We start from the raw sequence: 129541 nt of genomic DNA, 5'->3' as shown, positions 1-129541 counted from the left end.
ATGATAGATTAGCAGTGTAGCAAGGGCCAGAGTTGGGAACATCAATTTTATCTGATAACAAACCTGTTTTAGTTTTCTATTGTGGCTGCAACAATTTAACACAAACCCATCAGCTGAAAACAGCTCACATCTACTCCCTCACAGTTTCATTGCTCAGAAATCCTGGTACAGGTCAGCAGGCTTCTCTGCACAGGTCTCACAGGCTGAAAGCAAGGTCTTGGCCGGGTCTGCATCCTCCTCTGAGGTCCTTGCACTCGGCCCCTCCACCTTCAAATCAGCAGGTGTGTTGAGTCCTTCCCACTATAAAGCTCCCTAGCTTCCTCCTCCGCTACTAGATGGAGAACAATGCCTGCTTTCAGGAGGCTCACCTGATCGGGTTAGGCCCCCAAGATAACCTCCACATTTTAAGATCAATTGATTTGCCAAATCCCTTCACAGCAGGACCCAGATTAGTGCTTGATTAAATAGTGAGGGGACAGGGATCTTAGGAGGAAACTTTAGAATTCTACCTACCCCACAGCGTCTTTTCTCCTAACTGCTGAGCAGTGTTTTCTTTTTTTAGATCCTACAATATTCCTCAGAAAGATGCCCTCCTGTCTCTGCGATCTTTGTTATCAGCTGTATATGCCTCCAGAACTCCAATCCAAAATAATCAAAATAGTTCTGAATCCTAACTCAGATTGAACAATTTACATTTCTGTGTCTTACTCTAAGTGATTGGATTTAAAGTCTCTTTTAATTCTCAATTTACGTGAATTTAGCTGAGTAACATTTTCTTGCACAGTCCACCCACCTGGCCCCTGGCCTAGGCTCTCCTACAGCAGTATGATCATATTTTTCTGATCTTCTACATTTAGAAGAGCATTTATATAATAGATACAGAAGTAGTTGATTCAATGTAACAGATACAGTAATAGCATGAATATGCCTACCATTTGGAGGAGCCAGTGTAGGGTAGGGATAGACTTGAGAAACAGCTAGATCCTACAGAGACATGAAACACATTTTCATATTTTTGTACTAATTTTATTACCTGTTCTCTTTGAGCTATGTTATTTGTACCTTGTAATAGTCTTGTGCAGAACTGTTTCCCATAGAAATGAGCTGATGATTCATCTAAATCAAGTTCTTCTCAGGCCAGACATTTTCCATTGGTGTTACATTCTGAGGAGGCCCTAACTCCATCTTCCAACACATTTGATCATCAATATCAGTGTGGTCAGGTGACTTATTTACATAAGGTAATTGAATCTTAACAACAATGCCAGTGTAATGCCTTATCACAGTATAGGCGCAATACAATATAGTTTTGTTAAGAACAAGTCAGTAAGAATTACAGAGGTATTTGCTAAGCCTTTCCAAGGGCTTTGACTCTTGCTCATTACCAGACTATTATTATGCACAGGTCTCATTACAATTAACCTCGATTCACTTATTTCTGGGTTCCAAGTCAGTTGGGGACAAAGCCAGTTACCCTATCTCAGTTTAAAACCTGTGCTGACACTAGTTTCTATTGTGTGTTGTTGTATAGTGTGGCCCACTTCTCTCCCAGCTCCCCCATGGTGAGGACGTGGTCTTAGAATAGTTCCTTTCCTCCTAACTGCACCACAGGTTATGTCTTCTTCCGATCTAGTGTTGGGGAGAGACAGGTACATCAGTGAAAATTACAAGTGCCCCAGAGTACTTGAATAAGTTCCAAGGTCTTTAAGATCCCCGCAAGTGCACCTCTTGGGCCTCAGCAGCTAGAATAGAGGGCCATTGCCCTGTGGTCACTTTAGCTTCCATCTGCATCAACACAGTCAAGAGGTCCTGTTGGGTTAGAACTGAGCCCCAGCGGTATCCAGCATTATTTATTGAGTCTTCCTGATCCATTTCACTGAAGTCTCCACATATTTCCAGCTGATTCCCATCCCTTGCCTTCCTCCTGGAAGAGAATTCCCTCTAACCTGTTCATTTTAATTAACAAATATTTGTCCAGTAAAAGTGAATTCTGCTTGTCCAATGATGCCTAGTTAGTACCTATCTCTCCCGAAGCCATGTTTTGTTTTGTGGCACTTCCATTATGCTTCTTGTTGCCATTGTGTACTAATGGTGTGCCTGCAGTTATGATACACATTTTGTTATCCCAAAATATCGGGTCCCTCATAAGAGGGTTAGATAAGTAGTAGTCCCACCTTATCTAATTTGGTCTAAATATGGCTTAAGTCCTCCTTGAACCTTCCTCCTGTGAGAGTGGGGCCATTTCCCAGGGCGTTCATTCCCACCATGTGAAGTCTATACTTTATTCCCATCAGAACCTCATTGTGTTCTCTTCTGTTCAATAGCTTTCCACCCACAAAAACAAAAGCGATAGGTACCCGTGCACAGCACATTTTGGCATGCTAGGAATACAGTTGATATATTTTGTCCCTTATAACCAGAGTTCTTTTAAGCATTTGATCATCAGTCAGATAATTGTACAACACATGATCTGCATATTGAAAGACAATTTCTCTCTTTCATGTGAATTTAGGTGTCTGTGTCTATGCCTACATGGATTGGGTGTTTCTCTTCAGCACAGGTGGCCCTCTTAGACTAACTTCCTAAGTTTTGAGTGGAAACTTTACTGGAGCTCCCAAGAAATAGCAGCAAATTATGGTCAGTGAAATATCTTACAAAGTCACTCAAATGTTAATTAATTGATTTTATTTGAGCTGACAGATACAGTTTTGAATTCTTCTTAATTGAGGTATTTTAAAATTCATGCAAGCAGAGCACAGTTAAAGCATAGAAATTGAACTGCCAATTAGCAGATATATGAAATGGAAACAATTTTCTGGACAATACAAATTTAATGACGGAATGGAATTGGCCCTTTGTGGACACACCAAATGTTGTGTTAATCGGTCCCACTGACTTAAGCTGAATAGGATGTCAGAGGGCTCTTAATCCCTGAGACCTCCAGGGACATAGACATTTTGTAAATTTTTAAGGCTCCTCTTGAATAGCACATTTTGTCATGATGGAAAGCAAAGAGAAAAAGTAATGACAGAAAATTAGATAATGACACCATAAAGACTCCTGTATGAATGTCTTCACAGCTAATAAAGACACAGGAAGCTGAAAAGAATATATTTCTTTCCAAATATCATCTTTGCATGAGTCAGGGGAGGCCTGCAGGAGGTGAAGTGTGGGCAAGAGCTTGAAGAGGAAGGGCAGGCAGGCTGAGGGCAGGGCCTGGGCAGCCTGTCTGGGCCTGAGATGGAATCCTGGGAGCGCAACAAAGGAAAAGCCCAGTGGGCTCAACTGGGACGTCCATGTGTGTTTCTCTTGCACCCAGCCAGTGACTTAGCATAGTGGGCACGTGGATTCTTCAGCTATCACATACGCAGGCTATCATTGTCCTTTACCCAAATGATTAGGATCCTTGAGCAAAGTTCACAATTAAAACAATCTGGAATTATACAGTTTTACAGGTAATTTTTAAAGTAAGACATTTATGAAAGAAACCAGTAGCCTAGAAAAAACTATTTCCAAATGCCAGGAATAAATAAGGAGGCAAATAGAATTTTTAGTAACTAACTTGTTTCCTCAGATGTGAACTACAGACAAACCACATATAATACTTGATGTCAGATACACTTTTTATAGCTTTGTGTGAAGGCCATGAGGAGACAGCTCTATAACGATGGCTGTCGACACCCACTAGTTGTTGATCAGCTCATTTGTGATGACAAGAGAAGTATAAAACTACTGTAGAAGGGAAAGCAATCCTTTTCTAAATATTGGGATGATTATGAATGTTGAATTTCACAGTTCAAGAAGTCGCATTTTTTTTTTTCCTGTGAGCAAAAGCCCGTGGCAGATACAATAAAGCAGGAGATCCTTGAAATGAAGATTTCTTTAAAAGTTCCCTCTAGCTATACATTCAAGAAAGAGCACATGCACAGAATGAGGAAAAAGTTTCACAGATACATTTCTCCGTTCTTCCATAGCATGGCCATGAGGAAGGACTGAAGGACACAAGCTCCCCGAATAAGGATGAAGGCAGCGCGCTTACCAGTATTGTCAGACCTCACTCCCGCCTCGCTGCTGCAACGTGAACTATATGAACTTGAGTCACTTATTCTAAGCCTCACTGTTTTCCTTTGTAAAATATTGGCAATATATGTGCAAAGAATGAGGTGAAGAATAAATACTATTAAACTGGTATATATTAAGAGTTAAATAAAATGAGCTGTTATAAATTGTATTAAAGAGACCACAAAATTAAAGGAAGCTGTCAAGTTATTGAGATAAGAGAACCAACAAAATCAAGGAATTGTAAACTCTTGCGCATCTATCTTGCTTTTCTTTGTGATTATTTTTGAGTTTAAATAAACACAGTTTTTACTTCCATTTCTATTAATGGTTCAATATGCCAATTTTTAAAGTTAAGCTTAAAAAGGAATTTACAGAAATGGAGGAATCCTCTAAAGTAAACTCACTCCTGGATTGAAGAAGAAAATACAGTTTTTAAAATTCAAACGGCAGTTCTGCCATTGCAAATATCCCAATGTGAGAGAGAGTGTGGCTCTTGTGAAAGGTAAGGGGGCCGTATTCAGGATGTTTACACTGACCTAAAGTAAAGTTCTTATTGATCAGTCTCTGAGAGTGAGAGCCCTGGGCTGTCAAAGATGCAGATCTGGGGCAGCACAGAGTTGTCCCATTTTCACACTTACTCAGAAATTACTTACCGTATCCAACAGTTGCTTCGACACTCAGCTTGATCTTAATGAGTAGCAGAGTTTAAGAAATAAACAAGCAAACATGGATTCTGAGCCCAACTGCCTGAGTGCAAATCTTGTGACCAATCTGTGCCTCTCTGTTCCTCAGTTCTTCCATCTGCAAAATGGGATGAATACTAAACCCTACCTCATATGACAGCTGAGAGAATTAAATGAGTTTACTCACTTAAGACCCTTAATATGTGCTTAAAGATATGTTTTGAGGGATTTTAAAAATCATCATTGCAGGGTAACTTCTGGATCCAATAATCCTTTGGAAACATGTAAGGAATTATAATATTCCTCCGCTAAAATAAGGAACGAAAAGACACACTGAGTTTTCCCTGTTAGAGAATGCCATCTATCTCCTGGACAAGTGAGAAATGGGTCCTGTTTGGCCAGACAATATTTCTGATAATCTGTGAGGGCAGTCAGTTAGCGGTGGGGAAGGAAGATCAGTCTGAGGGCAAGCAAACCACTCCCCTCTGCCTTCGGGATCCTTTGGGTTTTTTTTTTTTTTTTTTTGCAGTGAGGAAGATTGGCCATGAACTAACACCTGTTGCCAATTTTCCTCTTTTTGCTTGAGGAAGATTGTTGCCAAGCTAATGTCTGTGCCAAACTTCCTCTATTCTGTATGTGGGATGCCACCACAGCATAGCTTGATGAGTGGTATGTAGGTCTGTGCCCCAGATCTGAACCTGTGAACCCAGGTCCACCAAGTGGAGCACGTGACCTTAACCACTACACCACTGGGTTGACTCTAGGATCTTTTATTTGTAAAAAGACACACCTGGGCCTCTTGGCCCCTGAAGTTCCTTGTAGCCCTGTAGCCAGTTGATCACCAACATGGATGGTTAGCTGACTTCTCTCCTCTGACAGTCATGACAAAGCCAAGAACTGCCACATGAACATGATGAGGGGGACTGGACAGAGTCCTAGAGGGTCAGAGGCATTGTGGCCACACCATGGGGATAGGTAGTGGTCCCTAGTGATACCCTCAGGACCCTAGTTATAAAGACAGGCTTAGAGCCGCACAGGGAAGGCATTTAATCATGGATCCCTAGAGCCAGTGATCTCATTCACTCCCCTTTCCCATTTCCCACCTGCAGACCCCTGCTCAGGGTTGATGAACCACTTTCCCTTACAGTGGTACCATCTGTGTTCTTTTATCAAACGTGGCCTTGGGCTTAGAAGAAAGCTCACAGAGAAGGAGGACTGGGATTGATTCTCCTCTCTAAAGGGGCCTCATGGGGAGGGGAAGCCCAGATACACAGCTCTCATCACAGAGCTTTATGATAGACTTGCTTCTTCAGGGAAGGGATTTTCTATCATCGTTTGACCCCCAAATCTGTCCCCACAGACGCAAACAATGATTCAGGGGACAGAATCATGTGGCATTAAGTCTACTCGCATTCTCCCCATAGAGATTTAAGGAGTTTGCTTCTTTCCTATGGGCAGGTGAACCAATGTACGCATTTCCCATGTCAATTCATTTTCTTCTGTCAGTCTCCCATGGGCATTTTTGGGTTTGTCTGGAATGCGTTTTTGTTTGCTTGGCATATGGTGAAGCCAGGATGTCTCTAAACTATGCAAGACTCTGCCACAGAAAATAAACAAATTCATGATTGTATCATTAATTAATTTCTCCTCATCCTTATTTTATCAGTTTTAAAATTGCTCCACGCTCTGATTCCTCCTGATTGACTGCAGAGGAGAGGCTGTAATTTCTGGATCTCTCATAGGAGGTGCCCCATGGACCCTGTTAAGACTTCATCTCAGAGAAATAGGTGATCTCCCAATGGAGGCAATGCTATTGCCCAATAATCCCTGCACATTTCTCACTTACAAACATTTTTGACTTAGGAGTTTAGATATACCTCTCCCTAAATTGTCTTTAATTTCTCCTCCATTTCTAACATCTCCAGATTTCTGAGCCACATTTTTATGTCTTCATTCTGGAGTAAGGCATACAGTTAAAATGAACTTTCTCTCTCTCTCTCTCTCCCTCTCTCTCAAACAAAGTGAAGATGTTTGATGATTGTCAAGTCCTTCCAGGTCTAACTTCCTAGTGTCTATCTTAATCTAGCTCTCTAGAGAGTCTTAGTTCTTCACTTGTGGTGGAAGGGGCAATTCAGAATAGAAGGAATGCATTTAATTCATTGGAGAGTAGAAAAAGAATACATTTAAGAGGAGGCAAATTGGGGTTTCTTTTCTTAAAATAATGTTTGTCCAATCCAGCCTAACTCCATTTACCTCCTTATTCTCCAACACACTCTCTACTTCGTTCAAGTCCTACTCCCCAGTACTCCTGCCTTTGAAATTCTTAGTCCTTGTTTCAAGTCAATTTTCTCCTTGTCTTAACCATTTGACTTCTAACAGAATGCCAATCCTTCAAAGCCCTCATGGAGCCCTCTTCAACTCTCCCAACCCAAATTGGTCTTCTCTGGTAGAAAATCACAACATCCTTCAGTGCTGTGCTTCAATAATTTATCACTTTTAGTAATTTTTATTGTTCATCATCTCCTGTGTTTTACAAACAAAGCACGATTATTACCGAAAAACAATTTTTTTCATTTACATGCAGACAGAGCTATGGATAAAAATTTAGTGCATGTTCATTCAGATATGCATAATTACCATTTTTATTTCTTTTGTTGAAGACAATATGATGACATTTAACAGAGCCTACTGTGGATTGTAAGAGCTGTCATGATCTGTGGCCAGTTTTGCTTTTAATGTTTCAAATGGATAGAGTAAAAACATTTACTGTGGAAAGTCTTAGACTTCTTGTGAGTTTTATTAATACTTATATTAATATTTTATGTTTTAGTAAGAATAAAAATTACAAAGTATACTTGGCTCTATATTAATGATGGATCTTTATTAAATGAAGGTCAATTTAGAGAGAAAAGCATTTGCAGATCACAATTAAATATAATATTTACAGTTTCGCCTAAGTATCATTTGAGCATTTTGCCATCTCTGAGACAGAAATTTCTCCTTCACAGTATTGATTCCGTCCATATTTTGTTTTTTGGTCCACTTAGCACATAAAATTTCACTGGGATATTTGAAAAAGATAAAATAATATAAACAATGATGGGAAATTGCAAGTGTTGATGACTGTTTTCACCATAACTTCAGTCACGGTGCATGTTTTAACGGCAAAGCTGTTCTAGGATGTTCTCCATCAAAAGAGGGAGAAATCAAGAAAGAGGAAGTCATAAGACCAATGAACTAAGAATTTCAACACAGGATAAAGGCAGATGGAATTGCTAGGAAGCAGCTAGTCAAGAAGGAGAATAGAAATCTCCTGAGGGATGAATATATTGTCTGAGGTGTCTGAGGAGGATTAACATGTGTAGAAAGCCATAGCAGTGGGCACAAAGATCCAAGCAGAGGGAAAAATAGGTAATTGTAAACATCACCTTTCCTACTTGTAGCTGTAAGTACTTAATTGATGCCTACTTCCTGCTTAGAACGTCAGGTGAGGAATACATTGGCCTAACAGTTTTCTTTTCAAACTCCTTTCCACTGCTGCTGTGCTGGGGGTGAATGGTCTTCACGTGGGGATGCTTTTCTCTCTTGCAGCAGTAGACTTCTCCAGCAATTGCCTCTCCTTGATTGGGCTGATTAATGGGATCACAGCATTGTACTGCACTTTGTTCAGGGGTTGAAGAGAGGGTGCTGACCACTGCTTAATTCCTTAATTAATTTCCTTAATGGAATGTTTACTACAGACAGGTAATGTGACAGGCAGAGTAGAGGTTATAGGTGCTAAGGGACACAACTGATGAACAGAGACAAATCTGCATTCCCCTTGGTCACATCTAGTGATAAACAGGAGAGATGCACTTGTGTGACCTCTTCCTTCAAAGTCCCCACCCCTCTTTACCATCCTCTCTCTCCAATCACTTTTAGGGAAAAAATGGAATGCTTGTCATAAAAGGACATGAGCTCCACATGTACAAAACAAGCAATTCTGAAGAGTATAAAGAAAAAATCTAAACTTATTCCAGATCACAGTACATTGAAATAACCATTAGGATTATTAGCTCAATACCCCAGAGAGTTCTCCATGAATATAGACAGATCCAAGACTAATGTACAGATACATGAATAGTTTAACAAAAATGTAATCACATGATATTTTGGTACAAAGTTCACTTTTATTTTTTTGTGTAAAAAGAATACTTTTTGTATATAAAAATAAGTTAAGCTATTTGAAAGATGCAACCATTCACCCACACATTTGGTTAGCAGAATCTCACATATCTTTGCACCCTTAGAGAAATAAAAGAAAACAATAAACAGATAATGATAAATATTTTCTATAAAAATTGGTTCATATTCCTCATTCAATCTTTAAGTACATATTTTTTTTTAAGGTAGCAGAAGGAAAAGTATCTACTATGTAACTAAAACACTCATGTTACTTCAGAATCCTTTTTTTTTTTCTTTTTTTTTGCTGAGGAAGATTCACCCTGAGGTGACATCCTTTGCCAATCTTCCTCTTTTTTTTTGGTTGAGGAAGATTAGCCCTGAGTTAATGTGTGTGCCAATCCTCTGTTTTGGATGTGGGTCACTGCCACAGCATGGCTAACAAGTGGAGTAGATGCATGCCTGAAATCTGAACCTGTGAACATGGGCCACTGAAGCAGAGCTCACTGAATTTTAACCACTATACCATGGGGCCAGCCCCCAGAATCCTTTTGTAACTGTAAGATAAAGTTCTTAACACAATCTCCTTGATATAAGAATAATTTTCCATTATATTTAGAGATTGTAGCCATTAGGTTTTGAAAACATTATGTCTTATCTGGAGAAAGCATCCATTAGATCCCTAAAACTGAAGGATGGAATAATTAGCACACTTCAATTTCCTGTTTCTCAAGATTCAGAAGGCTTGCTTCAGAACTTAAACCATTTAGCAGGTACTGCTGGTTGTCTGCCCTCTGGTGCTTACCCACTTCCTCGCTGACCTAGTACTCATTCTCTTCAGGTACTAGGTAGTAAAGTTGTCAGAGAAAGTGGACCTCATCTGGTGCCAGAGAGGATTAAACGAGGATTAATCTAAGCCAAGCTCTCAGTTTCATCCTCATTATCATTGACCGGTTTAGAGATGGCCATTTGGCCCACTTTGGCTACTGGAATACAAGAAAAGATCTGACGAGAGGAAGTGCTTCTGGAAAAGATTTTCCTTCCTGATAAAAAGGGAAAGACTGACAAGAAGGATATATTTTTGCTTCTTATCAATTTTAAACATTTTTATGTTGGAGAATTCTCCCACCAAAGCATCTGAAAACAACTCCTCTAACGTATTGCCAGAAATAAACCCTCTATTGTGCTTTTGTTCTTAAGGTTTGTTTATGTTGTAAATTGATTTGGGTAAAAAGATAAAACTGGAGTGATGAGTCAAAGTCTCATCTTTGTCTTAGTGAAGACAAAGGGAATCTTTGAAATATGCAAGTTTTGAGGAGGTGATGTTTGAGTCTTGATAAGTTAGAAGATTTTGTAGATATCTTCACCTTTTTGACTTCTTGTCTTTCTTAACACCTACCTGTATTTACAGTGTTTAATGCTGTATATTTTATGCTTTGGGTATTACCTATTTTTAGAATGGAAGGTGATTATTTTTAGTTTTGTAGTTTTTCTATAATTTTAGACTTGATGTAAGATATTCATTACTTGTCAAAAAATACAGAGTAATTAGCATCATGATACATTTTATATAAAACTAAAATGCTTCCTCATAGCAAAGGAGACCATCAACAACATGAAAAGACAAACTACCAAATGGGAGAAAATATTTGCAAATCATATATCTGCTAAGGGGTTAATATGCAAAATATACAAAGAACTCATACAACTCAATAGAAAGAAAAACAAACAAACCAACAATCTGGTTTAAATATGGGCAGAGGATCTGAAAGGACATTTTTCAAAAGAAGACGTACAGATGGCCAATAGGGACATGCAAAGGTGCTCAACATCACTAATCATCAGGGAAACTCAAATCATAACCACAATGAGATATCACCTCAGTCTTTTAGGATGACTGTTATCAAAAACACAAGATATAACAAGTGTTAGTGAGAATGTGGAGAAAAGCGAACCCTTGTGCACTGTTAGTAGAAATGTAAACTGGTGAAGCAACTACTGAAAACACTATGGAGATTCCTGAAAAAGTTAAATACAGAACTACCATATGATCCAGCAATTCTACTTCTGGGTATTTATCTGAAGGAAATGACGACACTAAGTCAAAAAGGTATCTGCACCACCATGTTCATTGCAGCATTATTTACAATAGTCAAGACATAGAAATAAGCTAAGGGTCCATCAATGGATGAATGGATAAAGAAAATCTGGTAGATACACCCACACACCACATAATGGAACAGTATTCAGCCATTTAAAAGAAGAAAATCTTGCCATTTTTGACAACACAGATGGACCTTCAGGGCATTAGGCTAAGTGAAATAAGTCAAATACCGTATGATCTCACTTATATGTGGAATCTAAAAAAAACAGCTCATAGATGCGAAGAACTAATTGGTAGTTGCAAAGGTGAAGGGTGGGGGCTGAGCAAAATGGGTGTAGGGGATTAAAAAGTAGAAGCTGAGAGTTATACATAAATAAATCATGGGGATGTATGTACAGCATAGTGACTATAGTTAGTAATATTGTATTGCATATTTGAAAGTTGCTATGATTAGATCTTAAATGTTCTCATTATAAGGAAAAATTTTTGTGACTACGTGTGATGAGGGATGTTAACTATAATTATTGTGATTATTTTGCAATATATACAAATATTGAATCTTAAAAAAAAAAAAGAGCAGCCCTTACTTATTTCATCCTCATTAGCATCATGAAGACTGTTGTTCAATCTGGTTTCATAAATCCAGAGGAACTTTTGCCACCATAAAAGAGAAATGATGTCGGCTATATCCTGGTTGTCTCATGCTCCTTGGTGCTACCTCAAACCATCTTCAGATAAGTTGGCTCAAACATTACAAAAATATTGGTAGGAAATTTTTTAAGAACTTCAACACGATTAAATCTTGCCTTATTATACATTATTATAACCACAAAATAAATGTAATGTTTGAGCAATTCTCAAAACTTTTACCTCTAGAACTATTTAAACATTCACTTATGATTTCCCTTGAACCAAATCCTAAACTTTTTATATACTTTAGGATATTTTATATAGTTTCTTGTTGGAGTAAAGCTTTCCTTAACTTTTATCTCTTTACTCCTAAATTATTCCATTAAGGAATTTACAGTTTCTGTAAACTCTTATTTCTTTGACCTCACAAATGGGGAGATAGAGTCATATAACTCTGTGATATTTTCTGTGTTGAAATTTCAGGTCTAATATGGAAGTTCTCTCCCATGGTATTGATTTTACTGTACTGTTTCGAGCTACCACAAGGTGAGAAGTCACATAATCTAAATACATAACGCAGAGAAAAGCATTGGTGTCATTTTCTTACCTGTAATTTTATTCTCCATTAATATTCCTGGCTTTAAAAACTAAAGTCAATTCAATACTTCTTTAAAAAAAGGATATTATGAAAATTTAGCTGTCTCATTTCCTAATGTGGTCTCTCAAGTTTGGAAGATAGGCTTTTACATGGAACTTTGCCCTATTTTCATCTAGAATTTGGGCAAAACCATGTTTATATCAAAATTTTAATGTGGACATTTTTCTGAGTATTTGCTTCAGCAAATCACATATTTTAAAAGGAAATCCCTGATCAAACAACATTCTCTCTACCCTTCAAGTGGGCCTCTTCCTCTGCAGTGCTCGATACAAGGCACCCTTCACCTGAGCATTCCTCAGGCTGTAGATGAGGGGGTTCAGCATGGGGTTAAACAGACTGTGAAACAGGGACAGTATTTTCTCCTGCTCTTCTCGTTGATTGGAGTCTGGGACCATATAAACCACCATGGCGATGCCAAAGAGGAGTCCAACCACACAGAGGTGGGAGAGGCAGGTGGAGAAGGCCTTTATTCGGCCTTCCTTTGACTGGATCTTTAGGACAGCCCAGAGGATGCGCATGTAGGAGACTAGCATTAAGCAGAGAGGCCCGACTAAGATAAACACACAGGTAGCAAAGATAACCACTTGGTTGATCCAGGTGTCAGCACAGGCCAGCTTGAGGACAGACAGAATTTCACAGAAGAGGTGGTTCACTTCCTGGGGCCCACAGAAGGGCAACCTGAGAAGGAGAATCACCTGTACCAAAGACAGAATAAATCCACCTGACCAAGATGTGAAAGTCAGAACTATACACACTCTCCAGTTCATGATGACAGTGTAGTGGAGGGGGTGGCAGATCGCCACAAACCTATCATAGGACATCACTACCAAAAGCAGGCACTCTGTAGCAGCAAAACCCGAATACAAAAATGTCTGCATAATGCAAGGAACAAAGGAGATGGTTTTGTTGTGTTTCACTAAGTTTGCCAACATCTTGGGCACATTACTGGAAGCATAGGAGATATCAATGATGGCCAGGTGTGAGAGGAAGAAGTACATGGGGGTGTGTAGACTCGGGTCCAGACAGATGAGTCCCAAGATCACACCATTTGCCAACAGACTGAAGATGTAGAACAGGGAGAAGAGCCAGAAAAGGAGGACTTCCACGTCTGTACTGAGCTCGAATCCCACCAAGACGAACTCTGTGACCCATGACTGGTTGCTTCCCATTCCCTAATGACAGTTTGTCAAGCACTGAAATGTGATAAAAGGGTCAGAGCTGGAGAATCAACAAAAATTGGAGTCGTTTATCTCAAAATGAGTTCAGAGAAAGGTTATATCCTTGTCCCTACTTCCCCTGTTTCCCCAAATTGGTTACGTTCCTCTTTTTTACTTTTACTATGAAATAAATTTACTTACAGAAAGGGGTCAAGAATTATGCAACGAACTTCCATATACATTCACCCACATTCAACAAATTTTAATATTCCTTTATATTTTCCTTATCATTGTCTTTTTCTCTCTACATATGTGTTTTATTGGACCTAGTTTAGATTAAAATGTAGATGATACCCATTTACCCCTAAATTCCTCATTTTTCCAACAAGAACAAAGATATTCACTAACCTAACCACAATAGAACTATCAAAATCAAACAATTTAATACTGACATGATTCTTTAATCTACAATATTCTCTCTCTAATGCTGCCCATCCGGGACCAAATCCAAGGTTACATAATATAATTAATGTCATCTATCTTTAGTCTCCTTTCATCTGGAATAGTTACTCAGTCTTCATTTGTCTTTTATGACATAGATATTTTTGAAGAGTATGAGCAGTTCTCTAGTGGAATGTTCCTCACATTGGGATTGTACGAAATTCTTCATTTTTGATTCAGATTATTCACCTTCTGAGGGAAACACAAGTATCCTCCTCGGTGTATTCCATGAGCAGGGGCATGATGTTAATTTGTCCCATTATTGGTGATGCTCACTTGGATCACTTAGTGAAGATGGTGCCTCTCAAATATTTCCATTATAAAAACATTATTTTTTTCCTAATGTAATTTCTGGGGCATCCTTTAAAATTAATATACAAATATTCTGTCCCTCATAAATCTTTCAACCACTTTCAGCATCAGTTGGTTATCTGGAAATACTCAGTTACTGGTAGTCTTTATTGCAAAATGTAGTGTTATACATCCTTCATTGCTTTTATGTTTATTGGTTGTCAATTTCATTATGAAGATCTGCATAATCCTAAGATAAAATTGAAGATAAGGAGTTTATACCAAATATCATTTACTAGAACTGAATGCCCTTTCACCAAAGAATAAGTCTTGTGGGTGGGAAATATGTCTTGTACGTGTTTATATCTCATAATAACTAGTACAGTTCTAGAAGAAATAGGCACTCGGGGAATGTTTGTTAAATGGATGACTGTCATTTTTAGTTCAAAAAATATGTGTACTAAACATCTTCAATTTTCCAGTTTCTATTGACCAAGACATGGTTTCTACTTTATTAGAGGAGTTCACAGTCAGAATTCTATGACTGGAAAATGAAAGAGATAAAATCATAGATTCTTTCATTTCCATAAATATGATTGCATTTGGGAGGATTCTATGTAAATGTTCATTAAGTTTGAGACATGGATTTTTGCTATAGTTAATGGATAATCCTACATTGTGTAGAGTGGGAGATAGTAACATCAGTTTTGCAAAATTCTACTTAGACGCAGTTGGACACGATAAGCTATGACCGAAACACATTTAATCTCCAAGCATAAAGGATAATAATATTGTTGAAGGCAACAGTCTGTCACTACCCAGCAGGAACATTTGTTTATTAACATTTTAGTTTACTTATTTTTGTATCTGAATTAAGAAAACTCATTTTTATGTTTATTACCATTATTAGCATTTTGCTGTTAAAAAATAAACAACATAAAATATAAAATTGAAGGTAGATTAAAACTCTTAAGCAGATACAGTATTCAAATATAGAAGAATATATCATGATAGTGATGACTAAAACTGCACCTTCCCAATAGAGTGAATAAAACAATAGCGTCTCAGGTTTGCATGGTCAATGTGAGCAATTCTCTTCCTAGGCTGTCCTGTAACCCAGAATGTTTCCTGATCTATGGGGCTTTATTCCATTTTTCCAACTCTTGTCAGGAGTGTTGTCACACATCCTATGCTATTTTGTAATAGGAAACACATTTATATAAAATACTGTGATTTCAAGTCAGATAATAATCACAATAAGGTTATGAGCTGGGATGGTTCCAAGAAGAAATAATTACATGGGAAACTTACATGTTATACAGTATCAGCAAAGAAAATATTTACTGTAACTCTTAATAGAATTTTCTTCTCCATTGAGAGAGATCTCCCTGGACATCAATATCTTCATTTAGGCTAGGTAATATATAATGTCCTCCCATCAACTAGGCTATTTCAGACCCTTTTTCAGAGACAATGTCTGGATGTAAAGCCTCTCATTCTCTGAGTCCCTACTCCCTGAGACAATTGTGGTAGCTCTACCATCACACCCAATTACAATGGGAAGTGATGGTGAGAGAGATGCTGTAGGAGTTCAAGGACCTCCTACCCACAACACAGGAGGCAGAGGGTCCCCAAGGTTGGAGAGCGAGACATCTAGGTGCCTATTATATCTACCTTCAATGCACAATGAATCAAAAGGGAAGATCACCCTAGAATGTCATTCTTGTTCACATAGCCACGGTGGTTTCCACTGCTGTCCTGTCCTATATCAACCACCCATACTGATAACTACCTCCTGGAATAAATTAATCTCTTCTGCATCAGGAGATGCTAGCACTGGATGTTCTCATAACAATCTACTTTGAGCGAGAATCAACCCACAGAGATGAGAAATGTACCTCTAAAATAAGTGTAGCATCTCAGTCCCTCAGCAGCTTTGGGATTAAATCACAGATACAGGCGGAGGACTTGCTGAAGGTTTTTCCAAGAACCCAGGAGCAGAGGTTTTATTTGAGAATCAGATGGATTAAAAACACACTTAAGGTTCCATTGAGAATTCAAATTCCCAGAAGGATCAGAAGATATTCTACCTTTTTCTCTTCTCCTTAAGGGGGAAAAACAGGTCTGCATCTTCTCTCTGAGAGCTGAGCTTGTGTCTATTGTCCTTGGAGGAAAACTTCTAGGGAACAGGCAGGGCAGAGATGGCATCACACTGTTTCTACACAAACTTTCAAACATCTCAAGGGTTATAAACCTGAGACAGATATCACAAACTACAGTACCCAAACTCTTACGATTGTTACAGTTTTGTGAATTCATGTTTCTACAGCCCCCAGGAAGGTACATGAGAGGCTGGGACTTTTAGATGGTTCAGAGGTGGGTTCCCATGGAGCCTGTTCTGGCAACCCTGAGAGGGAACAGATCCCCCAAGCCAAGATGCATCTCTGTCTGCAGTAGGGGTTGATAGACACAAATGAGGAAGGATGATGATATCATAAGTGACAATTATCGAGCCCTTCTTATATTTCAGAAAATGTGCCAAATGCTTTCTGTTGACTACACAGTGATCCAGACATTATCAGCATTTTATGGATGTGGAGACTGAAGATTAAATATACTAAGTTGTCCATTCTTTAAGGGTGGTCCAGGGACCACTGGGAATTTCTGAGAACCTTTCAAAGAGTCCATGGGATCAAAACTATTTTGACAATAATATTTAGAGACTTTATGCCATTTTCATCCTCATTCTCTCATGAGTGCACCATGTACTTTTCTAGCGGCAATGGGACATGTCATACAGCAATACATAGAATGCAGAAGTTATAAGATCCAGCTGTCTTTGCTTAAGCCAAACCTTTAAAAATTTTTTTAAATATAAACCATAACTTCTCTTTTTACTAATTTTTGTTTTATGAGAGATATTTTTCCTAAAAATACATTGTTTATATTAAATTGTAATGGAAATGATTCTAAATTAATTAAAAGTAAATGTTTAATAAATTCTCAGTTTTAATTTCTAATATGATACATATGAAGAGATACAACCACATAGATAAAATGTGTTTGTATCCTCAGTAATTTTTCGAGTTTAAAAGTAATGCAAAGTTAGAGCACCATTGCATAAATGATAGATTAGCAAGGTAGCAAGGGCCAGAGCTGGGAACATGAAGTTTACCTTATACCAAACTGGTTGTCGTTTTCTATTGCTGCTGCAACAAATTACCACAAACCCATCGGCTGAAAACAGCTCGCATCTACTCCCTCACAATTTCCTTGGTCAGAAGTCCTGACACAGGTCAGCAGGCTTCTCTGCACAGGTCTCACAGGCTGAAAGCAAGGTCTTGGCTGGGTCTGCATCCTCCTCTGAGGTCCTTGCACTCGGCCCCTCCACCTTCAAATCAGCAGGTGTGTTGAGTCCTTCCCACTTTAAAGCTCCCTGGCTTCCTCCTCCGCTACTAGATGGAGAACAACGCCTGCTTTCAGGAGGCTCTCCTGATCGGGTCAGGCCCCCAAGATAACTTCCACATTTTAGATCAATTGATTTGCCAAAATCCTTCACAGCAGGACCCAGATTAGTGCTTGATTAAATAGTGAGGGGACAGGGATCTTAGCAGGCAACTTTAGAATTCTGCCCACCCCACAGAGTCTTTTCTCTTAACTGCTGAGCAGTGTTTTCTTTTTTTAGATCCTATAATATTCCTCAGAAAGATGCCATCTTGTCTCTGCTATCTTTGTTCTCAGCTGTATTTGCCTCCAGAACTCCTGCCTAAAATAATCAAAATAATTTTGAATCCTAACTCACAAGGGAACAATTTCCATTTCTGTGTCTTACTCTAGGTTATCAGATTAGGATACTTTAAAGTTTCTTTTAATTCCCAATTTATATGAATTTAACTGAGTGACCCTTTCTTGCACAGTCCACCCACCTGGCCCTGACCTAGGCTCTCCTACAGCAAAATGATCATATTTTTCTGATCTTCTACATTTAGAAGAGCATTTATATAATAGATACAGAAGTAGTTTATTCAGTGTAATAGATACACCAATAGCTTGAATATGCCTACCACTTGGAGAGCCAGTGTAAGGTAGGGATAGACTCGAAGACACAGCTACATCCTATAGAGCCATGACACACATTTTCATATATTTGTACTAATTTGATTACTTGTTCTCCTTTGATTTGTGTTATTTGTACCTTGCATTAATCTTGTACAGAACTGTTTAGCATTGAAATGAGCTGATGATTCATCTAAATCAAGTTCTTCTCAGGCCAGCCATTTCCCATTGGGGTTACATTCTGAGGAGGCTTCAACTCCTTCTTCCAACACATTTGATCATCAATGCCAGTGTGATCACATGACTTATTTACATAAGGTGGTTGAATGTTAACAACAATGGGAATGTAACATCATATCGCAGAATTGTCATTTCAATTCAGTTTTATTACAGAACAAGTCGGTAAGAATTACAGAGGTATTTGCTAAGTCTTTCCAACAGATTAGACTCTTGCCCATTACCGGGCTATTATTATGGACAGATGTCATTACAATTAGCCATAATTCACTACTTTGTGGGTTCCAAGTCAGTTGGGGACAAATTTAGTTACCCTATCTCAGTTTAAAGGCTTGGACTGAAACTGGAATGTATCCTGTGTTGTTATACAGTGGGGCCCACTTCCACCCTGCCCCTTCATGGAGAGGACATGGTGTTATTCAGAATAGTTCATTTCCTCCTAACTGCACCACAGATTATAGCCTCTTCTGATCTAGTCTTGGGGAGAGAAATAGTACATCAGTGAAAATTACAAGTGCCCCCAGAAAACTGGAATAAATTCTCTTGTCTATAAGCACCTCAGGAGTGCAACCCTTGGGCCTCAGCAGCTAGAATGGAAGGCCATTGCCCTGTGGTGACTTTAGCGGCCAGGTATATCAAAATAGTCAGGAGGTTCTGTTGGGTCAGGACCTGCCCCAGTAGTATACAGTATCATTTGTTGAATCGGCCTGACCCATGTCACTGAAGTCTCATCATATTTCCAGGCAGGCTCCCATCCTTTCCCTTCCTCCTTGACGAGAATTCCCTCTAAGCTGCTCTTTCTAGTTAACAAATCTTTTCTGACTGACTGTCATTCCTTATAAAAAGTGAATTCAGGTTGTCTAATGATGCCTAGATAGCCACTATTTGTTTTGATTTGTGCTAAAGTCATCTCTCTTCTAAAGCCATATTTTGTTTTGTGGGGTAATCCATTTTACTTCTTATTGCCATTGTGTACTAACAGGGTGAGCACAGTTTTGATGTATGTTTTGTTACCCCACAATACTGGGTCCCTCCTACTAGGGTTAGATAAGTGGTAGTCCCACCTAGATGTAATTTAGTTTGAGTATGCCATAAGGCCTTCTTCTAGAACCTTTCTTTTGTGAGGGTAGGGCCATTTCTGAGGGAATTCATACCCACCATGTGAAGTCTACAGTTTATTCCAATCAGAAATCTGTTTTCTCCTTCTCTGTTTAATAGCTTTCTTCCCGCAAAAACAAATGTGAGATGTACCTGTGCACAGCACACTATGGCATGCTAGGAATGTAGCTGATATATTTTGTCCATTATAACCAGGGACCTTTCTAAGCATTTGATCATCAAGGTTGACATTTACACAGTGATCAGTCAGCTGAGAATTGTACAACACATGGTCTGATGGCCATGTGGAGAAGGGTTCCTGGAAATTTCTTCCCAAATGAGATCTTTTGTAGTAGAGGCAACCTGAAAAATGAGACAAATGTTACTGCTACATTTGGTCCAGTTTATCATCACATCATATGACCAAAATATTTCCCAGTGCATTGCCACTCGGGATTGCATGCTTCCATTTGACCTTGTCAGGTTCCAAAAGTGGGGTTGGTTTTGGCAAACATATGACTTCACCATTTTGTGCATCTGGCATAATTTCGTTAAGCTACAATATCATTCTCTAGCTGTGAGCCTCTCTTGAGGCACCAATGTAATATCACATTTCCCTTATTGTATAACTCAATTATTTATTCATTTGTTCACTCTCAGCTACTATTTCTTCTTTTCTCCACTTATCATTGATTTGAACCCAGTTTCCCTCTTTGGAAGGGACATTCATTTCTGCCACTGTGCTGTGACAGATTGCTGAGAGCAATACCAGTTTAGCAAGTGTCCCTCAGTCCATTCTCTGACATGTAGGGTCTGACAACATAGGCGTTGAACTGGTGGGCCTCCTCAACCAATAGGCAATATAGCTGCATTCACTGTCAACCCCAGTTTTGCCAGATGGAGTGAAAACACCTGCATCCCAGCAGCCTTTCGGAATTCTGGCCTCAAAGTCTAAAAGTAGAGCTACAGTTTCTTGCTTAGGGATCATCCCTGCTTCTGGCAACTACAATTGCTGTGAAGTCTAGAATCTAAACAGGTAAGCCCCAGGATGACCCCATTCCCCAGAATGGTGAGGGTACAGAAGAGAGAGAAAATATCCAAAGACGACTAACTCCAGTGCTGGGTCCACCTGGAATCCCAGCAGAGTGACTTCTGTGATCCATGTCTGGTTGCCTGCCATGCTCCTGTGGCAGAGACAGACAAGCCCACGTCCACGACAGGAAGATCAGAGCTGTAGGCCGGTCAAGACACAAAATATTTGCTGAATGTTACAGAGTGTTTAGAAATGCATTACTTCGGATGGATTTTCTATAATTTATTTTTAGATATGTTTTAGAAATTAAATCGGTATGCTCATACAACTTAGATAAAAATTCCTTTATCAGTGGGATAATAGCATATATAATTTGTTATAGAAAATAAAATACAAGATCATAGGATCAAGTATTATTTACTCTACTGAATAGGATCTACTCACGTGCCCATATGTTGTTTCAGAGAATTCAAGTATTCTGGCTTCCCTTCGATGAATCCTGATTACTAATGTAGTTGGAGGAGAGAAGATTCTGAGACAACATCTGCAATAGGAGGGAGTATCATATTCTCGGCTTTCTTGTCTTCTTGGTCCAAAGTATGAAGTGATTAGCGTCCTCTCTTCTTTATATGTTGCTCATTTACCTATTTACCTTCTCATATGCTTTTCTACCACTTATTTCAGATTTCAAATCTTTCTAAATAACTTCTCAGTTTTCTATTGTCTTTCAAACTTTGTATGCCCCTCCTTTTCAGCAGCTAACAGTCCCTAGATGCATCTTCTGGTACGTCTGTTTCATCTTCAGTGTTTTGACAACATTTTGACTACATGCAATGAGCACATGTACAAATCTTAAATTCAGTTAAACATGACATTTCTGCAGCCTTTTTAAGTGTGAAACTCAAAAGGGGAAAGTGAATTCACATTACCGTGGGTGAAGTTAGAAATGACAGATGTATTATAGTTGTAATTTTGTTTGGATGTTTTGTTTTTTCCCTTTTATCTCTTAATATAGAGAGAAATCGCAGAGCTTATCTTGCTTTGTGGTGTGACAGAATTGTTTGTCGTCATGATAAATTCCCATTGTCATCCAATCCACAGAAGATTCCTTTCTCATCACCTGCTACCAAGCGTGGTAACTGCCTCCTACTGTTCTGATGGACTCTGAGCAGCCCACAGGAGCATCAGTTGGTTTGTTCTTACTAGATATAGACATTTCAAGACTTTCAACATCTATTGCCAGCTTGGGGGTAGAAAATTTGCACAATTCCTGCCTCTGATGCTGTGTGAGAATCATGCCTCTTTCCCACAGGGTCACCAATACTACAAATTATCAGTTTTAACCTTTGCTAATTTTGAATGTAAATAATTTCATACAGTTTAAATTTACATTTCAACGATAACTGAACACATATTCCTTGAGTGCATCATGTTCCAGCCTCTGTTGGAAGCTCTGGAGGCACAGCAGTGGATCAGGGAGATATTCTGAAGGGGAGACATATTCTGAGCAAGTAGGTGATCTATCTGTCATCCATCCCTCACATTTCCATGGAGGGGAGGAACCTCTCTACCCCGGATGAAGCACTTTGGGATTCACCTGCCCTCTCTGTCCTCTAGTTGACATGATTTGTGAAACAGGAAAAAGGCACTGAGGATGGCCCTTCTCTGCTCTCCTGTTTGGTCAGAAACATTTCTAGCCTTCCGGTTACAGACTGTGGGAGCATGTTCTGTCCCCTTTGGGGGTGGGGGTGATCTAATGGTTGTGACTGTAATTTAGAGAGAAATTTTATTAAAGATATAAACTATGTTTTCCAATAAACATCACTAATAAAACATATTTTAAAAATTGCTACCTGATTCCTGTGTCTATTTCTCCATTTTCTCAGACCTGGAGCAAGGAGAGGTCACGGTTAATTACCACCCCTAAAATACCAGGAGTAAACAAATTAAGAAAACATTTGTTGAGAGTGAAAAGTTCTGTGACGGAAATAAACAGGGTAAATGATAGACAGCGACCCGGTTTGAAAGAGCTCCTATAGATGGGATTGTCAGGAAAGGTCTCTTCAAAGAGGAGACACATGGGTGGAATCTAAACGATGAAGGAGAGTCCACCCTGACTGCAACCAAGTAGACTGCTCCTTGCACAAGGAACAGTAAAGGCCAGTCCCTGGGCAGGAAGGATGTGGTGAGTTCTAGAAATAGAAAAAATCCAATGTCCCCACACCATAGGAACCAAGAGATTGTGCATATTCATTTTACGCCTGTTTATATTTTTAAGAATTGGAATTGACATAGAAGTTCATAAATTTCAGATGAATTAAAATATTTGGCTACGCTTGTAACACAGAATACCATGCAGCCATTAAAAATGAAAATAAAGATCTTATAGTGAAAGGAAAAACTATCCAGATAAAGTCAAAGCATATGTCTATAATAAGATCCACCTTATATTTTAACATATGAACCTGTTTATATACATATGTCTCTTGTGCTTACTTACAAATATGGAGGAAAATTCTGTAAGTTAAAAATAAATCTGTCTACACTATCTCTACAGAGTGTGATTATGTAGAGACCTAACTTTGTGTAAATTGTTTGCTTTATTTGTTTTTAAATAAAATTTCCTCATTATCAGGAGACAAAACAAGATATTTCCATTTTGGAATAATCTGCGTATAATATACAACTGAAGTTGCTCATTATTCCTGCTCTTACTGAGAGTAATCCTCATCAAATTTTAATAGGGATCTCAAATCTGAACAGATTTTAAGGGCTTAAAATTGGGGAAATAAGTCACTGCATTTTGATCAAAGTTAACCTTTGACAGGAAAAGGGATATTGAAAACCTCAATTCCGTTTTTCTTTATGGAGCTTTTTTTTCTGAATTGTCCTGATAGAGAAAAAGATCAAGATCTTGTATTGACTAAAAGTAGAAACAGATTTAAATCAGGTTGAAAATTATGGCCACATCCACCAAAATGTGAGGGAGAATATAAGCAGAGCACAGTTCTGATGTTGCACAGGTCAAAGGAAGTGACCTTTGTCGTTCAGAGAAGCACATTTCAATGGCCTTTTAATTTCCTTATCTGTAACATGGCTTCTTGGAATTTCAAGTCAAAAACTGAAAGACATGAAAACAACGATAAAATCAGTGCCTGTAAATACAGAATCAGAAGTGTCAGGGAATTTAGCTGTCATCTTGTCCAGAAGTCTTTCCATCAGCTTCTTAGAAGAAGTCTCTTACAATCAGCCTGCCTCTTACAATCAGAAGGCCTCTGCTGGAATGACTCACACCAAACTTTCCCTTTATTTATATTCCTGTGATTGCACTGTGCTCACTGGGAGACACATTTGATCAGAGTGCCATGAAACTGCAAATTCGCGAGACAATTGCCTGCTCTCATGTGAACTTATGAGTCTGTGCCTATGTTGATTTGGTGTTTTATTAAAAGGAGGAGTGGCCTTCTTCGAGTAAATTCCTAAGTTTTGAACGGACACTTCACTGGAGTGCTGAAGAAATAGCAGCAAATTAGGGTGGGTAAAATATCTTACAAAGTCACTCCAATATTATTGAATTGATTTTATCTGAGTGGGTAGCTATACTTTGACTCATTAATTGATGTATTTTAATTTCATGCAAGCAGAGCACAGTTGAAGGATATATACCAAACTTCCAATTTTCAGAGATATGAATTGGAAATTGGCCAATTTTTTGAACAATGCAAATGTAGTGACAGAATGGAATATGGCCCATTGTGGACACACCAAATGTGTTAATAGATCCCACTGAATCAAGCTGAATAGGATGGCAGAGAGCTCTTAATCCCTGTGAGCTCCAGGTGCAAGGAGGTTTTGTAAGTTTTTAAGACTCTTCTTGAATAAGCACATTTTGTCGTATGGAAAGCAAGGAACAGAAATAATGACAGAAAGTTAGATAATGACTTCAGAAAAAGTCCCATTTGCATGTCTTTGGAGCAAATAAGGACACAGGAAGCTGGCAAGAGTAAGTTTCTTTCTAAAGATCATGTTTGCATGAGTCAGGGGAGACCTGCAGAGGTGCAGTGTGGGCGAGAGCTTGGAGAGGAAGGGCAGGCAGGCTGAGCACAGGGCCCGGGCAGCCTGTCTGGGCCTGAGATGGAATCCTGGGAGAGCAGCAAAGGAAAAGTCCAGTGGGCTCATCTGGGACCTCCACGTGTGTTCCTCCTGCACCCAGCCAGTGATCCAGGAGAGTGGACACACAAATGCTTCAGCTATCAAATATGCGCGCTGTTAGCATCCTTTTCCCAAATGATTTGGATCCTGTGAATATTCAAATTTCATAATTAAAAGAATCTAGAATTATAGAGTTTTACATATAATTTTTTTGGTAAGACACTTCTGATTGAAACTAATAGTCTAGAAAAAAATTTCCAAATGGCAGGAATAAATAAGAAAGTACATAGAATTCTTAGTGAACCGACTCATTTCATCAAAAGTGAACTACAGACAAACCATTGTAATACTGGATGTCAACTGCACTTTTTACAGTGTTGTAGGAAGGTCATGAGGAGACAGCTCTAGAGTGGTGACTGTCTACACACACTAGTTGTTGATCAACTCATTTGTGAGGACAAGGAAAATAGAAATATAATATAAGGGAAAGCAATTTTTTTCCTTGTAAATATTGGCATGGTTTTGCATTTTGAATTTTACAGTTCAAGAAGGCAGATTTTTTTTCCTCTGAGAAAACGCCTGAGGCAGATACAATAAAGCGACACAGACCTGAAATGAAGATTTCTTTAAATGTCCACTCTAGCTACATATTAAAAAAATATCTTCCGTGCCCAGGATAAGGAGAAAAGTTTCATGGAGACATTTCTCTGTTCTTCCATAGCATGAGGATGATCAGGGACTGAAGAACACAAGATACTGAATAACAATGAGGGCAGCATGGTTACCAGGACTGATTAGACCATGAGTCCAACCTCACTTCTGCAAGGTGAACCGTATGAACTTGAGTCACTTATTCTAAGCCTCGTTGTTTTCGTCTCTGAAGTGGTGACAACCAATATGTAAAGGGCTGATGCGAAGAATAAATACAACGAAATAGAGTTATATTAGGAATGAAAGTGATAGCATGAAGAAGAAATACCCTTAAACTGGTGTATATTCAGAGTCAAGTAAATGTTAGCTGTTATTAATAGTACTAAAGGTATCAAAAAATTCAAGAAAAATGCCAACTTGTTGGGATTAGGAGTCAACAAAATCATGGTACAGTAAGCTCTTTAGCATTTCTCTTGCTTTTTAAAAAATTAATTGTGAGTTTAAATAAAATACAGACATTTTACTTTCATTTCTATCAATGTTTCTATATGCTGATTTTTAAAATTAAGTTTAAAAAGGAATTTAGGAAATGGAGGAATCCTTTAAAGTAACCTCATTCCTCGATTGAAGAAGAAATTGTAGGTTTCAAAACTCAAATGGCTGTTCTGCCATTCCAAATATCCCAATGTGAGAGAAAGTGTGACTCTTGTGAAAGGAAAGGGGGCCATATTCAGGATATTTACACTGACCCAAAGTAAAGGTTTCTATTTATCACTCTGAGAGTGAGAGCCCTGGGCTGTCAAAGATGCAGATCTGGGGCGGCACAGAGTTGACCCATTCTCACACTAACTCAGAAATTACTTACCATTTCCAACAGTTACTTTGACACTCAGCTTCATCCTAATGAGTAGCACAGTTTAAGAAACAAACAAGCAAACGTTGATTCTGAGCCCAATTGCCTGGGTTCTAATCCTGGCTTGCTGCGTACTAGCTTTGTCACCAATCTGTGCCTCTCTGTTCCTCAATTCTTCCATCTGCAAAATAAGGTGAATACTAAACCTTACTTCATATGACAGCTGAAAGAATTAAATCAGTTAACTCACATAAGGCACCTAATATGTACCTAAAAATAGATTTTGAGGGATTTGAAAACCATCATTAGAGGGTTTCTTCTGGATCTAATAATCATTTGGAAACATGTTAAGGAATCGTAATATTCCTCTGCTAAACTAAGGAACAAAAGAGACGCTGAGTTTCCCTATAAGACAAGGCCATCTGTTTCCTGGACAAGTGAGAAATGGGCCCTGTTTGGTTAGACAATATTTCCGAGAATCTGTGGGGCAGGAGCTTAGCAGCAGGGAAGGAAGATCAGTCTCAGGGTAAGGAAGCCACTCTCCTCTGCCTTCAGCATCTTCTGTTTCTAAGAAGAGGCACCTGGGCCTCAAGGCCCCTGAAGTTCCTTGTAGACCCTGAGCCAGTTGATCTCCTACATGGATGGTTAGCTGACTCCTCTGCTCTGACACAGTCATGATAGAGCCAACAAACTGCCTTGTGAGGATGATGAGTGAGGCGCAGACGGAGGGTTCTAGAGGCTCAGAGGCTTTGTAGTTAACCAATGAATGCATTTCCCATGTCAATTCATTTTCTTCTTTCAGTCTCCCGTGGGCATTTTTGGGTTTGTCTGGCATTTGTTTTTGTTTGCTTGGGATTGGGTGAAGCCAGAATGTCTCTAATCTATGCAAGACCCTGGCACAGAAAAAAATTAAAAAATTCAAGATTGTGTCATAAACTGATTTCTCTCATACGTATTTTATCAGTCTTAAAATTGCTCCACTCTCTAGTTCCTCCTGTTTGTCTGCAGAGGAGAGGCTGTCATTTCTGAATCTCTCATAGGAAGTGCCCCATAGACCCAGTTAAGACATCATCTCAGATAAATAGGTGATCTCCCAATGAGACAATGCTATTGCCAAATAATCCTTGCACATTTCTCACTTACAAACATTTTTGACTTGGGGGTCGGGACATACCTCTCCTTTAATTTTCTTATTTTGCCCTCCACTTCCAACATCTCCAGATTTCTGAGCCATATTTTTATTTCTGCAGTCTGAGTGAAGACCTATAGTTAAAATATACCTCTCTGTCTCTCTCACACGCTCTGTCTTGCCCCAGGCGATAACATTTGATGATTGTCAAGTCCTTCCAGGTCTAAATTCCTAAGTGTCTATCGTAATCTAGCTCTCTAGAGAGTCTTAGTTCTTCAACTGTGGTGGAAGGAGAGCTTCAAAGTAGAAGGAATACACTTAATCTATTGGAGAGTAGAAAAAGAATATTTAAGAGGAGGCAAAATTCGATTATCTCTTTTCTTAAAATAGCCTGTATGTCCAATAGAACCTCACTCCACTTAGCTCCTTATTCTCCAACACATGCTCCCTACTTCATTCAACTCCTACTCCCCAGGACTCTTGATCTTGAAATTCTTAGTCCTTACTTCAAGTTAATTTTCTGCTTGTATTACGCATTGGACTTGAAACATAAACCCAATCCTTTAAAACAGTCATGGAGCCATCCTCAACTATCCCAACCAAATTAACGTACTCTGGTAGACAAAGAGCACTTATTATAGCATCCTTCAAGGCTGTGCTTCAACAATGTATTGTGTTTAGTATTTTTTATTGTTCATCTTTCCTATAATTTTATAAACAAAGCAAGATTATTCCAGAAAACATATTTTACTTACCAACACTCAGACCTAAGGATAAAAATTTAGCACATGTTCATTCAGATATGCATAATTACCACTGTTATTTCTTTTGGTGATGACAGTAGGGCGACATTTAACACAGCCTATGGTAGATCAAAGAGGTTCCATGCTTTGTCTCCTTTTTTTTTGCTTTTAATCTTTGAACTCGATGGAGCAAAAATATTTACTATAGAAAGTATTAAACTTCTTATGAGTGGTATTAATATTTACATTGATTAATATTTTATTTTGTAGTAAGAATAAACATTACAAAACAGGCTTGGCTCCATCGTTCCTGATGGACCTTTATTAAATTAAGTTCAGTTTAGAGATAACAGTGTTTGCAGGTCGCAATACAGCACCTAGAGCTACACTTAAATATCATTTTAATATTATGCCTTCTCTGTGACAATAATTCCTCCTTCAGAGGGCTGGAGTCCTGTAATTTTTTTTTTAGGTCCACTTGGCACATAGAATATCATCAGGGCATTTGAAAAAAATAAAATAATATATGCCATGATGAAAAATTAGAAGTATTGATGACTGTTTTCACCATAACTTCTGTCATGGTACATGTTTTTAACCAAAGAAGCTGTTTTTGGGTGTGCTTCATCAAAACAAGGGAGTAAACCAAGAAAGAGGAAGATGTGAGATTAATGAACTAAGGGGTCCAACACAGGACAAAGGCAGATGGAATTGCTAGGAAATAGCCAGTGCAAACAGAACGAGAAGGGAAATCTCCTGAGGGATGGACATATTGTCTGAAGTGGCTGGGGAGCACTGACATGTGTAGAAAGCAATAGCAATGGGCACAAGGGTCCAAGCAGAGGGTAAAACAGGCAATTAGTGACATCACCTTTCTTCCTTGTAGCTGTAAGTACTTAATTGATACCCACTTCCTGCTTAGAAAGTCAGGTGAGGAATATATTGGCCTAATAAAGAGTTTTCTTTTCAAACTCCTTGCTACCGCTGCTGTGCTGGGAGTGAATGGGCTTCACGTGGGGATGCTTTTCTCTCTTACAGCAGTAGACTTCTCCAGCAATTGCCTCCCCTTGATTGGGCTGATTACTGGGATCACAACACTCCATTGAATTTTGCTCAGGGCTTGACGACTGGGTACTGACCACCACTATCTTCCTTAATCGAATGTTTACCATAGACCTGGAATGTGGCAGGCGCAGTTTAGGGTATAGGTGCTGAGGGACACAATTGATCAAGAGAATCAAGTCTGCATTCCCCTTGCTCACATTTACTGGTAAACAGAAGAGATGCACTCGTGTGACCTTTTTCTTAAAAGTCCCTACCTCTGTTTACCATCCTCCCTCTCCCACCATGTTTAAGGAAAAAAATGGAATATTCGTTGTAAAAAGACATAAGCTCCATACGTAAAATTAAAAGGAATTCTGAAAAGTACAAAGGAAAAATCTAAACTTATTCCAAATCACAGTACATTGAAATAACCGTTAGGATTAGTAGCTTAATATGCCAATGATTTCTCCATGAATATATACAGATCCAAGACAAATAAGACAGACTGATGAATAATTTAATGAAAATGTAATCCCATGATATTTTAGGAAAGTATTTTTATATTTATTTTGCATGTAAAAAGAATATTTTCCCAATATAAAAGCAAGTTAAGCAATTCAGAAATATACAGCCACACCACCCACACATTTTGTTAATGAAATCCCACATATCTCTGTGCCCTTAGAGAAATATAAGGAGAGAAGGATAAATAGACAATGATAAATATTTTTTATAAAAATTGGTTCATACTCCTCATGCTATTTTTAAGCATATATGTTTTTTATTGTAGCAGAAGTGAAAGTACCCACTATACAACTAAAATACTCATTCTACTTCATAATTTTTAGCTACAAGATAAATTTCTTAAGACAATCTTCTTGACACAAGAATAATTTTCCTTTATATTTAGAGATTGTAGCCATTAGGTTTTTAAAACATTATGTCTTATCTGGAGAAAGTATCCATTGGATCCCTAAAACCAAAGTATGGAATACTTAGCACACTTCAATTTCCTGCTTCTCAGGATTCAGAAGGCTTGCTTCAGAACTTAAACCATTTAGCAGGTACTGCTAGTTGTCTGCCCTCTGGCCCTTACCCCCTTCCTTGCTGACCTAGTACTCATCTCTTCAGGTACTAGGTAGTAGAGTTATCAGAGAAAGTAGACCTCATCTGGTGCCAGAGAGGATTAAACAAGGATAAATCTAAACCAAACTATCAATTTCATCCTCTTTATCAGTGACTGCTTTATAGATGGCCATTTGGCCCCATTTTGGTCAATGGAATACAAGAAGAAATGTGATTAGAGGGAGTGCTTCTGGGAAAGATTTTCCTTCTTGGTGAAAAGGGAAAGACAGGGGTGGCCCTGGGGCCGACTGTTTTGAGTTTGCGAGCTCCGCTTCCGAGGCCCAGTGTTTCGCTGGTTTGAATCCAGGACATGGACATAGTGCCGCTCATCAAGCCATGCTGAGGAGACATCCCACAAGCCACAACTAGAAGGACCCATGACTAAAATATACAACTATGTACTGGGGGGATTTGGGGAGTAAAAGCAGAAAAAAAAAAAAGCTTGGCAACAATTGTTAGCTCAGGTGCCAATCTTTAAAAAAGAAGGGAAAGATTGACAAAAGAATTTCTTTTTGCTTCTTTATCAATTTTGAATACTTTTATACTGGAAAATCCTCCTACCAAAACATCTGAAAATGGCTCATCCACCGTATTGCCAGAAGAAAACCTGTATTCTGCTTTAATTCTTAAGGTTTGTTTATTTTGTAAAGTGATTTGGGTACAAAGAACTGGAGTGATATGGTTGAAAGTCCCTTAAGGCAAGTGAGAGTGTTTGCAATATGCTCGTCTTTGAGGAGGTGATGCTTGAGACCTGATCCATTAGAAGGGCTGGTAGAAGAGGATTCTGTATCTTGTGTTTTCACTTTTTTTGTGCTCTGTATTGATTAAAGAGAGTCTTGATTTCACTCTAATCAAATATATCAATGTTTCCTTTTGTGGCAAACTATTTTACATATTATTTTAAAAATCTTTCCCCTTCATATCTTCTAAAAGCTTTGTAGTTTTGCCTTCGACACTTAGGTTTTGAAAACACTAGGAGCTGAGTTTTCTGCAGGGCTGAGTATCTCTATGGTTACTCAGTTGTGCTATCACTGTTTACTGCAAAGCCCTTCCTTTCCCCAGGGAACGGCCATGCCACATCTCTCATGTAGCAAGTGTCAGAGAGGCATGAATCTGCTTCTAGGTTTTGTGTTCTGCTCAGTTTCTTTGTTGGTCAACCCCTGGATGAATGCCACACTTTAAGGTATTAGGACTTCGCAGTACATTTATGATCTGGAGAATCTAATCCTCCCACCTTGTACTTTATCTGTCCTGAAAGTGTGTGGGCTAACCTTGGCCCCTTGTATTTTAGAATCAGCTTCTTGAGTTCTGCGCACACCCATTCATTCTGCTGGGATACTGTAGGATATTGATTAGGATACATTCCATACATTAATCAATTCAAAGAGGTTGAATCTTCATAATATTATGGTTCCCAATCTAAGAACCTGGCGTTTCTCTCTTTGTATATTTGTGTATTTAGTTACCATAGTGCCTCAATAAATTTTTCTAATTGTCTCTTTACAGTTTTTGTATATTGTTTGTTAGACTTCTTTCTAAGCGTTTCAAAATTAAGTCCTGTTGTCTATGGTAGCATTTGGTAAAATTTTATTTTAATTATTTGTTATTGCTGTGTAAAATATAATAGATGTTCATGTTGATTTTGCATCAAGCTGCCTTGTTGAATTTTCTTAAAATTTTAATAAATATCAAAAGATTCCTTTGGATTTCCTACATATGCAATCATGTCTTATCACAATTTGTTCATTCCAACTCAAAATGTGTGTGCGCTTGTATTTCTGCTTTTTGTCTAACTGTACTGGTTAGGATCTCTAGAAAAAGTCGAAAACAAGAAAAACAAGTGGTGCTGGTGTACATCTTTCTCTTATTCTTTGTCTTACCGGGAAAGTTGCCAGCATTTCACTAAGTATGAAGTATGAGGTCTGGTGTGTGTGTGTTTTTTCTTTCTCTTTTATTTTTTTCCTAGATCTTCTTTAGCCAGCCCTGGTGGTCTAGTGGTTAAGATTCTGTGCTCTCACTGCTACAGCTGGGGTTCATTTCCTGGTCAGGGAACCACAGCTCCATCTGTCAATTGTCATACTATGGTGGCTGCATGTTGCTAAGATACTGAAAGCTATGCCACCAGTATTTCAAATACCAGTAGGGTCAACCATGGAAGACAGGTTTCAGTGGCACTTCCAAACTAACACAGAGTAGGAGGAACACCCACTTCTGGGACAATTGGCCATGAAAACCCTACAAATAGCAGCGGAGCATTGTCTGAGGTAGCACCGGAAGGTGAGGAGATGGCACAAAAAATCTAGGCAGCGTTGGGGTCTGCTGTACACAGGGTCACAAGGAGTCATAACCGACTCCATGGCAATAACAACATAGACCTTCTTTAGGAATGTTTATTGTTATACTAGGTTGTAAAGTGTTTTATCATGAATTGGTGTTGCATTTTCTTAAAAATTGTTTTTTATCTAATGATGTGTATCCTTTAGTTTGTGAATGTGGCAAATCTTTTTCATTGTTTATTTTAGTGTTAATTCTTGCATTTTTTGGGAGAAAAACTTTATTATAATGTAATATTTTATTTTATGGACTTCTTTTACTAATATTTTCTTTAAGATATTTTCATCTATGTTCATGAATAGGATCAGACTGTGATTTTCTGTTTCATAATGTTTATCTCAGGTTTGGTGTCAATGGCTTAAACAGTGTGAGTATTTATTTTCTAACCTTATAAGAACTCTAAAGATCAAGGGTACTGGGTTTGTTACATTAAAGGACACAAAAGGGTATTCAAGGAGCCAGAATTGTGTGAACAAGCTCACACACTCAGGGTACTACAAACCATCCCTCACACTGATCTCTTCTTCCCACAGATCTCGTCAGGGCACCCTTCAGCCCTGGGTTCCTCCAGCTGTAGACCAGGGGATTCAGTATAGGGGTGCAAAGTCTGTGAAACAATGATAGGCTTTTCCTTTGTTCTTGAGAATGGTTGGATTTGAGAGCCAGGGATGTGATGATGGCACTGCTAAAGATGAGCCCAACCAGGTATAGGCGGGAGGAACATGTGAGCAGGCCTCTCTGTGGCCCTTCCCAGACTAGACGCTGAGGATGGGAAACAGGGTGCATGTGTAGGAGACCAGATCCAAGCAGAGGGGCCCGACTAAGACAAACACAGAGCCCACAAAGGGGACAATTTGGTTGAGCCTAGTGTCAGCACAGGCCAATTTGAATACTGACATGATTTGACAGAGGGTGTGATTGAATTTTGTGGCCCACAAAAGGGCAGCCTCAGAATAAGAGTAATTTGGACCAGAGCCAAGAGGAAGCTGAATAGCCAGTAAGTGGCCACCAGGACAGTGCACACTCTCCAGCTCATGCTGACAGTGTAATGCAGGGGATGACAGATCGCCACGTACTGATCATAGGACATCACCACCAAACTCATACGCTCCATGACGGCACATGCCAAATACAGAAAAGTCTGAAGGATGCATGGAGCGAGGAGACAGTTTTCTCCTGCATTATAAGATTTGCCAGCATCTTAGGGACAGTGCTGGAGGCCTAGGACATGTTCACAATGGCCAGGTTTGAGAGAAAGAAGTACAAAGCTTGCTTACATTGTTGAATATATTTAAGTTAATTAAAAGAGTATATAGGCTGACATCTTAGAACCTGAAGTATTGACTTTGGGCAATAGTCAAGCCAATTTTTTTATTCTCATTGGAAGGACTGAGTTGAAGAACTATAATCTTCTCTAAAACTATCTTCTATTTCATGTTTCAGCAAAGATATTAATTATTCTTTGAAGCATTTATAACTCTAAAAGTTCTGGCAATTTATGTTCCAAAGACATATAATTATTTCCTCAGAGAAGTGAAGAAACATAGAATTGCTTTTAGTTTTAAATTATAATTACAATCAAATTAATCTTTGCGGGGTGAACATGATGTAATCTACACGAAAAAGGAAACATAATGATGTCCACCTGAAAGTTATATAAAGTTTAAACCAATGTTACTGCAATAGAAAAAAAGAACTGTGAATAAATCTAGGGAATCTCTGCCAAAAAAACAATTATAATTACAATCATATACTGCCAGCACATGAACAATTTAGACGCAAAATTATGATGGAAAAAAAACGCAAGGAAAGGAAGTGTGCATAGATGATGATCCTCTGCTCAGTAAAGTGTTTCTGTGTTTGTTTAGGCAGATTAAACATCTAGGGCAGCACGCTGGACCTCATCTTTTTGGTTGGTTGTCTTTTTCAGCACCTTTCTTTGTTATAGTCTTGAATACAGTATATTTTATGCTTTGGGTACTATATATTTTTCAAATGAAAGTTAATTATGTTTAATTTTGTACTCATTCTAGAATTTTATAACTCTTGAGATAAAGTTTTCATGACTTGTCAAAAAATAGAGAAAAATTAACATCATGATGCATTTTATAATAAAACTAAAAGGCTTCTTCACCTCAAAGGAAATCATAAACAAAACGAAAAGGCAACCTACCAAATGGGAGAAAATATTTACAATCATCTATCTGTTAAGGGGTTAATATTCAAAATATGTAAAGAACTCATACAACTCAATAGAAAAACAAGCAATCTGCTTAAAAAATCGGCAGAGGATCTGAATGGGCATTCTTCCATTCAGAAGATATACAGATGGCCAACAGGTACATGAAAGGGTACTCAACATCACTAGTCATCAGAGAAATGCAAATCGCAACCACAGTGAGATAACACCTCACACCTGTTAGTATACCTATTCTGAAAAAGACAGGAAATAATAAATGCTGGCAAGTATGTGGAGAAAAGGGAACTCTTGTGCACTATTGGTGGGAAGGTAAATTGGTGCAGCCACTAGGGAAAACAGCATGGAGTTTCCTCAAAAAAATTAAAAATAGAACATCTGGTCTAACAATCCCATTTCTGGCTCTTTATCCAAAGGAAAGGAAGCACTAACTCAAAAAGGTTCTGCCCCCCCCTGTTCACTGCAGCATTATTACACTGCAGACGTGGAAACAACCTAACTGTCATCGATAGATAAATGGATAAAGAAAATGTGGTGTGTATACACATGGAAGCGTGCACAGATACACACACCTCACAATGGAATATTATTGAGCCATAAAAAGAAGGAACTTTTGCCATTTTTGACAACATGGATTCACCTTGAGGGCACTAGCCTAAGTGAAATAAGTCAAATATTGTATGATCTCACTTACAGGTGGAATCTAAAAACAAAAAAACAAAGAAGACCTCATAGATGCAGAGAACAAATTGGTGGTTGCCAGAGGAAGGGGTGGGAGGGTGGGAAAAACGGGTGAAAGGGGTCAGAAAGGACAAGCTGAGAGTTATAAAATAAATAAATCTTGGGTATTTACATACAGCATGATGACTATAGTTAATAATACTGTACGGTATATGTGAAAGAGGGTGAGATAAGACATTAAAAGTTCTTGTCACAGGAAAAAAATTTTGTGACTATGTATAGTGAAGGATGTTAACTGGACTTACTGTGGTGATCATTTTGCAATATATGTAAATATTGAATTTTTACAAAAAGGGAGAAATCCTAACTTATTGAATCCTTCTTAGCGTCCCAAAGACGGTTGTTCAATACTGTTTCATACAACCAGAGGAATTCTTGCTGCCGTGAAGGACAAATGATGTTGGCTATATCCTAGTTGTCTCATGCTGCTTGGTGCTACCCCAAACCATCTTCAGCTTACTTGGTTCAAAGAGTACACAAATTTTGGTGGGAAAATTTTCAAGAATTCCAACAGGATTAAATTTTACATTATTAGAAAAATCATGACCCCAAAATAAGTGTAATGTTTAAGCAATATTCAAAACCCTTATCTCTGGAACTATTTACATATTGACTAATGAATTTCCTTTTGACCAAATCTTAAACTTTTAATATATTTGAGGATTTTTTATACAGTTTCTTGTTGGAATAAATCTCTCTCTAACTTTTTCCCTTTACTTCTAAATTATTCCACCAAGTAATCTAGAGTTTCTCTAAACTCTTATTTCATTGGCCTCACAATTGGGGAAGAAGAGTCATATAATTCTGTAGTATTTTCTTTGTTGAAATTTTAAGTCTCCTTTGGAAGTTGTCTCTCATGGTATTAATTTTACTGCACTGTTTCCAGCTACCACAAGGTGAGAAGAAGTCATCTATGTCTAAATACGTAAGCCAGAGAAATGTATTGATATCCTTTTCCGACATTTAAATTTTTTCTCCATACATTAGTATTCTTGGCTTCCAAAATAAAGAGAATTCAATATTTCTTAAAAGACAGAGTAAATATTCCGATTATTTAGCTGCCACATTTCCTAACATGGTCTTTAAAGTTTAGAAGATATGCTTTGCCTTGGAACTTCGCCCTATTTTCAGAGCTAAAATTTGGGCCGGTACCATTTTTGCATCAAAATTCAAAGTGGGAAATTTTTTTGACATTTTGCTTCACAAAGCACATATTTTAAAAGGAAATCTGCAATCAAACAACATTCTGTCTACCCTTCACATGGGCCTCTTCTTCTGCAGTGCTCGATACAAGGCCCCCTTCACCTGAGCATTCCTCAGGCTGTAGATGAGGGGGTTCAGCATGGGGTTAAAGAGGCTGTGAAACAGGGACAGTATTTTCTCTTGCTCTTCTTGTTGATTGGAGTCTGGGACCATATAAACCACCATGGCGATGCCAAAGAAGAGTCCAACCACACAGAGGTGGGAGGAGCAGGTGGAGAAGGCCTTTGTGCCGCCCTCCTTTGACTGGATCTTTAGGATGGCCCAGACGATGCGCATATAGGAAACTAGCATTAAGCAGAGAGGCCCAACTAAGACAAAAACAGAAGCAGCAAGGATAACCACTTGGTTGATCCAGGTGTCAGCACAGGCCAGCTTGAGGACAGACAGAATTTCACAGAAGAGGTGGTTCACTTTCCGGGGTCCACAGAAGGGCAACCTGAGAAGGAGAATTGCATGTACCAGAGCCAGAATAAATCCACATGACCAGGAAGAGACAGCCAGGACCATGCACACTCTCCAGTTCATGATGACAGTGTAGTGGAGGGGGTGGCAGATCGCCACAAACCTATCATAGGACATCACCACCAAAAGCAGGCACTCTGTAGCAGCAAAACCCAAATACAAAAATGTCTGCATAATGCATGGAACAAAGGATACGGTTCTATTGTGGTTCACTAAGTTTGCCAACATCTTGGGCACATTACTGGAAGCATAGGACATGTCAATGATGGACAGATGTGAGAGGAAGAAGTACATGGGGGTGTGTAGACTCGGGTCCAGACAGATGAGTCCCAAGATCACGCCATTTGCCAACAGACTGAAGATGTAGAACAGGGAGAAGACCCAGAGGAGGAGCACTTCCAAGTCTGCACTGAGCTCGAATCCCACCAAGACGAACTCTGTGACCCATGACTGGTTGCTTCCCATTTCTTAATGACAGTTTGTCAAGGACTGAAATATGATAAAGGGTCAGAGCCTGAGAATCAACAAAAATTGGAGTTGTTTATCTCAAAATGAGCTCAGAGAAAGGTTGTAGCCTTGTTCCTACTTGACAGCTTCCCCTACTCCCCCAAAATGGTTTCCTTCATGTTTCTAACTTTTAATATGAAATAAATTTAAACTTACAGAAAAAGTGTCAAAAATTATGCAAAGAATTCACATATACATTCACCCAATTCAACGAATTTTAAATTTTTTGTCATATTTGCCTTATTCTTTTTTATCTATATATATGTATTTTTTTTCTGGAATCATTTGAGTTGAAAGTGTAGATATCATGCCCACTTACCCCTAAATTCATCTTATTTTCACCAAGAACAAAGATATTCACTAATCTAACCACAATAGAATTATCAAAATCAAGCAATTTAATACTGACATGATTCTTTAATCTACAATATTCTCTCTCTAATCCTCCCCCATCCAGGACCCAATCCAAGGTTACATATTATATTTAATGTCATCTACGTTGATTCTCCTTTCATCTGGAATAGTTGCTCAGACTTTTCTTTGCCTTTGATGACACTGATATTTTTGAAGATTACAGAGCAGTTCTTTAGTGAATTGTTCCTCAAATTGGTGTTGTATGAAGTTTCTCGTTTTTGAATCGCATTATTCACTTTCTACAGGAAAAACCAGTATCCTCCTCAGTGTATTCCATGAGCATGCGCATGAGGTTAATTTGACCCATTATTGCTGACACTCACTTGGAGCACTTTGTGAAGATGCAGCCTCCCAAGTATCTCCATTATAAAATCATTATTCTTTTCTAATGCAATTTCTGGAGCATCCGTTAAAATTAATATACAAATATTCTCTTCCTCATAAAGGTTTCAGCCACTAATTCAGCATCCATTGGGGATCTTGCTAGACTCAATTACTGGTAATGATTATTTCAAAACGTGCTGTTCTAACTCTTTCATCACTTTTATATTTATTAATAGTCAATTTTAGTATAAGGTAAGGGCCTATCTACTTATCCATCCATCTACCAATCTATCTATCTATCTATCTATCTATCTATCTATCTATCTATCATGTATTTAGCTCTATGTCGTGTGTATCAATCGTTCTCTCTCATCTATCTATCAATATGGACTCATCAATGTTTTTATCAAGGGATTACAATTATTTATTCTCATTACATGCTTAATCGTCCCATATATGAACCCTCCAAGTTTTGATAAGAACTCCAAACGCCTTTGTTCTATTAACATGTTTCCATACATTTTGAGGACTTCCTCACTTCTAATATTATAAGATGTTTCAAGCTCTTCTGATACATTCTCCACTTCAGCCATGGACATAGCCATTTCTCCAAAAAATCTGGTTCCTTTTAGTGAAGAATCATATAAACCAATATCTGGATTTTAATATTTTATATTTTTATCATGATTTTTGCCAAATTTCTAACTTCCTTACCAAGAAGAACGAGCATATGATTGGGGAAGGTATATAAGCTTTTGTAGAGGATATCAGATTCTTATAACTACTTCTGAAAATGTAACATATCTTAACTGACTTCCTTTATGGAGTCAAATCTATTTCACTAAATTAATATTAGCATGAAGAAAATGGTCTTGAAATTCTTCAGTGGTTTATTTTTAGGCAAAATATATGTTTGTAAGTAGCACCTTATTATAACGTTTATATTATTTTCTTTGTTTTACTCCTGGTTAGAAAATTACAGACCTTAACGTTTTAAATTTAGAGATTAGAGTTTTAAGAGCATGGTTGATTGTGTGAATAAAGTGGTACCTACCTCGTATGAGCTTCTGACATCAAGTTTCAAAATCTTCTTAGTAAAACATTATGAAACTGTATTTAAAAGACTAAAAAAGTAATATCTGAAACATGAATTCACAGATGATCATTGTTAATGGTTGGTATATACAGTTATACCTTTTACTGTACATGTATTTTCATATATATCATGAATTAAAAAAAATACAGAAACATTGTTGCTAGTTTACGTATTTCTTCCATTTAGAAACACCTCGGAATAATTTTCCATGTCAAAATATTTCCCTACAACATACTTTGAACAGCTGCATACCATTTCCTTCAATATAAATATTTAAATTTAATTAATATATTATCTCCTCATTAGATTTCTACAATATTAGACTTCAGTGATTAAATTTTATACATACGAATTTGTGTTTTTTTATGAGCCCTTATAATAAATTCTGAGACTTTAAAGTGTGCAGTCAAATAAATCACACAATTTATTTCTCTATGTGTGTGTATTTATCTGTCTCTAGTCACCTAAAAGTAAAACAAGCAAAAAATCCAGATATAGGAAGACTTACCCCTGTAAGGACCACCAGTGGGAAGGGGTGTCTAACTTAAGAGCGTGATTCTATAATCCCAAGCTCCCCTTCCCTATGTGGTTGTCCGACTTTTACAGCTGTTCCTTTCATGCTGGCTCCCAAAGGGGCTTTGAGCCTCTTTTAATGCTTTGGTGAAAGCCTGCTTAACATCAGCCTCCTTTGGTTCATTCTTATCTCTGCTTGATATTAGATACTGAGAAAGAAGAAAAACATTAAATGGAGTTTAATAGCCCACAAAGTTTAAGCACAAGTTGATTTATAATGTGTATAGCTATTTGATTAATCAGTGAAATTCTCTTATTATTGTTCTTTGATTTCACCTGCTCCTTGAGCTACCTACCCTCTAATTCAAGGAGATGACAAAATTTAATGTGAAATTTGTTTGTGTTTCTTACTCCCCAGGATCCATATGTTTCCATGCGAAAGAAACCACCTGACACCACTACTCAGGCGTCCTCTCTAGACGTCTTCATGCCTATATTATTAAGAACAAGTGATGTAGATTTCTCATGTAGTATCTAACCTTGTGTTTTCTTCTAAATTCCAGTTTCTGGCTTGAGAGGAACTCCTGTTTCCTCAGTGAACAACATCTGTGATTATTTGACTCTTTACTATTTAAAAGGGGAAAGTTCTTATCTGTACAGAAATTGCAAGTTAAACAATATTTTTATATAATCAATACCAACATCACTTTAAAATGTTACATAAATATAAAGTGATTTTATCACACATGGCTTACAGTAAGGTCAACAGAGCAGACATTGCATCCCCAGATGGTTATGAATTAAATATCTTAAAATGATGGGTATAATTTTTAGTTGAATTTTTCAATGCTTCTGAGCGTAAGATGAATTCAGCAATTTTAAAAATGCTGAGAATTACTGTACATCCCTCTAAAGGATATCAGCCTTAGGTAAATGTAAATCTTCAGGCTAGTATATATTGAGTTGAAAATGCCTATGGGCCACTCAAAAATACTAGTATGGTTGAAAACTGTGCCATCACTGCACTCATTGTGTAATCCGGAAGGGGTGTTGCACTGGAGTCACAGCCCTCCTCATTTGAACCATTTTATTGCAGGTTACAGTCAGTTCCTATAAAGAGAAAGGTGGCAGCCTACTTGACCTTCTCTAGGCCCCATTAAGAGGCTAGTTGTCAGACAGCCTATAAACAGGGTCTTTTCTACTCTTGGGAATTAGAGTAGATTCATTTGAGAAGGCTCTTCAGGCACCTAGTAAATGCAAAGGCTTGGTCAACAATCACAGTTAAAAGAGTTGCATCCTCACTATAAAGATCTAGATAATCTTCAAGATAAAATTCAAGGTAAAAACAGGCTTTATACAGTCATTGATTTGACCTAAGATGCCCTTTCACCAAGAATAAGTCTTGTGGGTAGGTAATATGTCATGAACATCTTTATATCTCATAATAACTAGTATAGTTATAGATGAAACAGTCACTCAGGAAATGTTTGTTAAATGGATGACTGTCATTATTAGTTCAAAAAGTGTATGTACTAAGCATCTTCTATTTGCCAGTTTCTATTGACCAAGACATGGTTTCTACTTATTAGAGAAGTTCACAGTTAGAATTTGATCGCTGGAAAACTAAACTGATAAAATCATAGAGTCTTTCACTTCCATAAATATGATTGCATTTGGGAGGATTCTGTGTAAATGTTCATTAAATTTGATGCATTGATTATTGCTACATCAGTATTACACAATTCTACTTAGACACAGTTGGACACAATAGGCAATGTCTGAAACGCATTTAATCTCTGAGCATAAAAGATAATAATATTGTTGAAAGTAACCTAATCTATTAATACCCAGTAGGAACATTTGTTTATTAACTTTTTATTCTAGGTATTTTTGTATCTGAATTAATAAATCATTTTATTTTTAATCTTTCTTACCATTATTAACATTTTTCTGTTAAAAATAAACAATATAAAAAATAAAGTTGAAGATACATTAAAACTCTTAAGCAGACACAGTACTGGAATGGAGAAGAATACATCACAGTAGTGATACCTAAAACGTCACCTTCCCAATAGAGTGAATAAAACAATAGTGGCTCAGATAACAAATGTTTGCATGGTCAGTGTGAGCAATTCTCTTCCTGGGCAGTCCTGTAACCCAGAATGTTTCCTGATCTGTGGGGCTTTATTCTATTTTTCATTCTATTTTTCCAACTCTTGTCAAGAGTGTTGGCAATCATTCCATCCTATTTTGTGAGGAGAAAGATATTTATATAAAATACTGTGATTTCAAGTCAGATAATCATCACAGTAGGGTGATAACCTGGGATGATTCCACACAGAAATAACTTTGTAGCAAACTTACATTTTACACTGTTTCAGCAAAGAAAAGACTTACTTCAACTGTTACTATAATTTTCTCCTCCATTGAGAGAAGTTTACCTGGAAATCAATATCTTCATTTAGGCTAGGTAATACATAATTTCCTCTCATTAATTTGGCTATTTCAGAACCTTGTCCAGACACAATGCCTGGATATAAAGCCTCTCATTCTCTGAGCCTCTTCTCACTGAGACAGTTGGGCCAGCTCTGACCACAACACCCAATTAAATTGGCAGGTGATGGTGAGAGATGCTGAGGGAGTTCAAGGACCTCCTGCCCATAGCACAGTAGACAGAGGGTCTCTAAGGTGGGGGAGGGAGACATTTAGTGCCTATTAAATCTAACTTCAATGCACGGTGACTCAGGAGGGAAGATCACCCAGGAATGTCATTCTTGCTCACATAGCCATGGTGGTTTCTGCTGCTCCCTGATCTATATCAACCACACATACTGATAACCACCTCTCAGAATAAATGAATCTCTTCTGAATAAGGATGTGTTAGCACTGGATTTTCTCGTCAGAATTGACTTTGACCCAAATAACATCCAAAGAGGTGAGAAACAGACCTCAAACATAAGTGTGGTATCCTGCTCCCTTAGCAGCTTTCAGGAGTAAATCCCAGATAGAGGTGGAGGACTTGCTGAAGGTTATTCCAAGAACCCAGGAACATAGGTTTTATTTTAGAATCAGATGAATTAAAAACACATTTGAATTTCTCTTGAGAATTCAAATTCCCACAAGGATCATAATATATCATAGCTATTTATCTTCTCCTTAAGAGGAAAAAAGATGCCCACATTCTCTTGGGAGAGTTAAGATTGTGTTTGATTTTGATTGGAGGAAAAATTCCAGGGAAGAGGTAGGGCAGATAATGGCATTGTAGGAGAGGAAGACATTTCCTCTACCCGTGCTGGGTTCTTCTGGCTGGAGAACGAATTAAATTCACATGAGACAGAATAGCAGGAGAAAATTAAACAACGCTTTATAACATGTATACACGGGAGAGGCTCAGGCAACCTGAGTAACTCACCAAAATGGCTGAAGCCGCCACCTTAAATATCATCTTCAGCTAAAGACAAAGGAGGATGTTGTGGGTGGGGGGAGTCAGTTGTAGGAGGTTACCAGATGAGTACACTAAACACGAGTAAGATTATTATAGATTGTTATGCAGACTTGAGATCTTGCCTTCCCCATTGACTAAGAGTTTCTAGAGATAAGATCAACCTCCCTTCTTGGTACAGAAAGGGAGACACCTTTACAGATGGAGATTTTCTTTACAATGTAAATGTCTCTTAACAAAGGGTAAGTAAATTCTACTTTTCAGAGTTTCTTTCCTGCCTGCAGTTTTTAAAAGTAACCAGCCCAAAATAATCCTCATGCCAAAGAGACATATCTTGGGGTGGCCAATTCCAGTCCCCCACAGCATCACACTATTTCTACACTAACTTCCAAATATCTCAAAGATTATAAGCCAGAGACAGATATCACATATCTGTACCCAAACTCTTACAATTATTACAGTTTTATGAATTCACGCTTCTACAGTCCCCATGAAGGTATATGAGAGGCTGGGACTTTTAGATAGTTGAGAGGTGGGTTCCCATGGAGCCTGTTCTGGCAACCCTGAGAGGGAATAAATCCCCAAGGCCAGAGGTATTTCTGTCTGCAGTAGAAGTTGATAGATACAAATGAGGAAGGATGATAATATCCATAAGCGACAAGTGCCGAGCCCTTCTTATATTTCAGAAAACGTGCCAAATGCTTTGTATTGACTACACAGTTTAATCTGGTCATTATCTTCATTTTACAGATGTGGAAACTGAAGATTAAATAAACTAAGTTATCCATTCTTTAAGTGTGGTCCGTAGGCCACTGGGAATTTCTGAGAACATTTCAAAGGGTCCATGAGATCAAAACTATTTTCACAATAATATTTAGAGACTTTTTGCCTTTTTCAACCTTACTCTTTCCTGAGTGCACAGTGGAGCTTTCCAGAGGCAATGTGACATGTGATATTGCAAGACATAGAATGCAGAAGAAGATTTAAGATCCAACTGTCTTTGGTTAAGCCAAACATTTAAATATTTTAAAAAATGTAAACCATAACTACTCTTTTCACTATTTTTTTCATAAAAGATACTTACTTTTCATAAAAATATATTATTTATATTAACACATAGTGGAAATATTTCTAAATGAGTTAAAAATAAATAATTTCACAGTTTTAATTTCTAGTATGATACATATCAACAAATACAACCATATAAATTAAATGTGTTTGTATCTTCAGCAATTTTTAAGATTTCAAAGAGGTCTTGAGACCAAAAAAAGTTAGAGAACCATTGCATAAATGATAGATTACTAATGTAGCAAGGGCCAGAGCTGGAAATATGAATTTTATCTAATACCAAATGTGTTTTCGTTTTCTGTTGCTGCTGCAACGAATTAATGCAAACCCATCGGCTGAAAACAGCTGACGTCTATTCCCTCACAGTTTCCTTGGTCAGAATTCCTGACCCAGGTCAGCAGGCTTCTCTGCACAGGTCTCACAGGCTGAGAGCAAGGTGTTGGCTGGGTCTGCATCCTCCTCCGAGGTCCTTGCACTCGGCCCCTCCACCTTCAAATCAGCAGGTGTGTTGAGTCCTTCCCACTTTAAAGCTCCCTGGCTTCCTCCTTGGCTACCAGATGGAGAAAAATGCCTGCTTTCAGGAGGCTCACCTGATCAGGTTAGGCCCCCCAGATAGCCTCCACATTTTAGATCAACTGATTTGCCAAATCCCTCCACAGTCGTACCCTGATTAGTGCTTGATTAAATAGTGAGGGGACAGGGATGTTAGGTGGCAACTTTAGCATTCTGCCTACCCCACAGGGTCTTTTCTCTTAACCGCTGAGCAGTGTTTTCATTTTTTAGATCCTGTAATGTTCCTCAGAAATATGCCATCCTGTCTCTCCTATCTTTGTTATCAGCTGTATGTGCCTCCAGAACTCCTGCCCAAAATAATCAAAATAGTTCTGAATCCTAACTCAGAATGAACAATTTCCATTTCTGTGTATTATTCTAAGTGACCAGATTAGGATACTTTAAAGTTTCTTTTAATTCTCAATTTACGTGAATTTAACTGAGTAACCCTTTCTTTCATAGTCCACCCACCTGGACCTTGGCCTGGGCTCTCCTACAGCCTAATGGCCAATTGTTTCTGAGCAACTGAATTTAGAAGAGCATTTATGTAACAGATACAGAAGTAGTTGATTTAATGTAACAGATACATGAATATGAATATGAATACATGAATAGCATGAATATGCCTACCATTTGGAGGAGCCAGTGTAGGGTAGCGATAGACTCAAAGAAATAGCTATATCCTATATGATATATATAATGAATATGATATATATATGATATATATAATCCTATATGATATGAAAACATACATTTTCATATTTTTATACTAATTTGATTACTTATTCTCTTTGACCTGTGGTATTTGTACCTCCAATAATCTTGTACAGAACTGTTTAGCATAGAAATGAGCTGATGATTCAGCTAAATCAAGTTCTTCTCAGGCCAGCCATTTCCCATTGGGGTTACATTCTGAAGAGGCTTTAACTCCTTCTTCCAACACATTTGATCATCAATACCAGTGTGGTCACATGACTTATTTACATACGGTAGTTGAATCTTAACCACAATGCCAATGTAACCCTTATCACAGAATGGTCATGGTAGAATTCAGTTTTATTAAGAACAAGTCAATAAGAGTTATGGAGGTCTATGCTAAGCCTTTCCATAGATTTGACTCTTGTCCATATACCAGACTATTATTGTGGACTGGTGTGATTACAATTAGCCGTGATTCACTTATTTATGGATTCCAAGATAGTTGGGGACAAAGCCAGTTACCTTATTTTAGTTTAAAGTCTTGTATTGAAACTAGTTTGTTAGTGTGTTATTACGTAGTGGGACCCACTTCTGTCTCCCCGCCCCATGGTGAGGACACCATGGTGTTATTCAGAATAGTTCCTTTCTTCCTAACTGTACTACCGATCATGTCTTCCTCTGATCTAGTCTTGGAGAGAGTCGTGGTGCATCAGCGAAAATTACAAGTGCCCCCAGAGAACTTGAATAAGTTCCCTTGTCTGTAAGACCCCAGCAGTGCACTCCTTGGGCCTCAGCAGCTAGAACAGAGGGCTATTGCCCGTAGTTATTTTAGCTTCCATCTGTATCAAAACAGTCAGGAGGTCCTGCTGGGTCAGGACTGACCCCCAGCAGTATCCAGCATTATTTGTTGAGTCTGCCAGACCCATTTCACTCAAATCTCATCATATTTCCAGGCTGGCTCCTATCCCTTGCCTTCCTCCTGGAAGAGAATTCCTTCTAATCTGCTCATTATGGTTAACAAATCTTTTCCCACTGACTGTCATTCCTTATTAAAAGTGAATTCAGCTTGTTCAATGATGCTTAGATAGTCACCTGTCTCTCCTAAAGCCACTTGTTGTTTTGTGGAAGAATCCATTAAGCTGCTTGTTGCCATTGTCTACTAACGGGGTGAGTACAGTCATGATATATATTTTATTATCCCACAATATTGAGTCACCTGTTACTAGGGTTAGATAAGTGGTAGTCCCACCTAGATGTAATTTAGTCTGAGTATGCCATAAGGCCTCCTAGAACCATCCTCCTGTGAGAGTGGGGCTATTTTGTAGGGAATTCATACCCAGCATATGAAGTCTACACTTTATTCATAACAGAAATCCATTGTCTTCTCCTCCTCTGTTTAATAACTTTCCATCCACAAAAACAAAGGTACATGTGCACAGCACACTATGGCATGCTAAGAACGCAACTTATATATTTTGTCCACTATAACTAGGGACTTTTCTAAGCATTTGATCATCAAAGTTGATACTTACACACTGATCAGTCTGGTGCGAATTGTACAACACATGGTCTGATGGCCACGTGGAGAGTGGTTCCTGAAAATTTCTTCCCAAATGAGATCCCTTGTAGTAGAAGCAACCTGAAAGGTAGGGGTCAATGTTTACTGCTATATTCGGTCCAGTTTATCATTGTATCATTTGACCAAAATATTTGCCAGTGCAATGCCACTCAGGATTGCATGCTTCCATTTGACCTTATCAGGGTCCAAAAGTGGGGTTGGTTTTGGGAAACCTATGACTTCACCATTTTGTGCATCTGGCATAATCGTGTTAAGAGACAATATCATTCTCTAGCTGTGAGCCTCTCCTGGTGCACCATTGAATATTAGATTTCCCTTATTGTGTTACCATTTATTTATTCATTTTTTGACTTTCTGCTACTATTTCTCTTCTTCTCCACTTATCGTTGAGTTGAATCCAGTTTTCCACCTTTGGAAGGGACGTTAGTTTCAGGGACTGTGCTGTGACAGATTGCTGAGAGCAATACTAGTTTAGCAAGTGTCCCTAAGTCCATTCCCATTCATATAGGGTCTGACTACACAGGCACTGAACTTGTGGGCTTCCTCAACCACTAGGCAATACAGCTGCATTCACTGTGACAAATAAATGGCAAGCAATAGGATATATTGGAGAATATGAGGAAGGCATTTGGTGTAAATCTAACAGGGCCTGAGCTTCTCTTTCCAAAAAGGCCTGACGTGGCTGTGCTTTAAACATTTGCTGTGTCCCAAAGATAAGAAAAAATGGCTTTAAGATAAAGATGCAACTTCCCCTGCATTTGCATTACCTCATGATAAACTTCTCTCCCAAGGCTAGGAATTGATGGCTGTGCCCACGCTGTGACCACCCAGCGTGAGACAATAGATCTGCTTCCTGCTGTGTCCATCTAGACAGCAGACTTGCTACCTGCTGTGTCCATCAGTTGCTGTGCAGACAGAGCAATCTCGTGATTGTTGTACAAAGGACATTTCAATCATATGTGAACCATGCTCTTTGAGGGTATATAACCACTCTGTACACCCACTTCTTTGGTGCCCTTCCTTCCACAGGGAAGGAAGGCCCTGGGCTAAGCTGGTCCTCACATTTGTCTCATAATAAACTTACCCCAATTTTCTTTTATAGATTGGTTATGAATTATTTGCATTGACAACTGTCAACCCCAGTTTTGCCTGATGGAGTGAAAACACCTGCATCCCAGCAGCCTTCAGGAATTCTGGCATCAATGTCTAAAGGTACAGCTACAGTTTCTTGTAGAGTGATCATCCCTGCTTCTGGCAACCACAGTTGCAGCCCTGACCCAGGGACAACAGCATAAGGTAGGAGAACAGAAAGTGGAGATAATATGGGGAAGAACTGTGTATGATCGAGGATCCTCCCTCACCCCCTTTCCTCAAATCTCCCAGAAAAGTGGAGGATGCTGTTGAGTGGGGACTCCTTGGCCTTCCTCACATTTGACAGTGAACGTACACTAACAGAGGCGTGTAAACCAATCCTTCCTGCCTCTCTCTCTTCCCATTGTAGATTACAAATGTTTCAATGGCCCTCTCCAATTCTCTAACAAATCACTATTTAGAGAACGATATGCAACATAATATGTCTACTGGATGTGATATGTCTTTGCCCATTGTTGGCAGTATGGGCTGTAAAATGCAATCTTTGTTCTAAAGAAATGCAGTGTGGTGGTCCAAATGGTACAGCCTTTACTCTTTTAATCATGGCTTCCTTTAGTTCACTGAACATATCTACAATGGCTACTTTGAAGCCTTGTCTGTTCAATCCAACATCTGGTCACTCTCACAGGTGGTTTCTGTTGTCTGCTTTCTTCTAGTGTAAGGGTCTTGCTTCCCTGTTTCTTTACATGTCTCATAGTGTTTTTGTTGTAAACTCAACATTTTAGATAAAACTCTGGGTATTGGTACCTCTCTCACAACTGACCTGGGTCTTTTTGTTACTATTTGTTTGATTACTTGTTTATTGATTGGCTGTGATAAATAAATGACAAGCAACAGGATACATTGGAGTATATGAGGAAGCCATTTGGTGTAAAAGTAATTTGGCCTGACATTGTTTTTCCCAACGGGCCTGATGTGGTGGCTGTTGAGCATCCATTGTGAATCTGCTTTGAGTATTTACTACTTCCCAAAGACAAAAACAATGTCCTTATACGTAAGGATGTAACTTCCCCCACATCATTATTTCCTTAAGGATAAGCATCTCTCCCCAAACTGTGGATTGATTGCTGACTTGCTGTGCTCACTTTGTGACCACCCATCTTGAGACCATTGACACACTCTGTTGACCAAATGGCTGTTCCTGCAAAGCAACCTCATGACTATTATAAAAGGGACATTCTAATCATATGATATACGTGTTCTTTGACAGTATACAACCACTCTGTACACCCTCACTTCTTTGGAGTGCTCCATTTCTTTGTGAAAGGACTCTCTGGGGTTTATGTTCCTCAAGGTTGGCTCACAGTAAACTCACCCCAAATCCAATTTATAGAGTAGTTACGGATTGTTGGCATCGACAGGTAGACTACTCTAATGAAGTCTATTCTCCCATCCACCAGCACATCAGTTTTAGGTGTTAACATCACAGGGTGTTGCTTTTCAGAGGGTAACAGCTTGGGTATGCCTACAGTCACCGTGGGATTAGAGTGGTTGTGACAAGTCTCACTTTGCCTGTCTATTTCTCTGACCGCACTCAGCTGTTAAACCCCACTATTGTGGGCTGATTAGTCTCTTGTTCTTGGCAATGCTCTAGAGTATAAATTACTCCAGACAAAAATCCAACCAAATTAGGACTCTCTTGAAGGGATCCATCAGAGGTCAGTGTTGGAGCTTCCTTCTGACCCCTGGAGGGCCCTTCTCAGCTATTTCTTTCTCCAGTTCTCTCCTGAAAACTAGCCAGTCAATAGATTAGCTTGTATCTCCAATGGATGTAACCATCTCTTCCCACCTCCTTTCCACACAACCTCCATTGTTTCGAGAGCACTCGTAGGCTTGAATTTCTCCACACTCTTGCAAGTGGAGTCAGCTTCTTTAGGAGAGATCAATAGCTATTTGATGGCTGTCCTGATTTTACCTCCAGGCAAAATCTCTGAGTCATGATTTTGTGACTAGATGTGAGAACAATGGCATAACTCTCCCTGAAATCTCCATTTTAGGAATGGGCCTCAGTATGTAGTAGATGGGGGGTAGAAGCCTCAGGTCTTCTTGACTTGTCTCTTGTGGTTTGGAACCACCACATTAGAGGGGAACAAGGCCCCCATATTTCAGCACTGCCGTACCCAAAGAAGAGTCTCTGTCCCATAAGTGGGGGCTGAGCAGAAGATGGGATCCCCCACTTCCTGCCTCATTCACCCAGAACTTAGTCTCAGTAGCAGTTAGCTCTGGGGCAGATGAAGAAATGCTGAGGTCTTTCAGGCTGGATGAGAAATGCTGTGTCCTTCCCTTCCTGGGAGACGGCCCTCTGTTGGGGAGTTAGGGGGAGGGGAACCCTGTGGACTTGGCTGCATGTGTCTGCAGTGGAGTTTCCTTCTCCATGAGGTGAGGAGGGGGAAGGAGGCATCCGACCTTGGTTCAGATATCAGACTCTTGTTCTTCAGACTGAATCTTAGTAGATTTTCTTGAAGAAATGTTTCTTCATTTGTTGTATGCCCTTCAGGCCATTTCCAGAGAGTTTGACTGGTTGTTTAAAAATAGCTTTCACCAGTTTCCCTGGGGAGCATGTCCACAAACGCTTGTCACAATGTTATACCAGAAGTAGAATTCCCCATTAATATATTTTTTCTCTATAAATTATTGTGAGATATGTTATCAATGTCGAATAAAATATTAATTTTCATTGTCTGCTTCTGTTCATCTGTTCTTGTCAATTCTTCATTTTTACTTTCCAAACTGTTGCACACCATACTTGGGTAGTGAAGGATTTTGGAATACCATGGTTAAGGACTGAACATGCATCTACAACTACCTATGTGATGTAAATTTTGGTACCTCTTGTAACACACAGTTGTGGCCCTAGTAGCTGTTTCACAGTCTTCTCTATGACAAGTTTTTAGAAACATTTATCTTGATGACCTTCATGCATCTTCAAAACTCATGGGTTTGCTGCACCTTGCAGAGGCTGTCAGTAGGGCCTGCAGTGTCCACCGCCTCCCTGCCTGCATGGTGGGGCCTCAGGCCGCTTTCTCTCTCAGCAGCTGCACTGAAAAGCCCTCTTAGTGTTTTAACCTTTTATAATAATTACAATTTTGCACCGAAAAGCACTTTTTTCTTACTTTATTCTCACATTTGGGAGCAGTATATTTTAAAAATTTGATGTGAGATTTTAAGATATTATCTAGTTTGTCAGGGTTTGAAAATCCCACTGATGAGAAAAAAAGTCATATTTTATTTTATTATTTTAAAAAATATCTATTTTCATTTTATTTTGCTTTTCGAGATCAGGGATTCATCATTCCACGACCTTGAAGTTTACAATGGCAAACTGTTCTTTCTTTTTAAAAATATTCCATTACATTTCTTTTTTAATACTCATTTTCAGTAAGACAGATGGAAGCCCATGAATGCTCACATCTTCTTGTGAGAAGATGACAGAAAGATATTTCAAACCAAACTGCAGAGCAATTAGGGAGTGGAACATTTAAATACCAAGAAATGGGTAAAATCGAGGGGAAATGCATGGGCAGTTGTATGAAGTTTAGAAGTGCACATGGTGATTATCAAACTGATTGAGGAGGACCAAGAAAAAAGAAGAAAACAGTAAGATATACTATTATACAGCACTTTATACTTCAAGGGAGAACGAAGGCCAGAGAGATTTCAAAGGGGATTATTGAAAATAGGATGACTTGGGCTCCGAATATCAGAGGAATTCGCTGCTTTAGGATTTGCCTGCTCTGTCAGGCTACACGATTATCTTTCTTTATGTGGTAAAGATTTACCTGTTATAAGAACTCCAACTTGTTCTTATCTCCCATCTCTATTGGGTGTTTCCTGCAGAAATGCCTTTAAAGGTGGTGGTCTAAACCTCTCCTCACTCCTGTCTCCTGCTCCAGACCACTCTGGTGTCATGCCCATATGGCCTTGCATGCTGTCCCCCACCTCCCGTCTCCAGGACCTGGGAGTATAATCAAGTGTTTTGTCCTGAGCCTCTGCTTTGTCTCCTCTTGTGGCCACACCTGACTGACCATTATATTTTAAAAAATACAAAATACTTGGTCTGTGCCTTACATTTCTTGTTTCTTAACAGTGACTTCGATGAACAAAATGAGTCATTTTAAAAAGGCCCAATATTTATCAATTTTTCAAATTGTATGTTTTATGATTTTTGGGTCATCTCTGAGAATCTTTGCCTACCCAAGGTCATGAAGATATTCATCTATTTTATTTTTTAAAATATTTATGGTTTCTGGTTATATGTTTAGATCTATAATCTTTTTGAAAGTGGCATCTGTTATAGCATAAGGCAGAACATGCCACCCACCAATATTCACAAGGAGCCAAGCCCCCACCCCCATGATGATCTCCACTGTCTCTCACACTGGCCTCTCCTTGCACAGTGCTCTCCTCAGGGCACTCTTGACCTCTGTGTTCCTGAGGCTGTAGATCAGTGGGTTCAGCATAGGGTTGAAAAGACTGTAAAACAGGGAAAGGATCTTCTGCTGCTCCTCAGGATGGTGGGATTTGGGGTCCATGTACATGACAATGGCGCTGCCAAAGAAGAGCCCGACCACACAGAGGTGGGAGGAGCATGTAGAGAAGGCCTTTCTGCGGCCCTCCCCAGACTGGATCTTGAGGACAGCAAAGAGGATGCGTGTGTAGGAGACCACCACCAAGCACAGGGGCCCGACTAAGATAAAAACACAGGATGCAAAGATGACAACTTGGTTGAGCCTAGTGTCAGCACAGGCCAGCTTGAGGACAGACAGGATTTCACAGAAGAAGTGGTTGATTTCATGACGCACACAGAAGGGCAGCCTCAGGATGAGAATTAAATGGACCAGAGCCAAAATGAAGCTAAATGCCCATGAAATGGTGACCAGGACCAAACACACTTTCCAGCTCATGATGACAGTGTAACGTAAGGGGTGGCAGATTGCTGTAAAACGATCATAGGACATCACCAGCAAAATCAGGCACTCTGTGTGAGCGAAAGCCAGATAGAGAAATGTCTGCATAATGCAAGGAACAAAGGAGATAGTTCTTTTCTGGCTCACAAGATTTGCCAGCATCTTGGGGACATTGTTGGAAGCATAGGACATGTCAATGATGGCCAAGTGGGAGAGGAAGAAGTACATGGGGGTGTGAAGTCTAGGATCTAAGCAGATAAGCCCCAGAATGACCCCATTCCCCAGAAGGGTGAGGGTATAGAAGAGAGAGAAAAGTCCAAAGAGGACCAACTCCAGTGCTGGGTCCACCTGGAATCCCAGCAGGGTGACTTCTGTGATCCACGTCTGGTTGTCTGTCATGCTCCTGTGGCAGAGACAGATAAGCCCATGTCCACAACAGGAAGCTCGGAGCTGTAGGCCATCAAAACAGAAAATATTTACTGAAACTTGCAGAGTTAGCATTTAGAAATGTATTACTTTGGCAAGTTTTCTATAGTCTATTTTTAGATATGTTGTAAAAACTGACTCAGTGTGCTCATATAAATCAGAAAAATAAGCCACTTGAATCAAGGGAATAATATGATAAATATATATATAGTTATTTATTGATAATAAAATGAACTATAAGATAACCTAATCTGATACATTAGAATCTTCTGGGACCTCTGTTCCATCTCCAGTGTTTGTAGTTTTATTGTGAGAGTTTTATTTTCTTTATCAGCACTTGATACTGAAATTTATGTATAAGTGAAAGAATATTTTGTGAAGTATAAGTGAAAGAACATAATAAACATATCCAAATATTCTAAATTCAGTTATACATGATGATGTTTTGGTAGCCTCTTCAAGTATGAAATTCAAAAGGAGAAAATATATTTACATTAACTGTGCGTATCTATAAAGATGACAACTGTACAGTAATTGTATTTTGTTTGGATGTTATCTCTTTTCCCTTTTATAACTTAATATAGAGACAAATCCCAGAGCTTAGCTTATTTCCTGGTGTGACAGAATCATTCGTCCTCACAATTTCCTCCCAGCTTTGGCAACTCCCATTGTCATCCAATCCCCTGAAGACCGTCCTCATCACTGTTCCCATGCTGACCGCCTCCTGCTGTTCTGATGGATTCTGAGCAGCTCACAGGGAGTGGGACGGGCTGCAGCATCAGTTGGTTACTTGTTTCTAGAGCGCTCCTCCTGGGAGGTGCCTGGGTGTGTCCAGGAGCAGAGGGAGAAAGGGCCCTGAAGGGCTGGATGGCAACATCACGTTGAGAGACCAGGTGACCTCATGCCGTCCCTTTATATTTCTTCACATCTATTCCAGAAACAGGCTGAACTATCTTTATGTTTAAATTAGTGTAATGTTTCAAATCCAACAGAGTATTTAAAAGATAATTGCAATTATTTCTTTTAGTAAAGATTCAGATCCTCAAATTTATATTTTAAAATTGGGGTTGCATTATACAGACTTTAAGTTTTTTGATGAGGAAGATTGCCCCTGAGCTACTGTCTTTTGCCAATCTTCCTCTTTTTGCTTGAGGAAGACTTTTGCCGAGCTGACATCCATGCCAGCCTTCCACCATTCTGTGTGTGGGACACCAACGCAGCAGGACTGGATGAGTAGTTTTTGAGTCGGCGCCTGGGATCCAAACCCGACAAGACTGGTCCACTGGAGTGGAGCACGCAAACTTGACCCCTACTCTACGAGGCCAGCCCCTATGCAGACTGTTTTTTAACTACCGTTTTCATTTAACATTCAGAACACTCTTATGTATTTAAGTAATATTTTACAGATATTATTTAAAATTAGCACAATATTGTATTACAATACCATTTGTTTAATTTCCTTGTGTTGGAAATTTATGGTTCTCGTTTCTCTTACGTTTAGTAGCATTGGGATTCATATTCTTTCAAACTGAAGTTTTGTCTACCCTCCCAATTATTTCGTTAGGATATATTATAAAAGTGAAATAGCAGACGCTAAAAGCTTTGATACTTTCTGCCAGCCTCCTTGCCGGAAATTTGTACAATTCTTCCCGCCGACAGTGTGTGAGAATCATGCCTGTTTCCGACATGGGCACCAATATTAGAAATTATCAGTTTTAACCTTTGCTAATTTGATATGTGAATCATTTCATACAGTTTAAATTTATATTTCCACTATTCCTTACACACATTCCTTGAGTGCATCATGTTCCAGCCTCTGTTGGAAGCTCTGGAGGCACAGCAGTGGATAAGGGAGATATTCTGAAGGGGAGACATATTCTGAGCAAGTAGGTGGTCTTCTGTCATCTGTTCCTCACATTTCCATGGAGAGGAGGGACCTCCCTACCCTGGATGAAGCACTATGGAGCACACCTGCCCTCTCTGTCCTCTTGTTGACATGATTTGTGAAACAGGAAAAAGGCACTAAGGATGCCCCTTCTCTGCTCTCCTGTTGGGTCAGCTATGTTTCTATCCTTCTGGTTACAGCCTGTGGGAGAATGTTCTGTCCCCATTGGGGGTGGGGGTGATCTAATGGCTGTGATTGTAATTTGTAAATAAATTTTGTTAAAGATATGAACCATGTTTTCCAATGAACCTCACTAATAAAACATATTTTTAATTCCTACTTGATTCCTGTGTCTATCTCTCAATTTATTTTTTCAGGTCATGGAGCAAAGTGAGGTCACGGTTAATTACCACCCCTAAACCAACAGGAGTAAACAAATCAAGAAAATATTTGTTGAGAGTAAAAAGTCCTGTGAAGGAAATAAACAGGGTAAATGATAGACAGTGACCCGGTTTGAAGGGGCTCCTGTAGATGGGATTGTCAGGAAAGGTCTCTCCAAAGAGGAGACACATGGGTGGAATCTAAACAATGGAGGGGAGTCCATCCTGACTGCAGCCACGTAGACCGCTCCTTGCACAGGGAACAGTAAAGGCCAGTCCCTGGGCAGGAAGAGTCCGTGAGTTCTGGGAAGAGAAAAAAATCCAATGTCCCCAAACCATAGGGACTAGATGTTGTGAATTATTCACTGTAATCCTGTTTATGGCTAAAATTTGGGATTGACATAAAAGTTTATGAATTGGAGATGGATTAAAATATTCTGCTACTTTTGTAAAAAGCACAGAAAACAATGCTACCATTTAAAAATGTAATATAGATCTTTATATAGTAAAAGGAAAACTTTTCCACATAAGGTCAAACCATGTGTGTATAATATGATTAGATTCATATTTTAATATATAAGCACATTTATATACACGTCTTCTGCGTCTCTTTACACATATGGGGGAAATTCTTTAAGTTAAAAAGGAAATTGCACTCTTTAGCTCTAGAGAGTAGTATTATGCAGGGGCATACCTCTTCTATAAATTGTTTGCTTATTTGTTGTTTGTTTTTTAATACACTTTATGCATTATCATGAGAAAAACAAGGCATTTTCATTTTGGAAAAATCCACAATGTAATATACAACCATAGTTGCCCATCGTTTTTGCTCATCTTGAGCGTAATCCTCACCAAATTTTAACAGGAACCTCAAATCTGAGCTGATTTTCTTAGAGCTTCAAATGGGAGAAATAAGTCACTGCATTATGTTAAACAGTTAAGTTTGACAGGAAAGGAGACATGGAAAACCTCAATCTCATTTTTCTTCATAGAGTTTTTTTTGTGAATTGTACAGAGAGAGAAAAAGATCAAGATCTTCTATTGACTGAAAGTAAAAATAAATCTTAAATCAGTTGAAAGTTATTGAAACATCCACCAAAATGTGAATGGGGGCACAAGCAGAGCAAAATTCTGATGTTTCACAGTTGAAGGAAATGATTTTAGTCATAGAACATTTCGATGCCTTTCCAGTTTTCTTATCTGAATGTAGCTTAGGGCATTTCATGTTAAAAACCAAAAGAATTGAAAACAACAATAAAATAGTTACCTGTAAAGGCAGAATCAGAAGTGACAGGGAATTTAGTTGTCATCTAAATTCTAAAGGAAACTTTCAATCCGGTTCTTAGGAAAAGTCTCTGACAATCAGCCTACTTTCTAGCGGGAATGTTGTATCCCAAGTCAGCTCATGAAATTCTGCTCTTTCCCTAGATACTGCTGGAGGACTCATGTCAAACTTCGTCTCTGTGAATTCCCTTTATTTACATTCCTATGCTTGCAGTATGGTCACTAGTAGACACAGTTGAGCAGAGTGCCACAAAATTGCTATTTTGAGCGACGCTTGCTTCCTTTCATGTGAACCTATGTGTCCATGTCTACACGAATTTGGTGTATCTATTAAAAGGACAGGGCCATCCTCAAGTAACTCCCTAAGTTTTGGTTGAAAGTTCACTGGAACACCCAAGAAACAGCAGCAAATTACGATCAGTAAAATATCTTACAATATCACTCAAATACTATTGAATTGATTGTACCTGAGCTAATAGGTATACTTTGAGTTATTAATTGATATATTTTAATTGCATGCAATAGAGCACACTTAAAGGACATATATCGAAGCTCCAATTAGGAGATAGATGAAATGAGAATCTGCCCCATTTCCTGGACAATATAAATTTAATGACTGAGTGGAATATGGCCCTTTGTGGACACACCAAATATTGTGTTAATCGGTCCCACTGAATCAAGCTGAATGGGATGTCAGAGAGATCTTAATCCCTGAGGCCTCGAGGGGCATAGACATTTTGTAAATTTTCAAGGATTTGCAGATACAATACACAGAGAGATACCTACGTGAAGATTTCTTTAAGTGTCCACTCTAGCTACACATTAAAGAAAGATCTTCAGTGCCCAGAATAAGGAGAAAAGTTTCAATGGATACGTTTTTCTGTCCTTCCATGGCATGAAAATTAACAGGGCCTGAAAAACATAAGGTCCCTGAATGAGATCATGGCAGCATGGTTCACATGTTGGTCAGACATCATTCTAATCCCAATTCTGCAAGGTGAACGCGTGAGCTTGAGTAATTTACTCTAAGCTCCACGGTTTTCCTCTGTACATGGTGACAACAGATGTCTACGGGCTGATGTGGAGAATAAATACCATTAAACTGATATATATTAGGAGTTAAATAAATGTGAGCTGTTATTAATAGTATTAAGGAGACCACAAAATTCAAAGAAGACTCCAAATCATTGGGATTAGAGATCCAACAAAATCATGATATTGTAAACTCTTTCATATTTATCTTGCTTTTCTCATGGTTATTTCTGAGTTTAAATTTAAAAACATACATTTTTCTTTCATTTCTATTAATGATTCTACATGCTGATTTTTAAAATTCAGTTTAAAAAGGAATTTCAGGAAATGGAGGAATCCTTTACAGTAACCTCATTCCTGGATTGAAGAAGAAAATGCAAGCATTAAAACTCAAGTGTCAGTTCTGCCATTCCAGATATCCCAATGTGAGAGAGACAGTGAATCTTGTGAAATGAAAAGGGCCATATTTAGGATATTTAGCGCCTACCCAAAGTAAAAGTTTCTATTGATCAGTCACTGAGAATGAGAGCCCTGGGCTGTCAAAGATGCAGCTCTGGGACAGCTCAGAGTTGTCCAATTTTCACGCTTATTCGGAAATTACTTACCATCTCCAACAGTTACTTTAATGCTTAGCCTGACCCTAATAAGAGGCACAGTTTGAGAAACAAACAAGCAAACACGGATTCTGAGCCCGACTTCCTGGGTTCAAATCTAGGCTTTGCTACATACTAGCTTTGTGATGTGACCAATCTGCGCCTCTCTGTTCCTCAGTTTTTCTATCTGCAAAATGGGGTGAATACTAAACCTTGCCTCATGGGATAGTTGAAAGAATTAAATGAGTTTACTCACGTAAGACCCTTAATATGTGCTTAAAAATATATTTTGAGGGATTTGAAAACTATCATTGCAAGGTAACTTCTATTTGGAAAGATGTCAAGCCATCATAATATTACTCTGCTAAAACAAGGAGCAAAAAAAGACACTGAGTTTTCTCCATAAGACAAGGCCGTCTGTCTCCTGGACAAGTGAGAAATGGGTCCTGTTTGGTTGGACAATGTTTCTGAGAATTTGTGGGGCAGGAGGTTAGGAGAGGGGAAGGAAGATCAGTCTCAGAGCAAGCAGACCACTCCCCTCTGCCTTCAGCATCTTCTAGTTCTAAGAAGAGACACCTGGGCCTCATGGCCCCTGCAGTTCCTTGTAGCCCTTGAGCCAGTTGATCACTTATATGAGAGGCTGGCTGACTCCTTCCCTCTGACACAGTCATGACAAAGCCAAGAGTTGCCACAGGAAGATGATGAGTGAAACATGAATGGAGGGTCCTAGATGGTCAGAGGCATTGTGGCCACACCATGGGGATAGGTAGTAGTCCCTAGAGACCCCCTCAGGCCCCTAGTTATGAAGACAGGCTTAGGACCACACAGGGAAGGCATTTAGTCATTGATCCCTAGAGCCAGTGATCTCATTCACTCCCCTTTCCAATTACCCACCTGCAAACTTCTTCTCTGGGCTGATGAACACTTTTCCTTCCAGTGGTACCTTCTGTGTTCTTTTAGCAAACGTGGCCTTGAGCTTAGAAGAAACCTCACAGAGAAGAAGGACTCAGGTTGATTCTCCTCTCTAAAGGGACCTCATGGGGAGGTGAAGCCCAGATACACTCATCACTGAACTTTATGAGAGACTTGCCTTTGCAAGGAAGAGGCTGTCCTACCATCATTTGAACCCAACTCCCTCCCTGCAGACACAAACAATGATTCAGGGAACAGAAGTGAGGTGCATTATGTCTACTCACATTCTCCCCAGAGAGATTTAAGCAGTTTGCTTCTTTCCTATGGGCAGGTGAGCCAATGAATGCATTTCCCATGTTAATTCATTTTCTGCTGTCAGTCTCCCATGGGCATTTTTGGGTTTGTCTGGAATTTGTTTTTGTTTGCCTGGGATATGGTGAGGCCAGGATGTCTCTAAACTATGCAAGACTCTAGCACAGAAAAAAAAGATTCAAGGTTATGTCATAAATTGATTTCTCTCATATGTATTTTATCAGTTTTAAAATTGTTCCACTCAATAATTCCTCCTGCTTGACGGCAGAAGAGAGGCTGTAATTTCTGGATCTCTCATAGGAGGTGCAGCCCTGACCCTGTTAAGACATCATTTCAGTTAAATAGGTGATCTCCCAGTGGAGACAATGTCATTGCCAAATAATCACTGCACATTTCTCACTTACAACTATTTTTCCTTGACAATTTAGATATACCTCTCCCTTAACTTTCTTTAGTTTTCCCTCCATTTCCAACATCTCCAGATTTCTGAGCCACATTTTTATTTCTTGATTCTGGGTTAAGCGCTACAGTTAAAATGAAACTTTCTGTCTGTCTGTCTCTCTCTCTCTCGCTATCTCTCTCTCTCTGTTGCACTAAGTGTTAATGTTTGATGATTGTCAAGTCCTTCCAGGTCTAACTTCCTAGTGTGTATCTTAATCTAGTTCTCTACATAGTCTTAGTTCTTCAACTGTGGTGGAAGGAGCACTTCAAAATAAAACTAATACATTTAATCTATTGGAGAGTAGTAAAAAGTGTACTTAAGAGGAGACAGATTGGGGTTATTTCTTTTCTTAAACTAATCTGTGTTCCAATAGACTCTCACTCCACTTACCTCCTTATTTGCCAACACACTCACTCTACTTCATTCAAGTCATACTCTCAGGTATTCTTCCACTTGAAATTTAGTCCTTGTTTCAAGTCCATTTTCTCCTCGTATTACCCATTTGACATATTACCTATCCTTCAAAGCACTCATGGAAGATTCTTCAACCTACCAATCCAAATTGGTCTTCTCTGGCAGACTAGAAGTACTTATTATAACATACTTCAGTGTTGTGCTTAAATAAGTTATTACCTCATGTAGTGTTTATTGTTCATTTTCCTTTATTTACTAGCAAAGCAAGACTATTACAGAAAAACAAATTTCATTCACCAACACCCAGATAGCACTAAGGATAAAAATTTAGTGCATATTCTTTCAGATATGCATAATTACCACTTAATTTCTTTTGATGAACATGATATAATGACATTTAACACACCCTACTGTGGATCAAAGAGGTAGCATGTTTTGTCTCCATTTTTTTGCTTTTAATCTTTGAAATGGATAGAGCAAAAACATTTACTGTGGGAAATCCTAGACTTTGAGTGTTATTAATTTTTATATTGATTCATATTTTAGTAAGAATAAATATTACACAGCATACTGGGCACCATCATTTGTGATGGACCTTTATTAAATGAAGGTCAGTTTAGAGAGAAAAGTGTTTACAGATCACAAGACAACACCTAGAGCTGCACCTAAATATCCTTTAAATATTTTGCCTTCTCTGAGACAATAATTCCTCCTTTGCAGGTCTTGAGTCCTGTCTTACTTAATTTCAAGTCTACTTGGCACATAGAATTTCAATAGGTCATTTAAAAAAGTAAATAACATAAGCAATGATGAGAAATTCTTATTGCTGATGACTACTTTCACTGTAAGTTCTGCTATGGTATGCGTTTTTAACCATACAGAACTATTGTAGGATATACTCCATCAAAACAAGGAAATAAACCAAGAAAGAGGAAGATGTGAGTTTAATGAACTAAGGAGTCCAACACAAGATAAAGGCAGATGGAATTTCTAGGAAATAACCAGTGCAAACAGAATGAGAAGGGAAATCTCCTGAGGGATGGATATATTGTCTGAGGTGGCTGAGGAGGATCGACATGTGTGGTAGGTGATAGCAATGGGCACAAAGAATCCACGCAGAGGGAAAAACAGGTAATTAGTAAACATCACACTTTTTACTTGTAGCTGTAAGCATTTAATTGATACCTACTTCCTGCCAAGAAAGTCAGGTGAGGAATATATTGGCCTAATAAAGAGTTTTGTTTTCAAACTCCTTGCCACTGCTGATGGGCCATGGACGAATGCTCTCCAAGTGGGGATGCTTTTCTTTCTTATAGCAGTAGACTTCTCCAACAGTTGCCTCCCCTTGCTTGGGCTGATTAACGGGATCAGTTCATTGCACTGCATGTTGCTCCATGGTTGAAGAGTGAGTTCTGACCACCGCTATCTTCCTTAATGGAATGTTTGGCATAGACCAGTAATGTGTGAGGCATCTTTCAGGTTAGAGGTGCTGAGGGACCCAACTGATCGAGAGAATCAAGTCTGCATTCCCCTTGCTCATATTCCAGCGGTAAATAGGAGAGATGCACTCATGTGACCTTTTCCTTAAAAGTCTCCGTCTCTCTTTCCCATCCTCTCTCCCCACTCACTTTTAGGGAAAAATATAGAATTTTTGTTGTAAAAGGACAAGAGCTCCACATCTACAAAAAAAAAAAAAAAAAAAAAAAAAGCAGGCAATTCTGAAAAGTACAAAGAAAAATCTAAACTTATTCCAGATCACAGTACCTTGACATAACCGTTAGGATCAGTAGCTCAATATCCTAAATTTCTCCATAAATATAGACAGATGCAAGACTAAAGGACAGATAGATGAATAATTCAACAAAAATGTAATCCCATGATATTTTAGGAAAGTATTTTGATATTTCTTTTCACTGTAAAAAGAATATTTTCCCAATGTAAAAATAAGTTAAGCAATTCAGGAAAATACAACCATATCACCCACGCAATTAGTTAGTGGAATCTCACATGTCTCTTTGCCCTTAGAGAAATATAAGAAGAGAAGAATAAACAGATAATGATAAGGATTTTTGATAAAAATCAGTTCATACTCCTCAGGCTATTTTTAAGTGTATATATATATTTTTAATGTAACAGGAGTAAAAGTACCCACTATGCAACTAAAATACTCATTCTACTTCATGATCTGTTTTTCACTACAAGATAATGTTCTTAATACAATCTCCTTGACACAAGAATAATTTTCCATTATATTTAGAGATTGTAGCCATTAGGTTTTTAAAACATTATGTCTTATCTGGAGAAAGTATCCATTGGATCCCTAAAACTGAAGGATGGAATAATTAGCACACTTTAATTTCCTGCTTCTCAAAATTCAGAAGGCTTGCTTCAGAACTTAACCCATTTAGCAGATCCTGCTAGTTGTCAGCCCTCTGGCTCTTACTCCCTTCTTTACTGACCTAGTACTGATTTTCTTCAGGTATTAGTAAAATTATCACAGAAAGTAGACCTCGTCTGGTGCTAGAGAGGATTAAACAAGGATTAACCTAAGCCAAGCTGTCAATTTCATCCTCTTTATCAGTGACTGGTTTAGAGATCGCCATTTGGTCCACTGTTGCCCAATGGAATGCAAGAAAAAATCTGAGGCGAGGGAGTGCTTCTGGAAAAGATTTTTCTTCCTGGTAAAAAGGGAAAGACGGACAAAAAAGAATTTCTTTTTGCTTCTTTGTCCTTTTAAAATATTTTTATGTTGGAAAATTCTCTCACCAAAACATTCGAAAATGGCTCATCTACATTGTCAGAAAAAAAAAGGCAACACTCTATTCTGCTTTCATTCTTAAGGTTGTTTATTTCGTAAAGTGATTTGGGTAAAATGATAAATTGGAGTGATATGGTCGAAAGTCACTTAGTCAAAACAAGTGCAAACCTTTGCAATATGCTCGTCTTTGAGGAGATGATGTTTGAGACCTGATCCATTAGAAGGGCTGGGAGAAGAGGATTCTATGCCTTGGCTTTTCATTCTTTTAATGCTCTGTATTGATTAAGAGATAGTCTTGATTTCAATCTAACCAAATATATCAATGTTTCCTTTTTTGGCAAACTATTTTATATATTATTTTAAAAATCTTTCTCCTTCATATCTTCTAAAAGCTTTATAGTTTTTTCTTTGACACTTAGGTCTTGAAAACACTAGGAGCTGAGTTTTCTGCAGGCCTGAGTATCTATATGGTTACTCTATTCGGTCAGCACTATTTACCGTAAGCCCTTCCTTTCCCCAGGGATCCGTCATGTCACATCTCTCACGTATCAAGTGGTAGAGAGGCATTAATTTGCTTCTATGTTTTGTGTTCTTTTCAGTTTCTTTATTTTTACTTTTAATTTTTTAATTTTTTTTGTTTTTGAGGAAGATTAGCCCTGAACTAACATCTGTGCCCATCTTCCTCTACTTTATATGTGGGATGCCTACCACAGCATGGCTTGCTGAGTGGTGCCATGTCCACACCCAAGATCTGAACCAGTGAACCCTGGGCAACCAAAGTGGAACGTGCACACTTAACTGCTGTGCCAACTGGCTGGCCCCGACAATGTGTATCTTTTAATTTGTTAATATGGCAAAGTTTTTTTCATTGTTTGTTTTAATGTCAAACAATTCTTGCAGTTTGGGATGAAAACTTTATCATTATGTAACATTATTTTGTTTTACACACTTGTTTTACTAGTATTTTCTTTAACGTGTTTGCATTTATGTTCATGAATAGGGTTAGACTGTGCTTTTGTGTCATAATGTTTATCTCAGGTTTGGTATCAATGGCTTAAACACTAAGAGTATTTATTTTCTAACTTTATAAGAACTGTAAAGATCAAGGGTACTGGGTTTGTTAAATTAAAGGACCCAAAAAGGTATTCAAGGAGCCAGAATTGTGTGGACAAGCTCACACACTCAGGACACTCACACACACACTACAAACCATCCCTCACACTGATCTCTTCTTCCCACAGATCTCGTCAGAGCACCCTTCAGCTCTGGGTTCCTCCAGCTGTAGACCAGGGGATTCTGCAGAGTGTTGAAAAGGCTGCAAAATGATGGTAGACTCTTCCTTTGTTCTTGAGAATGGTTGCATCTAAGGGCCAGGTACGTGATAACAGCACTGCCAAGGAAGAGCCCGACCACGCAGAGGTGGTAGGAGAGGTGGAGAAGGCCTTTCTGTGGCAATACCCAGACTGGATGCTGAGGATGGGAAACAGGATGTGTGTGTAGGACACCAGCACTGAGCAGAGGGGCCTGACTGAGACAAACATAGAGCCCACAAAGAGGATAATTTGGTTGAGCCTAGTGTCAGCACAGGCCTATTTGAATACTGATGTGATTTGACAGAGAGTGTGGTTGATTTTTTGTGGCCTATGAAAGGGCAGCCTCAGAATGAGAGCAATATGGATCAGAGCCAAGAGGAAGCTGAACAGCCAGCAAGTGGCAGCTAGGACAGTGCACACTCTCCAGCTTATGATGACAGCGTAATGCAGGGGATGGCAGATTGCCACATACCGATCATAGGACATCATCCCCAAACTCGCACACTGTGACAGCACATGCCAAATACAGAAAAGTCTGAAGGCTGTGTGGAGTGAAGGAGACAGTTTTCTTCTGCATTATAAGGTTTGCCAGCATCTTCAGGAAAATGCTGGAGGCATACGACATGTACACGATGGCCAAGTTTGAGAGAAAGAAGTACATTGGGGTGTGCAGTCTGGAGTCCAGGCAAATGAGCCCCAGAATCATCACATTTCCCATCAGGGCAAGGCTGTAGAATGACAAGAAGAACCCAGAGAGGAAAATTTCAAGTTCTGGGTCAAGCTGGAATCCCAGCAGGATGACTTCTGTGATGCATATCTGGTTGTTTCCTATGTTCTTTCAACAGATAAATACAATGCTATACTTAGGACAGAGAGTTTTAGAGCTGAGGGATAGAAAAGGCAAAAAGTGATATGCTCATGCAGAGTGAGAATTTATGCCCTAGGCCACAGATTAGTAATTCATGGACCCAGTCCAGTCCAAAGTCCTGTGATGCTGATCTGCTAATTTGGCTTTGAGAGATATTTAAAAATTTTAGGTATTGACCAATTTCTAAAATTAGGAGATCTCACATAAAAATTGAGGTCTCTGGCTTCTTTTAAAAAGGCAGGTTTGCTATTTCTTGAAATTCATTGTAAGCAATAATCAGCTGAAGCTAATGAGAACGTAGAAGTCGATCCTCCTTCATTTACCATTCTCTCCATTAATCCCTATTTTCTTCCAGAAATTGAAGCTTACTGACACTTAACAATTTTGGCGTTGCACTTACACTATTGGTTGTATATTTACTTAAGAAGAAAGTGAAGATTTATACTCAAGATGAGTTCCTAAGTTCTCCTCTACTTCAAACACGTGGAAATGAGAGATAAAAATATAAAATGCAGATCCCCCAAATATATAGCCAGAGCTTAAAATAAAATGATTCTTCCATATTCAGAACTGAATCAGAAACATGATATGCTCTAAGTATGAAAGCAGAGAATGGTGGTTTTTGAGTGTGGAATCAGCCTTCATGGAGAAACTCAGCTTGGAGTCAAGGGATGTTTTGAGCTATGGGATACTAATATGATTGCTTGAAACTAAGGGCTTGGGTTGGGCCCATGAAAGGGGGTATAAAACAGCTGTTGGGCTGCAGGATAAGGAGACTATAAAGAAGTCAGTATGCTTGCTGACGCTCTCATTAGATCACTAGAACCTGGGACACTATTATAAGGCCTGATTCTGTGATGAAAGGCACATGGAGCCAGGTGAAGATCAATCAAAACTCAAAACCACAGGACAGGAAGAAAAGGTGAAAAAACCAAACTGACATCAAAATAATAATAAAACCAAAAAATTTTCACTCAAAATGTGTATCTAAAGCACGTTTTAGAAACAAACAAATTTTATGCTAAAGAGGAAAAACTAAGTAAACAATTGAAGCCTTGAATTCGTTCAAGTTGAAATTAAATATAATTTAATTATCTCAGTCTTCCAAAGACTGTAATATAAGGACAGTTAGGATGTTCCAATAGATTAATAAAGGCATAATATTTACTAAAATGCTTGAGAAATTAAGAAAAATAAGAAGGTAGCCATGAAAAGACAATCAGTGTATAAAAACAGATCAACTACTGACCTTGAGGTAAGAAATACAGCCACATAATTTTCAAGAATCAATAAAGAGGTCCTATAGGAAGTGGATAGAAAATAGATACAAAGAATAAACTCTGAAAAATGCCAGTATTTACAGATTTGGGGAATAAGGAGGAACTAGCAAAGGAGACTGAGAAGGAGCAGCCAGAAAGGTAGAAGGGCCTTTAGGGGAGCAAAAATCAATGCTCTGGCGGCAGTTATCACTCCGCATCAGTCTTCACTTCCTGCTTGTGCAGACTCTTAAGGTCAACTGGGGATGTGAGTTTAAAGCCTTCTGATTTTTCCCTTGTAGATGCTCATAATCCTGAATATGCACTCATCCCTGCACATGTACGTGGTCCTCTCTATGCCCAGGAACATGTCAAAGCCTTTCAAAGCCACTATGGTCATCTCATTCCTCAACTTTTCCTTTGAAGTTTTGGTCAGATTGTTTGGGGCCATATTTTCACATGTAATGCCTGTTATCAGCACCACTGGCATCATTGATGTTTAACAATGCTGCTTATTGTTTTCCCTAAATACACAATGAGAGAGCTGAACCAGGTCAAATAAACACAAATTTTGTGAGTAGGATTATCTGGGAGGGTGCCAGAGTAGTAAAATAATGATGGATATCAAAGTGTGAGGCATTGGAGGAGCTTCAAGCCTGTTTTGTTCCCTCCAGAGGCTGCAAAGATGGTGGTTTTCACCATGATTGTGTGGCTGTAAGTTTTCTAGGCTACCACAGAGCTGTATTGATGGTGACGGGAATGGAACGAGATAAAATGCCACAAAGCTCACTGTTCTTAACAAGGTCAGCAGTTTTTCTTGCATTAACACTGCCCAGATTGTTGCCTTTTTTCAATTTCTAGAGATATTAAAAAGTTGATTTTGACAAGTTTGTCAGTGTTCTCTTTTTCTTTATGGAGCAGAGGACTTCCAGAGATCCTTACTCTGTTCTTCCTACTGACCAATGCCTATATCTTTGAAGGAAAAGCATATTTCCTGTCTACCCAGATGGCATACAACTATTCTTCACACTAAATGAGCTTAGATAAATATAAGGAAACTTTTCTAGCCCTTCATATCTCTAACTCTTGTCTGTTTAGAACACTTTAGAACTAGGTTTCTGAGGGTCATGCCAAATCATACTGCACCTGTCCCATTCTAACTGGTGTTTTTAACATGAAGTTAGCAAAGATTTAGCACGGATGAGATTCCTTTTTGCTCTTTTGAACTCAATCTGCTCATCTTCAGCCTGGTTTGGTGATTGAAGACAATATACATACACGCACATGCACACACACACATATACTTTCCATAATGGTATTTATCTTCACATGGCTCTAATCTCTTTAGGCAAATTTTGATTATATAGTCATGCATCACTTAATGACAGGGATATGTTCTAAGAAAAGCATTGTTAGGCGATTTTGTCATTTGTGCAAACAACAGAGTGTACTTACACAAACCTAGATGGTATAGCCTACTACACACTTAGGCTATATGGTACTAATCTTATGGGACCACCATTGTATATGTGGTCTGTCGCTGACCAAAACATCATTACACAGTACGTGACTGTTGTTGGGGAAGTGGGAGAATTCCCCCCTGCCTTTCCTTAAGGTTTTTATGGCTGGTTAAATAATCAAAGAGGCAGGTTAGCAAGAGAAAATCAAACAAAATTTAATAGCATATGTACATGGGAGAAAACCAGAAGAAACTAAGTTACTCAGCCATCTGGCTGAGGCCACCTGTTTAAGTATCCTCAGCTACAGAGAAGGAGGACGTTGGGGATAGTGATTTGGGACTTAAAAGGGGAGGAAGACAATTTACATAGAGATGGAATGCAAACGTTTGTTAAACAGGTTTTGCTAGGTCCAAAAAATGGGTTTGTTGGTATCCTTTTCGCACACCTATTTTACAGCATACTATAGCTGTCATATGGTATGAGCTGCTTCCTGGAACAGGCCTTCTGTGTCAAAGTCTTTTAGGCAGTTTGGGGGGCGAAGGTCAGATGCTCTTCCTGAGTCTTTGGAGTCTTCATTGTCTTCAGCTCAAAATAGTCCGCATATCTGAGTGGCGCATCTTGGAGTGGCCTGCCCTGAACCCCATCAGTTCTGTATAATTATTTCAGAGTCTCAGAGAAACGCAATGCTTGGGTAAATTTATAAACAATCTTGATGTGATTATTGTGCTTTTATAAAGTGAGAATTAACCTGACAACATCTAAGATATTCACTTTGTGTAATGATACTAGAGGTAATGTTATTTTTTTTCCAAAAGATCTCAGTAAAAGACTTTTACAATTAAGAAAGAAAATTTTTGTTCCAAACTTGAAATAAACAAACTATCTGTTTTTCTTTTCTTTTTCCATAGTGGAGAATTTTCCATAGCTGCTTGAATGTTATATTGGTAATTGACTTCTTTTTTTTTTTTTGAGGAAGATTAGCTCTGAGTTAACATCTGCCACCAATCCTCCCCCGTTTTGCTGACGAAGATTGGCCCTGAGCTAACATCCATGCCCATCTTCCTCTACTTTATGTGGGATGCCTACCACAGAATGGCTTGCCAAGTGGTGCCATGTCCACACCTGGCATACGAATTGGCAAACCCCAGGCTGCCAAAGTGGAACGTGCGAACTTAACCACTGCGCCACCAGGCTGGCCCCAGTAATTAACTTCTTTTTGACAGTGCCTGGCACTCTGTTAACTAATATTTATTTGATTCTCTTTTACACCTCTGAGATAATGTATGAGTTTGCTAGGGCTGCCATAACAAACTGCCACAGACTGGGTTGCATAAACAATAGAAATTAATTTTCTCCCAGTCCTGAGGGTTACTAGTTTGAGATCAAGATGTTGACAAGGTTGGTTTCTTCTGAGTCCTCTCTTCTTGGTTTGCAGATGGCTGTCTTTTCCATGTGTCTTCAGTGGTCTTCCCTCTCTTTATGCCTAGTCCTAACCTCCGCTTTTATGAGGATTATAATGGATTTTACAGGATTATAATGGATTAGGGCCATTTTAATTCCTCATGTTAACGTAATTACCTTTATAAAACCATGTCTCCAAAAAGTCACATTTTGAGGTACTATGGGGCAATGATTTCAACATATTAAATTTGAGGGAACACAGTTCAGTCCAAAACAGATAATTACTTGCTTGTCTGACAATGAAACCTTATTACGTGGTATGTATTATACACAGCCACAAATCAACTTGCTAACATTTCTTTCTCAGGTATATGACTTGACATTTCAGAATAATCATATCTTTTGCAATATAGTCCAGGATAATATTGCCCCAGTTCTTACCTACCTACTAATATAGACCTCAGTTGAAAAACAGAACTGTTAACTGGAGCAGTTTGCCATTTGTGTAAAATTATGTATAAATGCCCTTGCCAAACCCTCTTCAAACTGGTGACAACTATTATTTTCATGTTGCTTTAATCATTGATGAGCTTAACAAAAATTTTTCATGCTGAGGATTAAATTTTCAAAAACAATTCTTTCATAATATTTAGTGCTTTGTTGAGGCCTTGAGAAAATACGTAATACCATACAGTGATGTTGGGAGCCTAACGCCTCATGTCTTTCAGAGGGCAATTTGGTGCATTATAGCAAACATTAAATACAGACTCCATTTCTTTAATGCTTCTAGGATTTTTTCAGGCTATTTTATATTCTACCAGCTTCTTCTTTTTTTTTTTTTGGAGGAAGATTAGCCCTGAGCTAACTACTGCCAGTCCTCCTCTTTTTTGCTGAGGAAGCCTGGCCCTGAGCTAACATCCATTCCCATCTTCCTCTACTTTATATGTGGAACACCTACCACAGCATGGCATTCCAAATGGTGCCATGTCCGCACCCGGGATATGAACCGGCAAACCCTGGGCCTCTGAGAAGCAGAACGTGCGAACTTAACCGCTGCGCCACCAGCCAGCCCCTCTTCCAGCTTTTGATAAGTTATATTTTAGCAGATATTTGTCCATATGGTTTAAGTTTTCAAATTTATTGACTGAAATTTATTCAAGTTTTGCTTATTGTTCTTATATGTCTGCTAGATTTGTAGTTATATCATTATTTTCATTCTATTATTTATGTTTTCTTTGTCACTTTCCTTTCTTAGAGTAATGCTTATTGATGCATAATTTACACATATTAAAATTCATCATTTTAAACTAGTTACCTGAGTTTTGACAAATATTTACAACCACCGTAAACAAGACAGACAGTATTTCCAAAAGTTATCTTGTCTCAGTTTGTGGTCAATGCCCTCTTCCCTCCCCCAGCTTCAGGCAGCCATTCATCCCATTTCTATGCTTGTAATTTTGCCTTTTCCAGCATGTTAAAATAAATGTAATCATATCAAATGTAGCCTTTTGTGTCTGTCTTATTTCGTTTGCAGCATTACCATCAAGATTAATGCGAACTGTTGCGTTTATCAGTAGTTCACTTCTTTTTATTGCTGAGTAGTGCCCCATTGTATGGATGTACCACAATTTGTTAATACATTCACTAGTTGACGGATATTGAGTTGTCTCCAAATTTTTGGCAATTATGAAATAAGCCAATATACACATTAGGGTACAGGATACATATTTTTAATTTCTTTTGGGTAAATTCCTAGAAGTGGGGTTTTTAGAATATAAGGTATCTACTTAACATTTTAAAAAACTACCAAACTCTTAAGTGGCTGTACAATTTTGCGTTTCTACCAGGAGTGCATTAGAGTTTCATATGCGCCACATCATCATTTGGGCTTGGTATTGGCAGTTTTTTAAATTTTAGGCATTCTAACAGATATGTAGTGGCATCTCATTATGATTTTACTTGTAATTTCCTAATGGACTAGTGATGCTGGGCATCATTCACTTGCATATTTGCCATATAAATTCTCCTTTTATTTCTTTGCTTTCCTTATTGCAGTGCGATATTGAATAGGAGTGCTGAGAGTGAACATCCTTGATTGTTCCTGATCTTGGAAGGGAAGCATTCAATCTTTCACCATTAAGATTGCAGTCAATTATTAAAACTTTGTTGACGTCCTTTTTCATATTGAGGAAATGCTCTTCCATTTATAGATTCCTTAGTGTTTATTGTTAATGAATATTGAGTTTTGTCAAACATTTTTCCTGCATCCATTGAGGTAATCATTTTTTTAAATCTCTATAGTCCTGATACGGTGATATACATTGATTGATTTTTTTTTAATGTTTTATTTTGAACTAGTTTTAGACTTACAGAAATTTTTACAAATATAGTACAAAAAGTTTCCCCTAACATTAACATATCACATAACCATAGTACAGACAACAAAACCAGAAAATTAACATTGGCGCAATTAATGTTAAATAATTTCCTTTTCAGCTGAATTATAGTGCTTAATATAATTTCATCAGTTTTCCCACTTCTTTTTTTAAATTTAGAATGCTATCCAGTATCCCACATTGCATTTTCTTTTTATTTCTCTTTAGTCTCCTTCATTCTGTAACAGTTTCAATCTATCTTCGTCTTTCATATCTTCACACTTTTGAGGAGTGTTGATCAATTGAATGGTGTGCTAACTTGCGTTCTTTACTGTAAACTCAACTTGGAAATAATATATTTATTTTTTATATAGCTGGATTCACTTTACTAATATTTAAAAGTTTTTTTTATATCTGTCACCATGAGCGATTTTGATCTGTAGTTTTCTTTTCCTAAAATTTGTGATGTTTTTGTCTGGTTTTGATATCAGGATAATGCTTAAATAATTAGTTGGGGAAAGTTACTTCTGTTTCAATTTTGTAGAAGACTTTGGTAGAACTTATAATATTTCTTCCTTAAATGTTTGGTCCAATTCACCAGTGAAACTATTTGGCCTGTGGTTTTTTTTGTGGGAAGGTTTTAAACTACAAACTCAATTTCTTTTAGATAGAGGGTAGTTCACTTTTCTTCTTGTGAGAGTTTTGGCAGCACACATCTTTCAAAAAATTTTCCATTTCATTTAATAGTCGAAGGTATTGACATAAAATATATTCTAGTGGTTTTGTCTTTATTCTTTTGATGTCTGTAGGATCAGTAGTGATGTCACCACATCCATTTTTTTTATATTGATAATTTGTGTCTTTTCTCTTTTTTTTTGGTCAGCCTGGAGAGAAGTTTATCAATTTTATTGATATTTTCAGAGAATCAGCTTTGATTTCCTTGATTTTCTCTATTGTTTTTCTGTTTTTTATTTCATTGGTTTCCGCTCTTATCTTTATTATTTTTCCTTAGGTTTATGTCCTTTATTTTGCTTGTAATGCTTTTGCCTGCTGATTATGAACACTTTTATCATTTGCATGACTGAATAATCTTTATTTCTTTCATTTTTTCTTTTTTTAATTTATTTTCTCAAGCATAGAATTCTGGGTTGGCATTTTTTGCTTTCAGTTCTTCTGTTAATCTTGTCTTTGTTCCTCTGTATATATTGTGTCTTTTTTTTTCCCTTACAACTGCTTTTATAATTTTCTATTTATTGTTGCTTTTCAACATTTTGATACAGTACTTTGAGATGTTTTTCTTTATTTTTTTAATGCTTGGGGTTTGTTAAGCTGCTCAGAAGTGTGGTTTCATTCTTTTCATCATATTTGGAAATTTGGGGTTAATATTTCTTGACTATTGGTTGTGTCTGCCCCTAGACCCAATCTCTCTTTTTCCTTCCAGGACTCTGACTTAAGGTTTGATGTTCCTCACAGCTTATTGAAGCACTATTCAGTTTTTTCAGTATTTTTTCACTCTTTCATTTTGGATAGTTTCTATTGTTATGTCTGCAAGTTCTCAAGTCTCTTCTTCTGCAGTGTGTAGTCTGCTACTGATTCCATCCAGTGTATTTTTCATTTAGAAATCTATTTTTCATCACCTTGTAGTTTGAATTGGGTGTTTTAATATCTTTGGTTTCTTTCTTCATCATACTTACATTTTCCTCTAGCTTCTTTAACATGTGAAATATAACGGCTATTTTAATGTGCTTGTATCCTAATTATCTCAACTGGGTCTTTTCTATATATATGTCTATTGATTGTTTTTTCTCCTCATTATGAATTTTTTTGGTTCCTCTCTTTGTGTTGTGGCCTAGAAATTATCCTGCCTCTTTGAATGCCTGGAAATTTTTTTATTGGATTATAGACATTGCAGGTTTTATGTTTTGGAGTGGTGAAGAATTTTTCTTTCCTTTAAATATTTCTGCACTTTGTTCTGGGAAGTAGTTAACTTGCTTGGAATTTTTTTGATCTTTTGAGGCTTTCTTTCAAGGGTTGTTAGGTTGGATTCAGAATAAGCTGAAGTGTAAGGTCAATTTGCCCTTTTAGCAAGGTTATACTTTCTGAGGACTCTACTCGATGACTTGTGTGTTGGAGGTCTTTCCATTCCGGCCGGTGAGAATATCAGCTGTTCTGAGCCCCGTGTTACCTCCAGAGATCACTCTGTTTGCTCCTTTCTGGCGGTTCTTTCCTTGGCCTTGGCAGGTTCCGCACGTACACTCAAAGATTAGTAATCAGCAGAAGATTGAAGGATACCCATGTTCAGACAATAAAAGCTCCCTCTCTTTGCAGCTCCCTCCTCTTTGGTGTTCTGTCGCAAATTATGTCTTCTCAACTCAGGATGGGCATGGGTTCTGTTTGGGTTCCCTCTCCTCATCCTGTGGACTGGAAGCTCTCCCTAGGCAGTGAGCAGGGGCACTTATGGGTCACTCCATTTGTTTCCCTTCTCTCAGGAATCACTGTCTTGCATTGACTGTTGTCCAATGTATGAAAACCATTGTTTAATATATGTTGTTCAGTTTTCTAGTTGTTTAAAGTAGGAGAATAAATACCATGACTATTATTCCATTATCACCAGAAACTGAATTCACAATGACTTTTGATATTGATTTATTTAATCAAAAAACCATGCCTAATTATTTTATTAATTGTCGTATTTATCTATAGATTATTTTGTATTCTTTATATAGAAAATTGTATAATCTGCAAATAAAATAACTGTACTGCTACTTTCTTTTCAATCCTCATATTATTATGTTTTTTTCCCTGTATTCTTGCACTGGCTACAGCCATTAGTATAATGTTAAACAAAGGTGAATATAACAACATTATTGTTTTGTTTCTGAAATTACAGGGAATACTTTCGAAATAATTGCTATAAATATGATGTTTACTCTGTATGTATTTTATCAGATTAGTAAATTCTCTGTTTTTCAATCATGAGTGTATGCTAAATTTATTTATTTTTTCCTAAAGACTTTATTTTTTTCCTTTTTCTCCCCAAAGCCCGCCGGTACATAGTTGTATATTCTTCGTTGTGGGTCCTTCTAGTTGTGGCATGTGGGATGCTGCCTCAGCGTGGCTTGATGAGCAGTGCCATGTCTGCGCTCAGGATTCGAACCAACAAAACACTGGGCTGCCTGCAGCGGAGCGCACGAACTTAACCACTTGGCCACAGAGCCAGCCCCAAGTGTATGCTAAATTTAAAATTATCTTCTGTGTGTCTATTAATATGATCACATGATTTTTTCTCCTTTTACTTTATTAACATGGTTAAGAACATCAATTTTTTTCTGATATTAAACCAAACTTTCCTTCTTGAATACAACTGAGTTTGTCATGATGTGTTAGCTTTATAGACTAATGGATGTAGTTTCCTATTATTTTGTTTGAGAGCTTCCCATCTGTCTTCCTGAGTCAGATTGAAGTGTAATTTTCCTTTCTTTTTCTTTCCCAGTCAACTTTTGGTATGGTAGTCGTCCTAACCTCATGCAATGAGTAATGATATGATCCTTTATTTTTCTTTGCTTGCACAGTCTTGTGCAAATTTGAAAGAATTTGTTCTTTAATATTTGATAGAATTCCCAATAACACCATCAAATACATTACTGAACTCAAATCCTTTTCATCAGCCCAGCATTCCTCCTAAAAGAGGTGAGGTAGATTTGATATTTTTTCTTAGCACATGTATTTCTTTCTGTTTTGAAAATTTAGAAGATTTTCTTGTCTTTAGTATAAGTGATCCTATTTGTAGGGTTTCCTAAAATCCTTAGAAATGGCTCTGATACAAGATCTATGGTTCTTTCAGCATCCTAGGACAATAATTCTTTGTCGTATACTGGACATAGCTCACAGTAGCTATGCATTCTCTGGTTCTCCACATATATTTTGTGGTGATTTTTTTGTGATGTTTCATTTCTTTCATAGTTTTAAGATTTATCTTCTTGAAGGAGGCAATATTTTTCTAATCTCTGTTACCTACTAAATAGTATTTTTCAAGGGATGAGACTACTCCTTTGTTGCTCTCCTTTCATCAAATGATATTAAAATCCTTTATAAGGCCCAGCCCTGCAGCCAAGTGGTTAAAGTTCCACCTGCTTGCCTTCAACAGCCCAGGTTAGCAGATTCAGATCCAGGGCATGGACCCACTCCACTTACCAGCCACGCAATGGCAATGTCCTACATACGAAAAAATAGAGGAAGATTGGCAATGGATGTTAGCTCAGGGTGAACTTCCTCAGTAAAAAAAATATATATATATATACATATATTTTATAGTAAACCGTAATCCATTGCCAAGACTAATACAAAAAAGGCAGAGAAACAAATGAAACAAACAATATCGGGAAAGAAAAAGAGACATTCCTAGATTCTATATACATTAAACATATACAAGAAGACATCAACAAATTTAGGACAATAAATTTGAAAAGTTAGATGAAGCAGACAAATTCCTAGGAAAAATAAACTTACCAAAGGGGACACATGAAGAAACAGAACAGTCATACATACTAAGAAATTTGAATCCATATTTAAGAATTTTCTATCAAAGAAGACTTCAGGGGCCCTCCCAGCGGCACAGCAAATAAGTTGGCGCATTCCGATTCAGCGGCCTAGGGTTCGCCCATTCAGATCCCAGGTACGGGCATGGCACCACTTGGCAAACCAGGCTGTGGCAGGCCTCCCACATATAAAGTGGGGGAAGATAGGCACAGATGTTAGCTCAGGGCCAGCCTTCCTCAGCAAAAAGAGGAGGATTGGCAGCAGAGGTTAGCTCAGGGCTAATCTTCCTCAAAAAACAAAACAAAACAGAAAACTTCAGGCTAAATGGCTTCACCAAATATATAAAGAAGAAATGACACTAGCCATGCACAAAAGTCATTTCACGTGTATATATTTAAGATGTAAAAGCCAATTACATTTTTATATAATTTAAAAGATACTATCTATCATACTCAACAGAATAGAAATGTCACTTCTCCCCAAATTTATTTTTAGATGGAATCCAAATAAAAATTTCAGCAAGCATTTTTCCTGGAAGTTTTCAAGGTAATTTTAGAATCAGATTGGAAATTCAAAAGGCCATGAACAGCCAAAAGAATTTGAAATGTAGAGTCAAGTTGAAAGATTCACACTACGATAAAACAAGTTTTAATATAAGTCTATAGTAATTAAGACAATGTAATATCATTACAACAATGGATAAATAGACCAATCGGTCAGAAAAAAGAATCTAGAAAACAATGTACACGTATAAGTTGAAATTCGATCTATGTCAACATAGGAGAATAGTGAGGAAGGATATTTTCTATGTGGACACCCAATCTGGGCTCCTATCTCATGTCATACACAGAAATAAATTTCAGATATATTGTTGATCTAAATGTAAAAAAGATCTAAAAGATGAAAGTTCCCAGAAGAAAACTTTGAAGAATAACTTCATGATTTGGGATAGCCAAAGATTTCTCACTCAAGACTCAAAAAAGCAGTAACTATATGAAAAACAGTTGATAAATAGAAACATTTTAAAATTTAAATAGAACTACAAAACAATTAAGTACATCTCTTTAACAGGGGCACCATTAAGAGAATGAAAAAGTAAGCCACAATTTGGAAGAAAATTTTTGTGGTACATATAAGCAATAAATGACTCATATTCAAAATATGTAAAGAACTAAAATCAATAGGAAAAAGAGTGATAACCCAATGGAAAAATGGGCAAGAAATTGAACACCCACCTCAGAAAATTGAATATCCAAATGGCCAATAAATATTTTAAAATGTGCACAACTTTGTTAGTCATCAGAGTAATGTAAAATATAGTCACAACAAGATACCATTATATACCCAATAGCATTGCTAAAATGAGAAAAACTGACAGTAGAGAAAGGTTAGAACAAAGAAGTACTTATACATAGTTGGCGGGAACAGAACCGGTACAACTGTTTCAACAAAACTGACAATATTAGCTAAAGCTGGACATGCACATAATGTAAGCAATTGCACACATATATGACACAAGATACGTGTGGGGGCCAACCCAGTGGCACAGCCGTTAAGTGTGCACGTTCTGCTTCGGCAGGCCAGGGTCCACACGTTTGGATCACAGGTGTGGACATGGCACTGCTTGGCAAGGCATGCTGTGGTGGGCATCCCACATATAAAGTAGAGGAAGATGGGCATGGATGTTAGCTCAGGGCCAGTCTTCCTCAGCAAAAAGAGGAGGATTGGCAGCAGATGTTAGCTCAGGGCTGATCTTCCTCAAAAAAAAAAAAAAAAGATGGGGGTGTGCGTGTGTGTGAGAAAGAGAATGTTCATAGTGTTGGTTTCAATAGCCACAAACTAGAAACAACCTAGATGTCTATCAATAGAAGGGATGTATAATTTGAGATGCTTTAAGTGGGTAATAAATTTTTATAGTATTTGTGGAATATGAGGGCAGACATCTAGATACACACATAGTCAAATATTTTGACAGTGTCCAGTTAAAAGGAGCCTTCCAATAGTGAGACAAAATGGGGAAAAGTCTCACAAAATATTTGCATCAGCTGCGAAGAGAAGATTGATCATAGCTCATGTACAACTTCAGAGTCATGTCATAGGAAATATTGCTCAAAGGTCCCACAGGTAGTCTGTGAATGAGTGGGCACTTTGGGTCAAATAGTCTCAATCCCGAGTACACGGACAGAAAGTCACGGGCAAGTTACAACTTCCTCACAGTGAAACTTCGACAAAGACTTAGGAGAATGTCTCCAGGGGAACTAGGGCTGTGGATTCTCTTCTCGTATTTCTAGGTCAGGAAAAACTAAATTCTCATTTGCAAATTCTCTGAAGTTGAGGTGAGAGTTTAAGGTGAGAGAATCACCATGCAGAGAAGGAGAAGTCAGAGAAGTCTAACAAGCACAGCATAATTGGCCTGCAGAGATTTTATCTCTGAGGGAAAAGAAAGCTACTTTTTCCAAATCCCACATCTTGCCTCGCCCCGCTCTTCTGGGGCAATGCTGGCCTCCTGTCCTGGAGTAGGGCAGTCATGCTCAGAGGCTGTCGAGTAGGTTCTTAAGATCATGAGTCAGGAAACCAGGGTTTCCTTAACCCACAGCTTCTTCCTAGGCTCATGTGACAATTGGATTGAATTTGGTTACTGGAGAGAGAAGTGTCCCATTTTGGCAATTGGTTTTAAGAAGACACATTTTAGGTAGCCAAACTAAGGGGAAGTTCTTTCAGATACCTCTGAGAAGTGAAGCACTTACCACAGGGCTTTGACTGCATTCATGGGAATCACCGGGTGTAGCCACTACACCCAGGGTACTGGTCATGTTCTCCGTACCACACAGCACCCCTCAGCACCTGCCCACTGCTGGAATCTGGACCAAAGGACAGATTTGTGTTGACTGGCTCATTCTTAAACGATGAAGGTCAGACGGTAACTTCATCTGGATAACTGACTAAACTTTCTGTTGCTCCAAGAAGTGTGGGCGATGCATAAGGAAGTGGGGATGGGGTGGGGAGAGCAACTTAGCCAATTAACGTCTTTCGGACATCTCAGGCTTTCCAAGTGGCGTCTTTTTTGAGAAGAACACTTGTGATGTCTAACTTTAGGGAACTTGAATCACAAATCCAGAAAGGAGAGGTGGTGCAGGCAGTGCTGTTAAATTACTCTTGTTGTCAGTTAGAACACCTCCATCTTGCCTTTGAACATCTGTTTTAAACTTTTATTTATATATGAAATTTTCAAAAATGTTTTAAAAATTTTACTTTTTAACCTTTTTTTGGGTTAAAATCATTCCTTTTATTCTTGGCATCATGTCCTTACTCTATACCCTCCCTCCCTCCCTCCCTCTAATGAATTAGGGCAGACTTGAATTTACGCTCCCTTTAGACAGATGGAGAAACTAGGTAATGAGGATTGGACTGGGAAATGCAAGGTTATTGGCAAAGTAGTTCATTTGCTCCCAGAGAGAGGCACTTGGGCAAACATGAAGATGATACTGAAATGTGATATGCTCACCATGGCTGTTTCTATTTGTAATCAATATCTTCCTGGGACTTTAAGGGGAATTATTGACCCAAAATGAGGGATTACTAGATTTTTTTTGTCAAGCCCTTGGCTAGTTATTATTAATTTTTAAGACATGAAAGACTCAAAACTCCAAGAGATCATTATCAGATTTTTAACAGGTTTCCTTATTTGGTACCTGAGAATACATTGAATAATCATCAGCTACCTCCTGCCCTTTTTTTTTTCTTTTAGCCCTCTGCTGGCGAAGTTCCTGTACGTTAACTGTTTCATAAGTTATAGCAGAATCATAGACCACTCCATTCACCTTCCTAGGACTGGCTCATAAAATATTATCTGTTTGTGGTCAAGTTCCATTGATGGTCCCATGTCCTTATGTTTCCCCTTTGAGATCACTTGTCTCTCTCTTTCATACCTGAGGACTTTGACAGTGACACGTTCATATTCCAGCTTCTCCTTTTTCATTAGGTATAAAAAGGCAGGTTTCCTCTTTCTTTGATAGAAATATTACAAAGTGACTTGCTAACCTTTTGAAGCTCTAGAGTAAACTCTAAAGAATTAAGGAACATTTGTACTTTTCTTGCCTCCCCTGGTTGTAACTTACATAAATAATCTCTTGGAGTGGAAATGGTTTATCAGGCCCAGTTGATACACAGACTAAGGAAGGATTAGCATATGCCAATGCCCACAGAGCCTTCTCTCCTGCCTAATCCAGCTCTCTGGCATCCTCTTTATCTGCAGCTAGCTGCCCTCACTCTGATGAATCCCCTCCACACACAGCATGATTCTCATCGCATATTCAGTGACACTATCTGATCACACTCAGCAAGCAGAGGAAAGCTCCTTGGGACACCTGTGCATGAGGTTAGCTTTCTTTACCCAAAGGGCCAAGTAATTAGAGGGACAAAGTATGTGGGAAATCGAGAGTGGGCTTTGTTCAGTCCACGAGTTTTCAGAAATCACTTGTGATTCGAATAAGGAGCAAACAAGGTTACTAAGAGTTCCAAAGAGAATTTCTGAATACTAGAGCCCTTGAGCTTTCTGAAATACTAATGTATCAGCAGGATGAGAAAGTTTGGGGATAGTACTGAGCAGACTGTGGTGTTACTTGTGGTCATGTGAGTCACGGAAGGGGGAGCATAGCACAAGGATGAGAGACAACTAAGTTTCCTAAGAGGGAAAATAGCCAAATATTTCAGATGGGGATAAATATAGGGGGGTTAACGGAAAGAGATAATCAACAGTCATTTCACTGAGTTCATTTCAAGTAGTTATTTTCCATCACACCATAGTCTCCATAGCTTACACCATGCAGGATACAGACAAGTAGACTCAGCGGGAATGTGCAGCCAGTTTTCCCTTATCTCTTAGTTAACATGCTAATATGTGTGGCAAGTAGTTGACTCTTATGACATATTAAGGAGGAAAGTTACTGCATGTTTGACTTTGACATATTTCTTGACAGCCATACCCTGTTGTTGACCCATGCTCTGCCGCTCTTCCAAAGAAGGAGGAAAATACTTTGCAGGTGCCTTCCTCTTATCCTCTCTCTCCGACAAGAGACAAGCAGGTGAAGACTTCTCAAAACTGAGCCTGATCATGCGGGTCTTTGTTCTTTTTTTCACTGACTCTAAAATGTAATCTCGACAATTTTTTGCTACTTAAAAATCTGTTTTGGATTTGCTGCCTTCTAACTTGTAACTCCCAAATTTCTGATTTTAAAAGGGTGAAACTTGACTATCTCATTTTCATAGCTAGAGAATCCAGAAGTAAAACTGTAGATGTTTAAAAACTGTTCATACCCGTTAGGTTTCATTCAACAGGGATTTTGAGCTAGTAAGGAGGGAAAAACTGGGATCCAACAAAGGGCTAGATAAACCCCATGGTTAGGAATTGGCTCTACAGAAGAGAATCGCCTGTTACAGTTAATCATTTTCACTCAAATCTCTAAGAATTTTAATAAAACCTTTCCTACTTAAGGAAGGAGAAAAGAATTTTCTTTTTTCCTTGAATTTGAGCCCCATCAATGGGTTCTATTGTGGTCCCAAACCCTGAAGGACACATAGAATCTGACAAATCACAGCGCTTAATATTAGATGGCTGTTTGGTCTAAATGACCTTGTAAGACACTCTGCCACCATCCGTATCTGGTACTTATTGATTTGTAACTAGGGTTTGGTCTTCAGAGGCTCATGGGCAGGGAAAACCAGACATTGATGAGTGAGTTCATTCTGCTGGGCTTGTCCAGCTTCTGGGAGACTCAGGTTTCCCTCTTCGTTCTTTTCCTGGCCATGTATCTGGTGACCATGCTGGGGAACTTCCTCATCATCCTCCTTATCAGAATGGACAGCAGGCTAAATACACCCATGTACTTTTTCCTTAGTGTCCTGTCATTTGTGGACATCTGTTATTCCAACAGCATTGTCCCACAAATGCTTGTTCACTTCCTGTCAGCCTCGAAGTCCATCCCGTTCCACAGCTGTTTGCTCCAGCTGTCCATCTCGCTGGCAGTGGCAAGCACGGAGTTCTTCCTGCTGGGAGCCATGGCCTATGACCGCTATGTGGCGGTGTGCCACCCACTTCACTATGCAGCCATCATGCATGGAGGACTGTGCCTGGGGCTGGCTGCCGGCTGCTTGGTGGCTGGTTTCATGAATTCACTGATGGAAACAATCATCACCTTCCGGCTTCCTCTGTGTCACAAAGTTATCAATCACTTTGCCTGTGAGACCCTAGCAGTGCTACGGCTAGCCTGTGTGGACATCTCCTTCAACAAGGTCATGGTGGCCATCTCAGGATTTCTGGTGATCATGCTTCCCTGTTCTCTGGTCCTCTTCTCCTACGGTCATATAGTTGCTGCCATTCTGTGTATTCGCTCTGCCCAGGGACGCCGCAAAGCATTTGAGACCTGTGCCTCCCACCTCACTGTGGTTTCCATGTGCTTTGGGGCAGCCATCTTCACATATATGAGACCTGCGGCTGGCTCCTCAGCAGAACAGGAGAAGATGGTCTCCCTGTTCTATGCTGTGGTGACCCCAATGTTGAATCCTTTAATCTATAGCTTGAGGAACAAGGAGGTGATGAGTGCCCTAAGAAGAATGTTGGAAAAAATTAATGAAAAAAGATAAAGATTCAAAGAATTTCTTCTTTCCTCCAACATCCCAAAGAGTGGCATTCCAAACAAAGAGAAAATGATTGATGTGCCCTTTCTCCTTAGATTTGCTGATAAGGTAGATCATTCTGACCAAGTTCTTATAGACTGACTTTCCACCTTAGTCCACATGTTGACTATTTATCACTGCCCTATTATACATACAGTAAAAAAAGTCTTCAATGATTAAACATATTCCTTTCTTCCCTTTCACATTCCTCCTGCATATTCCCTCAGGAAATGCAATGTGGTCAGGGAAGTGCTTCAGTGTGAGTGAGAGCAGCCACTCTTCTATCTTGACCTCATCCCTCACCAGCAATGTAGCTTTGAAAAATGTTCTTAATGTCTCTGAGCACCAGTGTCCTCAGCTGGGAAAAGAAGTATCAATATCTTGTATGTGTAATTACCTTGAAGATTGCAGACAATCTATGTAAAATACCTTTTAGAGTGGCTGGCAGAGAGTAGATATTCAACTATTTTTAAAAATAGTTTTCAGGACACAGTTACAGGGCTAAGCGTTACACAGCCTTCTCTCTATACACAAGAATTCAAAATGAACTTGTTTTCTATTGCTTTTACTATAGTGGGTCACTGTTCTGTGTCTGCTCCAGGTGATTTTACTCAGAACCATGGCATCTATCTATCTATCCACCCATCCATCTATCTAATCTCTCTATTGTTTATCTAAGCAAAAGATCTTGGTTTTTTTTTTATCACCAAGCCAACAAAACATTTCTCAAGAGCTCTGAACACATATATCCAATTGCTTGCTTATCACCTTCACTTACATCATGTGAATCTCTTTCTTAACAAGCCAAAATAGAGCTGTTGTGTTTACTTCCTCTATCCCAAGCTGGTCCTTTCTTCTTGCCCAATATCTCTTCACTGTAGTAGTAGAAGGAACCATACACATGCAGAATGAATCTTGATTCCTTTGTTTGATACTCAATCCATCAACAGATCCCAAGAGCTTTACCAATAAAATATGTGATGAATCTGATTTCTGTTTCCACTTCTGCTTTCTACGTTTTATTCTTTACACAACAGCTTTACTTTTTACAATTATTATGTGATTTTGGATTTTGTGTTGTAAAATAAAGCACAGAGGCAGGAAACCACACTAAACAAATGTGTATTTATTTAGTGAATTATTAAAAGACAAACCCCCTTGCAACAGCCTCTCAAGTCAAAAAACAGAGCTGCGAGCACCCACAGAGTCCTCTCCATCTGCCTCGTCCTCATCACAACTCCTTTTTCCCAAAAGTAACTGTTATTCTGACCTTTGTACTAATCACTTTCTTGCATTTCTTTATGGCTTTATTACCCAAGCAAACACCTCCACTCACTGTAGTTTAGTTTTGCCCTTTTTTTTCAACTTGATATGTCTTTAAGATCTCTTTAACCTATTGATCCCCTGCAACTCTTCCTTTTCCCTACAATTTATTTGAATGACCTGGGCCATTTGCCCTGCAGACAGCACCTTCATCTTAGAAAATAAATCAGGTTGCATTTTTATTTTGCTTAGAATAAAATCCAACCTCCACACATGCAGGACTTGATGTGTTCCAGCTGCTGCCTGCTGCTGCTTCTGCATTTCCATCCCTTTCTCCTCTCTTTTATTGCACTCGTAGCACACTGGTCATCTGTCAGGAGTGGGAAGAAAACAGATAAATCTCTATAAAACGGACATTTATTTTTCTACTAGTCATACACATTCATGGAGAAAATCATTGTAGACCTATAAGTTTTTTGCGTGTGAAATCTGAGACTTATCCAATGTATTGGTAATTTACTAATAAATAATATAAATTTAGTAATAAATACTGCCTATCACTGGAAATTCTGAATCCTATCAGTTAGGATCATTAATAATTTTGTTAAAATTTCAGAGTGAAATTTCAAAAGCAAAGGTATTTTGATCTCCTACTTTTAAAAGAAAATCCCAGTTTGTGCCTTGGAGAGGGCACAGTGTTTCACTGGCCAGTTTGAGTGTAAGCTTCTTGAGAGCAAGGACCATGCATTTTATCATATTTGAATGCCCAGTGCCTTAACAATGCTAAAAAATTCCTGCTCATTAAATAATTTTTGATTGAAACTTTCTTTTCTATTTTAGGAGTTGCCTTTTATGAAGTATATAAACCTCATATATGTTGGAATTTAGGATATTAGTAAATAAGACTTTTAAAAAAATCTCAGATACAGAGTTGAGTTAATTGGCAAATGCTCCTCCTCAATACATGGAACATTATCATCTGCACAAGGCGTCTCCTGTTAATTTTTAAAAATAAATTAATTTTCTCTCTCATTCTTTTTTTTTCAGATTTTTTCTTTTTTGGTGAGGTAAATTGGCCCTGAACTAACATTTGTTGCCAATCTTCCTCTTTTTTTTTTCTCAAAGCCCCCAGTACCTAGTTGCATATCCCAGTTGTAGGTCGTTCTAGTTCTTCTATGTGGGATTCCACCACAGCATGAACTGGTGAGTGGTGCTAGGTCCACGCCCAGGATCCAAACCAGTGGACCCTGGGCTGCAGAACCACAGCACACAAACTTAAACACTCAGCCACAGGGTGGCCCCCTTATCTCATTCTTTACTCTTATTTCTTCCGTGCTGTATGGAAAAATATTCTAATGTGTTAGATGCATATAATTGTCTTTGAGAGTGCACTTATGCATTTTTTAAAAATGCATTATATTGTTAACTACTCAGTCTGTCTTAGTTTTTCTCACTCAAGACTATACTTTTACTTTGACATATTGCTAATCTATTACTTGAAACTGTTCAGAGTAATCCATGGTGTTCGCCACATTTTTTAGCTATCACTGTTTGTATGGCACCCACTGCCCGGCACCACATACAGCCCTGTGATGAGTATCACAATCCATGAGCACGTAAGGACCTGTGTGAGGATTTATTTAGGGAATACGTACAGGAGCCAAGTTGCTAGTTCACAGATGATGCTCTCCAGAATGGCTTTATAAGTCTGTATTCCTACTTCAGTGCACGAGGGCACTTATCTATTCACTACTTACATGGTTTGAATTTTTTTTGCCTAAAAGATATAAAATTGTTTTATTTTGTATTCCTCTGATAAGTAGTCAATATGAACATATCTTTATATGCTGAACTCCTGATTCTCACCTACCTTCACCCCACACTGGTCTATCCATGCCTTCCCCACCTCAGTTCATGGTAACTCCATCATTGCAGCAATTAGGCCACTTACCATTCTCTTTTTTCTCACATCTGATCCAAATCTGCAAGAATATCCTATTTTCTCTATTTTCAAAATATATACACAATATGATCCCTTCTCGTCATGTCGTCTCTTCCACCCTGGTGTCAGTCACCCTCCTCGGGTTACTGCAAAGCCCGCAACAGATTCCTCTGCTTCTACTCTTGCATCCCAGCACCCAGAGCCATTCCTTTAAAACATAACTCAAATCATGTCATTCCTCTGCTCAACCTGCCATTGCTCAGAATAAAACCCAAAGTCTTGACAATGGCTACCACCTAACTATACTCTCTGCCTGCAATGCTCTTTTCTCAGATCACCACTTCCTCATCTCCTCCAGTTCTTCATTCAGCTCTCGTCACTGACCCATTTGATACTGCAAACTTTCTCCCTGCCCTTCACTCCTGTTCCCCCTTACTTTCTTAGTTATTTTTTTCCAAAGAACTTATCTTTCTAACTTACTTTGCGATTAACTCATTTTTCAGTGTCTGTCTCTCACTCTTCCACTGCCCCCAGAATACAAACCCCTTGAGGGCAGGGCTGTCTGTTGGGTTCGCTTAAGTAGACAAAGTGTCTGGAATAGTGCCTGTCTCATAGTAGGCACACAATAAATATCTTCTGAGTGGATTGTATTGTCAGCCTCTTGGGTTTCTACTGCTGGACACTGTGTTTGTTTCTTCGCCCATTTTTCCTTTGAGTTTTCTGCCATTTCCTTGTTAGTGTGTATATTTTAGATATTAATCCTTTTCTGTTATAGGCATTGCAAATACATAGCTTCAATCTGTCATCTCTCTATTAACTTTATTCATGGAGCCCCTTGTTGTACAGAAAACCTTTATTTTGCTATAATCCAATTCACATTTTTGTCCTATGATGTGTGCTTATGAAGTTTTGAGTTTCTAAAAAAAAATTCCTGCATCTGGGTCATGAAATATTCTATTTTTATGCTTAATTAAGTTGTCTACTTTTACCTTTCACAGTTACTTCTTTAGTTTGTCAGACATTCACTTTTGAATATGTTGTTAAAAATGGATCTAATGTTATTTTTTTCCATGTTGTGGTCTGTTTATTAAACAATTTATGCTTTACTCATTAATTTGTAGTAATTTAATGCACGTTAAACTTACCTATGTATAGCTCTGTCTTTGAACTCTATTCTTTTCTATCTGTTCATTTGTTTGCTCCTGCACCATGCAATTCTATTATCCTAGTTTTAAAAGTCATTTTGGTTTGTACTGTCTCCATCTGTCACATGTAGTGTACGCAATAAGATGGGCAAACCCATCTTTCCTTTCAAAGTTATTAAATAGATTTTAGTATAAATAGTCAGCTAGTCTATTTAGATTCATTTACTTTATTTATAGTCAGTCTATAAATAGTCAGCTACTTATAGAGTGATTTATTCCATATAAATTTATGAGTAATTTCACTAAGTTCCTCAAGAACTTCGCCTGAAATTTTAATCAGGTTTGCACTGAATTTGTAGATGCATTTTGGAACACTGCCATCTTTATAATACTAAATTGTCCCATCCAAAGTGTGAAATGTCTTTATAGTTATTCAGATAATGTTTAATGTCCTATTGAGAGTTTTCATATTTTCTGCATATTTGTTTAACACGTATTTGTGAAATACCTAATATAGGCCAGACACTCTTCTACGTGTTGTGGATACAACAGCGAAAAGCAAGCAGAAATCTCTGTTTTCATGGAGATTACATTCTACTTAAGGGAAATAGGCAATAATTATAAGAAATAAGTAGTATCTATATAGTATGTTACATGGAGTTAATTGCTATGGAGAAAAATAAAATGAGAAACGTAGATAAAGAATATTGGGGGGTCTGAAAGTTTTGGCACAGAACTCCATAGACTTCATTATACTCTCTGTTGAGAAATTCCTAAATACTTTATAATTTGTGTTGCTATTATAAATGGCATTTTATTTTATTTTTCTAGTTGTTTATTGCTGGTGTACAGAAATGCTATTGATTTCTGTAAGGTGGTCTTGTATCTGCTTCTTTCTTATTAAATCTAATAGATAGTTGAAAAATTTTTCCTTGATATATAATCTGTAAATAGTGGTAGTTTTTCTTATAATCTTTGTACATCTTAATCTATTTTCTTTTCTTATTTTATAGGCCAGGGCCTCTAGTGTCAGGTCAAACAACAGCTATGATAGCAGGTATCCTTTCTTGTTCCTGATCCAAAGGAAAACATCTACAGATTCTCCACTGAGTATAATGTTTGCTGTGACTTTAGGGTATTTAACATTTACTAAGTGCAGTTTTTGAGAAAGTAGCATAACAAGGTGAGAGAGTGCCTGCCTCAATATGTTTCAAAGCATGTTACAAAGTATCTACCATTAAAACTGTGGTATTCTTGTAAAAAAGACATGCACCAATGAATCAAAATGCAATCCCAAAGAAACGTCTATATGTGGGAATTTAGTGTATCATAAATGTATAATTACAAATAGGCTTAGGAAAATATGTACTACTAAATAAGGCATGCTGGGACAAATGGCTATACTAACAGGAAAAGGAAATGTCATCTTTCCTATTTTATGGCATAGAAATTAATTTCTGATATCTAAAGGTGAGGAAGTGCATTTTATAGATCAGTTTATGTTCATTCTCTCCTAAAGTCATCCTAAATAACGGTAAAAGGATAGGAAACAAGATGATAAATCCAAAAAGTAAAGAGGACAATGAATAAGAAAAAAGTGTTTTATGAGAAATGCCAATAACATTTTGGAAGCTAGAAAGCATCTTGTTTTTCTCTTCTCTTGTCTAGGCACTGGCATAAAGGGTAAGGTCCAGAGCTCACTCAGGCTCTATTCCACTTCCCCTTCCAACCCCAGTGCACACGTGGGCAGATTGTTTATTGTGGTTAGAAAGTGGGTCTCAGACCACTGGCTGGGAGAAGATGCTGTTGCCACCAGTTCCCAGAATAAACCAGGGAGAAAAAAAAAATCATAAGCCCTTTCCTGGGGCAGTGCCAGGTGGCTGAGCAGAGGATGAGAGCAGCCTGGTCACTCTCACATGGACACTCTCCCACTCTTGGGGAGGAGAAGGAGGAGTCCGCTGGGCCTCTACAAGTCTCACTGCACGATGCTCACCATCCTCACTAGAGTTTTTTCGCACAGGATGGCTATTCTTTCATGAAAGATTCTGACCAGGGTGTGGAAGGTTGTCTTCCTTAAAGTGAAGGGAAAGGCGAAAGTTCTAAGAAAGTTACGGAATGTGGTGGTAGAATTCCAAACCTGGAGAGCAGCCCAGCAAAGCAGCGTCTGTCTGGGGACTGGCAAAAAGGTCTCCCTGGCCTTGCTCAGATCAGACGAGTACCGCAGAGCATCCGCTGGTTCCCTGAGGTGCCTGGCCCTGGCGCTTTAGCTCAAAGGAATGTGGAGATGGATGACTTGGAATGAGGAAGTTGAGATTTAATCCTCACGCTTGTAAAGTGGGATAAAAATTCCCACCATCCAAAGGTGCTATCACTGAAGACTCAGATGTACCTCCCTTGAGAAATGAAAGTTTGGGGAGCTCCTTCCCATGCTCCAGGGACAGAGAAACAAAACTTTCACTTGCAAAGTTGAAATGTAGGTTAGGATGCTAGATGCACAAGTGACCAGACAGCAGCGAGGAAAAATAAAAGAAATCTAATAAACAAATGTAATTGGCCCCTTGAGATTTCATCACTAAAGTTAGAGACAGTTACCTGTTCCAATTGCACTTGCTTCAAATTCCACAGCTTTCCCAGCCCTGCCGTCTTTCCAAGGCTCAGGATGGCCTCCTCCACTCTGCAGAGGTGAGTTGTGCATTTTCAGTCTCTCTTCAACAGTTATTTAGCAATTATTAACCCAGGTCCCTGTAATTCATGGCCTCCTCCTATATTCTTCAAGATTAAGAGTATGGTGGCTTGATAGAGTTGTCCTTTAGTAGAAATTGGTCCCAAGGAAATATGATCTGGCTAATCAAATTTGGAAGCCAGACCTTTTCAAGCATTTTAAGAGTTCCCCACCTGTGATGGGCCTGAGCCTGAGTCAGCCCCAGATTTGCAGTCTTGATCTCTGCTCTTCACGGACTCCTGGAAACAGGGGTGAGGTGCCAGGTCTGTGCTGAGAAGCCTCCTCTTTGCCGATGCCAGTAGAAAGATGACTCCCTCAGAGACTAGCTTTTCTCTCCATGCAGAATTGCTGTTTGGGAAACAAGTCTTTGTGTGTGTGTGTGTGTGTGTGTGTGTGTGTGTGTGAGGAAGATTTGCCCTGTGCTAACATCCATTCCCATCCTCCTCTTTTATTTTTGCTTGAGGAAGGCTAGCCCTGAGGCAACATTTGTGCCAATCTTCCTCTGCTTTGTACATGGGATGCCTCGCCAGCATGGCTGATGAGTGGTATATGTACACATCTGGGATCTGGGCCCACAAGCTGGGTCTCTGAAGCAGAGCTCGAGGAACTTTAACCACTCGGCCATGGGCTGGCCCAGGAAACAAGTCTTTAAAGTGACATCCTTGTCTGAAATGCTTCCCATTTTTAGGGCTGGTCAGGAATATAATGTAGCTTCTCTAGGTCCCACTGTCTATTTTGCATGATGAATAGGCTGCTTACTTGGCGCATGTTTTTAAAGTAGTCTTACATTTTCAAGTCATTTCCATTTGTATATTAATTTAATAAATAATTTTTGTTATTTTTATTATTGTTGGGTAACTATATATTCCTCTGGGAGAGGGATAATTTATTGTACTATCTTCTTTTTACAGATGTGAAAACTGATGTGCTAGGATTTTAGGAGAATATATGCTTTTTGCATAAAAATCCAATGGAAAGGGTCTTTATGAACAAAAATAAAATCTTTGAGCAGGGTAAAAATGTTCCAAAGACACAGATCTGTTGGTAGTAATGACGAAGGCAGGTATTCAGCTGGAAATAAAAATTTCTGTGGGCTGTTCACTGAGGCTGGTTCTAGCTTGATGCTCATTCTCTAAGTCTCTGGGGCAAAGAAGGACAACAATCCGACAATGGCACAAAAGGCTAGAAAGGAGCTGAGCAGAGAGGAGAGAGACCCGTGCCCACAGGAGGCAGACTGACCCTGGAGCCCTCACTTATTCTCCAGCTCAAATCTGTGCCATCTCCCCCACTTCCTCCCTGCTCTCTATGCCTTTTACTCGGTCATTTTTTCTTCATCCCGTACCTATCTCCTCTCAAAACTATTCTAAAAGCTCAGAGTAGACAAATGTGGGTTTATGGTCATCTTCACTGTGCTTTGGCAATGCAGAGATGATTCTGGGGCAGTATTTGCTCCTCTTTACAAAGTGGATTATGATAAAGTGGCTGAAGAACAGAAATTTCACTTGCGTAGAAGTAATTTAGTGATGGCAAATATGGGCACCTTAGATAAGTGTTTTGAGTCTTCTATGTTTTGGTGGGAAATTTTCAGCAATGTAACTGAAGAAAAATTAGTTCTGAAGATTTGCGTGTATGTGGGAGAGGGTTGGGGGTGGTTGTCCTGAAAGATCTCACTATTCAGATTTTCTGAGGATCTATCAGTTTCCCTGGTAAATCTATTTGATCAGGGCTTCCATCATGATAGAACCAAATTCTAGAAACTCTTACTTTAAGGAAGGACTAAACATAACACTCAGGACTAAACACCAAGATAAATAAAGTATTGGAAGCGCAGGTGTGCAAAATATTAGATAATTAGCAATGTGTAAATTGATTAAATGTCAAGAAAATGGCCTCTATAAACGTTTATTGCAATTTTCTTTTTTCTCATTTTCTTTGTTTCCACTTCTTCCTCATTTGGCTTCATTTTTATTTCCCTGGCTTCATTGTACTCTTTTTTTCTTGGATTTCCTTTCTGGTTTACTTTTTCCTTTCTGACTATTAATTCTCCAACTTTTGGCTTTTTTCATAGGTAGATTATTGGTAACTTCTCTCATTTATTTATTCTTATTTACGTCTCAGTATCCTCTCCTCTTCTCCCATTTACCTATTTTGCATAGTCTTCTCTTTCAAATGTTTATTTGTCTACCTTTTATTTATTTAAATTTGGGCTAATTTTGATTTTTCTTTTGAGAAACACATTTAATGAATACGTAACACCAGTCTGTGAAGATTTCATTTTTGAGTTGAGATAAAATTCACATCACATAAAATTAACCATTTTATAGTGTACAATTCAGGGACATTTAGTATATTCACAGAGCTGTTGTGGTTTTACGATTGTGAGTGTACAGCTAAGCAGGCATGAAAAGAAGTTTGTGAACAACTGGGGCATGAGTGAGTGTGTTTGCGTGGGGGACCCAAGGGGACACTGTGGAAAGCAGTCCTATGGCTGTGGGAAGGACTGGCTCTCTTCCCCACCTGTGTGATGATTTCAACCTAACTACACGGCCACTCAACATTTTACCATCTCCCTTGGTGTGACTGCCAAGTGACCTGGAAACATAGCCCTCTTTTTATGTTAGTGTGACAGTAACTATTTACACAAACAGTGGGGGAGATGTTGGCACTATTTATAAGCACTCACCACTACAGAGAATAGATTCAAGTTCCCCACGAGAAACAGCTCAGCAGGGACAAATCTTCCCAACAAAGTAAGAGTCTCCATCCAGGATCCTTCATCATCCCTCACCTTTTACTTGTTAGGGATGGTCTTTTGGCTAGGCAAAAGTATCCTCAAGTTCAAATCTTTTCTTGAAAGCTGATTTTTAAAAATAAGTGCTTCATTTATTTGTTTCTGATATTAGATTATTTTGTTTCCTTATTGTGCATAATCAGAGCCCTTCATTTTTCCTCAGAGGAAGAAGAAAGGACTTCCTGCCATATATCCACTCTAGGCTGTTGTACTCATCACCATGTCAGACAAAGTGGAAGCATGGTCACCTTTGCCAGTTTATAAAAGAGGCCAGTCAATTACCTCCTGCAAGAAGAGAGTCTCCAAACGGGGGAGGTAGGCTGTTTCTCCTCCTTGTCATGTTGCCGATGTGGCCTGAAGGCCAGACTTCAGTTTCACAAGGTGAGTGGGAGGGACTGCTCTGGTCCACCACCATTCTGGAGTGACTGGGATCCAAAGTAGGAATCAATTATTCCTCATGACAGGTCTCCTGATGTTTATGTTTGGTGACCCCATAGCCTTTGAATGCTGTACACAGGGTCATGCTATGTACAGGAGTAGAGTAATGGATGTGCCCAGGTCATCAGATAGTCCTGTTTAGTGCTGACTCCACCACTGTCTAATCACTTCACCTCTTTTTTCCATCTGCAAAACAGAAATATCCCTCTGGCCAGGTGGTCAACTTCATGCACTCCACTTCGGCGGCCCAGGGTTTCGCCAGTTGGAATCCTGGGCGTGGACGTGGCACTGCTCATCAAGCCATGCTGAGGCAGCATCCCACATACCACAACTAGAAGGACCCACAACTAAAAATATACAACTATATACCAGGGGCTTTGGGAGAAAAAGGAAAAATAAAAAAAAAAGAAATAGCCATTTTTCAGAGTGTTGTTGTGAAGGCATACTATATTATATTATGTTATATTACATTATATTATATCACATTATATTATATTATATTATATCATATCATATCACATTACATTATAATATATTATAGAAATAGACATATAAACTATTTAGTATAATGTCTGGTACAGAATAAAGGTACAGAAAATACAGTGTTAGTTTATATCAACCTGACACAGAAACGAGTGCACTTAACGGTTTTTAATTCTTCTCTTAACGTTCTTCCCACCCTGGGGAAGTTTTGCACGCTGGCTAGGCAGGAGGGTTTCAGGAGCTTGTTTGTTTTCTTCTCGTCATCTCCCACCAGAATGTTAGACAAGACTGAGGAGATTTTCTAAAACCAAACCTGGCCATTCACTGATTCACAGGGCCATTGACTTGGGTAAGATATTTGAAAAAAAATTTACAAGAAACAGATTTTACTTTGATTTGAACACATCACTTTTTAAAAACATCAAATATATTTTATTTAAAAATCACAAAATCCCTTATACAAGTAATATGCCACTTGGAAATACACTTGCCTGACTACATTAACGAGCAAAAATAACATGGCTTTAAGCACAAAAGCCCTCCTTTTGGATATGTTTTTGGAGATAGGTAGGAAAATACTAGATGTTTTGTTGTTGTTTGTTTGAGTTTTTAGAACTGGTATTTCTTTAAGTCCTGGTTATAGACGTGTAAACAATGTAAATGAATCTGCCATTACGCATCACTTCACATCCATGCCACCTGTGTGCACATAGACACCTGCGGATACACCTGGACGAGCGCCACATCACAGGTACAGCTGTGCCCTTGGCAGACAGGACTGAAGGAGGGTTATTTGGAATAAATCCTACACAGAATGTGGGGCAAATCACTGGTATTCCTTTAAAGAACAGGTCACAATAGAAATACTTCTTGGAAACAATTCATCCCACTTTGGTAAGTTTTATTAAATGTGATTTACATAGTTGTTAGTTTATTTGATTAAATCCTAACACAAAGCAATAAGCACAAAATAACTATTTCTTCATCATCTAGATTTTAAGCAATTCTTGAAATAGATATATACGTATGTGATCTTATGTGGAAAGGAGAAAATAAAGAAAGGGGAAAAGCAAACATTTCCACGTGGAGGAAACAGATCAAATATTCAAATATTTAGATTTAAAATAGCATCCCTAGAGAGAATAGTTATAATGAATTTTCCAGAAAACTTCCCTGCCTATAAAAATGACCCTAATGACGCCCTCAATGCAAATGTCCTGGAAACTACGAGTGTAGGAAGCCATATCTTGGGAACATAGCAGTTGGCTGCAGAAGGATGGATGCTGCATTTAGCTGTATTTTGCAGTGTGCTCTCTTTAGATTTTGGTGAATCTCTAAAAACGTTGGCATGTCAGAAGTACATTCACGTAGGCAAATGGGAGCACTGTAAACATTACCAGTCCATATTTTTATCAGGGTTTTCAAGATGAAGAAGTTTTCCAACCAGCATAATGACAATATTTTTTATTCCAATGTCAAATGTGGCAGAACAAAAAGAAATTAATGTACAAATAGCTATAATGCAAAAGAAAATAACAAGGAAGGGAATACAAAAGACTGAGACTGTGCTATTGATTTTTAGTCATAAGCTAAACAAACTGCTAATTTTGAACATTTGGAAAAATATCATTCTTGACTATAAACTAACTCTTTGTCATGGAGATTTCGAATTCTTTTTACACAGTGAAGAATCTTACATCTTTAAGCATTGTGTATTTTTTTTCCAATTTTGTAGCTGAGTAGCTTGTTCCAGTTTTGGTGTGGATAACTAAAAGCTTCCAGGGGAGGCCTTGAATTGGGTATCTGACATAGATCATTTCCACTAATTTCTGTGTGACACTAATTTCTGAGAGCTCGCTTTTTAATAAATTCCTCAGTATTTTGGACCTTGTCAAATCAATACTAAATCCTGAATATTTTATGAGTAACTGTCTGAATATTGCTATCTTTATGATAATGAACTATAGTCTTAAATCCCCCAACTGCCTGTGTTATAAGTGGCACAGTCTCTAACAATCATTCTAAAAGTTCTTAGGCTGACATGGGAAGCTTTCGATCAGTGCAGTTGTAGTCTGTTGTCCATATAAAGTTACAGCATGAATAGTATAGAAGCCATTGGAATAATGATCTTTCATGTACTGTCACATGATGTTTCATGTACTGTCCTCAGGCTCCCATCTGCATACTTTAGCTGTGGAGCATTTCTTTCCTTCTATAAGAGAGCAAACATAAAAGAAACTTCATTTTGGGATTAAGAAACTACTACTGCCTATGTCATCATATTCTATAATTAAGACTTGATCTTCTATCCTTCTATCTTCACTGGTGAGGACTGCTCAATGTTATACTGGGAAATAGGTGAGTTATCCCTTCCTTCAGAAAGCATCATTATTAAGTAATAACCTGACATGATGAAGCCCTTCATTAAATTCCCCTTGGGGGGCATAAGGGATGAATTTTAGCAGCTGTCTATACCTTCTCTTCATGCAACACCTGATTCTTGAAGTTGGTCATCTTGGGTTGATCTCACCCAACGGGACCACTGATGTGAGAGGTAGGTGGAGAGCAAGCCTCCCACTCGACACTCTCAAAATAAAAGGACAAGCTATGGAAAAGAAATTCCAAATCACTTAGTAATAAAAAGTATAAGAATATTATTTACAACATTCAGAGTTTCATGGATACATTCCACTGGGGAGTGAGTAGAGTTGTGTCTGAGACACCTAGTAAACCAAAAGAGGGTAAATGGTGATGAACATCATGCAGAATTCAGACAAATGTCTTTCATGTGGCCCAAAAACTTTCTCACCAGAAAGACAGGAATTGACCCCTATAATAAGTACTAAATTGACCAGGATGTTAAGTCTAAATACTTCATTAATTTCCTTCCCTCATTTAAGAGCTGATGTTTAGGAGAAGAAATTATGTTCCACTACATTGAATTCCAAGAATGTAGCTTCTTTTTGCCTTGATTTCCAGCTGCACATCCGGGTCTCACTGTGTTTTCATCTATGGATATCTTCAAGCAGAGTTTTGGCTGATGATGTGGCTGAGGTGCTCCAGGAGAACTTTAAGCTCACACGGATAGGTTCTCTATATGGTCCAAAAGCCACCCTTCCAATCCCGAGTTTACATAATTTGCTATTTTGACATCTTTAATTTGCTCCTCAGAAACTCATGGGCCAGGAAAATAAAACCCAGATATGGGTGAGAGAGTTTATTCTGCTGGGGCTGTCCAGTGAATGGGGGACTCAGGTCTCCCTCTTTGTCCTGATCCTGGCCATGTACGTGGTGACTACTGTGGGAAATGTCCTCATTCTTGCCCTGATCAGACTGGACAGCAGGCTTCATACCCCCATGTACTTCTTCCTTAGTGTTTTATCCTTTGTGGACCTTTGCTATTCAAACAGCTTTGCCCCACAAATGCTGGCCCACTTTCTCTCAGCTCAGAAGTCCATCCCATTCCACAGTTGTGTGCTCCAGTTCTACGTGTCCCTGGCATTGGGTGGGTCTGAGTTCTTCTTGCTGGGAGCCATGGCCTATGACCGCTATGTGGCAGTATGCCACCCACTTCACTACATAGTCATCATGCATGGAGGGCTGTGCCTGGGGCTGGCTGCCGGCTGCTTGGTGGCTGGTTTCATGAATTCTCTGATGGAAACAATCATCACCTTCCGGCTTCCTCTGTGTCACAATGTTATCAATCACTTTGCCTGTGAGACCCTAGCAGTGCTACAGCTAGCCTGTGTGGACATCTCCTTCAACAAGGTCATGGCGGCCATCTCAGGATTTCTGGTGATCATGCTTCCCTGTTCTCTGGTCCTCTTCTCCTATGGTCGTATAGTTGCTGCCATTCTGCGCATTCGTTCTACTCAGGGACGCCGCAAAGCATTTGGGACTTGTGCCTCCCACCTCACTGTGGTTTGCATGTGCTTTGGCGCAGCCATATTCACCTACCTGAGGCCACAGTCAGCCTCCTCAATGGAAGAAGAGAAGATGGTTGCTCTATTCTATTCTGTGGTGGCACCTATGTTGAACCCATTGATCTACAGCTTGAGGAATAAGGAAGTTATGGCTGCTCTCCAGAAAGTTTTAGAAAAATTCAGAGATAAAGGATAAAGACTGTAAGAACTTCTTGCTATCTAAGATCAACACCAAAAAGGAGATCAGATAAGTATAGATGGGACTTCCACACTCACACTAAAGAAGACTATTATGGTCAGATCCTTGCATCTGAATAACATTTTCCTCCACATGATTGATGAATTTCCTTATGTAGGCCCATACCTGATAACTTATGTGTCAGTTATCCATGAGAGGGCCTCTTCTTTGATCATCATCTCTCAGTTATCCAGTGGTGTTTAGACTTCATCTGCCCATTTTTAATTTTATTAGCCTGTTCAATGTATAAAGGAATGACCCAGAGCTTCATCAAGCAGACCTGGTTTGTGGAATGAATAGATAGATGAATTCCAGTGATAAAGTCTACTTTTACCTTGTGGAACTGAATGGAGAATGCCTTTTCCTGTTTCTACACAACAATACTCCAGATATTTGTAGAACAACATCATTTCCTCCTGGATAATCACAAATGGTTTCTTCAACTCTTTCTTAAATAACAGCAATGGTAGGTCTTTCAACTCCAATTCTGCCTTAATCTAGAGTGTGATATTATATCCTGAAATAAAGAACATATGACACAATATTTGTTCAGACCAGTATATTGGATTTCACTTGGTTTTCAAGAATCAAATTTGCTTTTAAGATGCAAAATATCTGTGGTTTCACTCTAATTTTTTTATTGCAGTAACATATATGTAACACAAGATCTGCCATTTTAGCCATATTTAAGTGTACAGTTCAGTGGCATTAACTACATTTGAAATGTTGTGAAAACATCACCACTATCTGTTTCTAAAATTATCTATCACCGTAGTCTTTTATTTGACTAATTTCCGAAGACTTTTTTCCTAAAAACTGGTTACAAAGTTTCCACACCCATTGCTCTTTTTTTTAAACTTAAGTGAAAGTGTATATATTTAGCTCTGCTAATTGTTATTATTGATTTTCATACATCACACCAACCAACCAAGATTATTTTGCATTTTGATCCTCCAAATTATTCCATTAGTTAATTTCTCTTTCTATTCATAGGTGTAAAAAACCAGAAAAAGCTATAAAAAGAAATACCAAATAGTACATATCAATTATATATCACTGCAAACCTACCTCCAGGTGGCAAAAATGGGTCAGAATGTCATTGGAACCATATAGTATATAGCCTTTTCAGATGGGTTTCTTTCACTTAGTAATATGCATTTAAGTTTTCTCTAGGTCTTTTCATGGTTTAATAGTTATTTCTTTTTGAAATTGAATAATATTCCATTGTCTGTATGTACCAAAGTTTATCCATTCAGATACTGAAGGACATCTTGTTTGCTTTCAGCTTTTGGTAATTATGAATCAAACTATGATAAACGTTTGTATTCAGGTTTTGTGTGGACATATTTTTGATGCCTATGGGTAAATACCAAGATGCATTATTGCTAGATCTTATGGTAAAAGTATGTTTAGTTTTGTAAGGTACTGCCAAACTATCTTCTAAAGTGCCTATATCATTTTGCATCCCCACCAGCAATGAACGAGAGGTTTTGTTGTTCCATATTTGAACAAGCATTTGGTGTTTTCATTGTTGTGGATTTTGGCCATTTTAACAGATGTGTGCCCACCCCTGGTGGTCTAGTGGTTAAGATTCAGCGCTCTCACCACAGCGGTCCCAGGTTCATTTCCCAGTCAGGGAACCACATCACTGCCTGTTGGCTGTCATATTTGGAAACTTGATGTTGCTGTGATGCTGAATGCTATGGCACAGGTATTTCAAATACCAGCAGGGTCACTCATGGTGGACAAGGTTCATGGGAGCTTCCAAATTAAGACAAACTGGGAAGAAGGACCTAGTCACCTACTTCCAAAAGAATCGTCCATGAAAACTGTATGTGTAGTAGCAGAGCATTGTCTGATACAGTGCCGTGAGGTGAAAGGATGGCAAAAAAAAGGCCCAGCAGGGTTCTGCTCTTCTGTACTCGCTGGGAGTTGGAATCCACTTGACAGCACCTTGTCAAACAGGGTATGTAGTGGTATTAAATTAATGTTTTAATTTACATTTCCCTGATGACATATGATATAGAGCATTTCTTCATGTTTCTTCGCCATCTGCATCTTATCTTCTTTGGTGAGATGTCTGTTAAGGTATTTGGGTCATTTTTTAATCTTGTTGTTTTCTGATTGTTGAAATTAAGAGTTCTTTGTATATCTTGGATAACAATTATCAGATATGTCTTTTGCAAAAATTTTCTCCTAGTCGATGGCTTGTCTTTTTATTCTATTGACATCATTCCCTTTTAAGTGGTGACAGAAATACATATTTACATATGCAAGAACTCAATAAAATTATTACCCACTCATCTTTCATTAAGACTATAACAATTACAGCAACAAAATGTGCGAACAACTTCAGGCAACAAAAGATGGCTTAAAATAAAGGACTGAAGAACAGGAAAATTAAATTGTGATAGGACAGGCAACAAGATAAAGCCTTCTAAGTGTAAAATAAACATTAAAAGATGTAAATTTTTGTGTGCTGAAAGGGAAGAAATAAAAGGCAGAGTGGTGAGTACAAAATGAAACTGCTGCCCCCACGGGGATGAGGACATGGATAGAGCGCAGAGTCTGGAAAGAGGTTTGAACTAAATCTGATGAATCACTTTTCCTCAAGAGACGATTCCAAGCAATTCTTTCCTGCTCCACAATCCTGTCAATCTGAGCCTGGGCAGGAAGTCCACACGTTACAGGTTGTCCTTAGTCATCTGGGCTTTTTCCACAATTTGGCCTACACATCTGACCCAAATACTAGCCTCCTCTGAGACCACAGTCATTCCCAATTGTCCCCTGAAACTCATGCTCCGTTATCAGCAAGATGCTCTGTATTCTAAGCGCCTTCCTTGAATGCATTCTTGTCTTTCTTGCTTTAACTTCAACCTGACTGTTCACTGAGAACTCTGATTCCCCTCTGCTCTCTCACATACAGACACTTAAATTCTCATTTTCCACTAACACAGGGTCAGAAGGTGAAGAGGGTATCTTTCTGGAGCCTCTGCCACTTCAAGACCATTGCTCTTGGCTTCTGTGAAATGACTCCAGCTCCTTTGAGCATACACTATCAGACTATAGCACCATAAACCCCTCTTATTTTCATCATTTACCATGCATGCTCCTAATTTTACAGTGATTTACCACTAATTCTGTCATCACGTGTGGCAATTTCTACATCTATGCAGAAGATCCATTTGGCATCCTGGCCTCTCAGTTACTTGACTTCTTCTCTCCTTCCAGTGTTTTTGTCCTCTATCCCACTCTCAGTCACCCACTTCTGTGACCATACTGTAGACCTGTTTATTGCCAATCATTGCACTACATCTAACATCTCCTTATCAAGTACCCCATTCTCTGACCATTATTTCTGTTTTTCCAGTTCAAACCATAGAGTATGATTCCAATGAATTTTGACCCCACCATGACCTCTATTACATTAGCTCTAGCACATTGTTTTATCCGTTACCAATCCCCCTACATTTCCTCTTATCACCCTCTTTCTCAGCATAGGATTCGTGCCCACTTGTGTGATCATTCCTTACAGATACTCTGTGGTCATCTCAGGACATTGTATCTGTAGTCAACTCTCCCCTCCTGTGTCAGAAGTGGATTTCCCATGAAGCCAATAAAGCTGAAGCTTCAGGGCTTCTTACTTACACAGGGTCCTCCAAGGTACCTGGCTGTGTTTTTTTGTAAAATATGCTTTATGAATTTTTTCAAAATTAAGAATTTTAACTGAAATTGGTTGGATTGATGTCACTTTCCATTCTTATTTTCCATCTTTCAAACTTACCCTACTGGCAGGTAGACTGGGGTGGCCGTGAGCATTTCAGGAATCTAGCAAAGGAAAAATTGAGTTGGGGTACTATATTCATTTCTTAGGGCTGCCATAACAAAGTACCACAACTGGGTGGCTGAAAACCACGGCAATTTATTCTCTCATGGTTCTGGAGGCTAGAAGTTCAAAATCAAGAAGTCAGTAGGGTCATGCTCCCTCTGCAGACTCTAGGAAAGAATCCTTTCTTACCTCTTCCAGGTTCTGGTGGCCTCAAATGTTCCTTGGCTTGTGTCAGCATAACTCCAATCTCTGCTTACTTCTGTTTTCACCTGGCTTTCTTCTCCATGTGGCTCTTTGTGTCTTCTCCTCCTCTTATCAAGATAACAGCCATTGAATTTAGGGCCTACTTTAAATCCAGGATGATTTATTCTCAATATCCTTAACTAATTACATCTGTGAACATGCTATTTCCAAATATGGTCACTTTCTGAAGTTCTGATCGGGCATGTATTTTGGAGGGATAGTAATCAAACCATTATAGGCATATCTAGTTTGAATTCAGTGGGACACATTGTAGTGTGATTCACAGTCACTCCAAATTATAGTTAAGTTACTGCTAGTCACACAGGTTGGCTTTCAGGAATGGATCTCAAGAACACTCCTGCTATCCACTGCATTGACTCATCCAGTGTCATTTACAGAGACAGGAGTTTGTGGAAAGTCCTTTCAAATCTTATCACTCCCTTGAAAGAGTCCAATACATGTAAAATAAGAAAATTAAAATAATTTAAATAAAAAGGTAGAGGTGCAGAAAAGGAAAACAAAGAAGAAATGAGACAAAAATGAAGGGAAATAGCAAGCTGATAGAATTAAAGGCAAGTTTACCCTTAATGACATTAAATGAAATTTGTATAAACATGATAATTAAAAGACAGAGGACAGAATGTAGGGTAAAATAGAAAGAACCAGCTATGTGCTCTCTAAAATTAGCCCATTTCTAATATAAACATGTAGAGAAAAGTAAAAAGATGAAAAAGATATATCATGCAATACTAGAATCAGAAATCTAGAGTGACTTTATTCACATAAAATGAAGTAATTAGCAAAATAAAAGATATTACCAGGGCAAGAGGGGACATTATATGCTATTAAAGGTATTGATTAATCCAGAACACATAAATATTTTAATCTAATAACAGAAATACAAATACATAAAAAAATCAATGGACAAATCCACCACTATTATTGGAGATATTAACATCACTCTGACAGTATTTGATAGATTCAACAAAACCATTAAAGATGTAGCAGACTGGAAACAATCTGACCTAACTGACATTTTTAGAACACTCCATCCAGCAACAGAAGAATACAAATTTCAGCACATGTAAAATAATTAATATCATAAAGAGCATTTTCTTTAAACATAATGGAATTAAATTAGAAGCAAGTAAGCAAAGACCTCTGGAAAATTCCCAAATATGTGGAAATTAAATCCCATTCTTTTAAATAATCTATAAGTTAAAGAAATAACAAAGGAAACAAGAAATATATTTGGAATTGAATAACAAGAAAATGCAAAATACAAAATTTGTACCTGGCAACTGAGGCAGAGCTTTGAGGAAAATTTAAAGTATTAACTGCTTATATGAGGAGAAATGTGTCAAGATGGTGGTATAGGCAGAGTGTGAACTCACCTCCTCCCATGGACACAATGAATTTGCAAGTACCCTTGGAACAATAACCCCTGAGAGAGAACTGAAAACTGGATAAAAAGAAGCTCCACAACAAGGGAGAGTCCTGACTGAGGTGGAAGAGGCAGAAATTCCTTTCTGGAGAGGAAAAAAGCCACCTTCACAAGCCACAGTGCTTCATAGACAGCAGAGAGCAATTCTAAGGTGTGAAGCCTTCCCCAGAGGAGTGTGGGACCTGAGGGGGGTGGTATAACTGCTATAAGCATCCTTTGGACTCAGTAAAACTGAAACAAGTCTCATGATATCTGGCTTTGCTGGCTACCAACAACAATGGGGAATACTCCCAGAAAAGCTGTTGGTCATAAGGGGAAAAAAGCTAGCTCTTAAAGGGCCCATGTACAAATTCACCTGTTTCAGAAAGCAAACTAAAATCACCAGAAAGAAAGGGATACATTTATTTGGTGAAAAGTGACTTGCCTGATAGGCTATGGGTGCATCTCAGTGAGAGGTGAGACCTCTCCAGGGACTGAGACATTGGTGGCAGCTATCATTGTGATCTAGTAGAGGCATGCTGACACAGACACTGGAAGATGCCATTGGAGTTCTTCCCCTGGCTTCTTAGCCCAGGGTCTGCCTGATCCACTAGAGCACCAAATTAAACCAGTTAGCCAGGGCAAGCAGCATGCCCTAGGGACTGGCCCCAACCAACAGCAAGACCTTGGTCAACTTGTGGGTCTTCGTAGGCTGGGTGCCTGGATCCTCAGCAGACAGGTGAGTGGCTGTGCCTCTGCAGGGCAAAGTGTGTGCACAAGGCACGGCTGGAGTGTATGGGGCATTGGTGGAGTGTGTGTGGTATTTTCAGTGCTGTGACTGAGTTCTTTTGGGGGGTTGGGGTGTGCACATGGGGCAGGACTGTGTTGATGGGTTGTGTGGTCCTGTGGTCTTTGGGGCCTATCAGCTGCAGAAGACTTGTGCTTCTCAAATAGCCACATAGGAGATTGGCCTCAACTTCCAAAGCCTGAAACAATTGAGTGCTCCCATGCCTGGAGCCAGCCAAACTCAGCTGCAATCTTGAGAAAGCTGAAAACAGCCTTGCAGGCTTGAGGGCTACAGCAAAGGTAAGCCCTTGAGTCTAGCAACCAGCCACTCTGGAGGCCTACTCACTTAACAGAAAAACTGCAACAGGAATGTGATATTAGACCTTTCAGCCAACTGTGCTGGGGCTCCCCATGCCTGATAAAGTGACTGACGTGTCCATAGAAGCCACACGCAACTGAGCATTCCAACCAGCTGGCAAGGGGGACAACCTAGCCTCCCTGAGCACCTGCAGTAAGAGCAACCCTGCCACAACAGAAGGACATACATAGCCCACTCAGGGGTCACTCCGGGAACATTTGGAACTGGTGATGAGATGGAAAAACAAATAAGACATCTCTTAAATATGGCCACCTCTCCAAGGTCAGAAGATGTAATTGACCCACCTAAGACATTGATAGAAACATAGAGAATGAAGCAAAATGAGGAGGCAAAGGAATATGTTCCAAGTAAGTGAATAGAGACAACTCCAGTGAAAAAACTAAATAGACAGAAATAAACAATCTGCCTGACACAGAGTTCAATCAAAAAGTCCTAAGGATGCTCACTGATCTTGGGAGAAGAATAGATGAACTCAGTGAGAACATCAACAAAGATTTGGAAAATATAAAAAATAACCAACAGAAAGGAAGAATACAATACTGGAAATGAAAATTTCACTAGAGGGACTCAATAGCAGAGTAGGTGATACAGAAGAACATATCAGCAAGCTGGATGAAAGACTAGAGGAAATCACCTAAGCTGAACAGATAAAAGAAAAAAGAACTAAAAAGAACAAGAAGAGTCTAAGAGAACACTGGGACAACATCAAGCACACTAACATTTGTATTTAGGTGTCCTAGAAGGAGAAGAGAGAGAGAAAGGGGCAAAGAACCTATTCAAAGAATGATAGTCAAAAACTTTTGTAACATAGGGAAGGAAACAGAGATCCAGGTACAGGAAGTACAGAAAGCACCAAACAAGATAAACCCAATGAGGCCCACATCAAGAAACATTATAATTAAAATGTCAAAAATTAAAGACAAAGAGAAGATTCTAAAACCCACAAGAGAAGGCAACAAGTTACATACAAAGGAAGTCCCATAAGGCTATCAGCTGACTTCTCAGCAGAAACCTTACAGGCTAGAAGGGAGTGGCACAATGTATTTAAAGTGCTGAAAGGAAAAGAACCTACAGCTAAGAATACTCTACCTGCAAAAGTTATCATTCAGAATGGAAGGAAAGATAGAGTTTGCCAAACAAGCAAAAAATAAATGAGTTTGTCACCAAGAAACCAGTCTTACAAGAAATACTAAAGGGACCTATTTAAGTGGAAAAGAGGGAAGACTACAAATAAGAATAAGAAAATTATGAAAAATAAAAAAAAGCAATAAAATCACTGATAAAGGCAAATATACAGTAAAGGTAGCAGATCAACCACCTATGAAGATAATATGAAGGTCAAAAGACACAAGTAATAAAATTATCTGTTTCCATGATACGAGGGTAATGGATACACACACACAATAAAGGAGGTTAGATATAAGATCAAAACATAAAACGTAGGAGGAGGGGAGTAAAGGAGTAGAGCTTTTAGCAAGATGTCAAACTAAAGAGACAATCAACTTATTATAGATTGCTATATACGTAGGTTATTATATATGAATCCCATGGTAATCACAAACCAGAAACCTATGAAAAATACACAAAAAATTAAGAGAAAGGAGCCCAAACATAATACTATAGAAAGCCATCAAGCCACAAAGGAAGAGAGCAAGAGAGAGAGAAAAGAACAGAGAAGAACCACTAAAACACCCAAAACAAAGTAACAAAATGGCAATAAATACATTCTCATCAATAGCTACTTTATATGTCAATGGACTAAATGCTCCAATCAAAAGGCACAGAGTGGCCAACTGGAAAAAAAACAAGACCCCACATACATAGATAAAGAGACACTTCGGACCTAAAGACACTCATAAACTGAAAGTGAAGGGATGGAAAACATATTTCATGCAAATGACAATGAAAAGAAAGCTGGAGTAGCAATACTTATATCAGAGAAAATACACTTTAAAACAAAAACTGTAACAAGAGACAAAGAAGGGCACTACATAATGATAAAGGGAAAAATCCAACAAGAGGATATAACATTTGTAAATATCTATGAACCCAACATAGGCACACCTAAATATATAAAGCAATTGTTAACAGACATAAAAGGAGAAATAGACAGTGACATGATAATAGTAGGGGACTTTAACACTCCATTTACACCAATGGATAGATAATCCAAATAGAAGATCAATAAGGAAACATTGGCCTTAAATGATACATTAGACCAGATGCACTTAGTAGATATATACAGAACATTTCATCCAAAAATCAGAGAATACATATTCTTTTCAAATGAACATGCAACATTCTCCAGGATAGATCATATATTAGGTCCCAAAACAAGTTCAGTAAATTGAAGAAGGCTGAATAATACCAAGCATCTTTTCTGACCACAATGGTATGAAACTAGAAATCACATAAAGGAAGAAAATCAGAAAAGCTGCATCTATGTGGAGATTCAATAAAATGCTACTGAATAATGATTGGATCAATGAAGAGATCAAAGGAGAAATTAAAAAATACCTGGAAAAAATGAAAATTAAAATTCAACATGCCAAAATTTATGATATAAAGCAAAAGTGGGTCTAAAGGGAGGTTTATAGCAATATAGGCTAACCTCAAGACATAAGAAAAATCCCAAATAAACAATCTAACAGTGAACCTAAAGTAACTGGAGAAAGAAGAATAAACCAAGCAAAAATCAGTAAAAGGAAGGAAGTAATAAAAATCAGAGCAAAAATAAATGAAATAGAGACTAAAAAAAATAGAAAAAGTCAATGAAACTAAGAGCTAGTTCTTTGAAAAGATAAACAAAATTGACAAAACTTTAGCTAGATTCACCAAGAAAAAAGGAAAAGTCTCAAATAAAGAAAATCAGAAATGAAAGAGGAGAAATTACAATGGACACTTCTGAAATACAAAAGATTATAAAAGAACACTACAAAAAGCTATACACCAACAAATTGGATATTGAGAAGAAATGGATAAATTCTTAGAATCATACAACCTTCCAAAACTGAATCACGAAGAAATAGAGAATTTGAATGGACCAATCACCAGCAAGGAGATCAAAACAGTAATCAAAACCCTCCCCAAATATAAAAGTCCAGGATCAGATGGCTTCCCTGGTAAATTCTACCAAACATTCAAAGTAGATTTAATACCTATCCTTCTCAAACGCTTCCAAAAAATTGAATAGGAAAGGAAGGTTCCTAACTCATTCTATGAAGCCAATATTGATCAAGTGGGATTTATTCCATGGATTCAGGGATGGTTCAACATCCATAAATCCATCAATGTGATACACCACATTAACAAAATGAAGAACAAAAATCACATGATCATCTCAATAGGTGCAGAGAAAGGATTTGACAAGATACAGCATGCGTTTATGATAAAAGCTGAATAAAATGGATATAGAAGGAAAGTAGCTCAAAATAAGAAAGTCCGTATATGACAAACCCACAGCTAATATCATTCTCAAGGAAGAAAAACTGAAAGCTATCCCTCTAAGAACAGGAACCAGACATGGATGCCCACTGTCACCACTCTTATTTAACATAGCATTGGAAGTCCTAGCCAGAGCAATCAGGCAAGAAAAATAAATAAAAGAGATCCACATTGAAAAGGAAGAAGTGAAACTGTCACTATTTGCAGATTACATTATTCTACATATAGAAAACTCTAAAGAATCCACCAAAACCTTTTAGAAATAATAAATGAATAGTAAAGATGCAGGATACAAAATCAACATAGATAAATCAGTTGTGTTTCTATACACTAACAATAAAGTAGCAGAAAGAGAAAATAAGAATGCAATCCCATTTACAACTGCAACAAAAAGAATAAAATACCTAGGAAAAAACTGAACCAAAGAGGTGAAAGATCTGTACACTGAAAACTCTAAGACATTGTTGAGAGAAACTGAAGAAGACACAAAGAAATGGAAAGATATTCTGTACTCTTGGATTGGAAAAATTAACATAGTTAAAATGTCAATACTCTTTAAAGCAATCTACACATTCAATGCAATCCCTATTAGAGTTCCAATGACGTTTTTCACAGAAATAGAACAAAGAGTCCTAAAATTTATGTGGAATAACAGAAGACTCTGAATAGCCAAAGGAATCCTAGAAAAATGACAAAGCTGGAGGTACAACACTCTCTCATTTCAATATATACTACAAAGGTATAGAAACCAAAACAGCATGTCACTAGCACAAAAACAGACACACAGACCAATGAAACAGAATCAAGAGCCCTTAAATAAACCCAAACATCTATGGACAGCTAATTTTTGACAAGGGAGCCAAGAATGTACAATGGAGAAAGGAAAGTCTCTTCAATAAATGGTGTTGGGAAAATTGGACAGCCACATGCAAAATAATGAAAGTAGATCATTATCTTACACCATACACGAAAACTAACCCCAAATGGATTGAAGACTTGAATGTAAGAACTAAAACCATGAAACTTATAGCAGAAAATATAGCAATACACTCTTTGACATCAGTCTTAGCAGCATATTTTCAAGTACCATGTCTCACTGGACAAGGGAAACAATAGAAAAAGTAAACAAGTGTGAATACATCAAACTAAAATGCTTCTGCACAGCAAAGGAAACCATCAGCAAAATGAAAAGACAGCCTAACAATTTGGGGAAGATATTTGCCAACCATATTCTGATAAAGGGTTAATACCCAAAATGCATAAAGAACTCCTACATCTCAACAACAAAAAAATTAACAGCCCAGTTAAAAAATGTGCACAGATCTGAACAGACATTTCTCCAAAGAAGATATACAGATGGCCAACAAGCACATGAAATATCACTAATTGTCAGGGAAATACAAATTAAAACTATAATGAGATATCATCTCATGCCAGTCAGAAGGCTATGATTAACAAGACGGGAAATAATTGTTGGAGAGGATATGGGGAAAAGAGAACTCTCATTCTGTGCTGATAGAAGTGCAAACTGGTACAGCCATGTTGAAAACAATATGGAGATTCCTCAAAAAATTAAGAATAGAACTACCATACAGTCCAGGTATTCCACTGCGGGAGTATTTATCCAAAGAACATGAAACTATGAATGGGTAATGATACATGCACCTTTGTGTTCATTGCAGCATTATTCACAATTGCCAAGACTTGGAAGCAACCTAGGTACCCATCAAGGGATGAATGGATAAAGAAGATGTGGTATATATTCACAATGGAATACTACTCATCCATAAGAAACAATGAAATCCGGCCATTTGTGAAAACACGGATGGACCTTGAGGGTAATATCCTAAGTGAAATAAGTCAGAGGGAGAAAGTCAAATACCGTATCATCTCACTCATAAGTATAGGATAAAAACAACAAACAATCACATAAAGGCAGAGATTGTATTGGTAGTTACCAGAGGGGAAAGGGGAGGGTGGAGGGAAAAAGGGATGATTAGGTACGTGTGTATGATGATGGATTGTAATTAGTCTTTGGGTGGTGAACATGATGTAATCTACACAGAAATTGAAATTTAATGACGTACTCCTGAAATTTATATAATGTTATAAACCAATGTTACCGCAATAAAAAATAAATAAATAGGGAGAAAAAAGGGATGGTTGCATATGGCCCCCAAAAGACATGTGTAATAGTACCTGTGGAAAATTATTTATTATAGTCAAAACTGTAGGCAGCTCAAATATCTACCAGAAATATATTGGATAAATTGTGATATGTTTATACAATATAATGGTATGAAGCAATTAAAATTAATGAAATAGAGCTACATGCAACAACCTGAGTGAGTCTCACAAACATCATAATGAATGAAAGAGATAAACAAAAAGGAACACACACATTGTGTGTATGTACTGATGTACATACATATATATACACACACATATATGCGTTTGAAATTTTAAACTATTTATTATTTCTTTCAAAGGAAAGACTCTGAGTCATTTACTTCATAAATTATTTGAAATCTTGGCATTTTGCATTTACATTTTTTAATATTTCTGCTTTTTTCGAGTATAGTAGGAAATCTCATTTTCCGTTGTCTCATTTCTAAGTCATAGTCCTTGTATTTTAAAGATCTGATAAATGCATGCATTAGATAATATTAATAATTACCTTTTATTGAGCTCTTACTATGCCTCATGGATTCTGCTAAGCATTTTGCACATAGTGTTTCCTCTTTACAACAATGTGAGCTTTGTATTAGTGAACTCATTTTATACATAATAAATCTAAATTCCAAAGAATTTAAGTACATTGCAAAAGCTTGCACATCTAGCACATGGCAGAATCTTGTAAAAACTCAGCTCTATCTGAACTCAAAATCGTGTTTTTAACCTATTTTTGGTCATTGAGTAATGCTTGCATAGAAGATGTCCTTACAAAAGGGAGGCTTTGTAAGAGAGAAGTGTGTATATTTTTGTCTTTAAAACCACTTTCACCGAAAAATAAAAACCAACTTATTTTAGAAGTTGAATATTTCCCTTTCCTACAGCTTAAGTATTTAGCAGGTTTAATTTAGTATATAATTTGAGGAAAGAACTGAAAACAGAAAGTCTCTTTATATATTCTTATCCACTACTTAACTACTTTCTATCACTTCTTAGCTGAGTGCTGGAGTTTCAAGTTTGGAGTAAAATGCTTATTTAACTTACCTAAAATCTCTTAATTTAAAATCAAAGTATTCCTGATAATTTACAGGTCTAGTATTATTGGTCAACAAGTCATCACAACAGTTACAACCTGTTCTTATTTGCCAGGATGTTTTCTCCAAGTGTTGGTCATTTCCCATAGGAGACAATTGACCAAACCAACGAGAGTAAGTATAGTTCTTTCAAGGACTCTCAGTGACTTCCATTCTGCTCTCTTCCCTCTAGCTCTGTATTCCGCAGATCTCCACCTACACTCCAGAAGCAGAGAAAAAGAGTGACAGAGAAAGCTCCAATATATCTACATGTTTATTAGCATGACATTCTTTGGGGGTTTCTGGTTGTTAGTTGCGTCACAGTTACATTCTTAATTCTTTCCCTTGATGCCATGGCTCATACTCTTCCTAGTTTCAGTTGATTATGCCTTAGGAAACATCACTATTATAGGTATATATAGGAATCTATACAAATATTTTAGAAGTAGACCTATTTTTGAAGGAGATGACAGGTGTTGAATTTAAAATATTTAAATAATTACTATGCTATAAATCTCTCTCGATTCTTGTATATTAAATATTCTACCAATACCTTGCTTTATTCTATAAAATTTTGTCTACACATCCTGATTACAGAAAAAAAATAAGCCAATTTATTTCCTCTTATTCAGAATATTTCACATAACCATATTGAAAGTGTATACACTGCACAGCTAGTTGGAAGATATTTTCATTTTCTTGTGCAGCACTGACCTTCAATGGCAGAGGCAGGAAAGTGGAATGGGCTTTCTCAGGATGTGGTCATAGGAAAATTTCAAGAAGATGAAAAGGCTGCCCTGGGACATGTTTATGTATCCTGTGTAGTTATTGGATGAGATGACTTCTCATGTCGCTTTAAACTCAGTTATTTTATTATTCTATAAGGCTTTCATGAAGTTCTCTCTTTTTCAAGCAACCTTTTTAGAGCAGCTTTGACTTCTTTGTTTCTCAGACTATAGATCAGTGAGTTGAGCATGGGATTGAAAAGGCTGTGAAACAGGGGGAGATATTTCTTCTGCTCCTGGAGGTTCCCATATCGGGGTCCAACATACATGATAATGGCTGTACCATAAAAGAGTCCAACCACACAGAGGTGGGATGAGCAGGTGGAGAAGGCTTTCTGGCGCCCCTCCCCTGACTGGATGTTTAGAATGGCACGCAGAATATGAATGTAAGATATCACAATTGAGGAAAATGGTCCGACCAGCACAGACACTGCCCCAGCCAAAACCATGATCTCATTAGTGTGGGTATCTGCACAGGCAAGTTTGAGAACAGCTATAATTTCACAGAAAAAGTGGTTAACTTTCTGAGGTCCACAGAAGGGTAGTGGTAGGAGTAACACTAGATGTACTAGGGCCAGGAGGACTCCTAAAATCCAGGAAGTTACTGCCAGGGTGATGCACACTCTCCAGCTCATGATGGCAGCATACCGGAGTGGGTGGCAGATGGCCACGTACCGATCATAGGACATCACCACCAGGAGAAGACATTCAGTATGAGCAAAACTCAAAAAGAGAAAGGTCTGTGTCATGCAGCCAGCAAAGGAAATGGATTTGGCTGGATTCAGGAGGTTCACCAGCATCTGGGGCACCGTGTTGCAGGCATAGGCTATGTCAACAATAGCCAGGTGTGAGAGGAAGAAGTACATGGGGGTGTGCAGTCTGGAGTCGAGTGAGATGAGCCCCAGGATGACCCCGTTACCCAGCAGGGTGAAGGCATAGAACAGGGAGAAGAGCCCAAAGAAAAGCATCTGAATCCTTGGGCTTAAGGGAAACCCCAGAAGGATGAATTCTGCGACCATGGTCTGATTTTCCCCCATTTCCCTGTGAAAGAGACAACAGAGCTCACCAAGTCTGAATGTCTAAAGGAGGTATTTAAACATTGTGGATCTTTGTATCATTGTTTACTTCCTAAGAAAACATCTTCAACATTTTTGTCCTTAGTCCCTTACTAAGTGAAAACTATGCATTCCAAATGAAATGGGATTTTTTTTCACTGTAATAAGCTAAATGCTAATATTCTATTACAATATTCAGTAATCTTACTTTTATTTCCAAACCAACTTTGACCACAGTTCAAAATATGTTAATACTTAAGTTGACCTCATAGCAATGGACACCTTCCTCAGTTTGTGCTGATCATATCAGAGGCTTGCCTGTGTGGGTTCCCGCATTGTAGTGTACACACATCCATACGTGTGAATGTGCGCTGCTGTCAAGTAGTTCTATCTATATGTGAGGATGGGAAGAAGGATGAGGAGCATGTCAGTGATGCTTTTATCAGGTTTTCTCACAAATCTGTGCTTTCAATAAATGAATGGTTTGTTGGCTTTGCGATCTTTACTGATAGTATAACTTTGAATTAAGTTGAGAGAATGACAGGCAGTTTGCTACAACTTTGGCTGGATTTAAAATGGAGACCTTTGTCTTTTAACTGTTGTACCCACAGACGGTCTATTCTTATCATGTCGTCTCATGATCAGGACGATAACCCTGTCACTCTCTCATACTCTATATGAATATTTATATTCTATATCTATATGTGTGTGTATACACACACATATATATTTCTGTATGTATCTATATTTGAGTTTTTCCAAAATCTTTATCATATCCTACATTAAGAAATAGCTACCAGGTACATATAAGCATGAGTATATATACATACTTGAATCCTTACTATGTGCAATGTACTTGGTATTTTCTACATTGTTCTACTGTATTTTATTAGTAAAAATTCTGGTTGAGTGATTTCATGATGGATCATAGCCTTGGATTTAAAAAATGCTGCTCTATAGCCAAGGCTAGAAGTAAAGCTCTAACTATGGACCCATATTCAGAATCATTAATATATTGTATATCTTCTTAACTCTAGTGTAAAATTATTACGTATCATCAATCTTTAGTTTTTTGCAGCTTATAAAACTTCTTAAAATCCTTCCACAACAGAGTGAGTATTTTGATGTTTGAACCATTGTAACTTTTAAACCATTGTTTCTGGTTTCTTGCCTGTCTGACTCCATATCCTTCCTCAGTCTGGAATCTATTTGAATATCAATAAAACAAGAATCTTAGAAAAATTCATAGTTGTGTTCCTGTCAGTTCCCCATCCAAATTTTCTGTTAAGTTAATATTTGAAAGGTTTCATAAGCGAAAGTGAGTAAGCTTTTGTCCTGTTTGAAAGGAAGAATCAGAATTCATAGTAGAAACTACTGAAAGGTGATTTTGTTTTAGTTGAAGAAATAACTTTATGAAAATTGGAATCTCTTGAAAACTGGTTGTTTTATTAGGACTGAACTTTATATCAGTGAATGTTTTAAATCAGATATCAATTAACCACGTATTCCTGCGTTATGTGAGAGATTGAACTAGAAGAATGCTGAAGTCCCCTCCAACTATAGAATTCATTGGTCATAAACGGGTAGAAAAGTGTTAGCCATTTTCACTTCAACTCTCTTGCAATATTTGGAGTCACTGAAGATAGCCATGCTATTTCTAAAATGTCATATAATGAAGGCACTAAATAAACTAAAGTAGAAGAACCAATGAGTGTCATCTCATCTTCCTCCTGTCTGAAAATAGTGAAACGCAAAATACAAATCGACAGACATTTACTAAACATATTCTATGTCCTGCTATGGGTCTCAGCTGAGGGTATATAAGACAGTTCCTGTCTGCTGGTATATATAACCTGCTTGGAATGACGAGACAAGGATTCACAAAGATAATAATTCTCGTATTTAAATAACTCACCAAAAGGAAGTTCACATTCAATTAAAATCTTTAGGACACTCATCTTCTCTAACGAACTTGTTTTGTGGTCAGTTGGGCCCATTATTTCATGAAAACACTACTTAATTTCATGAGGCAATAGAAAGGTTTGCAAGTAAATCTCTCAAACAGCTATTTTATCTTAGAATTTAAACAAGAAATTCAACACGAAATGCGTCGAAGTATATAATCCATATTAGTTGTACCTAAAAGAGATGATGACTTTTAAAGTATCCAATTAAAGTCCATAAACAGCAGAAATCTGGCATTAACAGACGATGACAATTACATTTTGCATTGTGATTTTTCCTTCCAGCCTATCTGAAATTGTATTATGAACAAAGACTAGACAAAATAACAAACTTACCTCAGACTTACAGCTAAAAATAAGCAGATGAGTTGGATATGAGTTGGGTTTAAGCAAAAGTACACTAACAAGTAAAGGGCACCTGTAAGTTAGTGTTGAACTTCTTTTCTTCCGAAGAGTTTCTTGCAAGAATCAGTCCCTCGACAGAGGCAGAATTTCTCTGAAGAGATTATTCTATTCTCTGATTAGCCCAACTACCGCTCAATATGCTTCTGAGTGTTTGGTGGAGGAGGAGGGATAAGATCCATCATGCACATTGCCGTGCACTTCCTTCCAGGGAAAAGATGCTCCCTCTGTACTTATCTGTAGTTTTCTCTAGAGAGATGTTCATGACAAGATGCTGCTGCCACTGAGTTCCTCAGTCACTTTAGGGTCCGTGATCATAAGTTTAAGAAGCATTGGAATGACTTCTAGGACTCCTTCATGCATTACAATACCACAGGCTTGGATTCATTTGGTTTCAAGGACTCCATCATTTTCCCGCCCACTAAACTTTCAAATAGATTAAGTGGTATTTAGCACAGACGACATCCGTGTATTTTTCCCATCTTCTCCAGTGTTGGCTGAGTTTTTTGCTACATCTGATCTGAACATGTACCCTATATTTTTTTCCATCAAGTCACCACAAGGAATACAATTCATAAAGTAAGACCCGGTAGAAGGACCATAGAAACTGCGGGGAACACGTTAAGGAGTCAGGATAAGGCATTCCAATGGGACTTATTAAATCCTGTTTTGTAGGATTTAACTGGAATGCAAAAAGGGAAAGAAAACTCTCACTAGGAAACAATCTCTGTGCTTTAATTTCCAGAGATTCTGAGCCCAAGGGGAGAAGAAAGACCAAGGTTCCCCTAGGTCTGTAACTACTACCTTTTCTCTTCTTCCTTAAATGGAAATTAACTGACCCCACTTCACAATTCTGGGGAATGCAACTGAGACAGTTTGATAGAGCCCTTGTAATTTAAATTTCTCTTTTATTCTTTTATCTAAATCTATTTTTATACGCAAATATAAAGGAGGTAGAATATAATTTCCTGAATTATAGTTATTTTAATGTATATCACAACCCACTATGAAAGTAATAAACTGGTTGTTTTTCTACCCTAAGGATGTTGACCTGCATGCCGTAGATCTGAAATGGGTTTTTCCCCAGCAAACCTGTTCAGTAAGAGGCTTATTGGTGACTCGGGTCCAGATTGTCTCCTCAAGTATTGGAAAGATGCTGCTCTCCCATATTTATAGCATCCGAGGGAATCTGGTACATAGAGAAAAACAGTTATTATTACCTGTATGTTGTTCATGGTCCAATTTATTAAACATATAAACTATTAATTATATTTCCTCCTTTTCTATTTCTAGTTTTACTAGCATATAAGGCTCTTATTTTTCTCAAAATATCTTTTGTCTTAAATTCTATTTTATCTGAAAAATATCTTTTGTTTGATATTGAAAATGCTGCATTTGGTTTACTAGTACTTTATTTAGGATTTTTAGATTTATGTTTGCTTTTGAGATTTATTCAATACATTCTTTTCTTCTACTGTCCTTTTCCAGTTTTGTTATCACTGTCGTATTAGCCTTGTAAAACGAACTGGATGGCTGTCTCTCTTTTTCTATTCTCAAAAAGGTTTTACACAATATGAAAACTAGCTGTCCCTTGAAGATTGCTAAAATTTGCCTTTAAAACTATATAACTTAACGTTCTGTGGCTTTGGGGTAATTTTGGTGACCAATTCAATTTTTTGAATATTTATTGTTCAGGTTTTCTATTTCTACATAAGGAAGCTTAGGATATATCTTCTAATTTTAAAATTGATCTAAATAAATCTTGTTCTTAGAATTCTATTATTTTAAAATATCTACTTCTTTTGTCATATAACTTTTTATTCCTAATATTGTGTATATAGACCTTTTCTCTTTTTTGTCATTAGTCTTATCTATTTTATTGGGAGTCGTTTGTAAAAAGAGCTAGGTTTATATTTTAATGATCTTCATAATTCTTTACTTTTGTCAATAAAGTTTTCTCTTATATAAATTATACCCTATCTTTTTAAATTCTTGGTCATCTTCCTGAGTTGAATATTTAACTTACTTATTAAATTCCTTTTTTTTGAGGAAGATTATCCCTGAGCTAAGATTTGCCAATCCTCCTGTTTTTTTTGAGGAAGAATGGCCCTGAGCTAACATCTGTGCCCATCTTCCTCTACTTTATATGTGGGGTCTGCCACAGGATGGCTTGATAAGCAGTGAGAAGGTGTGGACCCAGGATCCAGACTGGTGAACCCGGGGCCGCCAAAACAGAACATGTGAGCTTAACCACTGTGCCACAGGGCTGGCCTCTGTCTTATTTTTTTAATAAAAGTAATTTGAGATATTAACTTGCTTTTTTCTACCATTTTAGCCAGATATCTCAAGTTTGATATTCAGAACTTTCGTCATTATTAACTTTACCTGTGAAGCACAAATTACATACAAATGCATTTTTAGGTTTCCAAATATTTGTATTACTTTTTCATTGCTCATTTTAAATTTATTATCATTGTAGTAAAATAATGAATCCCTGTGGTATTGATTCTTGAAAACCTGAGAGGTTTTGTTGCTTCTTATATATTCAATTTTCACAATTTTTTATATTGATTTGAATGTATTGTATATTCTCCATTTCTTGGATGTAGGATTCTTTATTTATCTATTTGATCAAGCTTGTTAATTTTGTTTTTCAGAGCTTTTATCTCTAGTTTTTTCAGGATTATTAATTAGTTTCTGAGAACATTGTGCTAAATCCCTCACTATGACATTGGATTTATAAATCTTCATTATAATTCCCTGGGTTTCTTAATCTAATTCTGTATTGTAGCTGTGTTGTTACACACATACATATTTACGATTGTTACACCTTCTCAATAGACTATTAGTTTATTATTATATAGTACTTCTTTTTATACTAATTAATGTTTTTGCCTTATATAAACATAAATGCACGTCTGCCTAGTATTTATATTGCTGCATCAACTTATTACATATTTACATAGGATATGTTCCTCAATACCATTATTCCCAGGCTTCCTTTATGCGTTTTGGTTGCTCTTATAAACAACATGTAGCTGTATTTTATGAGTTTAAAAATATCAAAGTGAAAATAGGAGGATATAATATATTTTCATTCAATGTAAATATTGAGATATTTAGACTTTATATCATTTGTGTTTTCTGTTTAGCACCCTTCTTCTTGGCTTTTATGTTTATTCTCTCCTCTGTTAGCTTTATAAAGAGATGCTATGATCTTGTCTGAGCTGACTCCCACTTATTTTCACCTCATCTCTGTTTTACCTTCACTTCGTGATTAAGTCCTATATTTCTTGGGCATTTTTACTCGGGGTTCAGGTAATACACACACACACACACACACACCCCTATAATAACTGAATCACCTTGAAACACATCAGGTGATTTTAGAAATATTTTTTAGTAATTTTCTGTTCTTCAACACTCATAACTGCCCAGATATTATTTGTAATCACTTGTGTAACTGTCCCAAATTTCAGAGTATTTTTCCAATTTCTCTTTGAATCAGATAAGAATCCAACAGGAAAACAGATACCATCCTGGTATTTTAATAGAGAGAATTTAATGTAACAAAGTAGTTAAAGGGAAGTTGAAGAATTATAACAGTAAAAGTGGATGGAACTTTCAGATAAACAGGAACTGTGGAAGCAGCAACCACCCCAAGGGCTAAGGGAACCCAGAGCAGAGGTGGGGTAATTAGGATCTAGAAGTTTCAGAGGAGTCAGGGATTCGACTTAAACTTCAGAAAATGTGCCTCCCAGCTTGCTTTGTTGCCTTCCAGGGGGAGTAATGAGGCTGATTCTGGGAAAATCAGAAAATAAAGGCTGGAGAGGTGGGAACCAGCTGCCACGGCCCAGGTAGAGTTGTTGGGGCAATGCCCACAAGAACAGCAAACAAACAGGAAAGAGCAAGGTCCTCTTCCCCTGTTCTAGGCTCCTGGCCTCCTTTAGAGCTCCCTACCCACACAGTATAAGTAATCGTAAGCCACTTAAATCAATAATCCAAATGCCCCAATTTGGTTAACCTAAATTGTAAGCCTGGGTATCACATGCTGGGGTTTTCAAGTTTATCAGTAAAGAACAACCTTCTGCATCACTCATATTGAGAACTAATTAAGGGATAGAAACAAGAATTATTGAAAAAAAGACTCAATGGAGGATGTGGTTTAGATGTGATACCCAAATAGGTTTGTTAATTCCTTGCCTTGAATTAAACTTACCGCCTAGTCATAGGCAGCACTGTGACACCACAGGCCTTCCTTACAAGACTCAGCCTAGGTAAAATTTACAGCACAGAGGGCAGAAGAGAATGCGTGCTTCTTGCTAATGGTTGACACTCAGAGGGAAGGAGAGAGGAAGATGGGAAGCCATGCTGAGTTGCTCTTACAAACTTACAAATCAGGACTACTCTAAGTGGCATTCCCTCCACATGGATGCCTCCAAGGGAGAGGAAGTTGATCCTTTCTCATTTCCACCATACACCACTATCCCTAACACAAACATTACCCAGTACTTTACAAAAGCTTATAAGAACTGTATTATCATTTCTGGAATAAGCTTCCACTTTAGGTGAATAAATGCTAGTTTACGTTTTGTAAATATGGTAGGCCCCCTGTCCAATAACAATGTTCATTGGCTCGTGGATTCTCTGACAAATCAAATCAGGACCTGGGAGGCTTATAGTCTTATAAATGATTTGTTCTTGCACAAACCATTACTTGATTTATATACAAAGTATATGTTAATCCAAAGTATATGTTTTATAATACCAACATTTTAAATGTATTAAAATATAGCTAATATTTTTAGTAAGAAGTTAAAATTTTAGCATTATATAATGATAAAAAAGACAACCTTAGTATGACTAGCTTTCCTAACTGTCATATAAAAGTTTTTTAAAATCTTTAAAAAAGCAAAATTTTATAATTATTAAATGTGGACCTACCAAAAATCCTTAAACTTTTTCTAGTTTGCAAGACGTCAAAGTAAAAAAGCTTTCACAGCAGATAAAAATTAGTTAAATGATTACATTTCTACAAAAAAGTAATGAACTCACAGTTCATGCAACTGATTTAAAGTTATTTCAGTTGGTTTTCCAATAAAATCTTTTACCAGACAAATTTTGATGTCATAAACAGTTCTGATAAATTTCACCACTGTAGTCTTATAGACGACAGAAGAAATTCAAAATAAGCAAATCATATGAAAAAGGCCAAACATTACAAAATATACTGCAATAATATATTTAACACAAAAATATATTACCAAAATTCAAAATAGAATGAACATTTTTACGGTCATCTTTTAAATAACAAAACATTTGCTAAACTGTTCACAGAAGTTTCAAACCTAGTGGCTCGCCCACTGTTGGGTGTGTATTATTTTACGGTCCTCCTCCTCTTTCTTCTTCCTTTCTCTTCTTTCTTTTCTTCTTATTCTTTCTCCTCTTCCTATTATTCTTTTTCCTTCCTCTTCTTCTTTTGATTTTTTTCCTCTTCTTCATTTTTAAAAATCTGCTTATTCTCCCTGTTCATCTCAGAATCTTAGACTTCTTTATCACGGTCATCGTTATTATTTTCAACAGAGTTTCTTACTAATTACATTATCAATCCCGAAATTATTATCATTGGAAAAGTACTCCAATTCATAATCTGCAGAAGATTAACTTCAATAGCAGCTGACGGGTCTCCGTTCTCAAGAACTTCAGAAAGACAAAATTATTTGAAACAAGAATCACTAGAAATCTTTCTACTGTTTGAATAGTTTCACATCCCTTACATTTCTTTTGTTTATTAATAGTTTTCAGAGTGACTTCCTCTATTTCTATCCATTCTGTCTAAAACACTATGTAGCCTGTAATTTTTGGCCTATCAGAGAAGAAAGGATGAGAATTATGTGTCTGATCTCATTTTATATATTGTGGTCTAAAGGGATTCTGCAGCCAATTCCACAGAGAGGGTGGAGGAATGTGGGGGTACCTCCACACGTCCAACCATTCTCCGGACACCAGCTGGGTGTCCTACAATTCAACTCAATTCTGAGACTATCTATGCAGAGATAACATCAAATTCCACAGGTTAAGGGCTCAGTCCCTCAAGACTGCCCTCTGCCTCAGATGCCAACTTAAAGCCCAGGTTGTTACCTGTGTGTCTGACCGAGCGGCTTTAGATCAGAGGTTCCCATGACCCCCATCTTGGGTTCAATTAATTTGCTAGAGCAGCTCAGAGAACTCAGGAAACCCATTCACTCACTAGATTGCTGATTTATTACAAAAAGGGTATGAGTCAACAGCCAGATGAAGAGATAACATAGGGCGATGTCCTGAGCAAAGGAGCTTCTGTCCTTGTGGAGTTTGGGGACTTGCACACTGGCAAGTGGAGGCGTTCTGGTTCCCCAACCTGGAAGTTCTCAGAATCCTGTCCTTGTGAGTTTTTATGGAGGTTTCGTTATGATACTGGCTCAACACAAGGTTGACATAAGGGAAGTCATATTGTAGAAAAGAAACCATATTGTAACTTTGAATGACCTCTGACTAACTAACCCAGCCAAATATGCACCATCCAGGAGATCTAACCGCTCTGTAGATTTTACAACCCCTGCTAGCATATGTACCTCACAGCTGTGGTAAGATAATAACTTTGTTCTTTCAAGATCCTTAGGAATGTGATGACCCCAAGACAGAGAGTCTATCTGGCATGGTGACTCCCAGTCTGTAACATCAGAGGATCTATATTCCTAATCCCCTCCTCTATAACCCACTAGCCTATATAACTGCTTCAAGATTCTGTGTCCCACTTATGATGGTTCTTTAGGACATTAGTCCCCCCATCTTCCAATTTCCTAGCTTATTGCTTACTAAAATGCCCTTTCTCTGCCACCATCTTGCCTCTTGACAATTGGCTTTTGTCTTGCAGAGAGCAGATTGTGCCCTTTGTGCAGTAACAGAAATTTGGTGACTCTGGTGGGACTTTAAGTCCTGCTCACAGCCAGTCAAGCTTGGATGGTGACCTGTCAGGTAAGTCCCAGAAGCTGCCAAGGTTCCCTTTGTTTTGGGAATCTGCCCTTCCTGCTCTCCCAGGCCGTCACCAACTGCCTCCTAAGGCTCCCTATGGTGAAAGGAGAAAGGCTACTTCTGGTGGGTCAACCGGCTGACATCTGGAGTAGGGTAAGTTGCTTCAGGGATGCACAACCAAGAACTTTCCTTCTCTTCCAACCGGGTCCCCTCTTTGAGAAGGAGGATAATTTGTTTAATAGGGCGCCCTGCCAGAATGGGAAGGTATATAGGATTTCACCTGGAATCTGGGAACAAGTTCACTGGTATCTGGTTTGTCTGTGTCTGTAAAGAGCTCCAGGATCAGACATCTTTTGGGTGAGTGACCTTGCTAAAATGTGCTTTTCCCTAAAATTGTCTAATATCTCATCAGGATAGTGGATTAGAGACCACACTGGTGAGAGTTGGTTACTGGGTTAAAGTTCCAACACTAGGATTGTGGGAGACAATATAAAAGCATTACAGCCATTGGCACACTCAAAAGGGTTGGGTTAGAGTCCCAAGCTCCAGGTTAGAGTCCTAGAGTATTGGATTTTGGAGTCTGTTCATGTTTGTCTATGTCTGACTGTTTTATTTAAAATTGGCTGTTTGGGGCTGAGTTTCTTGGTGATCATAACAAACTCTCTCTAGAAATTACCTTGTTTTTTGTGGCCACCTTGGAAAAAGCCCCCTAAAATGAGGATAACTGTAAACAGATGGCAAGATAAACTGGGATAATTTAAAATTATAGTGGCCATTTTGGGCTCTTATTGAGCCTCCAAACTAAGGAACAAGGACAAATCTTTCATCTTTAAAGAGTCAAGGGCTCCACCTTTTGAGCAAAAGTTTCCAGAAGCTGTAAATGTTTATAGAGAACAGCAAATCTTACCAAGCTTGTTTGAGTCCTGAGGGCTTGGCTTGATAATTATCAGGTTGGGAGGGAGGTCCCAAAATATGTGGTTGCCCACCATTTTGTGGTCAGAGATTGTCGGACAGAAAAGTGGGTTGAACTCCTATTTGTGGCTAAGAGTCCTACCAAATTGCCGTCAGCCTCAGGGAAATTGCATTGGCCATTAGAAGAAAGCCTTGTGTTGGCCTTCATTGTAAGAGTCTTGATTTCAGGGATGACCAAAATTTTCGCCATCTAATTCTAGCTATAGTATAAATATACTTTTGACCAAAGGTGTCTAAATTCTGAAACAGTGGGAAACACTAATTCAATCCCCACCTATAAGCCCCTTAGGCTGCATTCTCCTGAATTGGGCAACTGTTAGCTACAACTACATAGTGCAAGCTACTGAATACGCGTTGGTTTACTGATCCTTCTCTTCCCAGAGACAGTCGCTATTTTTCCTCGTCTCTGTTTTTTTGGTGTCATTTGTCCTAAGAAGAAAATACCATAGGGCAAGATGCAGGCTTCTCCTTAAGCCTATCGTCTGGACAGGCCACAGTAAACTTTGCTGTAGGGCCCGCCTACAGAGTATGCATGTAAGGTGTTAGCTGTTGCTAAGGGACATCTTGGAAGCCAAAAAATGTCACAATATTGGTGGGCACAGCTAGAGCAGTTAAGAGGCATTAGGGCACTCGCCACCTCAGAAAGACTCCTCTGATAGGATAAGTTGGTCATGGAATAGGGTAGATGACAAGAGGTCCCCTGCCAACCTCAAGAAGTTGCCCATGCAATGATGAGGTACTCAGTAAAGCATACACACAATGCCCAGCCCCGTAGAACCTCCTGCCTAGGTATTAGTCTGGCTTCGAGAGACCCAAAGTGTAGCTAAAGCCATTAATGTGCATATAAGACGAGGTTTTGTTTTTTCTTTCAGTCTTGTTCTATGTCTTGAGAGCTTGGCTTTGTGACCTCTTCCGTCATGAGGGGTCCCAGTCCATCAGGGACCTTTGTCATCTCAACCTTTTCTGTTTGTTATTGCACTACCACCTGTGAAGCAGAAGCCTTTGCTTTCCTGGACTATTTTTGGAAGTGAACTTTCTGGATCTCATGAGGGCTGCTCCTTTTGTACTCTGTTTTGGGGGTGCCTCTTGCATCCATAGTTAAGATATAAATGTTTACTGGTTTGAGTTGCTATTAAGATCCTACTCATCAAAGGTCAGAGGATGGATCCTTAAATTAGAAAAACTAAGTTGAAAATGTATAGCTGAAGGGGTGGGTCAAACTCTTCCCAGATCTTTGGGGAACTGACACAACATCTTTGTCTTGCAAATCCCTGCAGGGCCAGAGATATGGCTCTAGAAGGTGGTTCAAAGTTCCCTTGTCCTTTTCCAATCCCGAAGCCTCCCCTATTCCTCTCAAAATGCTTGTAGGTATTGGGAAGTTAAAAGCTGATAATGGAAATATCCTAGCAACTCTATCTTTGAGAAAACTTGAGTGGTTTCTCTGTGCCTTTGTGATGTAGTTGGACAGGTAGACTAACGTATAACGTCATTGGAGCTGCAACACAATTTCTGAGAAATCAAGAGCAGTTGTCCTTAAAAAAATCCTTACAAGACTGGAAGTGCAGCTCTAGAGGCAATTCAGTTTCTCTTATCTCAAAGAGATTGCAAACCCTCTGGAGACTGTCTAGCCCATCACCAACTCCTAGGAATGAAGGACGAAAAAAAAAAAAGGAAAGAAAAATGACCATAAGAGCACCCTTACCAAAAATCTAGCATCTTGAGTGTCTTCTCCATAATTATTAGTAAAAAGGCTTGAAACAAAATTTGGATTCATACCTAGGGAGCCTTGTATCTGATTCAACGCAGAACTTTAAAACAATAGCTTCTAGATCTAGCCTCCTATGCACTATCTTTCAACCACTTTTGACTGAGACTTTCTCCAAAATAACCAACCAAAACAATGTAGTTTTTTAATTGTGAATTCTACCAGCATGCACTCTCACTGTGTGATCATTTTCATTCCCATTATACCATTTTTATCAAAATTATATATACAATATATATACCTATATATAGTCATATATATAATCACTCTTCAAACTGAATTCACATAAATTATATCATTTAACATTAATAAAAGTTATGTGAGGTATCTAGTTAAAGCATTGTTATCCATATCTGACCTAAGGTAAAGCCCAGGATTGGGGAGGTTAAATTATGCTTAGAGGCAGACCTATTTAGTAAGCTGTGGCACAACCAAAAGGTGAATCCAAAATAGCAAGCACCTCAATTTAAGCCTGGGTTGGGTTCTCGCTTTTCCTCAGTCTTGTCAGCCTGGAGCACTGGTGAGGTAGGTCCTGCCTGTGTCTATAGACAGAAGGGGCAGGGAAGCTCCCTGGGAGGGCATTAATTATAAAGGAAAAGAAAACAAATGGGTAAATTTGATGATAGGAAAAAGGCTAGAATTATATGTCAGACGAGATACTGAGAACAGCATGGTGTCTTAAGATCGCCCCTTTGGAGCAGTGCCCTTTGGGGCTGTTCTTCTAGAGAGGCATGGAGGGGGATTGTAACTGGGAATGATTAGGCCACTAAGGTGAGGGTTTCTGTTCTTATCAAGGGTAATAAGCCCCTTAAAGATGGGCTGGCCAAAAGATTTACTCTTTCTGATGTTAATGCTTTGGCCGCACAATATAAGCTTTTTTCCCTCCCCTCTGCTCCATCATGTGGATGCCAAGTCTAACCCATGTTGAACTAAAATCTATGTTTTGGGAAGAAAGCTAATAAGCACTGTGGATTGGGAATCTGTACAACCATGTTAAACTCCCAACTCCATCCTATTAGTGGCTGGGTGGGGTAGGGAAAGTGACTAAATCACTCTGAAACTTTTTCTCCTTATCTATTAAAGGAGGAAATAATATCTGGTTTACAGTGCTATTGGTGACAGAGAAATGGGATAACACCTGCGAGCACCTGGCAGAATCCTCAGCATAAAGTAAATGCATCCTTTTTCCTCTTGCCCTCAGACCTTTGAAAATGGTGACTAATGTTAAAGGAATACATATATAAAAAGGTCATAACACCAAAATATAATTTGTGTATTAAAATCCTAAAACTCAAATATTGAAAATTAATAGTAATATCTCATATACTCAGGTATTTTCTGAAATTTATTAACAAAACATGGTTTTGTTGTATTTTTTCAGTCAGAGGCACTCCTCAGATCCGCTAGAGGACAACTCTTGATAATTCATCTACGCAGCTATCTTCGCAGAAGCTTAGTCCTTTTGGTCTATTCTTTCTCAAGCATTTTTGAACTGACATAAGAATGAATGCCATCCCCTGATTTTTCTAAAGGGCCCTTGTAGAAAAATTCTCAATTCAAACCTATGGCTTATGTTTTATGTGAAAGAAATTATTCCGTATTTGCCTCTTCCTCTTCCCTTCTAGAGTTTTAACCTTAATGCAAGGTATATATATTTTAGACAATATGATAATTTTTCTAGGTATAGTTAGAATGCCATTTTTTAATGAAAATGTTGCCTGTTAATTTTCTTTCTACCTTTAAAATAGGGCACACAATAATTCCATAGAGCTTAATAGCTATTTTTAAAGCTAATGTTTATTTCTTTATTTGAAGTGTTCTTTTTGTGGGGGGACAGGGGACCAGAGCAAGGCTTGTGGACTTCTGTGGGCAGAAAATGTCCTGAAACTGTGAAGGTAAGAAGACTAAGATAATGACCAGAGACAAAATGTTTTGCCCAAATGAACTAACAGATAGAATGGTCAGCAACTAGATTTTTTTTTGTTATTTTTTTGGTGAGGAGGATTGGCCCTGAGCTAACATCTGCTGCCAATCTTCCTCTTTTTGCTTGAGGAGGTTTGTCACTGAGCTAACATCTGTGCTAATCTTCCTCTATTCTCGTATGTGGGACGCCAGCACAGCATAGCCTGGTAAGTGGTGCATAGGTCCACGCCTGGGATCTGAACCTGTGAACCTCAGGTTGCCAAAGCAGAGCATAGGAACTTAACCACTAGGCAACTGGACCAGTCCAAGCAACTAGATTTTTTGAGAACTAAGACGAAAATAGTGCGTTAGGAGAGAAGTGGAAGAGAAAACTTTCCCCTTTGCCTTAACTTCATGGAAGAAGAAAGATATGGAGTCATAATGGTATGTGAGAGAATTAGGGTGAAAAAATAGAAAGATCTATAGAAAGTGGATAGTAATATACTATCATCATATATCATACACTTGAATGACATGTGACTCTACAAGAGTAGAGAGGAAGAGAAGAGAATTCAAAAGATACTATAGTCTCTGTGTTAAAGAAATCACCGTTTTCATACTGTGCTGGCCACTTAGGTCCTGATTGTGTTGAAAGAAAACAAATCACTCTTCCATACCATTCTGACCACTTGGGTCGAGAGTAAGTGACTTATATCACCTGGACCAGATGCTCTTTGGAATTTTGTTGAGGTTCCCACAAGTCCTTATCAGACCTGATTGTGCTATTGGTTCTAAGTGTTGATCTACAACATTATGTGATGCTATTAGCTTCTCTTGATGCTTTCTTCCTTTTACAATATTTTCTTACTCCTATAATATTTTATGCAGTCATCATAATGGTCAGTTTTCACCTACACTAAGCTTTGTAAACTGAACTCTGGAAAATGTAACTCTCCTATAACTGACTATCATATTTATTCGAAACACAAACTCATTTCAATTAAATGGTGCAGAATTAAATGAAACAAAGAGCTTGATATTTCTCTGCCTCTCATATAAAAATAATCCATGAAGTTAAACTTTGCTTTTTATAGAAATAGATTCAGATTCAGATGACATTTCAGAACTGATGGCATCATCCTTAAATTTTAAGTTCCAGACAAGGGTGTTGGCTCTACCCAGAGTCCTTACTGCATTTCCTAGCAGGGGACTGCTTAACCAAGGTCAGAATTTATTCTGTCTTGTTAGAGGTGCACTCTTGTAGCAGCATATATTACAGAATTACTAGCATGCACTTACAGCAGTAAGGGAGATGGAAATCATAGAGGAATTTAAGAGGAGATTTGAAAGAACAAAGCCTCAAAACAAACTGGATCTTGGTTAGTGATGGGAACTGGCCATGGGAGTTCAAGGTTCACCTCCTGCACTAAATCACTTCATGACTGTTC

At 38.3% G+C, this 129541-nt stretch overlaps 1 protein-coding gene and 7 pseudogenes across 1 annotated transcript; 2 read left to right on the top strand and 6 right to left on the bottom strand.

Moving 5' to 3' along the window:
- Window positions 12535-13467, bottom strand: OR2A72P (olfactory receptor family 2 subfamily A member 72, pseudogene; annotated as a pseudogene).
- Window positions 33189-33969, bottom strand: OR2A82P (olfactory receptor family 2 subfamily A member 82, pseudogene; annotated as a pseudogene).
- Window positions 36898-37830, bottom strand: OR2A13P (olfactory receptor family 2 subfamily A member 13, pseudogene; annotated as a pseudogene).
- Window positions 53085-54119, bottom strand: OR2A14CP (olfactory receptor family 2 subfamily A member 14C, pseudogene; annotated as a pseudogene).
- On the bottom strand, window positions 65260-66192 carry OR2A80P (olfactory receptor family 2 subfamily A member 80, pseudogene; annotated as a pseudogene).
- Window positions 82975-83910, top strand: OR2Q2P (olfactory receptor family 2 subfamily Q member 2, pseudogene; annotated as a pseudogene).
- Window positions 97905-98846, top strand: OR2Q1P (olfactory receptor family 2 subfamily Q member 1, pseudogene; annotated as a pseudogene).
- LOC100051071 (olfactory receptor 2A25) lies at window positions 113127-114059 on the bottom strand. Its single transcript, XM_001503744.3, has one exon. It carries the CDS (start codon window positions 114057-114059, stop codon window positions 113127-113129), a length of 933 nt encoding a protein of 310 aa, XP_001503794.3.
- Between the last annotated feature and the right edge of the window lie 15482 nt (window positions 114060-129541).

This window comes from Equus caballus, chromosome 4, assembly GCF_041296265.1.
Source record: "Equus caballus isolate H_3958 breed thoroughbred chromosome 4, TB-T2T, whole genome shotgun sequence".
Taxonomy (NCBI): domain Eukaryota; kingdom Metazoa; phylum Chordata; class Mammalia; order Perissodactyla; family Equidae; genus Equus; species Equus caballus.
Note: the sequence above shows the minus strand (reverse complement) of the source record. Positions and strands in the feature narration are given on the sequence as shown.

Bases quoted from the DNA above. Each gene is read 5' to 3' on its own strand.
- LOC100051071 (XM_001503744.3), bottom strand. From the start codon at position 114,059: ATGGGGGAAAATCAGACCATGGTCGCAGAATTCATCCTTCTGGGGTTT.